We start from the raw sequence: 142,381 nt of genomic DNA, 5'->3' as shown, positions 1-142,381 counted from the left end.
TAATAACCCTTTCAGTGAAAAAATGCTTCCTAATATCCAATCTAAACCTGCCCTGACATAACTTGAACCCATTTCCTCTTGTCCTATCACTTGTCACCAGGGAGAAGAGGTCAGCTCCCATCTCTCTAAAACCTCCTTTCAGGTAGTTGTAGAGGGTGATAAGGTCTCCCCTCAGCCTCCTCTTCTCCAGGCTAAACAACCCCAGATCCCTCAGTCGTTCCTCATAAGGTTTGTCCTCCAGACCCTTCACCAGCTTTGTAGCCCTTCTCTGGACACGCTCCAACACCTCAATGTCCTTCTTGTAGTGAGGGGCCCAAAACTGAACACAGTACTCGAGGTGAGGCCTCACCAGTGCCGAGTACAGGGGGATGATCACTTCCCTAGTCCGGCTCACCACACTATTCCTGATGCAGGCCAGGATGCTGTTGGCCTTCTTGGCTGCCTGGGCACACTGCTGGCTCATGCTCAGCCGGCTGTCCACCAACACACCCAGGTCCTTTTCTGCCAGGCAGCTTTCGAGCCACTCCGCCCCCAGTCTGTAGTGCTGCATGGGGTTGTTGTGACCCAAGTGCAGGACCTGACACTTGGCCTTGTTGAACCTCATACCATTGGCCTCAGCCCATCTGTCCAGCCTGTCCAGATCCCTCTGCAGAGCCAATCTACCCTCAAGTAGATCAACACGCCCCCCTAGTTTAGTGTCATCTGCGAACTTACTGAGGGTGCATTGGATCCCCTCATCCAGATCATTGATAAAGATATTAAAGAGAGCGGGCCCCAGCACCGATCCCTGGGGGACACCACTCGTGACTGGACACCAACTGGATTTAACTCCATTTACCACCACTCTCTGGGTACGGCCATCCAGCCAGTTTTTTACCCAGCGAAATCATTTGTTTCTATTTTAATACTTCATTACAGTAGTTTTAGTTTTCCTTAAAACTCATAAATATCTCCTTTTTCTCTCTTCTCTTTTGGGAAGAGAAAGAGCTTAAAGGCAGTATCTGTCATTTGTTTAGTGTCCAGCCCAGCCTAAACCACACCACCTGCTTTCCTCCATCAGGCAAGAGTGGTCAACAGCTCCGAGTGGGACTTACTCTGTGCCAAGACTTGGAGGTGGCATGGACAGTCCAGGGAAGGGAGCTATTCTGGGGGGGGTCCTAGGGACTGTGCCAGACACAAAAATTAGCTTTCGGAATGCTATAGGTCCCAGTATGATGGAAATGATAATAACATTTTAATAAGGTAAAACAACAAAGAAATAGAATGAAAGATGCAGAGTGAATGAAATTTTCTCTTAGAGACATAAGTTTCAAACATTGTTGGTGGTGTTATCCTCCTTGCTTGGTTTTGTCTTGTTTTAAGATACTGATCTCTGGGGGACTTTGTGTGCTGCCTCTCTTTGCAAAGGCAAGTGATGACAAAATTGGGGTGGGATGCAGTTACAGGGACACGGATGGTGGTGCCAGTGTAGGTGCGTGGGACCCTCTGCCCCAGCTCCAGCTGCAGCTTCCCAAGGGCTCTGGTCTCCAGCAGCTCCTCTGGGACAGCGGCCAGGCCCAGGCATGTGCTTCAGAGACACTGGAACCTCTGGAGGTACCACTGGGTACTGATGCTCAGACAGCAGAGTGCTGCCTGAAAGCCTGAGACATTTTGACATGTGTATGAGCACGACCTCATCAGCTAAAACAAGAGAATACTTTTAATAAAAATTTGGTGTTCTCCCATGAGATGAAGATGAGGAGTTTTCAGGATGTCCATTGATAGGAAGAGGAGAGCTATTGATCTTCCCTCTCTTTGCATTGTCAGGACTCTCCCTCTCAGGCTCTGTATTAAATCTCCCTCATCTTTCACGTATTTCCACCTCTCCTAAACTAAGTGACCGCGTCTGAAGGCACCTTTCCAGCAGTGTATGTGCACAGAAGCGCTTACGATTGCTCTCTACATTTCCCTTCCCCTTTCCCTTTCATCATTCAGACACCTCTCAACAATCCCATTGCTGCTTTGAGCTTCAGGCAGTTAAAATTTGCCTGTCTTTCAGTAGTCCGATGAACTCTGGTTTTAGGCAACTCTTCATTTGTGCTTATTTCTGTAAGAACAGGTTCAACAAGGCTTTAGGTTTAAAAAGGTTTCAGGTTCAACAAGGCCAAGTGCCAGGTCCTGCACTTGGGTCACAACAACCCCATGCAGCACTACAGACTGGGGGCGGAGTGGCTCGAAAGCTGCCTGGCAGAAAAGGACCTGGGGGTGTTGGTGGACAGCCGGCTGAGCATGAGCCAGCAGTGTGCCCAGGCAGCCAAGAAGGCCAACAGCATCCTGGCCTGCATCAGGAATAGTGTGGTGAGCCGGACTAGGGAAGTGATCATCCCCCTGTACTCGGCACTGGTGAGGCCTCACCTCGAGTACTGTGTTCAGTTTTGGGCCCCTCACTACAAGAAGGACATTGAGGTGTTGGAGCGTGTCCAGAGAAGGGCTACAAAGCTGGTGAAGGGTCTGGAGGACAAACCTTATGAGGAACGACTGAGGGATCTGGGGTTGTTTAGCCTGGAGAAGAGGAGGCTGAGGGGAGACCTTATCACCCTCTACAACTACCTGAAAGGAGGTTTTAGAGAGATGGGAGCTGACCTCTTCTCCCTGGTGACAAGTGATAGGACAAGAGGAAATGGGTTCAAGTTATGTCAGGGCAGGTTTAGATTGGATATTAGGAAGCATTTTTTCACTGAAAGGGTTATTAAACATTGGAATAAGCTGCCCAGAGAGGTGGTGGATTCACCATCCCTGGAGGTGTTTAAGAAAAGGGTAGATGAGGTGCTTAGGGACATGGTTTAGAAGTGGTGGTGTTTTTATCAGGTTAGGTTAATGGTTGGACTTGATGTTCTTAAAGGTCCCTTCCAACCTCAACAATTCTATGATTCTATTCCAAGAAATCCATGTTGATGGTTCTTGGATACATTCTTCTGTTGTTGGTGCCCAGAAGTGTCACCAGGGAGGACTCTGACTGATGGCCCAACACTCCTCACCAAAGTGAGCTTGTACAGCCAGTGGCTCCCCGGGTCGCACATTTGGACTCTCTCAAAGACGGGTGCAACACTTGCTTGTCCTCTCTCACCAGAGACCTCTGCCAATCCCATGACCTTTCAAAAGGGATATTCCAAAGAATTATTGATCTTCCCCTGTAACCTCATTACCACTCTTCTCCCTGTTACACAGTGTGTGGACTTTCTCTAATCTTTCATACGTTTACACTTCTCCTTTCTCCTGAGACAATGATCATTTCTAAAGTCATCTTTGCAGATGCAGACTCTCTGGGCAAAGGCCCTTTCCATTCTTTGCCAGTTTTCTCCTCCCCTTACTCTTTCTTCATTCAGATACCTTTCTTCATTCAGATACCTCTCACCTGTGTTGCTGCTTTGACCTTCAGGGAGTTAAAAGCTTGCCTGTCTTTCAACAGTCTCATTGTCTCCTCAGCCATCTCTTTAATTATGTTTATATCTGTCTTTTCTATCTACCTTCCTAATCTATTTCTCCCAAGAACTCCCTTGTAGAAAGGCAGCCTCCTGAGAGGGAGCTTGTCCCGAGCATGTGATTGTGGAGGGTGTGTTGTTGTTTAGGAAAACTGATCATGCTTTACTTTTCTTTTCTTACAACCAGGAAAAGTTCTCCTGCGCCTGGGTGCAGCCAGGGCTCTGAGGAGCGCAGGTGGGAGATGGGGCAATGGGGCTGTGACATCCAGCTGCAGACCTCAGTGGAGAAGTCTGATGCAAGGACCAGTGGTGTCAGTCCCAGGTGGCCAATGTCAGAAATGGGGAGGGTGGGGAGGTGAGGAGCAAAGCTGTCCTACAGTGTCAGACCTCCAGGGACTGCTTTTCCTCCCTGTCCAGACCTCCTGAAGGGACACTCTGTATCCATAACAATCAGAGAATGCTTCTATCACAATCATAAGTGGTAATCAGGAGTAATACATTGTATCCTTTAAAATGAAAAAGACATTTTTATTAGGTGCACTTTGAAATCTCCTCCTTAACTACACTCTGAAACATCTCTAATTGGCTGTACAAGTCTTGAAGATGGGAAGAAAATGACAAGAATGAACACCTTGTTAGGGCTTTCTGTCTTTTAATGAGCCCCACGGTGTATTTGGTGCTGAGTCCATGAGCCTCAGACACTGAGAGAAGATTGAAGAAAGTGCTCAAGAAATCAGAAGCAAAACCCAAAGTACCTGGCAGCCTTGATTGGCCCCACTGAGGGTCGTTACTGCCAAAGCCTCCCCAGGGCCTCGTTAGAGCAGATAACTGGAGGCTGTGGTTGCAGGTAGGCAAAGGCAGAGTGCAGGTGGCTGTAATGCTGAGGAACCCCTTGGTTTGGTTGATGCAGCAGAAAGGCCAAGCGCTCAGCCCCAGGCCCTGGGAAGGCAGGTCCTGCCCCTCACTGGTGGCTCAGGGCTCTTCCTGGGGGCGGTGGGGTGTGAGGGTGAGAAAGGCCAAGAGTAGGAAAAGTCTGTGACACCTCCTGGCTTCCCAAAAAGGGGTAAGGACAAAACAAAGTCCAGAGTCTAAAAAGAATCATAGAATCATTTAGAATTGCAAAATACTGTTACTGTAAATTGGCAGAACCAAACTTTCTAAGCCTTAATTTAAGTTTAGAAAGCAGGCACTGTTTTATTACGGCGCCGGGCGCACAGGGGATCACTCCACCTAGTGTGCGTACCGAGTTGCTCCACTACAGAAATTATATACAATCAATATATACATATTCATCACATTTCTGAGAAAGAATTAACATATTCATACAACTTCCGAGAACTCATTAAGATATGTAAATGTCCGTGACGCATGTGCCTTCAGGTACACTGGTGGTCATCCAGGGTCCTCTGGCGGTTGTCCACAGTCTTCCTCACTGTGTCCGCTGGTTGAACCCGATCCTTGTGCATGCTCAGCTTGCTCACAGAGTTCCACCCCCCCTTTAATCTTGGAACCTCCAGAAGATGTTCTCAGTTTACTAACCAGGCCTACAACTCCTCACTTTCTTGAGAGGTACTTCAAAGCTTCATTGTTCAACAGTTAGTTTAGGTCATACCTAGTTACCAAATGCATATTATGGGTTTGATTTTCATTAATTGGTCCCTGATTATATATTAGTATTGATACCCATATCCAAATAATCAATGGTTATTTCTATTAATATCTATTAAATTGGCTCTTGATTTTTAAATCAAGATGGGAAGGGTAAGGGGGTTTCTAAGCAGCATCACTGGTGCATAACAGGATTCTATGATTACTAGCCTCAAACAAACCTTCTCTATTCTATACTTCATTGTTTCATCTGGGTTCTACTTGTTCCTTGATACAAAACAATGACTCCCTCGTGAGGGGTCTATGGTTGCTAGATTCAGAAAACACAGTGCTCTAACATTCTACTTCTACTATAACCAAAACCTGGTGATTTTACAAGAAGACCTTTAAGATCATAGAGTCCAACTGTAAACCTAACACTGACAAGTCCACCACTAAACCATGTCCCCATGAGCCACTTCTACTTGTCTTTTAAATAACTTCAGGGATCGTGACTCAACCGCTTCCATGGGCCGCCCGTTCCAGTACTCGAAAGCCTTTTATCACAGAATCACAGAATCACAGAATTTTCAGAGTTGGAAGGGACCTCTAGAGATCATCTAGTCCACCTCCCCTGCTAAAGCAGGATTGCCCAGAGCACATTACTCAGGACTGCATCCAGGCGGGTCTTGAAAATCTCCAGGGAAGGGGACTCCACAACCTCCCTGGGCAGCCTGGGCCAGTGCTCTGTCACCCTCACAATAAAGAAGTTTTTCCGTGTATTTGAACGGAACTTCCTGTGTTCTAACTTGTGCCCATTACCCCTCGTCCTGTCACTGGGAACCATTGAAAAGAGCCTGGCTCCATCCTCCTTCAACCCACCCTTTAGATACTTGTACGCCATAATAAGGTCTCCCCTCAACCTTCTCTTCTCCAGGCTAAAGAGTCCCAGCGCTCTCAGCCTTTCCTCATAAGGCAGATGCTCCAACCCCTCAGTCATCTTAGTTGCCCTTCGCTGGACTCTCTCCAGCAGTTCCCTGTCCCTCTTGAACTGGGGAGCCCAGAACTGGACACAGTATTCCAGTTGTGGCCTCAGCAGTGCAGAGTAGAGGGGGAGAATGACCTCCGTCGACCTACTGGTCACACTCTTCCCTATGCAGCCCAGGATTCCATTGGCCTTTTTGGCAACAAGGGCACATTGCTGGCTCATGGATAATGTACTGTCTACCACAACCCCCAGATCCTTCTCCTCAGAACTGCTTCCCATCAGGTCCACCCCTAACCTATACTGGTGCTCTATTCTTCCTCCCCAGGTGCAGGACCTTGCACTTGCTTTTGTTGAACCTCATTAGGTTCTTCTCTGCCCAGCTCTCCAGACTGTCCAGGTCATGCTGGATGGCAGCACGGCCCTCTGGGGTGTCAGCCACCCCACCCAGTTTGGTATCATCAGCAAACTTGCTGAGGATACACTCTGCCCCCTCATCCAGGTCATTAATGAATATATTAAACAAAATTGGACCGAGTATTGACCCCTGGGGGACACCACTGGTTACAGGCCTCCAACTAGACTCTGTGCTGCTGATCACAACCCTCTGAGTTCTGTCCCATAGCCAACTCTCAATCCACCTCACTGTCACCTCATCTAGCCCATACTTCCTCAGCTTCCTAATGAGGATGTTATGGGAGACAGTGTGAAAAGCCTTGCTAAAGTCAAGGTAGATGAAATCCACGACTCTCCCCTCATCCAGCCAACCAGTTATGACATCATAGAAAGCTATCAGATTGGTCAAGCACGATCTACCCTTGGTAAATCCATGTTGACCACTTCCAATAACTTCCTGTTCCTCAACGTGTTTGGAGATGACATCCAGAATGAGTCGCTCCACTACCTTCCCAGGGACAGAGGTGAGACTAACTGGTCTGTAGTTCCCTGGGTCCTCCTTCTTGCCAGTTTTCAAGATGGGAGTGATGTCAGCCTTCCTCCAGTCCTCAGGCACCTCTCCTGTTTTCCATGACCTTTCAAAGACGATGGAGAGTGGTCTAGCAATAACATCCGCCATCTCTCTCAGCACTCATGGGTGCATGCCATCAGGGCCCATGGACTTGTGAATGTCCAGCTTGACCAAGTGGTCTCTGACACGGTCCTCCTCAACTGAGGGAAAATCTTCCCCTCTCCAGACCTTCCCCTTTGCCTTCAGAGTATGGGATTCATGAGGGACAGCTTTAGCAGTGAAGACTGAAGAAAAGAAGGCATTCAGTAACTCTGCCTTCTCTGTGTCTTCCACCACTACGGCACCTGTCTCATTCACCAGTGGGCCTATATTTTCCCTAGTCTTCCTTTTTCTATTGATGTACTCAAAGAATCTCTTCTTATTGTCTTTAACTGCAGTGGCCAAGCTGAGTTCTGATTGAGCTTTGGCCCTTCTCATTTTCCCCCTACATAGCTTTGTTATATCTTATTCTTCTTTTAGGTTAAGAAATTTTTCCTAACATGCAATCTAAATCTCCCCTGGAGAAACTTGAGGGCGTTTCCTCCAGTCCTCTCACTCATTACTTGGGAGAAGAGACCAACCCCACCTCACTACAACATCCTTTCAGGGGGCTGTAGGGAGCGATAAGGTCTCCCCTCAGCCTCCTTTTCTCCAGGCTAAAGAGCGCCAGTTCCCTCAGCTTCTCCTCACAAGACATGTGCTCCAGACCCCTCACCAGTGCCGGTGCCCTGCTCTGGACACACTCCAGCACCTCAATGTCATTCTTGTAGTGAGGGGCCCAAAACTGAACGTAGTACTCAAGGTGGGGCCTCACCAGTACCGAGTACAGGGGGATAATCATTGCCCCAGTCCTGCTCACCACACTATTCCTGGTACAAGCCTGGATGTTGTTGGCCTTCTTGGCTACCTGGGCACACTACTGGCCACCAACACCCCCAGGTCTTTTCTGATAGGCAGCTTTCCAGCCACTCTGCCCCAAGCCTGTAGCACTGCATGGGGTTGGTGTGACCCAAGGGCAGGACCCAGCACTTGTCCCTAGTGAACCTCACACCATTGGCCTCGGCCCATGGATCCAGCTTGTCCAGATCCTTCTGTAGAGCCTTCCTACGCTCAAGCAGATCAACACTCCCACCTTAATTGGTGTCATCTGCAAACTTACTGAGGAGGCACTCCATCCCCTTGTCTACATTGTTGATAAAGATATTAAAGAGAACAGGCCCCAGTACTGAGCCCCGGGGAACGTCGCCTGTGACCGGCTGCCACCTGAATTGAACTCTATTCACCACGACCCTTTGGTCTCGGCCATCCAGCCAGTGTTTTACCCAATGAAATGCACGTCTGTCCAAGCCATGAGCAGCCAGTTTCCCTAGGAGAATGCTGGGGGAAAAAGTGTCAAAGGCTTCACTAAAGTCCAGGTAAACAACATCCACAGCCTTTTCCTCATCCACTAAGCAGGTCACCTTGTCATAGAAGGAGGTCAGGTTTCTCAAGCAGGACCTGCCTTTCATCAACCCATGCTGGCTGGGCCTGATCACATGGTTGTCCTGTACGTGCCGCATGATGGAACTCAGGATGATCTCCTCCATAACCTTCCCCAACACCGAGGTCAGACTGATAGGCCTGTAATTCCCCAGGTCCTCCTTCTGGTCCTTCTTGTAGATGGGTGCCACGTTTGTTATCTTCCAGTCAACCGGGACCACCCCAGTTAGCCAGGAATCCTGATAAATGATGAGCACTCCCGCCAGCTCTCTCAGTACCCTTGGGTGGATCCCATGAGGCCCCATAGACTTGTGTATTTCTAAGTGATGTAGCAGGTCCCTCACCATTTCCCCTTGGATTGTGGGGGCTTCATTCTGCTCCCCACCCCTGTCTTCTAGTTCAGGGGGCTGGGTACCCAGAGAGCAACTGGTCTTACTCTTAAAGACTGAGGCAAAGAAGGCATTAAGTACGTCAGCCTTTTCCTCATCCCTGGTCACTGTGTTTCCCTCTGCATCCAATAAAGGATGGAGATTCTTCTTAGCCCTCCTTTTGTTGGTGATGTATTTACAGAAACATTTCACGTTGTCTTTTACGGCAGCGGCCGGATTAATTTCTAGTTGGGCTTTAGTCCTTCTAATTTGCTCCCTGCATAACCTCATGACATCCTTGCCATCCAACTGAGTTGCCTGCCACTTCTTCCAACTGTCATAAACTCCTTTTTTCCCCTCAGTTCCAGCCAAAGCTCTCTGTTCAGCCAGGTCTTCTTCCCTGATGGCTTGTCTTTCGGCACATGGTGACAGCCTGCTCCTGTGCCTTTAAAAGTTCCTTCTTGATGAATGTCCAGCCTTCCTGGGCTCCTTTGCCCTTCAGGACTGCCTCCCAAGGGACTCTGTTAACCAGACCCCTAAACAGGCCAAAGCCTGCCCTCCGGAAGTCCGAGGTGGCAATTCTGCTGACCCCTCTCCTGACTTCTCCAAGAATTGAAAATTCTGTCATTTCATGATCATTATGACCAAGACGGCCTCCAATCCTCACATCCCCCGCAAGCCCTTCTCTGTTGGCAAACAACAGGTCCAGCGGGGTGCTTCCCTCGTCTGCTCCCTCCCCAGCTGCATCAGGAATTTATCCTCAGCGCACTCCAGGACCCTCCTGGGCTGTTTCCTCTGCACTGTATTGCATTTCCAGCAGACATCTGGTAAGCTGAAGTCCCCCCGAGGACAAGGGCTGGCTACGGTGGCACTTCTCCCAGCTGCTTCTAGAATATTTCATCTGTCTCTTCATCTTGGTTGGGTGGTCTATAACAGACTCCCACCATGATATCTGCCTTCTTGGCCTGTATTTAACACCTCCCAGTACAGTCTGGGTCCTCTCCCAGTACAAAGTGGATTATTTTAACGTGTCCCAGTATAGACTGGGCCCTATCCCAGTATCAATGGGATCCCCTGATCCCCTCGGAATACAGACTGGGCACCATCCAAGTATAAACTGGATTTCCTGGCACCTCCCAGCACAGACTGGGCCCTTTCAAGTCCAAAATGAGTCCCTTTTAACCAAGCCAAAGAAGACTGGGCCCCGTCCCTGTACAAACTGGGTCCCCAATCCCCTCCCAGTACAGACTGAGCCTTGTCCCAGTATAAACTGCATCCCTTTAACCCCTCCCATGACAGTGGATCTCCTCAACCCCTCCCAGTAGCGACTGGGCCCTGACTCAGTATGAAGTGGATCCCCTCAATGTCTGCCAGTAGAGATGGGGCCCTTTCCTAGTACAAACTGGATCACTTGACCCCCTCTTGGTAAAAACTAATTCCTGTCCCGGTACAAACTTGACCGCCTAATCCCCTCCACACAGAAACTGGGTCAGCTGCCAGTACAAACTGGATCCCATGGCCCCCTCCCTGTAACGACTGGGCCCCATTCCTTATAAACTTTATGTCTTTAAACCCTCCCAGTATACACTGTGCCCTTCCCAGTACACACCAAATCCCTTAACCCCTCCCACTACAGACTGGTCCCCGTGGCAGTACGAACTAAATGCTGTGGCCCCCTCCCAGTACAGACTGGGTCCCCTCCTGGTAAAACTGGATCCCCTCCCAGTACAGAACTGACTGTCAACAAATAGAGATTACTCCATTTAACCCCTCCAAGTACAGACTGGGTTCTGTCCCATTATAAACCGGATCCCTTAAACACCTGCCAGTAAAGACTGGGCTCCATCCAAATAGAAACTGGATCCCTTTACCCCTCCCAGGACAGACCGGGCCAATTCCAAGTCCCAAATGGACTCCCTGGTCCCCACCCAGTACAAACTGGCCACCTCCAATACAATCTGGATCCTCTAATTTATGCCAGGACAGACTGGGCCCTGTCCCAGTCCAAACTGGATCCCCTGATTCCCTCCCAGTGCAGAATGGGCCTTGTCCCAGTATAAACAGAATCCCTTTAACTCCTCCCAGTGGAGAAAGAGCCTATTCCTAGTCCAAAGCCCACCTTCTAGTGCAGACTACTCTGTGTACGAGTACAAAATGGATCGCTTTAACACTGCCCTGTACAGACTGGGCATCATCTCAGTACAGACTGGATCCTCCAGTTTCCTCCCAGTACAGACTGAGCCCTCTCCATATAAAAATGGTATGCTCTGACCCCATCCCAGCAGAGTCTGGGCCTCGTCTCAGTACAAACTGGATCCCTTTAACACCTCCTAGTACAGACTGGGCCCTTCCCAGGACAAACTGAAGCCCCTGATCCCCTCCCAGTAAAGACTTGCCCTGTCCCAGTAACAACAGGATCCTGTAAACCACTACGAATACAGATTGGGAAGTTCCCAGTACAAATCGGTTTCCTTATACCCTCTCAATACACACTGGGTCCCATACCAGTACAAGCTCGACCCCCTGACCCCCTCTCAGTACAAGTGCAAAATGGATCCTCCGGTCCCCTCCCAGTCGAAACTGGATCCAATTATCCCCCCAAATACAGACTGGACCCCCTCCCAGTACAGACTGGATCCCCTGGTTCCCTCCTGGTACAGACTATATCCTGTCCCAGTCCAAACTGGATCCCCTGGCCCCTTCCCACTACAGTCTGGGCTCTGTCACAGTCCAAACCGGGTTGCTTTAACCCCTACCAGTACAGACTTGGCCCCTCCCACTACAAACTAGCCCTCTTTAACCCCTCCAAGTACAAGCTGAGCACGCTCCCAGTATAAACTGGATCCTCTGGTCCCCTCCCAGTACAGCTGGGCACTGTACCATTTCAAACTGTATTTCATTAAACCCTTCCATTACAGACTTGGTCCCCTACCAGTAAAAACTGGCTCTGTTTAGAACATAGAATGGTTTGGGTTGGAAAGGACCATTAAAGGTCATCTAGTCCAACCCCCCTGCCATGAGCAGGGACACCTTCAACTGGATCAGCTGTCTCCAAGCCCCGGCCAACCTGGCCTGGAATGTTTCCAGGGATGGGGAATCCACCATCTCTCTGGGCAACCTGGGCCAGTGTCTCACCACCCTCATTGTTAAAAAGTTCTATATATATATAGTGTAAATTTACCCCCTTTTAGTTTAAAGCCCTCAGCCTTTGTCCTATCGCAACAGGCCATGCTAAAAACTCTGTCCCCAGCTCTCCTGTAGGCCCCCTTTAGGTACTGGAAGGCCACAATAAGGTCTCCCCAGAGCCTTCTCTTCTCCAGGCTGAACAGCCTCAGCTCTCTCAGCCTTTCCTCACAGCAGAGGGGCTCCAGCCCTCGGAGAATCTTTGTGGCCTCCTCTGGACCCACTCCAACAGGTCCATGTCTCTCCTGTGCTGAGGGCTCCAGAGCTGGATGCAAAACTCCAGGTGGGGTCTCACCAGAGCAGAGCAGCGGGGCAGAAGCCCCTCCCTCGCCCTGCTGGCCACGCTTCTTTTGATGCAGCCCAGGATACCGTTGGCTTTCTGGACTGCGAGCGCACATTGCCAGCTCATGTCCAGCTTTTCATCCCCCAGCACCCCCAAGTCCTTCTCGGCAGGACTGCTCTCCATCCCTTCATCCCCCAGGCTGTATTGATATCAGGGATTGCCCCAACCCAGGTGCAGGACCCTTCACTTGGCCTTGTTGAACCTCATGCTGTTCATACGGGCCCACTTCATGAGCCTGTCCAGGTCCCTCTGGATGACATCCTGTCCCTTGGGAGTGTCAGCCGCACCACTCAGCGTGGTGTCATCAGGATACTTGCTGAGGGTGCACTCGATCCCACTGCCGGTGTCATTGATGACACAGTATTGGTCAGTACTGGTCCCAGTATGGACCCCTGAGGGACACCACTTGTTACCAGTCTTCATCTGGACATGAGGCCGTTGACCACTTCCCTCTGGATGGGACCATCCAATTAGTTTCTCATCCACCGAACAGCCCACCCATCAAATCCATGTCTCTCCAATTTCACAGAATCATAGAGTGGTCAGGGTTGGAAGGGACCTCTGGACATCATCTAGTCCAATCCCCCTCCCAGAGCAGGGTCACCTACGGCAGTGGCACAGGATGGCATCCTGGCTGGTTTGGAATGTCTCCAGAGTGGGAGACTCCCTCACCTCTCTGAGCAGCCTGTGCCAGTGCTCTGCCACCGTCAAAGGAAAGAAGTTCCTCCTCATGTTAAGATGGAACTGTCTATGCTCAAGTTTGTGCCCGCTACCTCTTGTCCTATCAATGGACACCACTGAAAAAAGACTCCTCCTATCCCCCTGGCACCCTCCCTTTAAATATTTATGGGCATTAATAAGGTCCCCCCTCAGTCGTCTTTTCTCCAAACTAAAAAGTCCCATGTCTCTCAGCTTTTCCTCGTAAGAGAGATGTTCCAATCCCCTCATCATCTCCATAGCCCTTTGCTGGACCCTCTCCAGCAGTTCTCTGTCCTTCTTGAACTGGGGAGCCCAGAACTGGACACAATACTCCAGATGCGGCCTCACCATGGCAGAGTAGAGGGGAAGGATGACCTCCCTCTGTCTGCTTGCCACACTCTTCTTGATGCACCCCAGGATGCCATTGGTCTTCTTGGCCACCAGGGCACATTGCTGGCTCATGGGCATCCTGTTGTGCACCAGGACATGCTGCCACATATTCTCCCAAGATCCTCCTTTCTCCCAGCTGGACAAGCCCAGCTTTTTCAGCTTCTTCTCACAGCACGAGTGCTCCAACCCTGACCACCTTGGTGGCCCTCCACTGAACTGGCTCCAGTTTACCAGTGTCTCTCAGGCATTGCAGGGGGTCAGAACCTAGGGGAGTGTTCTGGATCTGTTCTCAAATGTGCTAAGCCCAGGGCGATAGTCACTCCCACTGGCTGTCCTCCTGCTCATACCACCCAGGATGCTTTTGGCCTTTGCTGCTGGCTCCATGTTTTGCCTAATGAAATGGAAGGACCACCAGAGCCTTTCCTGCAGTGCTGATACCAACCCAGGCAGTCCCTGCCCTCTGTCACTTCAGGCCCTTAGTCAACCTCAGGGAAAGGCCTTTAGATCTGTCCTTGCTGGGTAACATGATGTTACTATTGGCCTGTCCTTCAAGCCTGTCTAGGTCCATTGCGATGGCAACCCTGCCCTCTAATATAGTGTCTGCTCTCCTCAATGAGGTGTCATCTAGAAATGTTATGAAAAAAAGCATTTTCTCATCTCCTTTGGGTAATTAAAAGCCCTTGAAACATGGTGGAACCCTACTAGATACAGCCCTCTGGGCAGAACACTACACATTCACCACGTTCCTCCAAGCCCGACTATCCACCTCAGTTATTACCCATTCAGACCATGATACCCTAACTGGACACAAGAATACTGTGGGGAATGAGGCTGATAGCAGAGTGTTTGGCGCAGAGTCTAGTTGGAGGCCTGTCAGTAGCAGTGCTCCCCAGGGGTACTGGCCAGTCTTGTTCAACGTGTTAATCAACGACCTGGATGAGGGCACAGAGTGTACCCGCAGCAAATTTGCTGACATCTGTTGGAAGGGTAACACAGCAGGGCACAGGGAGTCCAGGAGGTTCTTGGATTGTATTGACAATGACTTCTTTCTCCAAGTGGTAGAAGAGCCAACGAGGAGAAGAGCTCTGCTGGACCTTGTCCTTACCAAGAAGGAGGGGCTGGTAGGCAGTGTCAAGCTCAAGGGTAGCCTGGGCTGCCGTGATCATGAAATGGTGGAGTTCGAGATCCTCAAGGCAGCGAGGCAGGTGTGCAGCAAGCTGACCACCCTGGACTTTGGGAGAGCTGACTTTGGCCTCTTGAAGAATCTACTTGGTGTGGTGCCATGAGAGGAAGCGCTGGAGGGAAGAAGGGCCCAAGAAAGCCGGTTAATATTCAAGGATCACCTCCTCCAAATCAGGAGCGATGCATCCCTACAAAGAGGAAGGCAAGCAGAAAGACCAGGAGGCCTGCCTGGATGAACAAGGAGCTCCTGCACACGCTTACAAGTGAAAAGGAGGCCCATAGGGGGTGGAAACAAGGGTGGGTATCCTGGGAGGAATACAGAGGAATCGTTCGAGCAGCCAGGGATCGGGTTAGAGAAGCTAAAGCCCAGATAGAACTAAATCTGGCCAGGGGCAACAAGACAAACAAAAATCCTTCTTTAAGTATGTCAGCAAGAAAAGAAAGACTAGGAAAACTGTGGGCCCTCTCCGGAAGGAAACACAAGAACTGGTCACATGGGACAGAGACAACACTGAGGTACTCAATGACGTTCTTGCCACAGTCTTCACTGTCAAAGACTGCAGCCACACTGCCCATGACGCAGAAGGCAAAGGTGAGGATTGGGAAAATGGGGAACTGCCCACTGTAGGTGAAGATCAAGTACAAGAACACCTGAGGAATCTGAAGGTGCGCAAGTCCATGGGACCTGATGAGATACATCCACGGGTCCTGAGGGAACTGGTAGGTGAAGTCGCTAAGACACTAGCCATCATATTTGAAAAGTCATGGCGGTCTGACGAGGTTCCTGCTTACTGGAAAAATGGGAAAAATAACCCCTATTTTCAAAAAGGAAAAAAGGAAGACCCAGGGAACTACAGACCGGTCAGTCTCACCCCTGTGCCCGGCCCGATCTTGGAGCAGATCCTCCTGGAAACTCTGCTAAGGCAGATGGAAAATAAGGAGGTGATTGCTAGCAGCCAACATGGCTTTACCAAGAGCAAGTCATGCTTGAAAAATTTGGTGGCCTTCTACGAAAGTGTTACAGTGGCAGTGGACAAGGGAAAAGCAACTCATGTCATCTACTTGGACTTGTGCAAAGCGTTTGACACTGTCCCACATGATATCCTGGTCTCTAAATTGAAGAGACATGGATTTGACAGATGGACCACTCGGTGGGTAAAGAACTGGCTGGACGGTCACACTCAAAGAATTGCGGTCCATGGCTCCATGTCCAAGTGGAGAGCAGTGACGAGTGGTGTTCCTCACGGGTCCGTACTGGGGCCTGTACTGTTCAACGTCTTTGTTGGCAACATGGACAGTGGGGTTGAATGCACCCTCAGCAAGTTTGCCGATGATGCCAAGCTGTGTGGTGAGGTAGACACGCTGGAGGGGAGGGAAGCCATCCAGAGGGACCTGAACAGGCTGCAGAGTTGGGCCCATGCCAACCTCATGCAGTTCAACAAGGCGAAGTGCAAGGTCCTACATGTGGGTTGGGGCAATCCCAAGCACAAATCCAGGCTCGGTGGGGAATGGCTGGAAAGCAGCCCTGAGGAGAAGGACTTGGGTTTGCTGACTGACGAGAAGCTCAACATGAGCCAGCAGTGTGCAATCGCAGCCCAGAAGGCCAACCGTATCCTGGGCTGCATCAAAAGAAGTATGGCCAGCAGATCAAAGGAGGTGATTCTGCCCCTCTACTCCACTCTTGTGAGACCCCACCTGGAGTACTGCATCCAGCTCTGTAGTCCCCAACATAAGAAGGACATGGACCTGCTGGAGCATGTCCAGAGGAGAGCCACGAGGATGATCCGAGGGTTGGAGCACCTCTCCTATGAGGAGAGGCTAAAAGAGTTGGGGATGTTCAGCCTGGAGAAGAGAAGGCTCCGGGGAGATCTTATTGTGGCCTTCCAGTACCTATAGGGGGCCTACAGGAGAACTGGGGAAGGACTTTTTACTGGGGCATGTAGCGATAGGATGAGGGGGAATGGATTTAAACTAGAAGAGGGCAGGTTCACATTAAACATTGGGAAGAAGTTTTTCACTTTGAGGGTGGTGAAGCACTGGAACAGGTTGCCCGGAGAGGTTGTTAAGGCCCCATCCCTGGAGGTGTTCAAGGCCAGGCTGGACGTGGCCTTGGGCAACCTGGTCTAGTGAGAGGTGTCCCTGCCTATGGCAGGGGGGTTGGAACTCGATGATCTTCAAGATCCTTTCCAACCTAAACCGTTCTATGATTCAATGATTCTATGATAAAGACACCGGTGTGACAGTTCCCAGCCTTGCTGGGGCTGTGCAAGGAGGCAATGAGGCCCCACCAGTGCCCGAGGACAACGTGGCTCCTCATTGGCCTTGGTGGCAGACACCATTGCTGTACCCAAGGGGACAAAGATTTGGCGTCTCTTGGCAACTTTCAGCCTTGCCAATGCCCTTTGCCATGTCCACCACAGGTTGTCATACGCTGTCACACAGCTGCTTCTTTTCCCTGCAGGCTGGAGACACCCATCTCCGAGGAGATCAGCTCCAGTGAAGGTAAGGCCTCACTGGGGAAGGGGATTGTGGCGGATCGGGCTGGCAAAGGGCTCTTTTGAGGGCTCTTGTAGCCGGGAAAAGCGGCTGGCGCGTGCTTGTACCGGAGCCGGCAGCTCGGGGGCGGGCTGCTGACGCAGCAGGGGTGGAGCCAGCGTCACACGCGGCAGTTCTAAACGGGCTGCTCAGGAGGCTAGCCGCTGCGCACCCAGCACGCGGGCAGCTGGTGGGCGTCACTCAGGGCGTCACAGCGGTGAGAGTGGGCAAACAGGGCGCAGCTCTTCTAACGGTAAGTTACTAAAAAACTCTTGACCCGGCCAGGACGTCATGGTAAGAACTCGGCAGAAGACCATGGCTTTCCTGAGCTCTGCACCGAGCAGCTCTGAGGTGGCCACCCAGACAGAGCTAGCGTGGCAACATGTTGCCACCCAGGTGTCGGGCTGTAGGGAGTGCCCTTCTCTTGCGCCGGTGTTGAATAGTAACGGTGAGCAGGCCTGTGGGCGGTGTGCCCAAGTAGAGGAACTCCTTCAGCTAGTGATGGAGCTCCGTGAGGAGGTAAGCCGCTTAAGAAGCATAAGGGAAAGTGAACAGGAGATAGATAACTGGAGTCACACTCTGTCTTCCCTGAGAGAAGCACCCCAGGGAGACCGAGCTCCGCATACAATGAACCCCACACCCTCTAGCATTGTGTCTGAATGTGGAGATTCAGAAGACAGGGGCCAGTGGCAACAAGTCTCCACCCGTCGTGGCAGGCGTGCCTCCCAGGTAACCCCCATGCCATCCCAGGTGCTGTTACAGAACAGATATGATGTTCTTGAAAGGGAAGAGGAGGATGACAATAACTGTGGCTTGCCAAACAATGAGTTGCCACTGAAGCCAAGACAGATTACACCTCATATAACGACATCATCATTTAGGAAAGAAAGACGGGTCCTTGTAGTAGGGGACTCGATTCTGAAGGGAGTGGACAGTCCCATATGTAGACCGGACCCAATCTGTAGGGAGGTCTGCTGTCTTCCTGGGGCCAGAGTTAAGGATATCCAGAGGAAACTCCCTAGCCTAGTCAGGCCTACTGACTACTACCCTTTATTGATCTTTCAGTTAGGTAATGATGAAATTCCAGGAAGGAGCCTGAGGGCGATGAAGAGAGACTTCAGGGCCCTGGGATGGCTAGTTAGGGGATCAGGAGCACAAGTAGTGTTTGCTTCTATCCCAACAATTGCAAAGATGGATGGGAAGATTAACAGGAAATATCAGCTGATCAATGCCTGGCTCAGAGACTGGTGTCGTCGGCAGGATTTTGGGTTCTTTGATCATGGGCTGCTTTTCAGGACACCAGGCCTTCTGGCAACAGACGGCAAAAGCCTGTCTCAGAGGGGGAAAAGGGTTTTAGGGCAGGAGTTGGCGGGGCTCATTGACAGGGCTTTAAACTAGGTTCGAAGGGGGATGGGGATAGATCCAAGGTTGCTAGCAAAAAGCCTGAAAGTGGGGTGCTGGCACTAGACTTGGAAAAGACAGGGGGCGTAACCGTGCTCCTTAGGAAGATGTCTGGGGATGGCAGAACTTCAGCTCCCTCCAGTAAAAAGGAGAAAGGATCAATAGCCCAGCTGAAGTGCTTATACACTAATGCACGTAGCATGGGCAACAAACAGGAGGAGCTGGAAGCCATTGTACACCAGGGTAATTACGATGTAGTTGCCATCACAGAAACATGGTGGGATGACTCACATAGCTATAGTGCTGCCATGGATGGCTATAGACTCTTCAGGAAGCATAGGCAAGCGAGGAGAGGCGGGGGGGTGGCCCTGTATGTCAGGGAGTGTTATGAATGTCTTGAACTAAATGATGGTGATAATGGGATTGAGTGTTTATGGGTAAGGATCAGGGGGAGGGCTAACAAGGCAGATATTGTAGTAGGAGTCTGTTATAGACCGCCCAACCAGGATGAGGAGGCAGATGAAATATTCTATAAATGGCTGGGAGAAGTCTCAAGATTGTGAGCTCTAGTCCTCGTGGGAGACTTCAATTTGCCGGACATCTGCTGGGAATACAATACAGCAGGGAGGGAACAGTCTAGAAAGTCCCTGGAAGGTACTGGGGATAACTTCTTAACACAACTAGTGAAAGAGCCAACTAGGGAAGGTGCCCTGCTGGATCTGTTGTTTGTAAACAGGGAAGGTCTTGTGGGGGATGTGATGGTTGGAGGCCGTCTTGGCAACAGTGACCACGAAATGATAGAGTTCTCAATTCTGGGAGAAGCAAGGAAGGGGGTCAGCAGAACTGGCACCTTGGACTTCTGGAAAGCGGACTTTGGGCTCTTCAGGAGCCTGGTTGACAAAGTCCCCTGGGAGGCAGTCCTCCAGGGCAAAGGAGCCCAGGAAGCCTGGATGTCTTTCAAGACGGAAGTCCTAAAGGCGCAGGAGCAGGCTGTCCCCGTGTGCCGGAAGACAAGCCGTCGGGGAAAAAGACCGGCCTGGCTAAGCAGGGAGCTAGTGTTGCAGCTCAGGGAAAAAAAGAGGATATACGGCCTTTGGAAGGAAGGGCAGGCTGCTCAGGAGGACTACAAAGAGGTAGTGAAGCAATGTAGGGAAAAAATCAGAAGGGCCAAAGCTCAGCTAGAACTAAACCTGGCTTCTGTTGTCAAGGTCAACAAAAAAAGTTTCTATAAATACATTAGCAATAAAAAGAGGACCAAGGATAATATCTGTCCTCTAGTAGATGGGGCCGGTAACGTAGTAACCAAGGATGAGGAAAAGGCTGAGGTACTTAATGCCATCTTTGCCTCAGTCTTCAGCAGTAGGACCAGTTGTTCCTTGAGTTCCCCGACCCCTGAGCTAGAATACAGGGATGGGGAGCAGAATGAAGCCCCTGTAATCCAAAGGGAAATGGTGAGGGACCTGCTTCAGCACATGGAGGTGCACAAATCTATGGGGCCGGATGGGATCCACTCAAGGGTACTGAAGGAGCTGGCGGAAGTGCTCACCAGGCCACTCTGCATCATTTATGAACAGTCCTGGATAACCGGGGAGGTCCCAGCTGACTGGAGGTTGGCAAATGTGACACCCATCCATAAGAAGGGCCGGAAGGAGGATCCAGGGAACTACAGGCCAGTCAGTCTGACATCGGTGCCTGGGAAGGTCATGGAGCAGATCATCCTCAGTGCCATCACACGGCACATGCAAGAGAACAGGGTGATCAGGCCCAGTCAGCATGGGTTTGTGAAAGGCAGGTCATGCCTGTCAAACCTGATCTCCTTCTATGACAAGGTGACCCACTTAGTGGACGAGGGAAAAGCTGTGGATGTTATCTACCTGGATTTTTGCAAGGCTTTTAACACCGTTTCCCACAGCATTCTCCTGGAGAAACTGGCTGCTCATGGCCTGGACAGGTGTACTCTTCGCTGGGTAAAAAACTGGCTGGATGGCCGTACCCAGAGAGTGGTGGTAAATGGAGTTAAATCCAGTTGGTGTCCAGTCACGAGTGGTGTCCCCCAGGGATCGGTGCTGGGGCCCGTTCTCTTTAATATCTTTATCAACGATCTGGATGAGGGGATCGAATGCAACCTCAGTAAGTTCGCAGACGACACTAAACTAGGGGGGCGTGTTGATCTGCTTGAGGGTAGATTGGCTCTGCAGAGGGATCTGGACAGGCTGGACAGATGGGCTGAGGCCAACGGTATGAGGTTCAACAAGGCCAAGTGTCGGGTCCTGCACTTGGGTCACAACAACCCCATGCAGCGCTACAGACTGGGGGCGGAGTGGCTCGAAAGCTGCCTGGCAGAAAAGGACCTGGGTGTGTTGGTGGACAGCCGGCTGAGCATGAGCCAGCAGTGTGCCCAGGCAGCCAAGAAGGCCAACAGCATCCTGGCCTGCATCAGGAATAGTGTGGTGAGCCGGACTAGGGAAGTGATCATCCCCCTGTACTCGGCACTGGTGAGGCCTCACCTCGAGTACTGTGTTCAGTTTTGGGCCCCTCACTACAAGAAGGACATTGAGGTGTTGGAGCGTGTCCAGAGAAGGGCTACAAAGCTGGTGAAGGGTCTGGAGGACAAACCTTATGAGGAACGACTGAGGGATCTGGGGTTGTTTAGCCTGGAGAAGAGGAGGCTGAGGGGAGACCTTATCACCCTCTACAACTACCTGAAAGGAGGTTTTAGAGAGATGGGAGCTGACCTCTTCTCCCTGGTGACAAGTGATAGGACAAGAGGAAATGGGTTCAAGTTATGTCAGGGCAGGTTTAGATTGGATATTAGGAAGCATTTTTTCACTGAAAGGGTTATTAAACATTGGAATAGGCTGCCCAGAGAGGTGGTGGATTCACCATCCCTGGAGGTGTTTAAGAAAAGGGTAGATGAGGTGCTTAGGGACATGGTTTAGAAGTGGTGCTGTTTTTATCAGGGTAGGTTAACGGTTGGACTTGATGATCTTAAAGGTCCCTTCCAACCTCACTGATTCTATGATTCTATGATTCTATGATCTCACTTTCCCACCTTGCTCTCACCCTGCCATTGTCATCCATTCACTGACGGCTGCCCACCCTCACACTCTGCTCCTTGAGAAACAGAGATGGACTTGTACGCCTTCTGGATGACTTCTCATACCACAGCACTGCCCTTGGAGTGACATTTCTTCCTCCTCATGGCCAGTGTCCCCCTTCCAAGCTGCACTGTATGGTAGTGTCTCTCCCTCCTGCTGTTTCCTCCGTCCAAGAAAAGCTCCACCATCTGGGAAGCAACCCTCCCAGCAGACATCCCAACGCATCAGCCTTCTTGTGGCCTTTCACCTGACCAAGCAAAGGTATCCTTACCATGATTATACAATCACAGAAGCATTGAATTGTTTAAGTTGGAAGGCACCTTAAAGATTCTCTAGTTCTAAACTCCCCATCTCGGACAGAGGCATCTCCCATTAGAACATGTTGCTCAAAGTAAAGTCCGGGCAGGTAACATCTGTTGCTATCTCCTGATCCTCCAATGTTGTAACGCTGTCACAGAAGGCCACCAAATTTGTCAGGCACAATTTGTCTATAGTGAAGCCATGTTGGCTGTCACCAATCGCCTCCTTATTTTGCATGTGCCTTAACAGAGCTTCCAGGAGGATCTGCTCCATGATCTTGCCAGGCACAGAGGTGAGACTGACCGGCCTGTAGTTCCCCGTGTCTTCCTTTTTTCTCTTTTTAAAAACTGTGGTCATGTTTTCCCTTTTCCAGTCAGCGGGAGCTTCACTAGACTGCCATGACTTCTTGAATATGATGGACAGTGGCTTCAATAGTTTTTCTGCCAGTTCCCTCAGGACCTGTCATCTCATCAGGTCCCATGGACTTGTGCAACTTCAGGTTCCTTAGATGGTCTATGACCTGGTCTTCTACAGTGGGCAATTCCTCATTCTCCCAGTCCCTGCTTTTGCCTTCTGTGGCTTGGGAATAGTCGTTAGAGCCCTTATTGGTAATGAGGCAAAAATGTCGTTGAGTACCTCAGTTTCTCCATGTCCCGTGTGACCAGGTCTCCCGTTTCCTTCCTGAGTGGGCCTGCATTTTCCCTAGTCTTCCTTTTGTCACTGACATACCTATAGAAGGCTGTCTTGTATCCTCTGATGCCCCTGGCCAGCTTTACTTCTATCTGCATTTTAGCTTTTCTAACCTCATCCCTGGCTGCTTGGACAATTTCTCTGTATACTTCCAAGGCTACCCGTCCTTGTTGCCACCCTCTGTAGGCTCCCTTTTTCTGTTTGCAGTTGTCCAGGAGCTCATTGGTCATCCATGCAGGCCTCCTGGCCTTTTTGCCTGACATCCTCTTCGTTGGGATACACCTCCCCTGAGCTTGGAGGAGGTGTTTCTTGAATATCAGCCAGCTTTCTTAGGCCCCTCTTCTCTCCAGGGCTTTATCCCTCTGTGCTCCAGCAAGCAGATCCCCGAAAAAGCCAAAGTCAGCTCTCCTGGAGTCCAGGGTAGCAAACTTACTGCGTGCCCTCATCACTGCCCTAAGGATCTGGAACTCCACCATCTCACGATCACTGCAGCCAAGGCTGCCCTTGAGCATGACATTCCCCGCCAGCCCCTCCTTTTAGGTGAGAACAAGGTCCAGCATGGCACCTCACCTTGCTGGTTCCTCTGCCCCTTGGAGAAGGAAGGTATCGTCGAGGCATTCCAGGAACTGCCTGGATTGCTTATGCCCTGCTGTGCTGTCCTTCCAACAGACAGAAGGGTCTTTGAAGTCCCCCATGAGGACCAGGGCTTGTGAACGTGAAGCCACTCCAATTTGTCTATAGAGGGCCTTGTGCACTCGCTCTTCCTGGTCAGGTGACCTGTAGCAGACCCCCACTATAACATCACCTGCAAGACACCTGTAACAACATTCTTCAAGCTGGACAACCCCAACTCTCTCAGCCTGTCCGCATAGGAGAGGTTCTCCAGCCCTCTGATCATCTTCATGGCCTCCTCTGGGCTCTCTCCAACAGGTCCATGTCTTTCTTGTACTGGGTTTCCCAGTGCTTGACACAGCGCTCCAGGTGGTGTTTCACAAGAGCGGAGCAGAGGGGAGAATCAGCTCCCTCCTCCTTCTGGTTATGCTTTTCTTTAGGCAGCCCAGGATATGGTTGGCTTTCTGGGCTGTGAGCACACATTGCCGGCCCATGTCCAAGTTTTCACCCACTGTCCTGGTTTCAGCTGAGGTAGAATTAATTTTATTCCTAGCAGCTGCTGTTGTGTTGGATTTAGTACGAGAACGATGTTGATAACACATATTGGTTTAATTGTTGCTATGTAATGCCTATTTTAAGCTATGGACTTTTTCAGCTTCCCATAGAAACTGAGAAGGAGCATAGACAGGACAAGCTGGCCAAAGGAATATTCCATACCATAGATGTCATGCTCAGTTTATAAATGGGGGTATGCCGGGGGGCAGGAATTCGTGATTGCTTCTCAGGACAGGCTATGCAATCGATCATAAGGTTGTGAGCATTTGTATTGCATCGCTTTTTTCAGTATATTTTTTTGCCATTATTATTATTCTGTGATTATGTGTTTATTATTATTAATATTATTATTTTATTCTCTTACATTATTTTTGTATTAAACTCTCGTTATCTCAATCCACAAGTTTTATGGTATTTTTTTTCCTTTTTTTCCCTCTTCTCCCTATCCTACTGGGGGTGGGGGGTGGGGGGAAGTCAGTGAACAGCTGCGCAGTCGTAGTTGCTGGCTGGGGTTAAACCACAACACCCACCAATATCCCCAAGTATTTCTCTACAGGGCTGCTCTCAATCCATTCATCTCCCAGCCTTTACTGACAGTGGGGATTTCCCTGACCCAGGTGCAGGGCCTTGGTCTTGGTCTTGTTGAACTTCATGAGGTTTGCGCGGACTTACTACTCAAGCCTGTCAAGGTCCCTCTGGATGGCATCCTCCCCCCTAGTCAGCTTGGTGTCATCTGCAAAGTTGCTGAGGATGCACTCGATCCCACTGACTGTGTCATTGGTGAAGATACTAAATAGTACTGGTCCCAGTATGGACCCTTGAGGGACATCACTTGTTACTAGTTTCCACTCAGATATTGAGCCATTGACTATGACTCTTTGGATGCATCCAGCCAGCCAGTTCCTTATCCATCTAAGAGTTCACTTGTCAAATCTATACCTCTCCAATTTGGCAGCAAGAATGTTGTCTGGGACCATATCAGAGAACTTACAGAACTCTAGGTAGATGACATCCTTTTCCCTTGTCCACTGGTGCAGTGTAGAAGGCCATGGTAGAAGGCCACTAGATTTGTCAGGCACCATTTGCATTTTGTGAAGCCATGCTGGCTTTCCCTAATCACCTCTCTCTTCTGTACATTTTGACATGTCTTCCAGGAATATGTCCTCCATGATCTTATATCTGTACAACACAAGCATGGATTTCTGACCTAGTCATTCAGTGTCCAGCTATGGAGGAAGAAACAACCTGTACGAGTTGGGGTGACAGTCCAGTGCTGGAAATGGTGATTGCTATTGGAAGGTCTGTGATGGTTGCCTTGGGGCAGCTTCCCACAGGTGTAGAACAAAACCGGGCACAGAGCAGAGCCTGCTCTGCTGGTCCTTCCTATCTCCCCCAGGGGGCCTGACTGTGCAAGAACACTCCACATGCTCCTACCTGGAAGACTCAAACAGTTTAGTTGGTCAATTGTGTTTTTCTCTGGAGGCCACTTTCTGGGGCTTGCTCTTGAGAGAAAAGTTGGGTGAAGACCTAAACTTTAAGGCACCGCCATCAGGAGATCTCCTTGTATGATGGAAACTCTGTTCCAGAGGTCAGCTCTGTCCCAAAAGTGTCCATTGACTATCACTGCCTGCAATTACAGCACTGCCACACAAAACAACAGTGACCGAGCTGCCAGAGCAATCCTTCCTTGCACCAACACAGGGGCTGAGAAGGAGAGTGTGGACGTGGAGAGAGAGCAGCTCTGGATAAACCATGCACTGGTGCTGCCTGGCAGTGCTGCTGTGCTGGGACTCTTTCCCCTCCGCCTCTACACACAGGCAGTGCTCTGCAGCTCCAGAGAAAGTCTCAGAAAAAGGATCTCAGCCAAAAAATATTGCTACAGGGTCCTTTATTTTTTTAAATGCACAGAGTACACGGCACTTATTTTGAGGCTCTGGGTAACACCAGGAAGGTAGATACCGAATTAGGAATGGTAAGAATAATGACATTTCTTTGTGCACAACGTTATCACAAGTAAAAATGAGCAAAAAAGCTTCCACCGCCACCACCAGAACCTCCAGAAGACGGGCTTAGCCTGCAATGAGATACATTATGTGTGATATGCATAAGAAATTGGACAGTTTATTGCTTCAGAAAAACTTATAAGTTTCCACACTGCATCTTTGAGCTCCTTGCTCCTCATGCTGTAGATGAGGGGGTTCACTGATGGAGGCACAACCGAGTACAGAAATGACACGACCAAATCCAGGGCTGTGGAGGAGATGGAGGGGGGCTTCAGGTAGGCAAACATGGCAGTGCTGAGAAAGAGAGAGACCACGGCCAGGTGAGGGAGACACGTGGAAAAAGCTTTGTGCCGTCCTTGCTGTGAGGGGATCCTCAGCACTGCCCTGAAGATCTGCACATAGGAAAAAAGAATGAAAATAAAACACCCAAAAGCTACTAGAAGACTAATCAGGAGAATTCCATCTTTCCTGAGGTAGAAGTGTGAGCAAGAGAGCTTTAGGATGTGGGGAATATCACAGTAGAACTGGTCCAGGGCATTGCCCCGGCAGAGGGGCAGTGAAAATGTATTGGCTGTGTGCAGCACAGCATTGAGGAATGCACTGCCCCAGGCAGCTGCTGCCATGCGGACACAAGCTCTGCTGCCCAGGAGGGTCCCGTAGTGCAGGGGGTGGCAGATGGCAACGTAGCGGTCATAGGCCATGATGGTGAGAAGAAAGTATTCCCCTAACATAAAGAAGGGAAAGAAAAAGACCTGTACAGCACATCCTGCATAGGAAATGGCTCTGGTGTTCCAGAGGGAATTGGCCATGGATTTGGGAACAGTGGTAGTTATGCATCCCAGGTCAAGAAGAGAGAGGTTGAGGAGGAAGAAGTACATGGGGGTGTGGAGGCGGTGGTCGCAGGCGATGGCGGTGATGATGAGGCCGTTTCCCAGGAGGGCAGCCAGGTAGATGCCCAGGAAGAGCCAGAAGGTCAAGAGCTGCAGCTCCCGTGTGTCTGCGAACGCCAGGAGGAGAAAGTGGGTGATGGAGCTGCTGTTGGACATTTGCTGCCTCTGGACATGGGGGACATTCCAAGGAGGAAATAACAGTGACAAGTTAGGGGAGACTTCTCTGAGCAAAATCAAAGCCATTTCCCACAGACCCCCCCCCCCCCCCCCCCCCGTCACACACAGACACCCTTTTCTTTTACGAGGAGACCTTCCTTCAGCTCTGCTGCTGGAGCCCTTTTCGGTGTTGGCCCAGAGGGAGATGAAGACTAGGGCATCTGCCCATGGGCTCTTGATAAGTTTACCCAGCTCTGCAGAAGGTGGTAGGGGCAGGGAACAGCCCTGGTGTGCAACTTTGTCTAATACAACCACCACTAATGCAAAAAGGCTGCCAGCACCTGCACTCCCAATGCTAAGGAATGGGAACGGTATAGGTAATTTAAGAGCTCTAGTTTTTTTTTTTTAAAGCTCCCCGTCCCCCCCATCTCCTGTGGAGAGTATTCTTGGATGGCAGAAATCATCAGCATTTCTGCTGCACTCTGGAAGAACAGAGCAAGTCTGGTGAGGCAAGAGAATTGCCGGTGGCTTTGTGCAGAGTGAGGAGGGCTGGTCTGTCCCTCCATCTTGTTGCTGGTTTTTCTGTGCTTGCACCTTTCTGAGATGGAGGGTGACCTTGAAATGAGACTACCTTCTGAGATGGAGGGTGACCTTCCCTTGAAAAACCACCAGACATTGCTGAGGGCAAAAGGATCCAGAGCAGACAGCTGAATGTCTCATCCCATCTCAAGGTCTCAGCACCCCACCTCTAGCCCAGGACACTCATGCCTTATTTCACCCAGCCAACATCATCTCCTCCGTCATAGAGGCTTTTCCTCTGCCATGGGGTATTAACATAAAAGAAAGCTGCTATGGAAGGACAACCTGGAAGGACACTTCGAGTAGAAAGCCAAGTGTCCTAATGATGGTATCTCGGTAAGCGTCAGCTCATATCCCAGCCCCACAGACTGCATTGACCAGTGCTCCAAAGGCGCGAGGAAAGCTGGGACACTTCTTCCCACGGACACACCTGCATGAGAGGACCCACAAGATTACTGTGTAACTCTGTGGCTAAAACTGCACCTCCCCAGAGAGCCTGGCATCCAGAACAAGGTAACAATAGCAATAACAGACAAGTGGAGGAACCAGGAGAAATGCAGTGAGGGTCTGGCTGCAGGAGGCCGGGGAGAGGCAGCCGGGCGCTCAGGACAGCTCACCCTCACCCAGCCGGGCACGCCACCGCCCAGACACCAGCATTGCCAGGCAGTTGCCCTCAGCCCCTGTGCTCTGCAGGGGGAAAGGGGCACACAGTTAGAGAGATGTACCGTGGCTGTTCTGGAGCTGTGGCTTCACAGAGGTTCCTGCCTTGGACCCCAGAGCCCTGATGACAGAGGCTTTGCTGGGTGGAGAGGAGACAAGAAGCCTTCCTCAGTGAAAGGGGTCTGCATTGGAGGGGACCACATGGAGCTTTCTGAATTCTCCCTCCCACAGTGTTTCTGGCTTCAATTTCCTCTCATTCCTGATAACATCCCTGCTGCCTGGAGATTTTTCTTCTGGGAGTTGTCTCCCTGTGCCAGGCCTTTTCCCTGTCAGCACTCACAAACTCCAACCCAATCTCTGTGCAGTTACCATTCCCCTACAGAAACACGGCTGTTTTCAAGGACATCTTCCTGTTTGCAGGTGGAAAAAGGGCAGAAGAACCCTGATGGGTCCAGCAGAGGTGATGCTGGCACTGCCCATAGGGAGAGGATTTGCTGAAGGCATTTTACCAGGCTCCTGGCAGACCTACTGATCACACAGAGTGGCAGTTCAGGAGTCTCAGTAACTTGTTAAAACTTGAAAGCTCCTTTTCAAGTTACCTTTTCCTCCTGATCCCCTGCCGCTGTTTCCCAGAATCAGAAAATAAAAAGACAGACTCAGGAAAGCTCCTTATCCTTGTACTGATCCCTGCTTTGATCTTCTCCTTGAGACATCCCCTTAGAAATATTCTGGCGGTTATGTGGAACTGAGAGGAGCCCTGACACACACAGCACCCTCTCAACAGCAGGAGGTCGCTGCCCTGTCAGACATTGTGCTCCTTCCACCCACAGCTTCTCCCCACAGAAGCTCTGTGGGAGCTCCCCGGGCAGGCGCAGAGCTGACCCTGGCAGGCAGCAGAGTCCCTGCCCCGGCACACAGCCCCCCGGGTGCAGGGACCCTGCTGGCAAGGACAGCCCTGCCCACCCCTGCCTGCACACCCACCTTCACACATATTCACATTTCCCAACAGGAGCTCTTCCTCCCTGCTTTTACAGATCCCACAAGCTGTGGGTTGTTCCGGCGTTAGGAGATGCCTCCAGAAACTCCACCAGCATTGCCCTGCTCCCACAGACTCACCCTGTGCAGCACTGTAGAGATTTCTCCTCCAGTGAGCTCTCGGTCCTCCTCCCAGTCCTGACCACCTCGAAGCTCTATCTCTGCCTCGCTCGTCTCCCTGAGGTCCCTTGGCACTGCCCTCAGCCCTGCTGCGCTGTGCAGAGGAGCTGCTCCTGCGCAGAGCTGTCTCTCTGCAGCTCTGTCCACTTGTTGGGAGCTCCCTCTGTCCCAGGAGCCCGGCCCAGCTCAGCAGCACAGCACCAGCCCACGGCACCTTAATGACCCCTCTGGTGGGTTTGGTGCTGAGTCCATCAACCTCAGACCTGAGAGGAACCTGCAGCAACCTCTCAAGGACTCCAAGTCAGATGCAAACTCCAAAGTTTCTTGTAGTGTAGATGGGTCCCATGGGCACGAGTGGCAGAGACAGCAGCCATGACCAGAGATGTGAAGAGGTTGGCTCTGTCAGGGGGCTTCCAGCTTTGCCACATCCCCCTGTCATCTCCACCACAGGTTGTCCTACGGTGTCGCCTCACCAGTGCCTCTTTCCCTGCAGGCTGTAGCCATCCCCCCGACTGCCCCACCTTGCTGTCGCCTTCCTGGACTGCTCTCTCGCTGTCCTCCCTGGCTGTTCCTTGAAACACAAAGCCTTGGCCTCATCCAGACTCCTTCTGGGTGACGTGTTGTGCCACAGCACTGCCCTTGGTGGGAAATTTCTTCCTCCTGGTGTCCAGTCTGGACTTTGTGCCATTATTGCTTTCTCATGCTGTTTTGCACCAGGAAGAAAACCTCCACCAGCTCTGAAACCACCCTGCAAGCACTCTCAGGCTTCTCCTGTCCTGTCCTCAGTGTCCACACCAGTGAGCCCGCTGCCCTCAGCCTCTATGGTCATGTGCTTGAGGCCTCCAAACCCCATCTTGGGTGATCTTGGGGCACTCTCTATTGGGTTTGCAGATGAAAACATACTGCTCATAGACCAGGAAAGACCGAGTGCAACATTTTACCAAGGCCTGTAGGAGCAGGACAAGGGGCAATGACTTTCAACTTAAAGAGGGTAGATTTACATTAGCTATAAGGAAGAAACAATATGCAATGCGGGTGGCAAGACACTGGAAGAGGTTGCCCAGAGAAGTTGTGGATGCCTCATTGCTGGAAGTGTCTGAGGTAAGGAATTCCGAGCAACATCAACTAGTGAAAGATGTCCCAGTCCATGGCATGAGGGGGTTGGAGTAAATGATCTTTTAGGTCCCTAGGGCCTGTGCAAGAATTGCTGTGGGATGTCTAGGAAAGGACCAAAGGAAGGGAAAGTGTGGAATCAAGGTGCTTTGTGGAGGCACAAGACCCACAGGAGATGGGATTCCTCTGGCGTCAGGACAGGGGGGTCCACAATAGACACCTGCATGGGAGCTCCTTGTCTCAGCTCCCATGCTAATTAATGGAGATGGAGGACAGGAAGGACGTGTTCAGCTGCAGAGAACTGGGGACCCTGAAGTTCCATGGCTGGTCCAAGATACCTGGAGCTGGCTGCAAGCTCCACTGGAGCAATGCTGGGCAGCATCTGGGGGCATCTTCTTGGAGGCTGGTGGGGAATCTTCATCCAAACGAAATGCAATCAGACTCCCACTTTTAGGAGCACAGAACCTGACCCTGTTAGTTATGTTCTGGGCAGCCTGTGCAGCGATTCCCCTGATGAAGTGGAATCAGGTACCACAGGGAGAGTTCAGGTTCCCTCTGTCTTTTCCTCAGCCAGGTTTACTAGATCTCCAGTGGCCATAATGATGGATGTGTTAAGACCATTCTCACATTGCCAAGTCCAATTTGAGGCATTTATTCCTTTTAAAGACAAACACAGGCCTGTGGAGTTAGGTGAGGGGCCAAGGCTCTGGCACACAGCTACATGCATTGGGCAGGGGCAGTGATGGCCCTCTACAGGAAAGCCATCCCCATTCTGAGCGAGTGCGTGACACACTCCCCGGACAGCCTTGAGACACAAAGAGCTGATGGAGAGCCTATGGGTAAGGATTAAAGGGCAATCAGGAGCAGGGGACTTTATAGTGGGGTCTGCTACAGACTACCTGACCAGGAAAACTGATGAGGCCCTCTATAGACAGATAGGGGTGGCAGGCATAGTGTTTGGAGGCCTTGGTCCTCATGGGTGACTTCAAGCACCTGACATCTGTTGGAAGGGTAACACAGCAGGGCACAGGGAGTCCAGGAGGTTCTTGGATTGTATTGACAATGACTTCTTTCTCCAAGTGGTAGAGGAGCCAACGAGGAGAGGAGCTCTGCTGGACCTTGTCCTTACCAAGAAGGAGGGGCTGGTAGGCAGTGTCAAGCTCAAGGGTAGCCTGGGCTGCAGCGGCCATGAAATGGTGGAGTTGGAGTTCCTCAAGGCAGTGAGGAAGGTGTGCAGCAAGCTGACCACCCTGGGCTTTGGGAGAGCTGACTTTGGCCTCTTGAAGAATCTGCTTGGTACGGTGCCATGGAAGGAAGCACTGGAGGGAAGAAGGATCCAAGAAAGCTTGTTAATATTCAAGGATCACCCTCTCCACGCCCGGGCACTGGAGGGAAGAAGGGCCCAAGAAAGCTGGTTAATATTCAAGGATCACCTTCTCCAAGCCCAGGAGCGATGCATCCCTACAAAGAAGGCAGCAGGCAGAAAAGCCAGGAGGCCTGCATGGATGAACAAGGAGTTCCTGGACATGCCCAAAAGGAAAAACACACACACACAGAGGCAGAAATAGTTGCATCCAGTGAAATATATCGACACTCCCACTCGTGAAGACAAATGTGTATATTCAAATGCATAGCTAACGAGAGAGGTGGATGAAAGAGGCTATCCTATGGTTACAATTTCCCTCTTCTCGGGTTTAGAGTAAATACAATGCATTGGCATTCCTCAACAGGCGATAGATAACTCAAGAAGTTTGACTTCACCCTGGCTCTTTGTTGGCTTTGTCGTCAGATGGTCTTTAAAGTCCAAGAGGTGTCCCAACTGTGGGCAGATACCCGTCACAGCCTGGAGCGATCCAGGAGAGCTGAAACGGTCTCTCTGAGTCGCTGTTTATAGGGTCTGAGATAATTGACTTTTGTCAGGTATTTTCCATTTCTGCCTGATTCGCACAATGAAATATTCTGGTGCTTTCCACCAGTTACGCAAGCTCAAAACTTCCTAGACTTTGAAGTTCTGGTACCGCACCCCTCTTTGGGCCACAGCACACATACAGATGTGCTAGGCTGTCAGGGGGAGGTTAATTGTCATTACCGGTCCCAAGCAATGGGGGAAGCAGGAGTTAGGCACATCAGGTGTACCTGAACAGTCTGGTCCACTGCCTTTTGGGCCACTGTCGTGGTTTAGGCCAAAATCCACTACTGGGGACCTGAGGGACCCCAGATGGGACCGACAGATGCTCCCCTCTACCCCTCTTCAAAGAGAGAGGCAGAGGAGGAAAAAGAGACTTAGGAGTTTAGAAGGAACTAAACTACTTCAATGAAATACTATAATAAAATAAAAAGAAATAATGAAATATATACAAAACTGTATCAAGCTCCCGAGATGACAATCACGTCACCGGCTGGCACTGGGGCAGTCCCAGGCTGGACTCAGTGACGGACGGGAACTGGATTCCGGATCCGGATTCAGGATTGGGATCACAGGCAGACGAACTGGCTAAACATCTGCTCACCCCCGGGAAGTGGGGCATGCTCTGCTTGCTCTTTTCGCTTGGCTTGCGCGTACAGCTTTTCCTTCTCCTGTTAAGGTGTGTGCTGTCCAACCAGTGGTCGAATCACCATCCTTTGGGGGTATTTAAAAGACAGTTAAATGTGGTGCTTACGAACATAGTTTAGTGGTGGTTTGTGCAGTGTTAGGCTAATGGTTGGACTTAGGTCCCTTCCAACCTAGAGAATTCTATGATTCTACTGTATGATTCTGTGACAGGACAGGAATTCCAGGACACCAAGATGAACTTTTGGTACTTCAAGAACAGTTACAGAACAAAAAGAGCTAACGGAGGACCACTGCTGAATTCAGTAAGAGTGGGTGCAGTTAGATCTGAGATACTCAATGTCCTCTTTGCCTCAGCTACCACCAGCGAGGTCTCCAAAGCCTGTGAGCTTTGAGGCAGGACTCTTGAGGAGAATCACAGAATAGTAGGGGTTGGAAGGGACCTTTGAAGATCATCTAGTCCACCCCCCCTAGCAAAGCATGTTCACCTAGAACAATCTGCAGAGGATGGGGACCAAGCCAGGAGTTCTTGAGCCAACTATGCCCTTACCAGTCTGTGGGACCAGAAGGTTTGCATCCATGGGTGCTGAGACAGTGGTTTTCTCACCAGGATGTTCTGGTCTGTGATGATGCCAGTAAAAAAGGAACTCAGATTTCATAAGGGATCTTTCAAACTGCTGTCCTTGAGGGCAATATCACAGAGGCAATCTTGTTTCCTTTTAGAAGGTATGAACCCCAGGAGGTGACGCAGGGAATGGGCCTTTGCCCTGAATGCAGCAAACCATTCAGACCCCCTCCATAGAAGAGAGTCTCCTGTTTTGGTCACTCAAGCTACCGTAGGAGTTTCTTACAAGGAAACAACGCTATTCCTCATCTCTGGAGTTAAACAGCAACGATGTTTTCATGAGAACTTCTTGCTGCAGCATTGGAGGCAGGCCAGGCCACGCAGGAGGACCTGCCTGCAGGCTCTTGTGTGCCAATACACTGCTGAGGTTGTCCTGTGGCCACGGGCCCTGTGCAGCACAGCGCAGGTGTGAAGGCCATGCCGTACGTGCAGCCCTTTGCAGCGCAGCACCAACTGCTCGGTGCACAATGGTTCTTCTGGTCAGGACCACCGCTCAGGTTTCCCTGCGCTGCAACCTGGTGCCACAGCTGAGGGGCTGTGGCCCAAATGTGCACTGCCAGGAGGAGCCTCATGTCTTGTTACAGCACGGTGATGTTTTGGGGTGAAATGAGATCAGGTGGGGCAGTTTTCTGAGCTGGGGTGCTGCAATGGAAGGGTACAGGCTCTGCTGGAGGGAGTGGCAAGGAGGATGAAGATGGGGGGATTCCCCCTGTGTGAAGGAGCAGCTCATTTCTATGGAGCGCCTCTACGAGATGGGCAACAGGTTGAGGTAGCTGGTGTGAGAGAGGATGGGAGGAGAAGTCAGTCCGAGTGACATTGTCTTGGCAGTTATCCACTCCTTGATCAGGGAGAGGAGGCAGAAAACCTCTTTTGACAACAACCCAGAGAAGTCTCCAGGTTCATGAGCAAGTTCCCATGAGGAACCATAAGTGTCCGGGAATTCACTGGCCAGGCAAAGCAACAGGGTGACAACAGTCTGGAGGATCTTGGGATGACTTCTTAACACAGCTGCCAGGTAGGCCAGGAAGGGTGATGCTAACCTAGACCCGGTCCTGGCCAACAAGGAAGAGCTGGTCAGGATGTGATCATCAGCGTGAGCCCTGGCTGTCATGACCAGGAAATAGTGGCGTCCCAGGTGCCAAAGAGGAGAGAGGAAGGCCAGCAGTGGAGCACAGATGGGCAGAATCCAGAGAAGAAGACTTTGACGTGCTTGGGAGACTGATACAAGCAGTGCCCTGGGAAGCAGCTCTGAAGGGTGAAGGAGCTCAGGGAATCTCACAGGCCTTACAGGACAGCCTCCTCCAAGGGCAGGAAGGATCTCTCTGAATAGCCATGAAGAGAAACATCCCTCTGAGGAGGCTGCTGGTGTAAAGTGAGTGAGCTCCAGGGCCAAAAGGCAGCCGGCAGGAGGTGGAAGCAGGGGCAGCTGCCAAGGAGGAATTGAGAACCCTGGGCCCAGCACAGAGGGAGGATGTCAAAGCCAAAGCTGCCATGGGCTGGAGCGTTGCAGTGCTGGGGAGCAAAAGCCAAATGAGCTGATGCAGGCTTGGAGGGTCATGGGGAATGAGTCACCCTCTGCCGGGAGGCCTGTGACAAGTGGGCGCTGCAGAGGTTTGCATCTTGAATGCAGGCCTCAGCCTAGGAGTGGGGGGTTGCCTCCTGCAAGGGATGGTGCAGGGGCTGTGTCAGTCCATCCACATGGCTCTGGATGGTGCAGACTCTACTTGAAGTCATTCCTCTAAGCCAAATGCATTGGCATAAATGAAAAACTGGTTCGTTAAAATCAAACCTGTTCTTCCCTTTGTCTTTCTGCTTTGACATCTTTTCACTTTGACTACACTCCCCAAATCTCTTTAAATAGCCACATCAGAACTGAAGACTAAAGGAAACTTATGCCCAGATTTGGTTCCTTCGGGTGTTTTGTGTGGGGATGAGCCCTCTGGTGTCGAGATCCTGAACTGCAGCTCCTGAAAGGCTGACCAAGCTTCTGGAGAAGCAGCAAACCTGGAGGTTTCTGAGGGTGTTGGCAGGCCCTGCTGACGTCCATCATTGAAGAGACCATGGAGGGAATGAGCAGACAAAGCACCTGTCTCTGGGGACTGGCAAAGCAGGAAGTCGAAGGCACTTGGTACAGGAGGAAATTTAAATGTGAAGACCCCTGTGAAAACCCTTGATGTGCTTCACCAAGCAGAATGGTCAAGCCCAGAGCCCCATCCCCTGGGAAGGGGTATCCTTGGCCTCTTAAAATACTCTGGTCACTTCCTGGGGGCAATGCAATGTGGGAATGTGTAACACCAGGTGCAGATCAGCAGTAGCGCAAGTCCGAGGTTCTGTGGAGGGCAGGTGAGGAGAAAAAATGCACTGGAGCTCTCAGAATCTGGTGTCTCATGGCGCACAGTGGAAGAGACAGAAGCCATAGCTGAGCAGACAAGGGTCTCAGTTCTGTTTGGGTGTCAAAGCCCCACCAAGGCCCTTGGCCGTCCCCACCACAGCTACACACTCCTACGCCTGTGCCTGCTTCCTTCCTGCCAGCACTGTGGTTTTCTGAGGCTTTGCCAATGCCTGTGACTTCCCGACAATGCACGTGGATTCTTCAGTCATGATGACCTTCCAAAATGTATCACAGCAGCCCTCTTGTGACATTGGGCTGCTCTCCCAACATCTTTAGATTCATCCCATCTGGTCCAATGGACTACTAAGTGTTGACCTTAGCTAAGTATCCCCAGACTTGATCTCCATCCACTGCTGGGTTTTGTGGGGGGTTTTCCCTCTTTGGAACATGGAACTGGGAGGCCTTGCTGATGATGAAGGAGGAGAAAAGAGAACACAGAAAATCTCAGATCTATCTACACATGCTCTTACCAAATTCAGCAGTGATCACACATTATGTTCAGGTCTTCTTTAAAAGTTCCTGGAGTAGTAACAGCTCATCCTTGTGCCCTTGAACTTCCGTGCAAGTGTCAGCTCTATAGGACCTGTGGCTTTTCTAAAACCAACCCTATTTCTGAATTCTTCCTTTGTTTTAACACGTGCATCCACATCTCGCATGCTTCATTTTCTCTATGGAGCTTCCCCATTAATTTCCTGTTTCCCCAAGCTCCTCTCCTGAAAGCTGGGCTTGTTTTTTTCTGACTATTGGTATGACTGCACTCTCATACTTGACAGATGCTGTCCTTGCAGATGAGGTATACTGAGCTCTGCTGCCCTCCTGTGCTGCTCACGTGGGCTCCCCTACTAAAAGTCACAAGACGAGGCCAAAGACTGCTCCTCTGAGGTCTAGCATCTACACTCTTCTATTCTCCTTCCCTCTGGGGGGACAGACCCCACTATTTCATGGACATAATAGCCAAAGCTGACATTCTTTTGATGTCCATGTCCAGCTCTACTTTCTTTGAAATTAACAGATGCAGATGAGCATTACCATTGTTGGCCAATCTGGCAGCTGTGCTATAAAGACTGGGGTCCTAAGCTGTGTCTTGACCAATATTCTCGAGAAGCCTCCAGGACAGTTTGCATGCAGTTGTGGTCCCCTTCCAGTGAATGCCAGGGCAATTAAAGTTCGCAAGGTAATGTAAATAGGTTTGTTGTCTCCCACCACAATGTAACCCTTACCAGTCTCTTTTCTGACTCTTACTGGTTCACTCAGTTTATTTATCACCTAGAGGAGCTCCACAAATCTAAGCAGGTCCTTCACCCTGAGGGCAAGCCTCTCAAAATTTCTGGCCTCCTGATCATCCTGCACCCACCCATCACAGCACCCCAGTCATGGGAGATGTCCCAACACCCCTCAGCTCTTCTTCCCTCCAAGTACAATGAAGAGATGGCACACACAGCTCCAGCCCCTCCTCTCTGTGCCCAGGCTGAAGGCCCTGGGGCATGGGTGGGTTGCAGCACCTCAGCTGTGGCACACTTGGGCTGAGAGCAGACTTGCAAGACCTGCTTCCAAGGCCCCAAGACCTCGTGCAAAGGCTTTGCTTCAGAGCAGAGACATGCTGGAGTGGATGGCAACGGGCAGTGTGAAGAGGAAATGAGGTGCACGCAAAGGGAGCAAACTCTGTGGTGGAGATGAAGCTGGTCTCAGGAAGAACAAGATGGTGTTGAAAATGTCCTTGGTGTGGACATGCTGTGATTCAGGCCCACTGTGAAAATCATTGGTCTGATCCATGATTGTATCATCAAGGGGATGGCTAAAAATTCAGGAGAGAAGATCCAGCATAGTTTGAGAGTGAAGGAGCACGAGAGGAGACCCTGGTGTGATGTGCTTGCTGTTCAGGCGCTGCCCAGTATCTACTGGAGAGAGAAGGAACAGAGCTTGTGCCACGGCAGGGGTGGGATTCAGTCACTTGCCCAAAGGCACCCACTCTGTCTGAGAGGCCCTGGGTGATGCCTGTCACACAGCCAGGCTGGATGGGGACAAGGCTCCTGTACAGGACCTCTGCTGTCCCTGTCAGGTGCATGCAGTTGTGCTGGAGAGCCCTGGCACCTCCCCTACCATTACAGCCCTGAATTTGTAAAGTAAATTGAGGTTCAGATGCCCTGAATTAGGTCAGGCAATGAAGGGAGGCATGTGAGACACCTGCCATTCTACTCCAGGGACACGTGGAAAAGAAAACTGATGGAGAAGAGAACGAGCTCTGCCTGTGCCGCACGACTCCATTTGGTCAGCTGAATCCCTCTATGGGCTGCCCTGGGCAGAAGGAAGAGTTACAGGGGCACTTGTCCTCCACATGGCCACCTTCTGTCATTGAAGTTGGCCAAAGGGATTTCCCACCAGCCTCCACCAAGATGCCCCCAGATGCTGCCCTGTCTCTCTGAACTGCTCCAATAGAGTTTGCAGTTCCCAACATGCCTCTTGGTCACCTCTGGCACCAAAGACGTCCCCAGGTGTCTGTGTCCGAACATCTTCCTCCTGCCCTCCCTCTCCATTCATTCACAAGTGAGCTGAGACCAGGAGCTCTCATGCAGGAGCTGCTTTTGTGCCCATGTGAAGTGAGGCCAGAGGAATGTCGCCTGCTGGGGGTTTGTGGTGGGCATGGGATGGAGCTAACTCCTCTTGTAGCCCCAGGGACTACAAACCCAGGCTGAGAAGCCTCCATTGACTCAGCTGAATCCCTTCCCTCCAAAGAGGAAAAGGAGATTGCTCCCTGGCATTATCCTGCTGTCATGTCTAATACTAAAAGAGTTACTCTTGGACCTAAATTTGCAACAGCTAGAAATAAGTGTCTCTCCCCAGCTGAGGGAGACAGGGAGTGTTTTGGGGGTTCTTGGGATCTGTGCTTGGCACAAAAATGTGTTTGCCTTTGGTCTAAGGTTGTCCTCTGTGGAGAGTGGACTTCAGAGGAGGTAAGGTATGATCAAGTAAATGATCTGCTCAGGCAGGTGGTTGAACTGAAGGAAGAGGTAGAAAGGTTAAGAAGTATTAGAGACTGTGAAAATGAAATAGATTGGTGGAGCCATACCCTGAGGCAGAGGCAGCAGGAAGAGGCTCTATCAGAAGTGGATGATGCCCTTTCCTTCTGTCACCAGGCAGAAGGAGAGAGCTCAAGGGATAAGGGTGAGAGGAGTCAGATCCCTCCTCGGAGAGGCAAGCGAAACCCTCACAGCCCCCCTCACCATCCCAATTGCCCTTGCATTATAGGTATGGGGCTTTGGAAAGTGAGGACCAGGCAATTGAGCATGGAAAGGATGATCCATCCAGTGAGATGCCCAGTGCTGGGCACTCACCCCCACCCCTCAGGACTTCCTCAACCAAGAAAGAAAGGAAGGTAATTGTACTAGGTGACTCCCTTCTGAGGGGAACAGGGGGCCCTATCTGTAGACCGGACCCATCCCACAGGGAAGTCAGCTGCCTCCCTGGGGCCAGAATTAAGGACATATGGAGAAAACTCCCTTCCCTGGTTCAGACGTCAGATTACTACCCACTACTGATATTTCAGGTAGGTGGCGATGAGGTAGGTACCAGAAGTCTAAGGGCAATGAAGAATGACTTTAGGGCCCTGGGACGGCTGGTTAAGGGATCGGGAGCACAAACAGTGTTCTCCTCTATCCCACCATTTGCAGGGGTTGACGAGGGGATAAATAGGAGGAGTCAGGAAATTAACTTCTGGCTCCGAGACTGGTGCATCCGGCAGAACTTTGGCTTTTTTGATCATGGGCTCATCTACAGGAAACCAGGCATGCTGGCAACAGGTGGGGGAAGCCTAACCCGAAGGGGAAGAAAGATCCTGGGACAAGAGCTAGCAGGGCTCATCTATAGGGCTTTACACTAGGTTTGAAGGGGGATGGGGATGAAACCAGGATTACAAAAGTGGTGCCTGGGAGAAGCGTACCAGTGCTTCTGGGTAAAAGTGTTAGCAAGGTCTTGCAGCCTGTCTCAGTGATGGTGGGGGATGGTGAATTGTGTGACAGCAAAGACATGAGGGGTAGTGATAATTTAGTAACTACAGTAGTGTCCGAGCATGATCAGGTGCGAATTAGGGCTTGTCCCCTCAAGAAAGTGGCAGGACAATTAGCCCAGCTGAAGTTCATCTATACTAATGCACGCAGCATGGGAAATAAACAGGAGGAGCTGGAGGCCATTGTACAGCAAGGAAACTATGATATAGTTGCCATCACAGAAACGTGGTGGGAGGACACACACAAGTGAAGTGCTGTAATTGATGGCTACCAACTTTTCAGAAGGGATAGGCAAGGAAGGAGAGGTGGTGGGGTGGCCCTCTATGTTAGGGTCAGTTTTGAATGTCTGGAACTTAACAGTGTGGATGACAGTGTTGAGTGTGTATGGATAAGAATTAAGGGGAAGGCCAATAAGGCAAACATCATGATGGGAGTTTGTTATAGACCTCCCAATCAGGATGTAGAAGCCGATGAAGTATTCTATAAGCAGCTGGCAGAGGTCTCACGATCATCTGCCCTTATTCTTGTGGGGGACTTCAACTTCCCAGACGTCTGCTGGAAATACTACACAGCAGAGAGGGAACACTCATGGAGGTTCCTGGAGTGTGTGGAAGACAACTTCCTAACACAGCTGGTGAAGGAACCAACTAGGGGAAGTGCCCTACTGGACCTACTGTTTGTTAACAGAGAAGGTCTTGTGGGGGATGTAAAGGTTGGAGGTCGCCTTGGGCAGAGTGATCACGAAATTATAGAATTTTCAATTCTTGATCAAGTAAGGTGGGGAGCCAGCAGAACTGCCACCTTGGATTTCGAAAGGGCAGACTTTAGCCTGTTTAGGAGCATGGTCGAGAGTGTCCCTTGGGAGGCAGTTTTGAAGAGCAAAGGTGCCCAGGAAGGCTGGGCATACTTCAAGCAGGTGCTCTTAAAAGCACAGGAGAAGGCCATCCCCTTGTCTCGAAAAACGAGCAGACGGGGAAGACGACCAGCCTGGCTAAATAGAGAACTTTGGCTGAACCTCAGGAAAAAAAAGGAAAGTTTACATTCTCTGGAAAAGGGGGTTGGCAACTTATGAGGACTATCAAGATATAACAAAGCTATGTAGGGGGAAAATGAGAAGGGCCAAAGCTCAATCAGAACTCAGCTTGGCCACTGCAGTTAAAGACAATAAGAGATTCTTTGAGTATATCAATAGAAAAAGGAAGACTAGGGAAAATGCAGGCCCACTGGTGAATGAGACAGGTGCCCTAGTGGTGGAAGACACAGAGAAGGCAGAGTTACTGAATGCCTTCTTTTCTTCGGTCTTCACTGCTAAAGCTGTCCCTCATGAATCCCACACTCTGAAGGCAAAGGGGAAGGTCTGGAGAGTGGAAGATTTTCCCTCAGTTGAGGAGGACCGGGTCAGAGACTACTTGGCCAAGCTGGACATTCACAAGTCCATGGGCCCTGATGGCATGCACCCGCGAGTGCTGAGAGAGATGGCGGATGTTATTGCTAGACCACTCTCCATCGTCTTTGAAAGGTCATGGAAAACAGGAGAGGTGCCTGAGGACTGGAGGAAGGCTGACATCACTCCCATCTTGAAAAAAGGCAAGAAGGAGGACCCAGGGAACTACAGACCAGTTAGTCTCACCTCTGTCCCTGGGAAGGTAATGGAGCGACTCATTCTGGATGTCATCTCCAAACACGTTGAGGAACAGGAAGTTATTGGAAGTGGTCAACATGGATTTACCAAGGGTAGATCGTGCTTGACCAATCTGATAGCTTTCTATGATGTTATAACTGGTTGGCTGGACGAGGGGAGAGTTGTGGATGTCATCTACCTTGACTTTAGCAAGGCTTTTGACACTGTCTCCCATGACATCCTCATTAGGAAGCTGAGGAAGTATGGGCTAGATGAGGTGACAGTGAGGTGGATTGAGAGTTGGCTGCGGGACAGAACTCAGAGGGTTGTGATCAGCGGCACAGAGTCTAGTTGGAGGCCTGTAACCAGTGGTGTCCCCCAGGGGTCAATACTCGGTCCAATTTTGTTCAATATATTCATTAATGACCTGGATGAGGGGACAGAGTGTATCCTCAGCAAGTTTGCTGATGATACCAAACTGGGTGGGGTGGCTGACACCCCAGAGGGCCGTGCTGCCATCCAGTGTGACCTGGACAGTCTGGAGAGCTGGGCAGAGAAGAACCTAATGAGGTTCAACAAAAGCAAGTGCAAGGTCCTGCACCTGGGGAGGAAGAATGCAAAGCACCAGTATAGGTTAGGGGTGGACCTGCTTGGAAGTAGCTCTGAGGAGAAGGATCTGGGGGTTGTGGTAGACAGTAAATTATCCATGAGCCAGCAATGTGCCCTTGTTGCCAAAAAGGCCAATGGAATCCTGGGGTGCATAGGGAAGAGTGTGGCCAGTAGGTCGAGGGAGGTCATTCTCCCCCTCTACTCTGCACTGCTGAGGCCACAACTGGAATACTGTGTCCAGTTTTGGGCTCCCCAGTTCAAGAGGGACAGGGAACTGCTGGAGCAAGTCCAGCGAAGGGCAACTAAGATGACTGAGGGGTTGGAGCATCTCCCTTATGGGGAAAAGCTGAGAGAGCTGGGACTCTTTAGCCTGCAGAAGAGAAGGCTGAGGGGAGACCTTATTATGGCATACAAGTATCTAAAGGGTGGGTTGAAGGAGGATGGAGCCAGGCTCTTTTCAATGGTTCCCAGTGACAGGGCGAGGGCACAAGTTAGAACACAGGAAGTTCCGTTCAAATACAGGGAAACACTTCTTTACGTTGAGGGTGACAGAGCACTGGCACAGGCTACCCAGGGAGGTTGTGGAGTCCCCTTCTCTGGAGATCTTCAAGACCCACCTGGATGCAGTCCTGAGTAATGTGCTCTGGGCAATCCTGCTTTAGCAGGGGAGTTGGACTAGATGATCTCTAGAGGTCCCTTCCAACTCTGAAAATTCTGTGATTCTGTGATTCTGTGAAATGGACTGAATGGACTGAAAATAAAAATGATGCAAAATGGTGAGTCTATTTGTATTGTTTAAGCTGACCAATAGATATAGTCAGGATTCTGTGCATTGTATTAAAAATATCAAAGTACAAACTGGGTCACTTGGGACCGTCCGAGTAAAGCCTGTGCCATGTTCCAGTAGAAACATGATCTCCTTATCCCCTTCCAGTACAGATCGGTCCACCTAAGGTACAAAGTGGATGCCCTGATACCCTGCCAGTATTGACTGGTCCTCTTTTAATCACCTTTGGGCAACGTGTTGCCACTTCACCACCACCACCATGGCAGAGCAGCAGTGGGTGATAGTCAGAGGGCTGTGCCAGGCTGGGAAGTTTCCTCGTGTGTGGAGTCCTGCATGAGGAGTTGCAGAAGACAATGAAAGACAAAGTGAATCGAGCCAGTTTGCAGAGGTGACAGCCATCCAGCTCGCTTTGGACATTGCCGAATGAGGAAAATGGCCCGTGCTTTACCTCTATATGGATTCATGGGTGGTGGCAAATGCTCTGTGGGGGTGGTTACAGTAGTGGAAGCAGAGCAACTGGCAGCGCAGAGGTAGACCCATCTGGGCTGCTGAACTGTGGAAAGATATTGTTGCCCGGATAGAGAATCTGATTGTGAAAGTACATCACGTAGATTCCCATGTGCCCGAGGGTCAGGCCACTGAGGAACATCAAAACAAACAGCAGGTGGATCAGGCTGCTAAGATTGAAGTGGCTCAGGTGGACCTGGACTGGCAACAGAAGGGTGAATTATTCATAGATCAGTGGGCCCATGACGCCTCAGGCCATCAAGGACGAGATGTGACGTAGAAATTGGCTAGTGATCCAGGCCTGCTAGTGACCATTGACATTATTGCACAGGTTATCCATGAATGTGAAACATGTGCTGCATTTAAGCAAGCCAAGCGGTTAAAGCCTCTTTGATATGTATGACAATGGCTGAAAAATCAATATGGGGACGTTAGCGCGGAGACAAACACATAACCAGTTTTCTTCAGCTATATGCGGTGCTTTATTTCAAGGCGCCGGGAACCAGGGGTACACACCCAAATCTGGCTCCAAAGACGGCCTTGCCGAACACTCATTTTATATTCTTTTGGTTACATAATCTCATACATATTCAACAGGTATTGCTACATTATCTTATACATATGCATTAAGGATTACTTCATCCTATTGCGACATCAGCCTCCTTCTCTGCGCATGCTCGTCTTCCCCCTAGTGGTCGTCGGTGGTCGTCGTGATGAAGTAAGAAGTCTTCCTCAGATGAAGTAAGACGTCTTCCTCACTTTGTCCTTTTCACCTCACTCCTTTTGACTCTATTCCAGTGCCTGTTTTCTGCCAAGTTCTTTAAGCTTCATTTTCAAGGTCCAGCTTGACCCTCTGGCATGCCGTGTACCTTTTCATCTAGGTACCTCAAGATCTTAGAATCCATTCTTTTCGTTACGGTTTACTACTTTTCCCCATCACCATTGGTTACCTTTGTTCAGTTACTATGACTACATTTTACAAATACATTCTAATATACAATATGGCTCGCTACTTAACTCTTATATTTCCTAACAGGGAGGCCTGGCAGATTGGTTCTATCACACTCCCTCACACCCGCCAAGGCAAGTGCCACATGCTCACAACGGTGGAAGCAACCACTGGATGGCTTGAAAAGTTCGCCATGCTTCCTGCCACCTCCTGGAACACTATCCCAGGTCTTGGAAAGCATGTCTGATGGGGACATGGCACCCCAGAGAGAATTGAGTCAGACAACGGGACTCATTTCCGAAACAGCCTCATAGACACCTGGGCCAAAGAGCATGGCATTGAGCAGCTGTATCACATTCCCTATCATGCACCAGCCTCCGGGAACATCAAACAATAAAACAGACTGCTATAAACTACCCTGAGAGCCATGGGTGGTGGGACGTTCAAACATTGGGATGCCCATTTAGCAAAGGCCACCTGGTTAGGTAACATTAGAGGATCTGCTATCAAGCTGTCCCTGCCTGATGAGAACTTTTCCATACTGTGGAAGGAGATAAAGTCCCCGCAGTGCACATGAAGAATATGTTTGGGAAGACAGTTTGGGTTATTCCTGACACAAGCAAAGGCAATCCTATCTGTGGGATTGCTTTTGTTTAGGGCCCTGGGTGCACTTGGTGGGTGATGCGGGAGGATGGGGATGACCGACATGTTCCTCAAGGGGATTTGATTTTGGTGAGAATGGCCAATGAATCAAATTATATGATATTTTTTGCTAAATTACCACTATATGTCATCACTACTACAGTTGCTATAGTCTCTATCTATGGTATTGCAGTGAAAGTGACCTAAATTAATTAAGAATGAACTTTGATGAAACTGAGCAAAGTGCAGAAGTGATGGAACCAGAAGTGGCTGCAGCAGCTGGCACTCGGGAACTGTCTTGAGATCGACATCTACAACCCACAGATGATGGGCATGGGCCATGCCAGGTACACCAGCTGTGAGCTACAGATGCAGCATGCAACAATTCAACACCACACACCACGTCTCCTGCCGGGAAAGACAGTTACAACAGATGGAGCCCAAAGTCATGGACTAAATGAATTCAAGGGACGTTTCAGTGGGATGGCCCATGGACTAAGGGAATGATATCTTTGTGCATATATACATATATCAAAGACAGGAAAATGATGATGATTTATGGACCTGGGCATGATGTAGATGGTATAGAATAAGGGGTGGATGCTGTCCTGGTTTTGCCTGGGATAGAGTTAATATTCTTCCTGGTAGCTGCCGTGTTTTCGATTGACTATGAGAATAACATTGCTAACACATATTGTTTTAGTTGTTGCTTGAGTGATGCTTATATTAAGTCACGGACTTTTCCAACTTCCCGTTGAAGGTGAGGGGGCACAGACAAGACAAGCTGGCCAAAGGAATATTCCATCCCATAGATGTCATGCCCAGTATATAAATGAGAGTCGGCGGGGGGGCAGGGATCGGTGATCACGTCTCCAGACAGGCTGGGCAATTGATCATTGGGTGGTGACAACAATTTGTGCTGCATCACTTTATTTTGTATATTCTTGTATTATTATTATTGTTATTTTTATTATTATTATTATTGCTGTTGTTGTTGTTGTTACTGCTACTACATTTATTTTCTGTTACTGTTCTATTAAAAAATATTTATCTCGGCCCATTTTTTTTATTCCCGTTTCTCTCTTTTCTCGCTATTCTACGTGAGACATCCCATTTCATTTGAGCCGTTATCTGACGAGCCACATCTGACATGGTGTTGTGCAAGAGTCAGACACAGTAGGATCAAGCCTCAGAACAAGTAGTATAAACCCAGACAAATATCAATAAGCAGGATTATGACAAGTGAAAAAGCAGACTCCCGGCCTAAGATAAACTCTGGGAAATGTGCAGAGAAGGGGCAGCAGGTTATTGTCGGTGAAACAGCGTCCATTGGGCCAGTTTCCATAGGGCATCCTTGAGCTCCTGGTTCCTCATGCTGTAGATGAGGGGGTTCACTGCTGGAGGCACCACCGAGTACAGAAATGACACCAACAGGTCCAGGGATGGGGAGGAGATAGAGGGGGGCTTCAGGTGGGCAAACACTCCAGTGCTGACAAACAGGGAGACCACGGCCAGGTGAGGGAGGCATGTGGAAAAGGCTTTGTGCCGTCCCTGCTCTGAGGGCATCCTCAGCACTGCCCTGAAGGTCTGCACACAGGACACCACAATGAAGACAAAACACCCAAAGACTAAACAGGAACTAACCACAATCAGCCCAACTTCCCTGAGGTAGGAGTGTGAGCAGGAGAGCTTGAGGATGTGGGGGATTTCACAGAAGAACTGGTTGAGGGCATTGCCCTGGCAGAGGGGCAGTGAAAATGTATTGGCCATGTGCAGGAGAGAATTGAGAAACCCACTGCTCCAGGCAGCTGCTGCCATGCGGACACAAGGTCTGCTGCCCAGGAGGGTCCCGTAGTGCAGCGGTTGGCAGATGGCAACGTAGCGGTCATAGGCCTTGACCGTGAGGAGGAAATATTCTGCTATAATTAAGAAGAGAAACCAAAAAATTTGAGCAGCACATCCTGCATAGGAGATGGCCCTGGTGTCCCAGAGGGAATTGGCCATGGCTTTGAGGAGAGTGGTGGAGATGCAGCCCAGGTCTATGAGGGAGAGGTTGAGGAGGAAGAAGTACATGGGGGTGTGGAGGCAGTGATGATGAGGCGATGGCGGTGATGATGAGGCCGTTTCCCAGGAGGGCAGCCAGGTAGATGCCCAGGAAGAGCCAGAAGGTCAAGAGCTGCAGCTCCCATGTGTCTGCAAACGCCAGGAGGCGGAAGTGGGTGATGGAGCTGCTGTTGGACATTTGCTGCTTCTGGGCAGGGGGATGTGGTCGAGGTCAGTTACCAGAGATTTCCCTGAGGAAAATGAAAGCCATTTCCCATAGACTCTGCCCCTGCTGTAATACCCCCTTTTCCTTTTCCAGGAGACATTCCTCAGCTTCCTGACTGGAGCTCTGGTTTGTTCTGGCTGATTGTGTTGTGAGGAGCAGGGCTACTAGCCCGCTGGCTACTGAGAAGTCAGCACATGTTTGTTCCTGGGAAGAGCGAGGGCCGGGGCCTGTGCTGATGTTCTACTCGTTCTAATGGAACCACCTACAATGCAGAAGGGCTTGTCAGCATCTGCACTTGCAGTGCTAAGGAACCAGGATGGCAGAAAGCAATTTGAGAGTTTTGGGTTTTTTTTTTACAGCTCCCCCACCTCACCTGGGTAGTGTTCTTGGATGTCAGAACCCCCCAGCATTTCTGCTGCACTGCAGGAGAACAGAGTGCTGTGAGACATGAGGATTGCCTGGGGCAGAGAGCAGAGTCAGGGGAGATGGTTTGTCCCACCATCTTGCACCTTCATGAGATGGAGGGTGATTACCCTCTTCTATTATGCAATCAGACAGTGCTGAGAGCAGAAGGATCCATCTCAGACCATGAAATGTCTCACCCTTTCTCAAGGTCTCAGCAGCCCACCTCTAGCCAAGGACACCCACGGCTCATTTCACCCACCCAACAGCATTTCCTCAGTCACAGAGTCTCTGTGTTTCTCTGTGGATCTTTCCGGTAACACAAAGGTGCTATGGGACAGGTTTGCATCCTGGAGGGCAGCTCACAGCTTCCATGGACACCCAAAGGACATACCCAGTTTTTGGCATCTCAGTGAGAGAAAATAGACTCTTTCCCCACCCCCACGGCCTGCATTGTCCACAGCCCCACAGGTCAGAGGAAAGCTGGGACACTTGTTCCCATGGACACACCAGCAGGAGCGGATGAACAAGATCAGTGTGGGACTCTGCAGCTGAAATTCCCATCCCCAGGGAGGCTGACAGCAATAGAAAGATAACTTTAAAGGAGACACATGGAGAAACCAGGAGAAATCCCGTGAGGGTCTGGCTGGGAGAGGCACGGGGAGAGGCAGCCGGGCACTCAGGACAGCGGTACCCTCACCCCGCTGGGCACACCACCGCCCAGACACTGATCATGCAGGACAGGTGCCCTCAGCCCCACCGCTGGGCAGCAGCAATGGGGCACGTGGCAGGAGGGATGCCCTTCTCCTCTCCTGCTGCTCTGCCGGGCACAGAGCGGACTCCCACCCCAGAGCCCATGGCCGTGAGGGCTGAGGGCTGTTCTGGGTGGCTCAGGGAAGGCATCTGCAATGCAGGGGTGGCTGGAGGTGCCCCTATCTCCCCTGCAGCAGGGCTTCCAGGAACAGCTGGTGACTACCACTCCCTGATGTTTACACTATCACAAAATGTCCTTCCAGATTCTGACCTGGCTCGTGTATCCAGGCTGCTTTTGCTGCCAGGCTGACACGCAGATCTGTGTAGTGAGCAAGCACTGCACACGTGTGTGAATCGGCCCAGGGCATGCAGGATGCTGTTGCAGACTCTGGGTGAAGCAGGTCTGCTCTGCAGCTCTTTCACTGTGCTCCTGCTGTTTCTGACAGCCCAAACGAAGGAACCAATGCTGTGAATGGACATTGGTATTGGGGAAAAGGCAGGGGACAAGTGGAAATGATGGGTCTTCGAGTGAGCCTGGTCCACATGTGTGGAGTTCCTCTTGGGCAGCCTGGATATGGGCTAGTCCATTGTCCAGTGCATATTCTGGTCTCCACTGAGAAAACAATGAGGTAGCCTTCACCATTCCTCCCTTGGGTGATGCAAATGTGGTGAGATTAACCCCCCTGGCTGCCCTTGTGCTCTGCAAGGATGGTTCTTCATCCTTGACTGCAAGGACTACAGCCAGCCCAGAGAGCAAAATATTTGCAGTCCTTTCCAGGAGTCCGTGGATGCTCCTCCGTTATCAGAGATCACAACGTTCAGTGGCCACCTCAGGGCTCCATCAGCCCACTCCAAGGGATGCCTCATCCAGTGCATATTGCCCTTTCCTAACATGCGTGTCATTTCTCAGGGTGAATGTGAAGAGCTGGGGACTCCCAGCCCTGTGTTGCATCCAGCCCTGCCTGCTGCCATGGGGATATTTTTGTCCCCTTTTCCTGAGCCGTTCCACCAAACCTGCAGAGCAGCACTGAGGCATTCATTTGTCTTTGGCGCTCTGCATTAGGGCTGCTGTGGGCCTGGAGGGAGCATGGCCACCACCCAGCTTCCCCTTGAGAGAGGGAGTCAGCACCGCCACCCACTGCCTTAGCGTTGTCACCAGAGAAAGCTCCTCTTCGGAAAGCAGGGGAGTTTCAGTGCCGTTCTCCATCCAGTCACAGTGTGGGGTTTTGAAACCGTCACACACTTTATCAGACAGAGATTCAACTCAGGCAAGGAGCTAGGACAACAGATGTGGACAGGGACACGGAAGCTCTGCAAATGCCAATTTTTTGCACCACTTTTTCTTCTTCTTGGAGGAAAAAAAACATCAGAAGCTGCACAGAAATCCAGCAGGGTATGTGATACTGTGCCGCTATTGAGAGAAAGGGAATTAGGAAAAAGAAAGTGAAGAGAAGGGAAAACAAAGAAAATTCAGCCACACTGCAGCCACGTGCGGTTGTGAACTTGTCTGTGGAGATGCAGGGACAAAGGATATTTGGCATCTCTCTCTCTTTTTTTTTTTTTTTTTTTTTTTTTTTTTGCTTATCTGGAAGAAGGATTTGTTGAGATCAGCCCTTATAGAGGTATGTGGGACACGGAGAACCTCACAGAAGCGGATACCTGACACCCATAGCCTAGCTTGAAACCCCCACAGCATGTATAAATACATTTTTAGGAAAAGAAAAGCAAAACCAAACACAGGGTGTTTTTCTTCTACATAGACGTATAGGCAATACCTCTGAGCTGTGCAATATTTCTGTGTACAGTCTTCGGTATGTGTAGACAGGGACGTATGCAGAAGAAATAAATAGTACTGTCTCCCTTTCCTACACAAATATTTCCTTCTCTATTATAAGAGTGTTGAAGTGCATATTCTCTCCTGTGTTACTATCACCAGGTGTTACTATGAGCAAAGTATCATAAAGAGTATGCATATTTTTACCAATTTTACATATATCTCTAAAGCTTCTTTTTGTCTATAAAATGTGCCTTGCTGTGTGTGTCCCAAAATCTGTCTGTAGAAAAGTAATATCTGCACACGCTAAGTTGTACCCCAGGTTATACTGATTGAACTACTTTTAAAATGATGCTTTTTGGAGCAAAGCTGGTGTGGAGATGTGTATGTAAAAGAGACAAGGTGCGTGTCTACCATGGTGCTGATAAATACAGGGAAAGAGACTGACAGACCTACATGAAAATTAACTACATGATTTATGAGTCTGTATGTAACCATAAACAGATGCATATTTGGCAACCAATAAGGTATTTTTTCTTTAAGAAAAAAAAAGCCCCAGAAAACCACATCACTTCTGAATGTGGAAGAACAGAGGGGTCAAGACTCAGGCAGAGGTGTGAGATGGGGCAAGGGAGGGGGAAAGGCTGACATGGGAGTGGCATGAAAAAAGTGAGAATGAGCAGATCCAGTGTTTGGAAAGCTCACTTGCCCGTTGTCAGGCACCACTTGGAGTCATGCCTTGTTCTGGCACCAAAAGTACAGGTTTTACAAAAGTAGAAGGGGAAAAAACCCAACCCAAAACATTAACAGCCGCCTTGCCAGAAAATAATCACTAGGGTGAGCCTTCTGCACCCTGAATCACCTGCCGCCTGCTGATTCTTCCTTAGAAAAAGGAGGCGGCCAGGAGCAGCCAGCATGCAGTCAGGTCCTCACTATGTGCTCAGCGCTGCTGTGTTTGCAGCTGGCAAAGAGTGTGGGTTACACAGGCGCGCAGGAGCGCTGGAGCCCGGAGAGGGCCAAGTGAAGGGCAGCACAGGAGGGTCTGACGGGTGCGTGGGGGCAGGCGTTTCCCGTGCTGTGCTGCTGGCTGCGGGGCTGCACTGGCAGCGCTGGAACTGGGACCCGGCATGTTTGGACACCTGTGTGCGCCTCTGCTTGTGCCTGTGCCCAAGGACTATGAGCTGTCGTGTGTCCTGCGGGTGCTCGTGTGTGTGTGTCTGCATGCATGGGCACGCCTGTCAGCAGAGACACGTTCTGTTTGCTGAGTGTTTCTGCACAAATGGCTGTGTGTGTGTGAGTGCACCCATGTGTTTGCTTGCATATGTCTGCCTGTGCACAGCTGTGATTTGGTGTGTGTTTTTTCTGTCTCACCACGAGTGTCTGTGGGACAATCAGATCACACAAAGCAATTGCTTCTCCTCTTGTCCAGCTTTGCCTCTGGCCCACGGTGCCAGGACTGGATGCAGGCACAAAGAAGGGAATCTCTCAGAGCTTCCGTGTAGTACAGCCTTTCCCATGTCCAGAAACAGCCATTAAGATTTTGCCATAACACCCCATGCTTTACAGGAGTGGAAGGTCCTCAAAACAGGAAAAAATAGAGGGCGTGGGGGAAGCCCCTCAAAAAACTGCCAGAGACTGGATCATGAATTTGTTTGTTTACTTAGGTTTTTAGTAATATTCTTTTCACCTTCCTCTAGGCTGTGTTTTCCCTATCCTGAGAGCCCTCCATGGAGACTTCAGCCTGGAGGAATCACTCATCCATCACAGAGGTCACCCTCCTGGGATTCAGCAGTCAACCTGAGCTGCGTGTTCCTCTCTTCCTGCTATTCTTGATGATCTACACAATGACCATGGCTGCAAACATCTCCATCGTTTTGCTGGTGGTGGTTGACCGACACCTCCACACCCCCATGTACTTCTTCCTGAGCAACTTGTCCTGCCTGGAGGCCTGCTACAGCTCCACCATCCTGCCCAGGCTGCTTGCCAGCTTCCTGACAGGGGACAGGGCCATCTCCATACGCTGCTGCATCCTGCAGTTCTCCTGCTTCGGTTCTCTCACAGGAGTGGAGTGCTGTCTCCTGGCTGTGATGTCCTTTGATCGCTATGTGGCTATCTGCAGACCACTGCACTATGCAGCCCTGATGAGTGCCAGATCCTGCTGGCAACTGGCAGCGGTGTCATGGGTTGGGGGGTTCCTGGCCACATCTGCCAACACCTTCTGGCTGTCAGGCATGGTCTTCTGTGGCCCCACTGACCTCGACCACTTCTTTTGCGATTTTGCCCCGCTCCTAAAGCTGTCCTGCTCTGACACCAGCCTGATGGCTCTGCTGACCTTGCTCCTTTCTGCTTTGTTCACCCTGCCCCCATTCCTCCTCACCCTCACCTCCTACCTCTGCATCATCACTGCCGTCTGGAGAATCCCATCCTCCACTGGCCGGCGCAAAGCTTTCTCCACCTGCTCCTCTCACCTCATTGTGGTCACCCTCTACTATGGGACAGTCATTTTTGTCTATGTCCTCCCAGATACTGATCTGCTGAGGCCCCTGCACAAACTCTTCTCTCTCTTCTATACAGTCATAACCCCTCTTGCCAATCCCTTGATCTACAGCCTGAGAAACCGGGAGGTCAGGGAGACCCTGAGGAGCGCTTTCACTGCCCGAGTCCGCGATGTCTAGGTGTCCCCTTTCCTGGCTCACCGTCATGCCCTCTCCTGGTGTCCTCCTCCCTTCAGCCCTTCCAGGAACTGCCTATTCCCTACATACAAGGCTTGAGCAGTGACCTGGCAAAACCAGTATTGCCATTGCCAGGACCTGGCCCCAGGACTTCAGCTGCCGTTCTTTACGCAAGGGGCTCGTTGTGCCAGCTCGGCAAGGCTCCATGCTGGACTCACAGGCTTCTTAGTGGCTTGTTATGGGAACCCGCTGCCTTATGGAAGCCCTCCAGGAGAGCAGAGGCCAAAGGCTGGCGTTGCCCTAGAAACTCAAACGTGATGTAAAAGCACAAGACCTTGAATTCAGGATGGGAGGGGCACGTCCATCATGAGCAGTGCTCACTGGGGTTGTCAGAGGTGGGAGCATTCCAGTGGCTCTCCCTGACTTCTCCAAAAGCCCCAGAGCTCCCTTCACCCATGCTGCTGCCTCTGTCAAGGATCCTGTGTCTCCCTGCCTGCTCCCCATCTCTCCCTGCCTTTTCTTGGCACCCTCTTCAGCAACGTCTGTCCACCCAGCAGGTCCCTCTGGGCCGGGCATGGCCCTCTGTGTGTGTGTGTGAATGCATGCTCTTCCCCTACAAACTCTGCTCATCTCTCCCCTCCAGACCTCTACCCCTCAATAAAACCTTATTGCAAGAAAACCTTATTTGGATGGTTACTACTGGCGACAACAGAGGGAATCCACCCTGCCCCTTACACCCCCCAGCCAGGCTGTGCACAAGTGGGTCACCATTTAGTTTCCTCTGCCTGTGGCCCCCTCCTGCTCACTCCTTTCATCTCATGTCTTGCTGCTCCTCACATCCTCATGTCATGGGCCATGTTGTGACTAATGCTTGCTCTTTCATGGACCCTCACTAATGCCCCGGACAGGGACACCTCCCACCAGCCCAGGTTGCTCCAAGCCCCGTCCAACCTGGCCTTGAACACCTCCAGGGATAGCGCAGCCACAGCTTCTCTGGGCAACCTGCGCCGGGGGCTCACCACCCTCAGAGTGAAAAATTTCTTCCTCATATCTATTCTAAATCTGCCCCTTCCAGTTTGAAGCTATTCCCCCTTGTCCTATCCCTACATGCCCTTCTAAAAAGTCTTTCTCCAGCCTTCTTGCAGGCCCACTACAGATACTGGAAGGCGTCTCTAAGGTCTCCCCGGAGTCTTCTTCCCTCCAGGCTGAACAACCCCAACTCTCTCAGCCTGTCTTAGGAGAGGTGCTCCAGCCCTCTGATCATCTTTGTGGCTCCCCTCTGGACCCGCTCCAACAGGTCCATGTCATGTATTCATAAGCCTCTGTTCCTATATCCGACCTCATCCATTTTGGGGCAGGGCGGGGAGTGGGGGGAGAGGAGAGAATCGTTTACAGTTCTGCTGATGAGGACAGGTCTCAGTGCAGACTGCTGGGGAACTCCCCTGGGACTTCTCCTCACTGAGACAAATGAGTTCTTCTTCCTTTCACCCACTTTCTTTCCTTCCTCCCTCCCTTCATCCCTCCCTCCTCCCTCCCTCCCTCCATGCCTTATCCCTCCCTTCTTCCCTTCCTTCCTCCATTCCTTCTCTTCTTCCCTCTGTTCCTCCTTCCTTCCTTCCTTCCTTCCTTCCTTCCTTCCTTCCTTCCTTCCTTCCTTCCTTCCTTCCTTCCTTCCTTCCTTCCTTCCTTCCTTCCTTCCTTCCTTCCTTCCTTCCTTCCTTCCTTCCTTCCTTCCTTCCTTCCTTCCTTCCTTCCTTCCTTCCTTCCTTCCTTCCTTCCTTCCTTCCTTCCTCTCCAGGAAGGGGGAGGAGTCCAGCCCATCAGACAGGCCACTACAGAGGTGCTGGTGGGGAACCAGATGGCTGCAGAGCAGTGCTGAGAGCTCTTATCTTCAGTGAAGCTCATCTTCACAGCACCCTGGGGCCAGTCCGAAGTATCCCACGGTGCCCCTTGTTGCACAGGTCCACTCACACTTTTGAGATGGCCTTTTCCCAAGAGCGTTTACCTCTGTAAGCTTTTTTGCCCATACCTTGTCCACGCTGATGGAGGATGTCCAAGGATCCTGTCCCTGTCCTTCCATATCCTTCTCTTTCTGCCAACCAATGACAGGAGTCCAGATTTTTTCCCCAGAAGTAATATGGGGGAGAAATCCAAATTCCTCCCACGAGTGGAATTTAGAATCACTTTCCAGGTGAACAGCCATGTTTTTAGGAAAGCCAGTGCTTTCTTTAGCTGGACCTCTGCAGGAGACATGACAGGCAATATGATGAGCTGCTACTGCTTCCTTAACAGGAAAAGAATAACTAAGGGAAATGGGGGCTAACTGCCAAACAGGGGGAGTCATCTAGTAACAGCAGATGCAGACGGGGATGAGGAACTCTATTCCTCCTTTGCCTGAGGTTTCACCAACAAGGTCTCCCAGGCCTCCACTGTGCCACCCTTGTGCCCTCTGTTGTAGCGTCGGGGCTCCAGTGGAGAAATACATCCAGCAGTGGGTGAGGCTGGAGTCAGGGATCACTTGCATGACCTCAGCCCATACAAGGCTATGGGAAAATGGATGGGTGGCACTGGAGAATGCTGAGAGCTGGCTGCTCTCACAGCAAAGCCCTTCTCAGTCCCCTTGGGAAGGTCGTGGTGATGGAGAGGTCCCCGGCAACTGTCGAAAAGGAAACGTTACACCCATCTCTGAACAAGGACAGAAGTCCAGCCTAGGGAACCACAGGCATGTGGTGAGGAGCGTGTCATTGAATGGAGCCTCTTTGGGTGACCTTTCTGGCTCCCTAAGGAAGAACAAGGTGGCTAAGAATGATCAGCACATAGTGCAATCAAGGGTACATCGCACCTCACCAGGCTGATTGCCTTCAGGATAAATTACCAATATTTGTGACTAAGAGGAGAAAAGTGGATGCTGCTGACCCCAACTTCAGCAAGACTTTTGACACAGTGTCCCTCAATATCCTTGTATCCAAATTTGGACACCACAGTCTGGATGGATGGACAAGTAGGTGGGTAAAACACCAGTCGGATGAGCGGTCTGGGTGAGTAGTGGTGGCAAAGGTGTCACTCCCTGCCTGGAGGCCAGTGAATGTGGGGCAGCACAGGGGTCTCTCTTGAGCCTGGTGCAGTTTATAAGGTGCTCCTTCACAAGTTGACCTGGAACTGCAACCTTCACCATGTTTGTTGAGGACATCAAGCTGGGAAGACTGGGGATGTCTCAGGGATGCCATTCAGAGCAACCCTGGCAGGTGGGAGGACTGCTGTGTCAGAAACCTGAAGAAATTAAACAACTAGCAGGAGGTCTGGCAGCTGGGGTAGCCAGCCCACTGCAGTGACACTGCAGTGGGGACTCTCTGGCCAGGGTATGGGTCTGTGATAAAGGCCCTGGTGATCCTGGGGGACAGAAGGCAAAAAAACTTCCAGCAGTGTGCCCTGCTGGTGAGGAAGCATCCTGGGCATTATGACTAGCAGCCTTGCCAAAAGACTGAGGGGAGTGATTGTCTCCCCTTGCTCACCAGTCCTTAGACCACCCGCAGAATACAGTGTCAAATTGTGGGCCCCCAACTCAGGAAAGGCTTTTGCGCTGTGTCTCACTGGGATGACATTAACTTTCCTCATCATAGTACATGTAGTGCTGTGCTTTGCACTTGTGGCTAGAACGGTGTGGCTAACACCCCATTGTTTTGGCTATCGCTGAGCACTGTTCAGAATCTGCTTTGCGCACTGAAGCTGCGCTTCCCAGGAAGTGACTGGACATCACCAGCAGTGAGGAAATAGAGAATAAATATATATTTTGCTTTGCTTCAGTGCACAGCCTTTGTTGATTGATTGATTGATTGATTGATTGATTTAAATTAAACTTCCTTATCTTAAACCAAGAGCTTTTTACTTTTATTTTCTCCCCCTGTCCTCCTGAGGAGGGACAGTGAGAGAGCAGCTTGACCTCAAGGAGTCAGCTCTCTTTCTTCAATGGCCGACTTCTGAGGAGGACTGTTCGTCTGCCTGTGAGCCCAATCCTGAATCCAGATCCGGAATCCAGTTCCCGTCCGTCACTGAGTCCAGCCTGGGACTGCCCCAGTGCCAGCCGGTGTAGTGATTGTCATATCGGGAGCTTGATGCGGTTTTGTATATATTTTTCATTATTACTTTTTATTTTATTATTAATATTTCATTAAAGTAGTTTAGTTCCTTCTAAACTCCTAAGTCTCTTTTTCCTCCTCTGCCTCTCTCTTTGAAGAGGGGTAGAGGGGAGCATCTGTCGGTCCCATCTGGGTCCCCTGACCTGCGAGAAGCAGGCCATGCGTTCATCCTCCATCACTTGGAGGGGGTGACCAGGGTGTCGAGAGAGTTTCCGGAGCTCTCCGTCAATGAGCTCCAGTGCGTCCTGCAGAAGGAGGAGCTACATGGGAAAGAAGAGGCCGTGTTCGAGGCCATTCTGCAATGGATGGCTCATGACCCACAGAACAGGAGGCAGCAGGTTGCAGTCTTGCTGGGCAAGGAAGAGTGGAAGGGGGGACACAGGGGATGTATTTTAAAACAAAGAAACTCTAGGTTATTCTTAGTTTAGAAAAAAATAAACTCAGCATTGGTGACAGTTAAGACTTTGCTTGAAACTTTTGAAATCCTGCTTTCACAAGGGTATGAAGGTCGCAAGTTCGGGCATTGGAATAGACTGGCCAGGGAGGTGGTTGAGTCACCATCCCTGGGTGTATTTAAGAGATGTTTAGATGTGGTGTTGGGAGATATGGTGTAGGGGAGAACTTTGTAGAGTAGGGTAGATGGTTGGACTCGATGATCCCAAGGGTCTCTTCAAACCTACACAATTCTATGATTCTATGATTCTATGAATTTGTAGTTCATATTCACTGTACAAACATGTCATTCACCCAAATCCAATTGCTTGTTAGCATGTGCATGGTTTCCGAAGGCACACACACTGACACTGACTGTATGGAAATGATCAGGTATCTATTTTCTATGAGTGCCCAGGCCACAGTTGTGTGAGGCATTACACAAGCATCCAAAATCAATGCACCGCTGCAGCAAAGGCCAAGAATTTCCTGGGCTGTGTTAGGAAAAGCGTTGTCTTCAGCTGGAGGGAGGTGATCCTTCTCCTCAGCACTGGTGAGGCCACATCTGCAGTGCTGTGTCCAGTGCTCGGCTTCCCAGTACAAGGAAGCTCTTGACCTCGTAAAAAACTTCCAGCAAAGGGCCCCAAAGCTCATTTAAGGGGCTGCAGCATCTTTCCTAGGAAGGAAGGCTGAGAAATCAGCAGTGTTCCCAGAAGCGTCTGCAAGCTTCAGCGTATCAACCAGCAGAGCTAGACCTCGTCATTCAAGGCAGGATTTCATGCGCTAGGGCTGTGTCAGCAGCAGCTGTGGTGATTGAGAGAGCAAGAAATGGTCTCCTGGGGCACATCCTGATGCTAACGGTTCATTCTTGACTCCTTTGTCCTCCTCCGCAGAGTTCAAGCAGCAACTGTGTGTGTGTCGTGGTTGGGAAGTGCATTGGTCTATGGCAATAACCGTAGGTGGTCGTTGGCCTTTTTGGCTGAACTCTCCATCCCTGCCCCAAGGTCCACTCAGCGTCCCCGAGATGTCCCCTGCCTTGGCTGGCCCTGCGGTGTGGGCAGCCAGGCGCCCCAGGGCAAAGCCCACTGCATCTGCCCCGGCTGGCTGTGGAGAGGAGGGGACAGCGGGGGTGACAGCCCAGGGGGTGACAGCCCGGGGGGTGACAGGAGGGCCAGCAGGAGGTGAGAGGCATGGGGGGTGGCAGGATTGGCCCAGGGCTGTGGGGTGAACCAGCACTGGCCCAGGGGCTGCCGGGAGGTGACGCCGGGTGGTGAAGGCCCCATGGGGGACAGAAGGGACACCAGAGACTTGGGGGGACAGGAGACCCATCAGGGACAGGTCGGGGGACAGCAGGGACAGCAGCGGCCTGGGGCCTTTTGTCACAATACACATGGGGGGGGGGGGATCCATTTTTTCTGTGTGTCTATATAGGTAGATATCTTACACTAACATAATACAGCACACAAAGAGCCCACCCTTTTTTCCCTCTCTCCACTGACCATGGTTTTGATTGCCCTAGAAACCTCTTCGTGCACCACGGGTCTTCCAATAATGATAATGCATTGGGGGGCGGGGGGGGGGCAGGGAGGCTGGGTCAGTAGAGGGACGAGGCTGGCTCTGACAGGGGCCATGAAGCAGCTGCCTGGAGGTGACAGCAAGGACATTACAAGGAAGAAACTTATCTCTATTGACGTCATTGTTTTTAGGAAGACAAAGCTCCCCTTGAGCCAGTGGTTGCAAGGAAGGTCAAGAGCAGAAAGAATGCTTAGGGGGACCTCCTTGCAGACTGTCAGAACCTAGGAGGAGGTTATAAAAATATGGAGATAGGCTCTCCACCATGGTGCATATTAAGAGGATGAAAGACAAGTGTTGGGTGAAAGAGGGGATGTTCAACCTGGAGATAAGGAGAAGATTTTCTGCCAGTGTCAGGGCTCGTCCTGAGCTGGGTGGCCATGAGTCCTGCCTGCCCTTCTGTCTGCCACGGTTGGTCAGGTTGCTGTAACAGAGGTGCCCTCAGGAGGTGACCTCAAGGAGAGACTTCCTCTTGGGTGGGGTCTCTGATGTGCTGGATGACCTCAGAATGCCTGCTGGCCAGCATGTCTCCTGAGGGCCAACCAGGCTGCTGCTGTGGAAGTGCCCTCAGAATCATCATCATGCCAGCCATTTCCCCTTGGCCTGCCGCTCCCCTTTCCCTCTGCCCCTATCTTGCCTCTGCTGGAAAGAGCAGTTTTATGATAAACATCTTGTCCCCAAACTGCTGGGGCCAGCTGCTGGCCAGTCATGCTCCTACAACAGTAGTAGCCTCACAATCAAGATCAGAACTTGTCTCACCTTTGCCTATCTCTCCCTATCCACTCCCTTGACTCCTCATCTCTGCTGGACTCCACCTTCAACATCCAAACCCCGTTAGTGGCTTTTCCCTCTCCTCTGCCCCAAGGGTTGCCAGAGACAGGGTGGCACATCATACCTTTAGGCTTTGCAGTGCTCATGCATAATTATTGTGATAATGTCAGTGCTGATAAGACTGGTGTGGAGCAGTTAAAACAGCAGATTGGCAGTGGTGGCCATCATGTTGGTTTTGCAAGGGGGGGCTTGTCCAGCTGTTTAATTTGTAACCAGGTTCTATGTCTATATACCCTGAGATCTTCCTCTCAAATTTTGATTAAGATGATTGTCTTTATTTTGGGAAATTCCTCCTCCTTCAATTTAAGGATGTCTTTTTGCACATTCTTTACCTTCTCATCCATTTCTCTCAGGAGATCCTGTGAATCATACATGGCACACCACAGGGTTCCAATGGCACCGGCTTCCTTTTTTACTTTGCAATGACTAACGTAAACTTCACAGGCTAGAGAAGTGGGATCTGCTACTTTAAGACAGTGGGATCTCCTAGGGCATTTCCCTGGTTCAGTCACGTGCTTATTGAGTTTGTAACATCCTTTTCCTCCTTAACGTATATTTTAGCTCAAGCTGCCTGGTCTGTTTTATGCTGTGCACTTCCCATACAGCCTTTACACAGGCAAACACTAACAGGAATTTTGCTGCTCCAAGTGACTCAGTAGAAAAGAGTTTTAAATGTGTTTTCTGTAAGCTCCAATTCCAGATTGACTTTCCTTCAGAGGTCCATTGGTTCTGAGCATCCAGAAAGCCACACCAAAGATACATTGTGGGTCATTTCAGTCACCACCATCACCCACAAACCTTCCACTTTGACTGCAGGGCTTGCCTCTCCATTTACAGACCACGCAATGAAGTTGGGATGAGGCTGTTTGTTAGGAGAGCTTCCAGACAAAATGCTGCTTGAGCCCAGCCAAGGTTGTGTCGGGGACAATTCCTCGAGGCAGCCAACCAAATATTAAATGAGCACAGAGCTACTTGTGGCTGGAATTCTGTGTGCAGGAGCAAGGACTGCCTTCAGTCCAACAGTGCAGTTCCTTCACCCTTGTCGTGGTTTGGTCCGGCCTGGCCACTGCGACAAACGACAGATGCTCTCCCTCACCTCTCTTTCCAAGGAGAGGAGGGAGAGAGAGAAAGGACTTGTCAGTTTAGATAAGTTAGTCAGTTCTGGGTCACCTGTCCTCTCCGCTCCAATCCGAAGGTGCGACCCCTCTACACTTTACTGCTTCCGACCCTCCAACGGGGCATATAACAAAGTGAGCTGCCCTTGGTTGTTATAGCAAAAAGTCTAAGCAAGAGCCTCTCTGCATACCATGCCTTGGCATAAATTATAAATAATCAGGTTTTGTCACTCTGAGAGCCAACAGCTTATGGACAATATGCATTAAATTTCAGAGAGTTCAGTTAGTTTGAGGGGGCTTGGCTGCAAAGTCAAATTGCTGAACAGAAAATGGGTTCTGTTTCGCCTTAAACCAGCACAGGTGGGCTGTTCTTTTGGGAGGGTATTAGGAGAATAAAAGAGAAGCACTCGGGATTTCAGGGAATGGAAAGAGAAGCAAAGGATGCTGTTGGCCGCCTTTGCTCCTGGCTCCTGTTTTGCCTAATGAAACTGAAGGACCACCAGAGCCTTTCCTGCAAAGCTGCCACCCAGCCACACCGCCCCTGCCCTCTGTCATTGCACGGGGTTAGTGCACCTCAAGGGCAGGACTTCAGAGTTCTCTTTATCAGACATCATGATATTACTTTTGGCCCATCCCTCTGGCCTGTGTATGTCCTTTGGCATGCCAGCCCTTCCCGCCAGGGTAGTGTCTGCAAATCCTATGGAAAAGAACACTTGCATCTTCTCCAGGTCCTTAAAAACATGTTAAATAGGGCAGGTGGCAGGACAGACCCTTGCAGGAGCTTTCAAGCTAGATGCCTCAAGGCAGAATACCACGCATTGACCACACACCTCTGAGCCCAATCAGCCGTCTGGTTAGTTACCCATCTACTTATGCACCCATGCAAGCCATAACATCCTAATTCAGGCACAAGCATATTGTGGGGGGAGATGTTGAAAACTCTGCTGACTTCCAACTTAAAAGACCAGCACTGCTCTCCCTGCGCTGAGCAATCCTATTCTTCCATCACAGAAAGCAGAGAACGGTGGGATACAAGCTGCCCTGGGTAAGTCCAGGGTTTCAGACACCCAGAAATGGGTTCTGAGTTGACAAACTCTGGGGCACAGCCTTGAGTTCCCCTGCTTATCCGTTGGCCATTTTTTTAAAAGAGCATGCAATATTTGGATGCTGCCAGTCATCTCCCTCAGCTGCCACCCCTCCTGTCCCATAGACTGGTAAGGATTGTCTTAGTTAAGGTGACTTGGGAACAATCCACTGCTGGTGGCATTCCACCAGATTCCTGCCCTGAGTCACAGAGCCCTGGGAGACCTTGCTGGGGCAGACTGAGGCAAGAGGATGCAGAGAAGCTCCGATATAGCTCCACCTGCTCTATGAAACTCAGCAGTGGCCACACAGTGGCTTTGTTTCTCCTCAAACTGTTCCTGAAGGAGTAAACACTCATTCTGGTGCCCTTGAATTGCCTTTCGGGGTTAGATTGAATTGCGATCTGGACTATAGCTGAGCTTGGAGGAGGCTGTCCTTGAAGACCAGCTGGACTGAGCTCTGCCACCATGTCACAGCTCTGTCTGCCACAGGAACGGCTGCAGCTCGTCCTGTCTGTGCCCCTGGCTGAGATCATTGCTGCACGTTTGGGCTGAAGCCCCCCAGCTGTGGCACCAGGCAAGCGGTGACTTGCTATAAGGAATCCTGGTACCAAGAGTCCAAGACCCAGCGTGTGCTATTAATGGGACAAGAAGAGGGGGTACTCATGGCCAGCTCTTCTTCTGCTGGAAGAAATACCACTGCTGGAAGTAAGTGTCTCTGCGCAGCTGAGGGAGGGAACATCGGAGATTGCATCAGCCTTTTTCACAGGCGGTTCCCCTGGAGCCCCAGGGACTCCTCCAGGGAGCCCAGAGAGGACAGAGACAGTGCCACCATGGGCTGGTCCTCTGCTGCTGAGCTGAGCCGGGCTGCTGGGACGGAGGGATCTCCTGGCAAGCGGGCAGCGCTGCAGAGAGACAGCTCTGCCCAGGAGCAGGGTTGGGGGCACTGCCTGCAGGCAGCGATAGGAGACCTGCGAGGTGGAGAGAGCTTAAAGGCAGTTGGGAGTGGGTGGTGCTGAGAGCTCAGTGGGGCAGAAATCTTCACCGCCCTCTGCGTGGTAAGTCTCGGGGTGCTGGGCAATGCAGCTCCAGGTCCTGGAGGGATCTCCTCAAGCTGCTCCGTCTGAGAGCTGCTGGGTTCTGTCAGGAGGACTCTCAGTTTCTGTGCTGTAGAGGAGGAGGATGTGCTCCAGAGCAGGGCTTCCCTGCTGCCCGGTGAGAGGGACTGGGCCAGAGGGCTGCCTTCTGCCGGGGATGGTTGTGGAGGTGTGCGTTGGGGTGTGCAGGCAGGGGTGGGCAGGGCTGTCCTTGCCAACAGGGTCCCTGCACCCCGGGGGCTGTGTGCTGGGGCAGGGACTCTGCCGCCTGCCAGGGTCAGCTCTGCGCCTGCCCGGGGAGGTCCCATGGAGCTTCTGTGTGGAGAAGCTCTGGGTGGAAGGAGTGACTGCCAGCAAGGCAGATGCCTTCTGTTGCTGAGATGGACCTGTGTGGGTCAGGGCTGCTCCAGATCCCCATCACCCCCAGGACGTTTGCACAGAGTCCTTTTGAAGAAGGACATCGAGGCACCTTTCCCCTGAAAGGGAACAAGTCTGTGCTGTGGGATTTCTCCTCTTGGCTGCTGGGTGGGCAGTGGGAGGTGGGAATGGATTTCTCCTTTGTGGAGAAGGCACAGAGACCCCCGTTCTCGTTAGTACTGCCCTGAGCTGCTCCTGAGCCCCCGCACACCCAGAGATGCCCCCGGGCAGCGCTGTGCTGCTGGGAGGGTTCTGCAGGGCAGAGCTGAGCACACAGTGGGTGGGATGGGCTCTGGGGCACTGGCAGGGAGGAGACCCGGGGGCAGAGAAGCAGCTCCAGGCAGGGGCAGCTCCTGGCAGCCCAGACATGGGCAGGGACAGAGGGAGCTGCTGCCAGACATGCCCGGGCAGGGGGGATCCCGGCACTTCCCACCATCCCCTGACCTTCAGACAACTTCTCCGCAGCAAGCCTCTGCTCTCCTCTCCCACCCGCCCCACAGCCACAGGGTCCAGAGCCCAAGATGTCTTCTCAGAAGCTGCACCTCCAGTCCAGGAGAAGTGAGTGTGTCCTACAAGTGATGCCCACAGAAAAACAAGTGCCCTGCAGTGTCGCTGTCTGGAGACACTGTCACTGAGGAGAAGGCTTCACTGCACGCCTGTCTGACTCCCTCTCCTTGCTTCCTTTTTTCAGAGCACAGACGCATTTCTCCTCATTTCCCCACCCCCCTGTTGAACTCTGCATCTCAGGAGCTGGGGTGGGGTTGTGGGTCAGCTTCTCTTCTGCCTCTGACTCTGGGAGTCCTGCCCCAGAGGTGCCCTCATGGAAAGTAGGTGTCGAAGCAGTATTTTAATCGATCACGGAGCATGTCACTGAGTTTGTGGGGTTGGGAATGAGCTGGGTCATTCCTCATTCAGTTGAGGGAGGGGGTATTCTGTGAGGAATGGCATGGGGATTTCCTCAGAGAAGTCTCTCCCAGTTTGTCACTGCCTTTTCCTCCTTGGACAGGTCCCCCTGCCCAGAGGCAGCAAATGTCCAATAGCAGCTCCATCACCCACTTCCTCCTCCTGGCATTGGCAGACACACGGGCGCTGTAGCCCTTGACCTTCTGTCTCTTCCTGGGCTTCTACCTGGCTGCCCTCCTGGGAAACGGCCTCATCATCACCACCATTGCCTGTGACCACCGCCTCCACACCCCCATGTACTTCTTCCTCCTCAACCTCTCTGTTCTTGACCTGGGCTGCATCTCCACCACTCTCCTCAAAGCCATGGCTAATTCCCTCTGGAACACTAGGGCCATCTCCTATGGAGGGTGTGCTGTTCAACTCTTTTTCTTTCTCTTTTTTCTTTCAGCTGAGTATTTCCTCCTCATGGTCATGGCCTATGACCGCTACGTTGCCATCTGTCATCCCCTGCACTACAGGACCCTCCTGGGCAGCAGAGCTTGTGTCCGCATGGCAGCAGCTGCCTGGGGCAGTGGGTTTCTCAATTCTCTCCTGCACACGGCCAATACATTTTCACTGCCCCTCTGCCAGGGCAATGCCCTCGACTAGTTCTTCTGTGAAATCCCCCACATCCTCAAGCTCTCCTGCTCACACTCCTACCTCAGGGAAGTTGGGCTGATTGTAGTTTGTGTCTGTTTAGTATTTGTGTGTTTTGTTTTCATTGTGCTGTCCTATGTGCAAATCTTGAAGGCGGTGCTGAGGATCCCCTCTGAGCAGGGACGGCACAAAGCCTTTTCCACATGCCTCCCTCACCTGGCCGTGGTCTCCCTCTTTATCAGCACTGAAGTGTTTGCCCACCTGAAGCCCCCCTCCATCTCCTCCCCATCTCTGGACCTGGTGGTGGCAGTGTTGTACTCGGTGGTGCCTCCTGCAGTGAACCCCCTCATCTACAGCATGAGGAACCAGGAGCTCAAGGATGCCCTACTGAAACGGGCCCAATCGACGCTGTTTCACCGACAATAACCTGCTGCCCCTTCTCTGCACATTGCCCAGAGTTTATCTTAGACCATGAGTCTGCTCTTTTCTCTTTTCATAATCCTGCTTATTGATATTTGTCTGGGTTTATACTACTTGTCTTGAGGCTTGATCCTACTGTGTCAGACCGTCGCACAACACTGTGTCAGGTGTGGCCTGACAGATAACAGCTCTTCAATAAAAGGGCATCTCCCAAGTGCAGTGCCTGAAAGATGGGGTATTCTTCCAAAGTTCTTTCCAAGAACATGTTCAAGGAATCGGTCTTTTAAGGAGTCTCTTCTCCTTGTGTTTTCAATGTTTCTGGAGCTAAGTTAATGTACTATTGGGTTCCACTGCACGAAATATTCTGGATTGAAAACCGCTCTTCTTGGTGCCCGATGGCAGGGGAGACAGTCCATGAGCTCCCATTATCTCCTCAGTCGTCTTCATGTATGACAGGACTGATGGCATATACCGGACGTTCCGGAAGTGCATTTTTTAGGGGGGAGGAGAGGCGGGATTAGGGACTCAACATGTGCCCTTTGTCTGGAACAGATTGAGAGTCTGAAGCTGAAATACCCTCAAAGGTGAAGTCCACCAATATAAAGCACTGAATCAATGTGTCCACGCACAAGGATGCTGCAGTGCCGAGGGAGTCAGCAGGGACTAAGGCAACTAAGATGATTAAGGGAGTGGAGCATCTCCCTTATGAGGAAAGACTGAGGGAGCTGGGTCTCTTTAGTTTGGAGAAGAGGAGACTGAGGGGTGATCTTATTAGCGTTTATAAATATATAAAGGGGGAATGTCATGAGGATGGAGCCAGGCTCTTCTCAGTAGCGACCAATGATAGGACAAGGGGTAATGGATTCAAGCTGGAACACAAGAGGTTCCACTTAAATTTGAGAAGAAACTTCTTCTCAGTGAGGGTGACAGAGCACTGGAACAGGCTGCCCAGGGAGGTTGTGGAGTCTCCTTCACTGGAGACATTCAAAACTCGCCTGGACGCCTTCCTGTGCAACCTCATCTAGGTGTTCCTGCTCCGATAGGGGGATTGGACTAGATGATCTTTTGAGGTCCCTTCCAATCCCTAGCATACTGTGATACTGTGACTCATCAGGCACAGGGAGGGGAGAGTGGGGAGATGCAGGAGCTGCCTGAGGGAACCCCAGGGCCAGGACTGCTGTGCTGTCCTGGGGCATGGGGCTGACTGGGGACAGAAGGGGGCAAATTCAGTCAGGGCTGGGGATCACGCACAATATGAATTCCGGAGAGGCAGAGAGTGACCAGCCTCTCTTTCCTCCTTCCCTCGGCGCCAGCACGAGCCCCGGGGCTGATGGACAGGCTGACCTCCTTGCCTGCCCCCCAGGAGCTGCTGTGCCTTTGGGAGGAGCTGGGGCTGTGCGGTGAGTGCCCAGAGCTCTGCATCACCCTGCGGCGGGCAGTGCTGTGGGGCCAGCCCAGACTGGGCTGCTGGGCTCAGCTGTCCTGGGGAGAGGGCTGGGGAGGTGGGCAGAGCTGGGCAGGGGCTGGGAAGGGCTGGGAAGTGCCTGGGAGAGGACAACGGCAGTGTTAGAGCCCTTTCCAGGGAAGACTGAGGCAAAGAAGTCGTTGAGTATCTCAGCCTTCTCCATGTCCCGGGTGACCAGGTCTCCTGGTTCCTTCCCGAGTGGGCCCACGTGTTCTCTAGTCATCCTTTTGTCACACACATACCTATAGAAGGCTTTCTTGTTGCCCCTGATGCCCCTGGCCAGATTCACCTCTACCTGGGCTTTAGCTTTTCTAACCTGATCCCTGGCTGCTTGGACAATTCCTCCCAGGATACCTGTCCTTGCTTCCACCCTCTGTAGGCTTCCTTTGTCTCTTTGAGATTGACCAGGAGCTCCTTGGTCATCCACGCAGGCCTCCTGGTGTCTTTGCCTGACTTCCCCTTTTCCTGGATGTATTGCTCCTGAGCTTGGCAGAGGTAGCCCTTGGATATTAGCCAACTCTCTTGGGCCTCTCTTCCTTCCAGTGCTTTGTCCCAATGTACTCCACCAAGCAGATCCCTGGAGAGGCCAAAGTCTTCTCTCCTGAAGTCCAGAGTAGCGAGCTTACTGTGCGCCCTCCTCGCCACGTTAAAGATCTCAGACTCTGCCATCTCAAGGTCACTGCAGCCAAGGCTGCCCTTGACCATGACATTCCCCTCTGCCTCCTCTTTGTTGGTTAGAACAAAGTCCAGCATGGAACCTCTCTTCATTGGCTCCTCTGTCACTTGGAGAAGGATGTAATTGTCAATGTGTTCCAGGAACCTCCTGGATTGCCTATGAGCTGGTGTGCTTTCCTTCCAACAGATATCGGGGTGGCTGAAGTTCCCTCTGAGGACCAGGGCTTGTGAACATGAGCCTACACCAATCTGTCTATAGAGGGCCTTATCCACTCGGTCTCTCTAGTCAGGGGCCTGTAGCAGAAGCCCCCTGTAACATCACCTCTCTGTGCTCTCCCTTAAATCTTGACCTATAAGCTCTCAGTTGGCTCCTTATCCGTCCCCAGGCAGAGCTCCATGCACTCCAGCTGGTCCTTGACATAGAGGGTGACACCCCCTCCTCGTATCCCCTGCCTATCCTTCCTGAAGAGCCTGTACCCATCCTTTCCAACACTACACTCATAGGACCCACCTCACCATGTCTTCATGATGTCGATTAGATCACAGTCTTGCAGGCTAGGGAGTTCAATCTAAACATGAGGAGGAACTTGTTTACTTTGAGGGTGTCAGAGCACTGGCACAGGCTGCCCAGAGAGGTGGCGGAGTCTCCCACTCTGGAGACATTCAAAACCCACCTGGATGCCGTCCTGTGCAACCTGCTGTAGGTGAACCTGCTCTGGAAAGGGGTTGGACTAGATGATCTCCAGAGGTCTCTTCCAACCTTAACGTTCTGTGATTCTGTGACCTATTGGAGAGGCTCCATAGGAGAGCCACAAAGATGATCAAGGGCTGGAGCACCTCTCCTGTGAAGGAAGTCCCCTTCCTACTCTAACCATTCCACAAGTCTGTGATTCCACCCTTGCAGGGATCTCTCCTTCCACTCACAGCTTCTCCCCACAGCAGCGTGGGGAGCTCTGTGGGCAGGCTGAGTGGGGATCCTGGCAGGGGGTAAAGTCCCTGCCCCGGCACCCAGGGAGCTCCCTGGAGTGCGGGGACCCTGTTCTGAAGGACAGCCCAGGGCAGCCCTGGCTGCACCCGCGGCTTCCCACCCCGAAGCCGTCCCCAGGAGAAGGCAGTCATCATGACCTTTCCCTCTGATGGTGCAGCAGAGAAGCCCTGCTCTACAGCATGTCCTCCTTCTCCACCCCAGAGAAGCCAAGACAGACACCGTGACAGCTCCTGACAGTCATGGCATGCACCAGCTCTGGAAGACCTGTCCAGGATACTCTGACTACTTTCTTGTCTTATTATTGGGTAGGACATGCAGACAATGGCAGGCAGGGACTGTCTTTACTCCTGGTGGGGCATAGGGTTCAGCTAAGTCAATGGAGGCATCTCATCCTGCGTTTCTATTGCTATCACTGGAAGGGGACTCAGCTCCCTCCCATGCCTGTCACAAACCCACAGGCAGTGACACTCCTCTTGCCTCACTTCAGGCGGGCATTAAATAGGCACCTGCATGTGAGCTCCTTGTCTCAGCTGCCATGGTAATGAATGAAGATGTAGGGCAGGAGCTGGCTGTTCAGATGAAACACCTGGTGATATTTGAGGTGCCAAGGAAGGTGCAAGAATATAATTCAATACTATTTCACGAAGAGTTGAAGAAGAAATAAAGAGAATGTGTGGTCACAGCTCAACTCAGTAAGAATAGGTGGAGACAGATCTGAGATACTTCATGTCCTCTTTGCCTCATATTTCACCAACAAGTTCTCCTTAGCTGTTGTGCCTCAAGACAGGACTCTAGAGGAAAGCAGCCAGTTGTGGACAGGAACTAAACCAGGGGCTACTTGAGCAAACTCCACCGTTAGCAGTCAAAAGGATCCAGATGTATAGATCTGTATTTACACAGAGGGAGACAAAGTGTCCTCAGCTGTCTGGTCCTTGCCCAGGATATATGCAAAAAAAAAATGACAATTTACAGAACATCATCAAAATTTTGAAAATGAAGACTTCTGACACACTTATTACACCGAGGTCTTTTCTGCATATGTTTCAACTTCTGCCTCACATCGTCATTCAGGGGATGATGCCCACACAGAGGTGCCCACTGTCTCCCAGATTCCCAGGCATAGCTGAAGCCCCTATGTGGGACTGGGAAATGTGACCCCGGGCTGATGGGAGCAGTTGTGGAGCCACAGCTGGTGGACAGGCAGGGTAGGGCAAAGCATCTGAGTAGAGACAACAGATTTCTCTCCCTCCAGGAGAAAATGAAGCCTGGGCAATTGCACCCAAGCTGTCCATCGCTGGAGGAGGATGGGCAAGGAGTGTGTCTGGATGCTGCAGAGTCTGCTTGAAGATGCTTCTGTAACCCAGACCCCTTGGGGTTAGTGCACCTTTGGCCATTCAAAAGAGAGCATGTCGTTCACTTTGTCTCTTTGCTTCCCTCTGTGAATGGAGAGAGCGCGTGACTTCAGCGTGTGACTCGCTGTGAGCGCATATGATCAAACAGGCTCCGAGCAGGGAGTGTTTTGGGGGTTCTCGGGATCCGTGCTTGGCACAGAAATGTGCCTTTGGTCTAAGGCTGTCCTCTGTGGAGAGTGAACTTCAGAGGAGGTAAGGTGGACTTAATGTACAACAGATTATTTTATTTCCTCTTGCTCTCTTTCCTTCCTCTCCTTGAACCAGCGGGTGGGCAGAGCATCTGTTGTTTGTTGCAGTGGCCAGTCTGTCCCAAATTACAAGAGTGAAGGAACTGCACTGTTGGACTGAAGGCAGTCCTTGCTCCTGCACACAGAATTCCATCAACAAATAACTCTGTGCTCATTTAATATTTGGTTGGCTGCCTTGAGGAATTGTCCCCGACACACCCTTGGCTGGGCTCAAACAGCAATTTGTCTGGGAAGCTGTCTGAAGGAACAGCCTCAGCCCAGCTTCGTTCCATGGTCTGTAAACTGAGGGACAACCCTGCAATCAAATTGGAAGGTTCGTGGGTGATGGTGGTGACCGCAATGACCTGCCATGCAAGCTTTTGGTCTGGCTCTCTGGATGCTCTGAACCAACAGAATTCCGAAGGGCAGTAAATCTGGAATTGGAGCTTATGGAATACATGGTGAAAATGCTTTATCTGCTTGGAGCAGCAAAACTTCTGTGAGTGTTTGCCCCTCCAGTGGCAGTATGGGAAGTGCACAGTATCAAATAGAATGTGCAGCTTGAGTGGTGTGAGTAGAATGGTAGAATCGTAGACTCATAGAATAGTTTAGATTGGAAAGGAAATTAAAGATCACCAAGTTCCAAACCCCCTTCCCTGGGCAGGGACACGTACCACTAGACCAGGTTGCTCCAAGCCCCGTCCAGCCTAGCCTTGAACACCTCCAGGGATGGGGCAGCCACAGCTTCCCTGGGCAACCTGCGCCAGTGCCTCACCACCCTCACAGTGAAATTTTTTTTCTAACATCTATTCTAAATCTCCCCTCTTCCAGTTTGAAAGCATTCTCCCTTGTCCTGTCACTACGTGCCCTTGTAAAAAGTCCCTCCCCAGCTTTCCTGTAGGCCCCCTTCAGATACTAGAAGGCCGCTATAAGGTCTCCCAAAGAGCCTTCTTATCTCCAGGCTGGATGCTGATGATCCAGGGCCAGATGCCTGGCCGGGCATCTGTGCCACCCACCACATGTGCCGTGTTGTAGTTGGAAGCCATGGGCTGGAGCCTGCAGGTCCCTCTGTCACCAGAAACTCATGTCTGCCCTGCTCGATGGCTTGCTGCGGTTCAGGCTGAAGGTCAGCCATCTCCCCTCCCCACGAGGTGCTGCATGGACAGCAGGGCCAGGGAACCCTGTGGGGTGTGCGTACGCCCGCCTCTTTTTCTGCTTGAGCCCCACAGGAGAGCTGGGCCATCAGCCTGGGTGCTGGCAAGGGTCTGAGGCTCCCACATGGGATTTGGTAAGCTGTGGCATGGCCACGGGGGACAAGCAGGACCTACAGTGAACCCCATAAGGGTTGCCTGAGCTCCCTCCCAGAACCTCAGGCCACTTACCCACTGCTGTTCACGGCCCAGCACAGGGCTGGCAGGACAAGGACAGGGAGCACATTCATCACCGCCAGCGGCGGCATGTGGCAGCTGCAAGAGCCGAGGGGTCGTCGCCACCAGTGCAGCAGCCGATTTAGTGCCCACAGTCCTCACGGTGCCTGCGGTGCCCTTGTTCCCGGGGCTGATGTCACAGAGTCGCTGATTCTGGGGGTTGGGCATGGTGGCCTCTCAGGGGGAAGGAGGGGCAGCCTGGGGGGTTCCAAGAAGGAGGGGAGGCAGAAGCTGGAATGGGACACCCCCAACAAACCCCACTGAATGCTCTGCCTGTGGGATGGGGGTGTGCAGGCCCCGTGGCAGGCAGCAGCGCCTGGCTCCGAGCACTGCCTGCTGACAGCTCGCAGGAACAAACCAAGTGTGGCATCATTGCCCTTTGGGCAGTGCCTGCTGCGACAGGGCAATGGGTAGATGTTTTAAGGCAAAAGAGGGTCATTTTAGACTACATAGACTACATCTTTGGCAGCAGGCTGGCCAGCTTGGTGAGGTGGGCTTGAATCCAAAGGACTTGGGGCTGGGGTGAAGGGGGCAATGCTCATGCCATCACAGCTTACTGGGGAATAAGCCCGGCCAACAAGAGCAGTGACAAATATTCCTTGGCGGACTCCCAAGGTGATATCCAGAAAGCCAACCACCTCCAGGGTGTGTATGACTGTGATGGATCCTCTCGCTCTCCTCCAGGGAAACCTGCATGCTTGATGACCTCTCTGAAATGCCTGAAATTGATGAGGCCTTCTACAGACAGATGGAAATAGCCTCATGGTCACAGGCCATGGTTCTCACGGGGGACCTCAGCCACCCTGGTATTTGCTGGAGAAACAACACAGCCAGGCACACAGAGTCCCGCTGGTTTCTGCAGAGCATTGATGAGAACTTTTTGACACAGTTGGTGAGGAAACCAATGAGGAAGAGGTGCGCTGCTGGTCGTTTTATTGGCAAATAAAGGAGGACTAGTTGGGGATGTGAAGGCTGGGGGTAGCCTTGGCTGCAGTGACCATGAGATGGTGGCGTTCCGGATACTGTGTGGAAGAGGCAGGACAAAAAGTAGAATTACAAGCCCGGACTTCAGGAGAGCTGACTTTGGCCTCTTCAAAGACATACTTGGAGGAATCCCATGGGCAAAGGCCCTATCAGGAAGGGGGGTGCAGGAGAGCTGGTTAATAGAAAAGCTCCACTTCCTCCAAGCTCAAGATCGGTGCATCCCTATGAGTAAGAAATCAGGAAATCTGCATGGATAAGCAAGAACCTTCAGGAAAAACTCAGGTGCAAGAGGGAAGTTTACAGAATGTGGAAAAAGGGACTGGCAACTTGGGAGGAGTATATAAACATTGTGAGAGTATGTGGGGATGAAACGAGGAAGGCTAAAGCCCACTTGGAATTAAACCTGGCGAGGGATGTCAAGGACGATAAGAAGGGCTTCTCCAAGTACATCAGTAGTAAAAGGCAGACCAGGAAAAATGTGGGCCTGCTACTGAATGAGATGGGTGCCCTGGTGACAGAGGATGAAGAGAAGGTAGAGTTACTGAATGCCTTCTTTGCTTCCGTCTTTACTGCTAAGGCTGGCCCTCAGCAATCCAAAACCCTAGAATCAAGAGAAAGAGTCTGGAAAAAGGAAGACTTTCCCTTGGTTGAGGAGGATCGGGTTAGAGATCATTTAGGCAAACTTGACATCCACCACCCTGATGGGACGAACCCAGAAGTGTTGAGGGACCCTGCAGATGTTATTGTGAAGTCACTCTCCATCATCTTTGACAGGTCATGGAGGACAGGATAGATGCCTGAGGACTGGAGGAAAGCCAAAGTCATACCATCCTCAAAAAGGGCAAGAAGGAGGACCCAGGAAACTGCGGGATGGTCAGCAAGACCTGGAAAGGCTGTAGAGTTGGGTGGAAAGGAACATCATGAAGTTCAACAAGGGCAAGTGTAGGGTCCTGCACCTGGGGAGGAAAAACCCCATGCACCAGTAAAGGTTGGGGGTTCACCTGCTGCAAAGCAGCTTTGCTGAGAGGGACCTGGGAGTCCTGGTGGACAATAAGTTGACCATAAACCAGCAATGTGCCCTGGTGGCCAAGAAGGCCTATGGTCTCCTGGGGTGCATTACAAAAGAGCGTGGCCAGCAGGTGGAGGGAGGTCATCCTTCCCCTCTGCTCTGCCCTGGTGAGGCCACATCTGGAGTACTGTGTCCAGTTCTAGGTACCCCAGTTCAAGAAAGACAGGCAACTTCTGGAGAGAGTCCAATAGAGGGCTACAAAGATGATCAGGGGACTGGAGCACCTCTCTTATGAGAATCGGCTGAGAGAGGTGGGTACGTTTAGCCTGGAGAAGACTGAGAGGGGATCTCCTCAATGCTTATCAATATCTAAAGGGAGGGTATCAAGAGGATGGGGCTAGACTCTTTTCTGTGCTGCCCAGTGACAGGACAAGGGGAAACGGGCACAAACTGGAACACAGGAAATTCTATCTGAACACGAGGAAAAATGTCTTTGCTTTGAGGGCACCAAAGCACTGGAACAGGCTGTCCAGAGAGGCTGTGGAGTCTCCTTCTGTGGAGATATTCAAAAGCCGCCCGGCTGCATTCCTGTCCAACCTGCTGTAGGTGACCCCACTTTGGCAGAGGGGTTGCACTAGATGATGTCCGAGGGTTCCTTCCAACACCTACCATTCTGTGATCCTGTGATTCTGTGATCTTCTATGTTTTCTGTTGGCCAAAGGGATTTCCCACCAGTGCCCCCAGATGCTGCCTGTCTCTCAAAATTGCTCCATTAGAGCTTGCAGTTCCCTGCACGTGTCCTGAACCACCTCTGGCACCTCAAATGTCACCCAGTGTTTGCATTGGAAAAGCTCCCTCCTGGCCTCTGACTCCATTACTCACAGGGCAGCTCAGAGAAGGAGCTCACAATGATTTTGGGCAGCTGAGCTGAGGCAAGAGGAATACCCCCTCTGATGGTTTTGTGGGGTGCACTGGAGAAGCTGAATGTCCCTCCGGCCTAAGGAACACTGCTGAGAGCTGAGGTGCCTCATTGACTTGGCTCAATCCCTGCCCTGCACCGGTGGGCATGATCCCCAGCCTGTCACTGCCTCCGTGCCCTGCCTGGCAATGGGGCAGGAATGGGGGTTTCCAGAGTGGAACACAGACACCTCCTGTAGGTCTGCACAACCTGGCAGAGCAATTCCCACTACAGGGATCAGTCCGTCCAGGGTTCAGAGAGGGACAGTCGGTGATGACTTCATTCTGCTTCAAACTCTGCTCCCCAGGAGAGACCCCACTGTCTTGGAGAAGCTGTCAGCCCTAGAGGCGCAGGGACACCTCGAGGGATTGGGGCAGTGCGGGAAGGAGGCAGAGAAATCCAAAGCTGTTCCTCTGCTGCTGAGCTGGGCCGGGCTGCTGGGACAGAGGGAGCTCCTGGCAAGTGGGCAGCGCTGCAGAGACAGCTCTGCCCAGGAGCAGCTCCTCTGCACAGCGCAGCAGGGCTGAGGGCACTGCCTGCAGGCAGCGAGGGCAGAGCAGGGAGGCAGAGAGAGGTTGAAGGCAGTCTGGAGAGGGAGGGTGCTGAGGGCGAATCGGGGTAGAACTCTTCCCAAAGCAGAGCAGCTGCAGTAGCTGGAGAGATCTCCAAAAGCTGGCACCTCCCAGAGCCCGTGGGATCTTTCAGGAGGACACTCACACTTCTCTGCTGTGGAAGAAGAGGACATTCTCTAGATTGGGGCTTCCCTGCTTGCACCATCAGAGGCACAGGGCATGACGTTTGCCTTCTCCCAGGACCAGCCGAAGGGCTGTGAAGGTGGGTGTGCAGGCAGGGGTGTCCAGGGCTGTCCTTGCCAGCAGGGTCCCTGCACCCCGGGGGCTGTGTGCCAGGGCAGGGACTCTGACGCCTGCCAGGGTCAGCTCTCCGCCTGCCCGGGGAGCTCCCACAGAGCTTCTGTGGGGAGAAGCTGTGGGTGGAAGGAGCAACCCCTGGTGGGGAAGGGTCATTCTGTTTTTTAGAGGGACATGTGTGGGTCAGGGCTGTTTACACCTCCAGCTCACCTCTGGGCATTCCTGAGGGCACATTTCAAGTTTGAGTTCACTGAACAGTAGAGGGTCTGTCTTTTGATGTTTCCCATCTTGGTTGGCTGGGTGGGCAGTGGCAGATATACAATGGGACTTTAAAAGAAAGGTCAAAGGAGGGATACCTGTAGAGATAAGGAGCTTTCCTGAGTCTGTGTCTTCGGTTTCCAGTTCTGGGGGCTACAGACAGCACCAGCATCCCCTTTGCAGTCTCACCAGGGTTTGTGGGACCTGCTCTTTAGCCCTTGCACACACGCAGAGGCTGTGGGGGAGAGGTGGGCACACAGGGGCTGCCATGGGGTCTGTGAGCACTGGCAGGGAAGAGACGTGGGGGCAGGGAAAGAGCTGCTGGCAGGGAGAGCTCCAGGCAGTGGAGATGGGCAGGGAAGGAGGGAGCTGCTCATGGAAAGCCTGCTGCAGGGGAGATAGGGGCACCTCCAGCCACCCCTGCAGTGCAGATGCCTTCCCTGAGCCACCCAGAACAGCCCTCAGCCCTCACGGCCATGGGGTCTGGGGTAGGAGTCAGCTCTGTGCCCAGCAGAGCACCCGAAGAGGCGAAGGGCATCCCTCCTGCCACGTGCCCCATTTCTGCTGCCCAGCGGTGGGGCTGAGGGCACCTGTCCTGCATGATCAGTGTCTGGGCGGTGGCGTGCCCAGCGGGGTGAGGGTAACACTGTCCTGAGTGCCCGGCTGCCTCTCCCCGTGCCTCTCCCAGTCTGACCCTCACAGGATTTCTCCTGGTTTCTCCACGTGTCTCTTTTAAAGTTATCTTTTTACTCCTGTCAGCCTCCCTGGGGATGGGAATTTCAGCTGCAGAGTCCCACACTGATCTGGTTCATCCACTCCTGCTGGTGTGTCCATGAGAACCAGTGTCCCAGCTTTCCTCTGACCTGCGGGGCTGTGGGCAATGCAGGCTCTGGGGCTGGGGAACGGGTCCATTTTCTCTCACTGAGATGCCAAAATTAGGACAATTGGATATGTCTTTTGGGTGTCCATGGAAGCTGTGAGCTGCCCTCCAGGATGCAAACCTGTCCCATAGCACCACTGTGTTATCTGAAAGCCCCACGGAGAAATGCAGAGATGCCACAACCACAGAAATGCTGTTGGGTGGGTGAAATGAGCCATGTGTGTCCTTGGCTAGAAGTGGGCTGCTGAGACCTTGAGAAAGGGTGAGACATGTAATGGTCTGCAGTGTGTCCCTCTTCTCTCAGCAGTTTCTGGTGCCCTTTCAGGGTAACATGGAGTGTGATCACCCTCCACTTAGGAAAGGTGCAAGCCCAAGTCAGCTGGGAATGAGACGGAGGGAGAGACCATCTCCTCTCACTCTGCACTGAGCCACAGGATATCTTCTAGCCTTGCAGGACTCACTCTGTTCTCCCTGGATGCAGAAGAAATCGCTGGACAAGTGCAAAGGAGCAACTCTGTGCTTCTAGGTGGGGATAAATGAAAAAGTGAGACTGATTTCTGCATCCACCAGCTCGGGGCATGCTGCACTGTTGCTGAGGCAGCAGGAGCAGCCTGAGAAGCCCCTGGGCCAGGAGTCTTGTGCTGGGGAGAGGGGCTGGCTCAAGAGGGGATTCTGTCAGCTGGCAAAAAGGTTTTCTTGAAGCCAAGAGGAGGGGACAACAGGAGACACCGCCCTCTGTCTCCTCATGCTATGGCTGGCCCTCAGACCTGGGTCTGATGGACAGGCTGAGACCCCTCTCTGCCCCCCAGGACCTGCTGTGCCCTTCAGAGGGGCTGGGGCTGTGGGGTGAGTGCCAAGAGCTCTTCAGCACCCTGTGGTGGGCACTGCTGGTGGGCCAGCCCAGACTGGGCTTGGCTGGGCTGGGGAGAATGCAGAGGAGTTGGGGGGAGCTGGGCAGGGATTGGTGTGGGTAGGAAAGTGTCTGGGAGAGGAAAACACCTGTGTAGATCTCAGCTCTGTGCACGTGCAAGGTAAGGGCACATAGCAGGGAGCTCATGGTGCAGATGTCATGGTGAAGGAATGAAGGCACCAAAAGTGCAGAAGAGAGGCGCCTGGTCTGTGTCACGTTCCCTGGACACCCCGGTGTATGGGAGCACCCAGCCAAACCTGTTTCTGAGCACAATAGGTGAGATTCAGGGAGTTGTCGCCCGACAGCTTCATCTCCGCCTTGCCTTGTCTATGCAGAGATAACTTGGGGGGAGCTGCAAAACAGCTCAGCCCGGGCTTATCTCAAGATTGCATATGAGAACCGAAACCAAATGGCCCTGGACAAACAAAATGCCCTGATTCCCATCCCACCACTATCCCCGTGACTTTGAGCGCCAGACATCACAAACTGGCAAGAGAGACTTAGTTATCACACCACCAGAGGTAAATATAATCCGCTTAGGCACAATCCTGCACCCTCACAGAGTCAGGAAATATAAACCGCAGGGTTTGGGGAGAAAAATGGGGAATCCTCCAACGATACAGCTGGCTTGTAGGAGATCCACCACCCCCCCCCCCCCCCGTCCATGACGCTGTACAAGGTAACTTCCCAGGGATTGAGCGACCTTACCTGAGAGAGGGTAAGTGACTAAGAAACATACGTATGGTATATAGCATGTTTTTAAGTTTGTAATTGGTGCACTCGTTTAAGGTATTAATATCTAGCATGCTTGTGGTTTGTGTTGTTACTTGGGCCCACTAATTTCTTTTAAACTGCAATAGTGTAATCGCCATCGCACACACAGAACTTGCAGTAGTGACGTATTGGACCTGTAAGTGAAGTCCAAATAAATTATTAATTTGAACCTCACAGTGAAGTCCTTTTTCCTGTTTCGTCACACCCAGGGAAGCTGCCCCATGGCAAAATTCTCTGACCACTCTACACACCATTCATTTCCATCTCTGGCTGTACACCCCAGCCCTGACAAGGCACCTTTGCTATATGGTCACCCCTGGCCTCCTCCAGGGATCAGTGATTAACATTCACAAGAAGAGAACAAGTTTACTACTGGCATTCATTACACACAAGTCCCATAGCTATTGCCACAGTTGGACTCTCAGTCAAGCCCATTCTCAGAAAGCTCCAGAGAGATCAGGAGCTCATGGCCGTGTCGTGACAAATATTGAAAATCTCCATTGACTGAGATCCCACCAACTGGCCTGGGGCCTTGCTCCACTGGTCTGTTCTGAAAGATTTCTCAAAGCCCCAGCTCTCTCAGCCTCTCCTTGTCCATACTGTTCTCCATGCCTCAACCATCATTCTGGCCTCTGCAGGGCTCGCTCCAGTCTTTCAGGGTCTTCCTTGTGCTGGGGAGCCCCAGACTGGGCACAGCAGTCCTGATGCCATCCTGTGGTGGGTTAACTTTGACCAGCAGCCAGCTACCTGCTCACTCACTCTTCCTCCTTAAAACAATGAGAACAAGGGAAAACAAATTAAAATGCTTATGGATCAAGATAAAGACAGGGAGATCACTTACCAGTTACTGTCATGGGCAAAACAAATGTGACTAGGGGAAGATCAATTTAATTTATTGCCAATCAAAATAGTTTGGGATAGTGAGAAACTATGACAAAAATATTGAAGACCATCCCTACCCTCCTTTTTTCCCAGGCTCAAACTACTCCGTCATTCCCAATTCTTCTACCCATCCCAACCCCAAGAGACACAAGGTGGGTGGAAAATGGGGGATTACTCTCATTGCTCCTTCCTCCTTACAGATTTCCCCTGCTCCAGTGTGGATCTGCTTCATGGAATCCCATGGTACTTGTGCCTAGGGCTGTGTGTCAGTAGTTCTCTTCTGTCTTCATTTACTTCGATATACTCACAAGACATTTGAGGTTGGAAGTCCAATCTGCACTTGAGGTAAGGTCAGCAAGAGCAGGTCACTCCATACCTCGTCTAGCTGGGTTTGGATCCATAGATGGAGACTCTACAACCTATCTGGACAACCTATTCTAGTGTTTGACCACCCTCACAGTCAAAAAGTGTTTTCTTGGGTTCAGGTGGAATTTCATGTGTTTTTCATAGAGTCATAGAATGATTGAATGGTTTAGGTTGGAAGGGACCTTAAAGGTCATCTAGTTCTAACCCCCCTGCCATGAAAAGGGACACCTCCCACTAGACCAGGTTGCTCAGAGCCCCATCCCGCCTGGCCTTCCAGTGATGGGGCCTCCACAACTACACTGGGTAATTCATTCCAGTGCCTCATCACCCTCAGAGTGAAAAATTTCTTCCTTATATCTAATCTAAATCTCCCCTTTTCCAGTTTGAAGCCGTTACCCTTCACCCTATCACTACATGCCCTTGTAAAAAGTCCCTCTCCAGCTTTCTTGTAGCCCCTCTTCAGATACTGGAAAGCTGCTATACAGTCTCCCCAGAGCCTTCTCTTCTCCAGGCTGAACAACCCCAACTCTCTCAGCCTGTCTTCGTAGGAGAGGTGCTCCAGCCCTCTCATCATCTTCATGGCTTCCAACATGTCCATGTCAGTCTTGTGCTGAGGGTTCCAAAGCTGGACGTAGCACTCCACATAGGGTCTCAAGAGAGCGGACTAGAGGGGCAGATTCACCTCTCTTGACCTGCTGGCAACTCTCCCTTTGATGCAGTTTTTATTGCTAATACATTTATAGAAACTTTTAAAAATTGTCCTTAACATCAGAAACCAGGTGTCCTGGTTTGAGGTAAAACAGAACCAATTTTGTTCAGTAACTTTGCTTCTTGGCTGGGCCTCTTCTAACTACTGGAATTGACAGCATATTGTGCAGTCAGTGTTCACTCTCTCAGAGTGATCAGACCAAATTGTTTATAGCTGATGCCCAGGCATGGGATGCAGAGAGGCTCCTGCTTATACTTATTGCTATAACACCCAAGGCCAACCAACTTTGTTATTTGCCCCGTTGGAGGGTCAGAATCGGAAGAGCATAGTGGGGTCCCACCTGCAGGGAGGAGTGGACAGGACAGGTGACCCAAAACTGACCAACAGAGTATTCCATCCCATCTGTCTCATGCTCAGTATAAAAGCTGAGGGATCAAAGGGTCAGCGCTCTTCCTTCAATGGCCGACGTCTGAGGAGGACTCTGTTCATCTGCCTGTGAGCCCGATCCTGACTCCACATCCAGAATCCAGTTCCCGTCCGTCACTGAGTCCAGCCTGGGACTGCCCCAGTGCCAGCCGGTGTCATGATTGTCATCTTGGGAGCTTGATATGTTTTTGTATATATTTTTCATTATTTCTTTTTATTTTATTATTAATATTTCATTAAAGTAGTTTAGTTCCTTCTAAACTCCTAAGTCTCTTTTTCCTCCTCTGCCTCTCTCTTTGAAGAGGGGTAGAGGGGAGCATCTGTCGGTCCCATCTGGGGTCCCTCAGGTCCCCAGTAGTGGATTTTGGCCTAAACCACACCAGGTTAAGTTCTAGTTGGGCTTTGGCCCTTCTAAATTTCTCCCCACATAGCCTCATGACTTCTTTGTAGTCCTCATGAGTGGCCTGTCCTTCCTCCCAAAGGCCATAAATTCTTTTTATTTTTGAGTTGTGACCATAGTTCTCTGGTCAGCCAGGCCAGTCTTTTTCCCCAACAGCTCATTTTCTGCCACTTGGGACAGCTTGTTCCTTCTTGAAGAATGTCCAGCCTTCCTGGGCTCCTTTGCCCTTCAGGACTGCCTCCCATGGGACTCTGGCAACCAGGCTCCTAAGCAGGCCAAAGTCTCCCCTCTGGAAGTCCAAGGTGGCAGTTCTGGTGACACCCCTATGCTATCTGCCTTCTTGGCCCTCCCCCTGATTCTTACCCATAAACACTCAACCCTATTGTCACTGTCATTAAGTTCTACACATTCATAACACTCCCTAACATACAGGGCCACCCCACCACCTCTCCTTCCTTGCCTATCCCTTCCGAAGGGTTTATAGCTATCCATTGCAGGTCTCCACTCATGCGAGTCATCCCACCACGTTTCCGAGATGGTGACTACATCATAGTTTTCCTGCTGCACAATGGCTTCTAAATCCTCCTGTTTCTTCCCATGCTGCAAAAACTTCAGTTGGGCTATTGGTCCCACCACCTTTTTACTGGGAGAAGCCCTAATTTCTTCCTGACCATTCCCGGGCACGGCCAAAATTTCTAACCCATCAACTACCCTCACATCTCTGCTGCTGCATGGATCTCCATCCCCTACATTCACTGAGTCAGCAGACCGAGACACCTCGCTAGCATCCAGTCCCACAGACATTGGCGCTCTACCCCCAGGCTTACTTCTAAAGACCCTGGTTTCCTCCCCTTCCCCCTTCAAATCTTGTTTAAAGCCCTTTTAATGAGCCCTGCCAACTCCTGCACCAAGAACCTTCTCCCCCTTTGAGACAGGTGTACCGCATCAATCCCCAGCAGGCCTGGTGTCACGTAAACTGACCTGTGATCAAAAAAAATGAAGTCCTGCCGCTGACACCAAGCTTGGAGACAGGTATTGATGTGTTGGCTTTCCTGTTTCTGCCCTCAGCCTTCCCTGCAAATGGAATGATAGAGGAGAACACTACTTGTGCTCCTGATGCCTTAACCAGTCCTCCCAAGGCCTGGAAGTCTCTCTTGATCGCCCTTGGGTTTCTTGTTGCCATTGTTGTCTGTCTGACAAATCAGTAATGGGTAGTGATCTGAAGGACGTGTCAGGGAAGGATCCTGCCAGAGGTAGCAGCCACAAGCTTCCTCCTGGGACCTTCACACTGGGCCTTTGGACAATGTGAATAGAAGGTTGTGCTGCACCGCAGCAGGAAACCCAGAGGCTCTCTGTGGTCTCCATCTTTGGAGGTTTTCAGGTTTCAGCCAACCTGACTTGGGATTGGTTGTACCCCACCCTTTGCTAGGGGGCTGCACCAGAAATCCCTTTCCTACCCCGCAACCCTTCCATAGGCCTGTGGCTTGCAGTGTGCCCCGGAGGAAGAATTCAGCTGGAGGTGGGTTGCTACAGCAGAGGGTCATAGGACACTTCAGGGTGGAATGGTCCTGTACTCAAGAGGTCTCTAGTTCTACCTTTAGTTCCAAGTAAGGCCAGCTCTGAGGTCCGATCAGGTTGCTCCATAAATGTCAGCATCCCAGTACAGAGTCTGCACATGTGCCAGGCATCGAAGCCACTGTTACAGCAAAGGAGACGAGGCACCTAGAAGCTCCTTGTCTCCAGGAATCAGTATGCCATGCCTCCTGAGATTCCTGAGAACACCTAAGATTTATGAGCGGAGGAGTTTTTTCAGAGAGTTTCAGAGTGCAAAGTAGATTCCCTACATAAATGCTTATGCTGGCTTTTCATGGATAGAGTTTATTTTCTTCCTACTAGCTAGTATGGGGCTATGTTTTGGATTTGTGCTGGAAACAGTGCTGATAATACGGGGAAGTTTTAGTGATTGCTGAGCAGGGCTTACATAGTGTCATGGCCTTTTCTGCTCCTCACGCCACCCCACCAGTGAGGAGGCTGGGGGTGCACGAGAAGCTGGGAGGGGACACAGTTAGGACAGCTGACCCCAACTGACCAAAGGGATACCCCATACCACATGACATCATGCTCAGCCATATAAATCTGGGGGAAGAGAGAAGTGGGGGAGGGGAGGGGTTCAGAGTTATGGCGTTTGTCTTCCCACGTCACCATCACGCGTGATGGAGCCCTGCTTTCCTGGAGATGGCTGAACACCTGCCTGTCGATGGGAAGGAGTGACTGAGTTCTTTCTTTTGCTTTGCTTCTGGGCACAGCTTTTGCTTAACCTATTAAACTGCCTTTATCTTAACCCACGAGTTTTCTCACTTTTGCCCTTCCGATTCTCTCCCCCATCCCACCGGTGGGGAGTGAGAGAGTGACTGTGTAGTGCCTAGTTGCCGGCTGATGTTAAACCATGACACACAGAAACTCCACAGGTCTCTGGGACCCTATTTCAGTGCTGGACTGTCCCTCCTGGTGATTTTTTTTTACTTTTTATTCTTTATGTCAAGTTAGTCAAGCATTACACTACTCAGGGCAAGACATGATAGCAGGGGGAGATACTTTGAAGTTCTTCATGTCTTTGAATATTTTTAAGCTGATACCATGCAGGGACACTGTAGTAGTCCATGAGGTCTAGCAAGTGATGTCTCAAACCTGAGGGCGGTCATCTCTTCATCGGTTGTATCACCCTCTGGGCCTTGTTGACTACTGACCACACTTTGACTATTTCCCTTTAACATTACTTGGTCAGACACAGCTTGAAGTAACTATTTGCATGAAACTACTAAGGGGCACTGAAGATGCTCTAGAGTACAAAGATATCATGGTGGGGCATGACATAACAGGGATGCCTCAGGACACCTTTCCTCTTCCTGAGGAGGATGAAAGCCAGGCTGGACATGTGGTTTTGTTAGAGCAAATATGGGATGCCTTTGTTCAGGCAACCACATACCTCAGTATGACTTTCAGTCTGATTTGGGACTATTTTACATACTCTGCAGTATCACTTTGTCCATGGGAGTGTCTTCAAGGCAATTCTCACTTCTTTATTCCTCAGGCTGTAGATGACAGGGTTAAACATGGGGGTCGCAATTGTGTAAAATAAGGCAAGGTATTTGTCAGTGTCTACGGAATCCCTTGACCGCCGCTTTAAGTAGACAACTGTGGCTGAGCCGTAGAAGAGCGTCACCACCCCGAGGTGTGAAGAACAGGTGGAAAAGGCTTTGTGTCTGCCCAGAGTAGAAGGTATTTTCAGAATTTCCCTGATAATTTTAATGTAAGAAATAACTATTGAGGAGAAGGGAAGGATTGCGAATAGCAGGATGATGGTGTGCAGCATCACTTGGTTCCAGAACGTGTCTGCACAGGCCAGTTCCAGCAGAGGGGGGACATCACAAAAAAAGTGATGAAGGTCACGGGATGCACAGAAGGGCAAAGTGAACACCTGGTAGGTCTGTCCTACTTGCACTGGTATGACAGCCATCCACAACCCCACCACCAGTCTGATGCAGAGAGCCCTCGTCATGACGAGGGTATAGTGCAGGGGGTCACATATGGCTATGTAGCGGTCGTAGGCCATGACAGCCAGGAGAAGGCATTCGATGCTGCCCAACAAAACCAGGAAATACAGCTGGGCAGCACAGCCAAGGAAGGAGATCCTGCCATCTTCCCTCAGGAAACCCACCAGCATTTTTGGCAAAGTGACTGACGTGTAGCAGATCTCCAGGAAGGACAAGTTCCTCAGGAAGAAATACATGGGGTTGTGGAGGCTGGAGTCCACCACCGTGATGAGTGCAATCAGGCTGTTCCCCGTGAGGACCACGAGGTAGATCACCAGGAATACTGTGAAGCACAGGCCCCGCAGGCTGGAGTGGTCAGAAAATCCCAGAAGAATGAATCCAGATCCACCGGTGTGATTCTCCAAGCCTTCTCTTTGGGGTGTTTTCCCTACACAAAAGAATCCAAACAACAGGCTCTTAGAGGATGCTGATGGCCTGTCCACCATCACATACACTTCAAGTCTAGAGAAAGACTACCAACATCAGCATATGCGTGATTGCAGGATTAGGCGAGCCTGACCGAGATACGCACGAATGTTTGGAAATCTAACATGGGTTGCTTGCTGCAGGGAGGTTTGTAAATAGAGGGGAGAACAGAACCCTTGAGCCTGAGTGACTGGGTTTTGTCATAAAAGAAACTTGACTTTCTCTTTTAGAGGTGACTTTATTAAATAGAATACCTGGTGGTAGATGAAAAAAAAGGAAGAAAACGGATAAATACTGGCCGCTTTAAGAAGAACAATCTTGCTTACATTCGTTGTCCAGATCTTGTAAGAGCTGCACTTAATATAAGAACATTAAGAGGAAATAGGGTGAAAAGGGGGAAAGGGATGAAAAAGAGGGAGACAAAGCAAGGCAAGGAGATGCAAACAAAACAAAGCAAGGCGAGGTACGACTTGATTCTTAGGCCTTAGTGTGAGAGATTAATCCCAGCTCTCCTCACATGTAAGAGCTCATGCCCTGACCCTGTGTCCACACACAAAGATCTGGTAGACTATTGGGTCTGAATCAGTAAATTTTACATGGTGAATGGTGAATCCCCTCAGAAGTAAAACAGGCTTCTATCTGGCAGTGAATCCAGTGACATTGATGCATCCACGGGACATTTTAACAAGACAGGTACGCAGCAGTTTATGCATAAATCACCAGTTTTCAGGGTGCTAAAAGACATTTTTGTGCAAGCAAACTGCTTCATGCAGTTTTCAATCATAACAGAGAAGAAAGTGGTTAAAAGTGGCCGATAGCCCCATGATACCAAATTTCCTGAACAGGTCAGGCTTTTGTAACTTCTGAATTAGTCCTGAATAAGTGAGCTTTCCTAAACTTGATGCTCTGTCACTCAGATTTCTGACAGCTTACAAATCCAGCTGAGGGCCCCTGTGCTCTGGTCCCAACCCTGCAATGCTTGCCAGTCCCCTGCAAGCCCTTGCAAAAGCAGAGCAATGCTCTTGCTGCCTGGGGACTGAGCCTTCCCTTTGCATTTCCCACCTTCCCAGAGCATAAAGATTTCTTGCTAGGCACGCTTGAAGGATATGAGCTACAAGCAAGCAGCACTGCAATAGCAGGTTGCTTCTTACGAAGAAGCGACTCAGCTGAAAGTTGTTTAAGGATCTCCATTTGACATTGGGAAAGGATACCCTCTTCCAGGAGAGGACTGAGGATGCTGACTGTGTCTCTCCAGCTGTCGCTAACTCCCTTTGAGAAGCTGCCTTAAACTCTGGTGAGAAGAGCAGGTCATAAAACATGTGATAAAACCATTTAGATTAGCCAAGTGAAAAATGCAGGGCAGTTTTCTCAGGCGAAATTCAGAAAAATATGTGGTCCTGATTGATTGATTCTTTTTACGAGGCATTCCTGCCTTTTTCCTGTGAGTTTTATCTATCTCATAGAGGTGGAAATTCAAAATTTCCAAGAAAACATGAGGGTTTATGTGAGGGAAAAGTCACTGTGATTGTTTTCTAATCTACCTAATTTTTCATATAAATGTACAGAAAAATGAAATGCCCTTTTAAAAAACAAACAAACAAACAAACAAACCCCAACAAACTGTGAGATACCCACATTTATTTCAAATTAAGGCTTTAACTCAAAGCAATCATTTACATGTAGATTATCCACATACCATCATTTCCCGCTTGTTTCAAAATGTCCTCAAACATACAGCCTATTCTTTTTAGCTCTCAGATGTCTCAGTGCTTCGCAAGATCACAGGTGGAGCACAGTTCAGGCTAGCGTTGCTCACGGGAAACTGCCAGAGGGCTGCTTATACGGTGACTGTCTCACGGGCAGCATTTCTCAAAGCTGAAGGAAGCCCATTCCCATGAGCCCAGCCAAGCTGGACAGATGCCTGCAACTGCTGCTGGCGGTGTCTGTGCTGCCACACGATCTCAGCATTTCGGGGCATGCCAAGAGGGATTTACCGCTCTCAGGAGACAAAAGGCAGGAACACGCTCCTCAGTTCACGATGCTGCAGGAGGCAGTGGTGACCTTTTTTCCTCTCTGTCATTCCCCTGGAAACCACCCAGATATGGTTCTCTGGACACCTCGACACCTCTCTGTCACTCTCAGCTGGTTATAAGATACTTTGTAAGCAGCCTCAGGGGAGAAGGGGGGGACGCTGGTGCTGCCACTGCTCCTCCCCGGACACCTGCAGCACCAGTTGCAGTTTTAGAAAGACTGTCAGAATCACCGGCGCTAGCCTGATTAGTAACTTCCAGCATAACTATAGGTCATTAGAAAGTGGAGCAACTAAGAAATGAAGTTTAGCTGCTCAAAAATCGAAACTGCTTAACTTGTGGAAGGGGGAAGAAAAGTAAACTGAGAGGCAGAAACCAAGCCTTGGGTTCAGCCTGGGTTTAACTTGACTACGCAGCGATGGAAAAAGCTTCTTAGCACCTCCACTTCTCTGGGTTCCAACCTGTGCCTGTGCCAGGCGTCAGCCCCATGTTAGATGGAGTTTGTCCAGAGAGTTTGAACTCCAGCAGGTTGTGCTGTCTGCATGCTGGCTCACGCCCAGAAAGGGCCTGGAGACAAGGCTTGCGTTTGAGATGTCTGCATGAAAAAGAGAAAAGCACTGTGTCATGTCGCTACACTGCAGATCTTTATATTTGTACAGATTAATTTCACTCCAACGCCTAAAAAGTGATTGATGGTTCTTATTGCAGTTGCCTTGGGTGGCTTTGTAGCCAATAGCACAAATATCCCCTTCCAGCGGGAAGTATCTCCTGCCGTTGTCTGAGGTTAATGAGCTCCCTGATTTCTAGCCAAGAGGTCATTGCATGAGAAATATGCCATCCACAGCCTTAGAATTTAGGTAACTAAGCTCTTGTTAGAGTCAATGGAGAAGCAATGAATATGGTCTATGAGAACTGAAAAATAGTTCTTCTGAGCCAAGAGTCTGACGTGGGTGATACACAGTGGTGCCTACAGCCTCCAGATCGTGAGGAAGCAGAAGGCAACTGCTCAGGCCTTGAGCCAGCACTGACGAGGTGATAGCAGCACGGTAGTCTGTCCATCCCAGTTGGGCTCCCACTATGCCCAAGCTGGTTTCTTTTCTGATGAACTTACCATGGCAATCACTGCCTGATATGATATTGCAGATGTCGCTACACAGGTGCTGTTGGCCTTGCAAGATGGGTTAGGATAAGTGTTAGGTCAGGGTTAGTTAGGGTGCGTGTTCAGGTTTAAACTAGAGATAGAGTTAGGCTGGTTTGGGGTTAGACTTCAGTTAGGTTGGGGTTAGTGCTTGGGTAGGGTAAGGTTAAGGTTAGGGTTGGGGTTAGGGTTTTGCCTGGGGTTGGGGTAGGGCTAGGGTCAGGCAATGGTTGGGGTTAGTTTTAAGATAAAGTCAGGATTATGTTTAGTGTAGGGTTAGGTTATGGTTAGGGTAGGGTTGGCTTAAGGTTAGACACCTGCTGGACAGTTGCATCCTGCTGGGCTCCACTCGCAGTGAGTGTCAGGGGCATTAAAGTCCCCAGTGCCACTTGAGGTCATGGATCTGGAGACTTCCATGGGTTGCTCAAATAAGCCTTTCTCCCCTTCCTTACCCTGATTGTAGGTTCTTTGTCTCCCACCAGCACGTCACGCTAACAGACCTCTCCTCTGACCCTCACCCACAAGGGCTCACCCAACCTCTTGCACAACCCATAGAGGAGCTCCATACATACAACATCCTGCACACAGAGGGCATCTCTTTCTTCACCTTCCTGGCCTGTCTCTCCTGAAAAGCCCATATGCACCATAGCAGTGTGAGCTGTTCCCCCACCATTTATTCCATCAATGTCCAAACTCAATGAGAGTCATAGGACTCCAGCTCCTCCCGTCTGTGCCCCAGGCTGAGGGCACCGATGCACTTTTGGGTGGCATCACCTCAACTGTAGCACTGGGGCCAAGCTCAGACTGGTCCCAGGCAAACCCAGCACCGACTGCCCAGGACCTCATGTATGCAAATGCTTTGCTTGAGACCAGAGCCGTGCTGGAGGGGATAGCAATGTGAAGGAAGGCATCAAAAGAGGAAACCCTGCTCCCCACAAGGCCAGAAAAGCAGGGCTGGGCTCTGTATCCCTGGCAGGAGAAGGCTTTGCTGCTCCTGAAGACCTGTGGTGAAGGTGGAGTTGATCTCCAGGAGGTGCTGCTGAAAATATCTTTGGGTGTGGACATGCTGTGATCCAGCAACGCTGTGACAATCACCTGTTCCTTGATTGTATCATCAAGGGGCTGAGCAAAGGACTGTTAAAGAAGAAGCAGCAGAGTTTGTGTCCTGGTTTGAGGTAAAACAGAACCAATTCTGTTCAGTAACTTCGCTTCTTAGCTGGGCCTCTTCTAACTACTGAAATTAACTGCATATTGTGCAGACACTGTTCACTTTCTTGGAGTCATAAGACCAATGTTTGTAGTTGATGCCCAGGCACGGTGTGCAGAGAGGCTCCTGCTTTTACTTACTGCTATAACACCCAAGGCCAACCAACTCTGTTATTTGCCCCATTGGAGGGTCGGAAGGAGCAAAGCGTAGAGGGGCCTCACCTGCAGGGAGGAGCAGACAGGACAGGTGACCCAAAACTTGTAGGAAGTGACTTGAGATATGTATCTAGCATAACGCGCCTGACAGAAGTGGACAAGATGGAACTCGACCACAGGCCTTGGAAAAGTGCAAAAGAGCTGACCTGAGTTGTTAATCACCAATCAGAAACAAGGACAGCATGTCCTTGTTGGGACAGTTAGACAAAAACAGGATGCTTGTGATTAAGAAGAATGAGGGAGAAGCAGAGAAAAAGAGAAGAGTAAGCGTAACTGTTTGCCTGGCGACTAACCAATCGTGAGCCTAGCTTTTGCAATATGCATAAGGTAATTATGTGTTTAGACCAATCAGTAAAAGACACGACTAAGTATGACTGTATAAAAAACTATCGCTAAGAGCAATAAATCGGAACCTTGCTTGCATCAAGCTGTCTCCCCGTCTCTCAATCGCGGCAAAAACTGACCAACAGGGTATTCCATCCCATCCCATCTGCCTCATGCTCAGTATAAAAGCTGAGGGATCAAAGGATCAGCGCTCTTCCTTCAATGGCCAACATCAGAGGAGGACTCTGTTCGTCTGCCTGTGATCCCGATCCTGAATGCAGATCCGGAATCCAGTTCCCATCCGTCACCGAGTCCAGCCTGGGACTGCCCCAGTACCAGCCGGCGTTGTGATTGTCATCCTGGGAGCTTGATACAGTGTTGTATATATTTCATTATTTCCTTTTATTTTATTATTAATATTTCATTCAAGTAGATTAGTTCCTTCTAAACTCATAAGTTCATTTCTCTCTCTCCTGCCTCTCCTCGGGAGGGGAGAGAATCTGTCGTTCTGCCTGAGTGGCCAGTCCAGCCCAAACCTCAACACCTACACATTCACCCTCCATTTGGACAGGTCCAGTTTCAATATCATTTGGAGATTGCTGATATCACTTAATGTGTAAGCAGGTAAATGAAGAAAAGTGGAAGAAAAAGAAATCTTTTTTTCCCCCCTTTCTTTCATTTTTTAAATCATTTCACTTCTGAATTCTCACGAATAAGAATTGTAAAGTTAAGAAATTTATGCTCAGAGACTTGGCTTGTTAGGGCGTTTTGCATGTTAATGACCCCTCTGGTGCCACGTTCCTGAACTGCAGACACTGAGAGTGGATTGAACTGGCCTCTATAAAACTAAAAGTCAGCAGCAAAGCCCCAAGTTTCTGAGCGTGTCTGTGGGCTGCACTGAGGGCCACCTCTGAAAAGACCTTGGAGGGAATGAGCAGAAAAGGGACTTTCCCTGGGGGCTGGTAAAGCAGGAAGTTAGAGGCAGTGCTCACAGGTTGGAAATCAAATGTGGAAGTGGCTGTGAAAGCCCTTGATGTGTCTCATCAAGCTGGATGTCCAAGCGCTGACCCCCACACCCTGGGAATTGCGATCCTTTCCCTCACAGGATGCTCAGGGCTCTTCCCGGGAACAGTGAGATGAGGGCAGAACAGTGGCAGGTCACGTCCCTCTCTCCCTGCCCCCAGGAAAAGCCCTGAGACTCCCCAGGAAAGGAGAATGCCCTTTCCCAGGGGTCAGGGCTCAGGGTTTGCTCTCTTCATTCATGACATGCAGCAAAGGTTTTCAGAGCCACCTCCACAGTTGGGTTTCTGCCTTGAACCACTGCTTCTGACTTTCTGCTGCACATGTCCCCAGGGATGGGAATCTTGCCTGTGCATTCCCTCCACTGTCTCTGCAGTGATGGCCCTCAGTGGGGCCCGCTAACCCCCTCAGAAACTTGGAGCTTTGCTGCTGATTGTTTCTTCTCCAGAGGCTTGGTCAGTCTTTCAGGAGCTACAGTTCAGGAATGTGGCACCAGAGGGCTCATGAACATGCAAAACACCCGAACAAGCCAAGGCTCTGGGCAGAGTTTCCCTGAATTCCTCACTTAGGTGGTTAAAGAGAGAAGTTTAAGATGGGCAAATATTAGAAAACTAAACAACAATAAGAAACGATTTCTTCTTTTTCAATTGTTTTGTACACTTTTTTCTTACACATGAAGTGACATCAGCAATCTCCAGTCAGTATTGATCCTGACTGTCTCCTCATGTAGTCTGAATATACAAGTCAAGACCCTTTCCCTCAGACCCTGCATGGGCAGTCTTTGTTCCTGTCCCTACAACCCCACCATTCCTCTCACCTGGTACCTGGGATTTACAGCAGCCCTCCCTACCGCAGGGAGGAGTGAGTGAAGGCACTTGATGAGTTTTGTGGCAGATCTGCTGATCCCTCTGTGTAACAGGGACAGCTCCTTTCCCTTAGGAGAAAGCTGTGAGCACAGAGCTTGGAAAGGTCTTTATCTTTAAGGTAGCCCCTGCCTTGACTATCCCCTTGCAATGCTGCCTCTGCCAATGTTCTGGGGGTGATCAGCAGCTGTGAGCAGCCCTGACCCATGCAGCACCCTCTCAAGAGCAGAGGGTCCCTGCCCTGAAAGGAGTTGCCCTTCCTCCCACAGCTTCTCCCCACAGAAGCTCCGTGGGAGCTCCCTGGGCAGGCAGAGAGCTGACCCTGGCAGGCGTCAGAGTCCCTGCCCCGGCACACAGCCCCCGGGGTGCAGGGACCCTGCTGGCAAGGACAGCCCTGCCCACCTCTACCTGCACACCCTGGATTCACACATATTGACATTTCCCAACAAGAAAGCACCTTCTCCTTCCTGGAGATCAGCTTCCCCTGCACCACAGGCCCTGCAGGGCTGCAGAGACGTCCCAGGCAGCAAAGGCCTCTCCTGCCAGGGCTGCACAGTCCAGCTCTGCGTCTCTCTGGTCCCGAGGGTTTGCTCTCCTTCGGGTCACCTCATTTCCTCTTTCCATTGCCATCTGTCATCCACCCCTGCATGCTCTGAAGAAAACCTTTGCCTTGTGTGGCACCTTGGGCACTTGGTACTGCCTTTCTTTGTTACACATCTGAGCGTGGTCCTGGTGAATTGACTGAGGTCCAGCACATCTGCTCTGATTTAGTAATTAGGCAGGACTTGATAGGATGTGGGGGAATGGCTTCACACTGGAAGAAGGTAGATTTAGATTAGTTTTCAGGGAGAAATTTTTCACTTTGAGGGTGGTAAGGCACTGGAACAGGTTGCCCAGAGAAGTTGTGGGAGGCCCTGCCATCACATCCGCAAGCTCCTTCAATACTCTGGGATGAATCCCATCAGGCCCCATGGACTTGTGAACATTGAGCTGATACAGCTGTTCTCTGACGATTTCTGTCCCACAAATGGAAAGTCTTTGTTTCCACACATGTGGCCCTCTGATTCAGGGGAGCGGGCAGCCCAAGCTCTAGATGTATGATTAACAAGTGAGACAAAAACAAACACCATTGCACACCGCTGCTTGTTCTTCTTCCCTATTAGTCAGATGTCCCTCTTAAACAAGTATCGGTCCAATGCTTTCTTTAGACCTCCTCTTGGTATTAACGTACTTAAAAAAGCCCTTCTTGTTTTATAGAATGCTTTAGGTTGGAAGGGACCTTGAAGATCATCAAGTTCCAACCCCCCTAGAACAGATCCTAGACACCTCCCACTAGATCAATTTGCTCAAAGCCCCATCCAGCCTGGCCTTAAACACCTCCAGGGATGGGACCTCAAAAACTTCTCTGGGCAACATGTGCCAGTGCCTTACCACCCTTAAAGTGAAAAATTTATTCCTAATATTTAATCTAAATCCACCCTCTTCCAGTTGAAAGCCATTCCCCCTCGTCCTATCACTACAAGCCCTAGTAAAATCTCCTTCCTCGGCTCTCCTGTAAGCCCCCTTTAGGTACTGGAAGGGGCTATAAGGTGTCCCCTGAGCCTTCTTTCCTCCAGGCTGAACAACCCCAACTCTCTTAGCCTGTCCTCATAGGAGAGCTGCTCCAGACCACTGATCATCTTCAGGGCCTCCTGTGGACCTGCTCTGACAGGTCCATGTTCTTCTTATGTTGAGGGTGTCAGAGCTGGATGCATTATTCCTGGTGTGGTCTCACGAGAGCTGAGTAGAGGGGCAGAATCACCTCCCTTGACCTGCTGGCCACGCTGCTTTTTATGGACACCAGGATCTGGTATGCCTTCTGTGTTGTGATCGCACATTGATGGCTCATGTTGAGCTTCTCGTCAATCAGCACACCCAGGTCCTTCTCCTCAGGGCTGATCTCCAGCCATTCTCCGCCGAGCCTGTAGGTGTACTTGGGATTGCCCCAACTCAGATGTAAGACCTTGCACGTGGCCTTGTTGAACTTCATGAGGTGGGCTTGGGCCCACCTCTCCAGCCTATCCAGCTCCCTCTGGATGGCATCCCTCCCCTCCAGCGTGTCTACCTCACCACACAGCTTGGTTTCATCGGCAAACTTGCTGAGGGTACACTTGACCCCACTGTCCATGTTGCCGACAAAGATGTTGAACAGCACAGTCTCAGTACTGACCCCTGAGGAACGCCACTCGTCACTGTTCTCCACTTGGACATGGAGCAATTGACCACACCACTTTGAGCGCGACTGTCCAGCCAGTTCTTTATCTACTGAGTGGTCCAACTGTCGAATCCATGTGTCTCCAACTTAGAGACCAGGATATCGTGTGGGACAGTGTCAAACACTTTGCACAAGTCCAGGCAGATGACATCAGTTGTTCTTCCCTTGTCCACTGCCGCTGTAACCCCTTTGTAGAAGGCCACCAAATTTGTCAGGCATGACATGCCCTTGCTGAAGCCATGCTGGCTGCTACCAATCACCTCCTCATTTTCCATCTGCCTTAGCAGAGTTTCCAGGAGGATCTGCTCAATGATCGGGCTGGGCACAGGGGTGAGACTTACCGACCTGCAATTCTCTGGGTTTTCCTTTTTTCCTTTTTGAAAATAGGGGTTATGTTTCTCATTTTTCCAGTAAGCAGGAACCTCGCCAGACCGACATGACTTCTCAAATGTGATGGCTAGTGGCTTAGCAACTTTGTCTGCCAGTTCCCTCAGGACCTGCGGATGTATCTGATCAGGTCCCATGGACTTGTGCACCTTCAGGTTCCCCAGGTGGTCTCGTACTTGATCTTCACCTACAGTGGGCGGTTCTCCATTTTGTCACTCCTCACCTTTGCATTCTTTGTCATGGGAAGTGTGGCTGCTGTCCTTGCCAGTGAAGACTGAGGCAAGAAAGTCATTGAGTACCTCAGCTCTGTCTCTGTCCCGGATAACCAGTTCTTGTGTTTCCTTCCAGAGAGGGTCCACAGTTTTCCTAGTCTTTCTTTTCTTGTTGACATACTTAAAGAAGGATTTTTGTTTGTCTTGTTGCCCCTGGCCAGATTTAGTTCTATCTGGGCTTTAGCTTCTCCAACTCGATCCGGGGCTGCTCGAACGATTCCTCTGTATCCCTCCCAGGTTACCCGCCCCATTTTTCTAACCCCTATAGCCTCCTTTTCACTTGTGAGCATGTCCAGGAGCTCCTTGTTCATCCATGTAGGCCTCCTGGCTTTTCTGCCTGCCTTCCTCTTTGTAGGGACGCATCGCTCCTGAGCTTGGAGGAGGTGATCCTTGAGTATTAACTGACTTTTTTGGGCCCTTCTTCCCTCCAGCGCTTCCTCCCATGGCACCATATCAAGCAGATTCTTCAAGAGGACAAAGTCAGCTCTGCTAAAGTCCAGGGTGGTCAGCTTGGTGGGAAGCTTGCTGCACACCTTCCTCGCTGCCTTGAGGATCTCGAACTCCACCATTTCATGGTCACGGCAGCCCAGGCTACCCTTGAGCTTGACACTGCCTACCAGCCCCTCCTTGTTGGTAGGGACAAGGTCCAGCAGAGCTCCTCTCCTCATTGCCTCCTCTACCACTTGGAGAAAGAAGTTGTTGTCAATACAATTCAAGAATCTCCTGGACTGCCTATGCCCTGCTGTGTTACCCTTCCAACAGATGTTAGCAAACTTGCTGAAGGTACATTCTGTCCCCTCATCCAGGTCGTTGATTAACACACTGAACAAGACTGGACCCAGTACTGACCCCTGAGGAGCACTGCTACTTACAGGCCTCCAACTAGACTCTGCGCCGAACACTCTGCTATCAGCCTCATTCCCCACAATATTCTTGTGTCCAGTTAGGACATTGTGGTCTGAATGGGTGGATAAGTAGATGGGTAATAACTGAGGTGGATAGTCGGGCTTGGAGGAACGTGGTGAATGTGTAGTGTTCTGCCCAGAGGGCTGTATCTAGTAGGGTTCCACCATGTTTCAAGGGCTTTTAATTAAGGAGATGAGAAAATGCTTTTTTTCATAACATTTGTAGATGACACGTCATTGAGGAGAGCAGACACTATATTAGAGGGCAGGGTTGCCATCGCAAGGCACCTAGACAGGCTTGAAGGACAGGCCAATAGTAACATCATGTTATCCAAAAAGGACAGATCTAAAGGCCTTTCCCTGAGGTTGACTAAGGGCCTGAAGTGACAGAGGGCAGGGACTGCCTAGGTTGGTATCAGCACTGCAGGAAAGGCTCTGGTGGTCCTTCCATTTCATTAGGCAAAACATGGAGCCAGCAGCAAAGGCCAAAAGCATTCTGGGAGGTTTGAGCAGGAGCACAGCCAGTGGGAGTGATTATCACCCTGGGCTTAGCACATTTGAGAACAGATCCAGAACACTCCCCTAGGTTCTGACCCCCTGCAATGCCTGAGAGACACTGGTAAACTGGAGCCCATTCAGTGCAAGGCCACCAAGGTGGTCAGGGTTGGAGCACTTGTGCTGTGAGAAGAAACTGAAAAAGCTGGGCTTGTCCAGCTGGAAGAAAGGAAGATCTTGGGGGAACATGCAGCAGAGAATATGGGAGAACATGGGAGAATATGTGGCAGCATGTCCTGGTGCACAACAGGATGACCATGAGCCAGCAATGTGCCTTGGTGGCTGAGAAGGCCAATGGCATCCTGGGGTGCATCAAGAAGAGTATGGCAAGCAGACTGAGGGAGATCATCCTTCCCCTCTTTTCTGCCCTGGTGAGGCCGCATCTGGAGTATTGTGTCCAGTTCTGGGCTCCCCAGTACAAGAAGAACAGGGATCTGCTGGAGAGGGTCCAGCAAAGAGCTATGAAGATGATGAGGGGATTGGAACATCTCTCTTATGAGGAAAGGCTGAGGGACGTGGGGCTTTTTAGTCTGGAGAAAAGAAGACCGAAGGGGAACCCTATCTATACTTATAAATACTTAAAGGGAGGGTGCCAGGGGATGGGAACAGTCTTTTTTCAGTGGTGCCCAGTGATAGGACTATAGGTAATGGGCAGAAACTTGAGCATGGGAAGTTCCATCTTAACATGAGGAGGAACTTCTTTCCTTTGATGGTGGCAGAGCACTGGCACAGGCTGCCCAGAGAGGTGGTGGAGTCTACCACTCTGGAGACATTCCAAACCCACCTGGATGCCATTCTGTGCAACTGCTATAGGTGACCCTGCTCTGGCAGGGGGTTGGACTAGATGATGTCCAGAGGTCCCTTCCAACCCTGACCACTCTGTGATTCTGTGAAATTGGAGAGACATGGATTTGAAGGGTGTGTGATGAAACGGGAAAAAGGACTTCACTGTGAGGTTCAAATTAACAATTTATTTGGACTTCACTCACAGGTCCAATACGTCACTATTGCAAGTTCTAGGTGTACAATGACGATTACACTATTGCGGTTTAAAAGAAATTAGTGGGCCCAAGTAACAATATAAACTACAAGCGCGCTAGATATTAATACCTTAAACGAATGCACCAACTACAAACTTAAAAGCATGCTATATAACGTATGTATGTTTCTTAGTCACTTACCCTCTCTCAGGTAAGGTCACTCAATCCCTGGAAAGTTACCCTGTTCAGTGTCATGGACAGGGGGGGACGGATCTCCTACAGGCCAGCTGTATTGTTGGAGGATTCCCCATTTTTCTCCCCAAACCCTGCGGTTTATATTTCCTGACTCTGTGAGGGTGCAGGATTGTACCTAAGTGGATTATATTTACCTCTGGTGGTGCGATAACTAAGTCTCTCTTGCCAATTTGTGATGTCTGGCGCTCAAAGTCACAGGGATAGTGGTGGGATGGGACTCAGGGCATTTTGTTTGTCCAGGGCCATTTGGTTTCGGTTCTCATATGCAATCTTGAGATAAGCCCGGGCTGAGCTGTTTTGCAGCTCCCCCCAAGTTATCTCTGCATAGACAAGGCAAGGCGGAGATGAAGCTGAGTCGGGCGACAACTCCCTGCATCTCACCTATTGTGCTCAGAAACAGGTTTGGCTGGGTGCTCCCATACAGGGTGGACTGTTCAGTGGATGAGGAACTGGTTGGATGGTCCCATCCAGAGGGTAGTGGTCAACGGCCTCATGACAGATGGAGACTGGTAACAAGTGGTGTCCCTCAGGGGTCCGTACTGGGACCAGTAGTGTTCAAAATCTTCATCAATGACACAGGCAGTGGGATCGAGTGCACCCTCAGCAAGTATCCTGATGACACCACGCTGAGTGGTGCGGCTGACACTCCCAAGGGACAGCATGTCATCCAGAGGGACCTGGACAGGCTCATGAAGTGGGCCCGTATGAACAGCATGAGGTTCAACAAGGCCAAGCGAAGGGTCCTGCACCTGGGTTGGGGCAATCCCTGATATCAATACAGCCTGGGGGATGAAGGGATGGAGAGCAGCCCTACCGAGAAGGACTTGGGGGTACTGGGGGATGAAAAGCTGGACATGAGCTGGCAATGTGTGCTCGCAGCCCAGAAAGCCAATGGTATCCTGGGCTGCATCAAAAGAAGCGTGGCCAGCAGGGTGAGGGAGGGGCTTCTGCCCCTCTGCTCTGCTCTGGTGAGACCCCACCTGGAGTGTTGCATCCAGCTCTGGAGCCCTCAGCACAGGAGAGACATGGACCTGTTGGAGTGGGTCCAGAGGAGGCCACAACGAGGCTCCGAGGGCTGGAGCCCCTCTGCTGTGAGGAAAGGCTGAGAGAGTTGAGGCTGTTCAGCCTGGAGAAGAGAAGGCTCTGGGGAGACCTTATTGTGGCCTTCCAGTACCTAAAGGGGGCCTACAGGAGAGCTGGGGACAGAGTTTTTAGCAGGGCCTGTTGCGATAGGGCAAAGGCTGAGGGCTTTAAACTAAAAGGGGGGAAATTTACACTAGATATATAGAACTTTTTAACAATGAGGGTGGTGAGACACTGGCCCAGGTTGCCCAGAGGGGCAGTAGATGCCCTATCCCTGGAAACATTCCAGGCCAGGTTGGCCGGGGCTTGGAGACAGCTGATCCAGTTGAAGGTGTCCCTGCTCATGGCAGGGGGGTTGGACTAGATGACCTTTAATGGTCCTTTCCAACCCAAACCATTCTACGTTCTAAACGGAGCCAGTTTTTACTGGGAGGGGACCAAGTCTGTACTGGAAGGGTTTAATGAAATACAGTTTGAAATGGTACAGTGCCCAGCCGTACTGGGAGGGGATCAGAGGATCCAGTTTATACTGGGAGCGTGCTCAGCTTGTACTTGGAGGGGTTAAAGAGGACTAGTTTGTAGTGGGAGGGGCCAAGTCTGTACTGGTAGGGGTTAAAGCAATCTGGTTTGGACTGTGACAAAGCCCAGGCTGTAGTGGGAAGGGGCCAGGGGATCCAGTTTGGACTGGGACAGGATACAGTCCGTACCAGGAGGGAACCAGGGGATCCAGTCTGTACTGGGAGGGGGTCCAGTCTGTATTTGGGGGGATAATTGGATCCAGTTTCAACTGGGAGGGGACCGGAGGATCCATTTTGCACTTGTACTGAGAGGGGGTCAGGGGGTCGAGCTTGTACTGGTACGGGACCCAGTGTGTATCGAGAGGGTTTAAGGAATCCAATTTGTACTGGGAACTTCCCAATCTGTATTGGTCATGGTTTACAGGATCCCGTTGTTACTGGGACAGGGCAAGTCTTTACTGGGAGGGGATTGGGGGCTTCAGTTTGTCCTGGGAAGTGCCTGGTTTGTACTGGGAGGTGTTAAAGGGATCCAGTTTGTACTGAGACGAGGCCCAGACTCTGCTGGGATGGGGTCAGAGCATCCCATTTTTATGTGGAGAGGGCTCAGTCTGTACTGGGAGGAAACTGGAGGATCCAGTCTGTACTGAGATGATGCCCAGTCTGTACAGGGCAGTGTTAAAGCGATCCATTTTGTACTGGTACGCAGAGTAGTCTGCACTGGGAGGTGGGCTTTGGACTAGGAATAGGCTCTTTCTCCACTGGGAGGAGTTAAAGGGATTCTGTTTATACTGGGACAAGGCCCCTTCTGTACTGGGAGGGAATCAGGGGATCCAGTCTGGACTGGGACAGGGCCCAGTCTGTCCTGGCATAAGTTAGAGGATCCAGATTGTATTGGAGGTGGCCAGTTTGTACTGGGTGGGGACCAGGGAGTCCATTTGGGACTCAGAATTGGCCCAGTCTGTCCTTGGAGGGGTAAAGGGATCCAGTTTCTATTTGGATGGAGCCCAGTCTTTACTGGCAGGTGTTTAAGGGATCCAGTTTATAATGGGACAGAACCCAGTCTGTACTTGGAGGGGTTAAATGGAGTAATCTCTATTTGTTGACAGTCAGTTCTGTACTGGGAGGGGAACCAGTTTTTACCAGGAGGGAACCCGGTCTGTACTGGGAGGGGGCCACAGCATTTAGTTCGTACTGCCACAGGGACCAGTCTGTAGTGGGAGGGGTTAAGGGATTTGGTGTGTACTGGGAAGGGCACAGAGTATACCGGGAGGGTTTAAAGAGATGAAGTTTCTAATGGAATGGGGCGCAGTGGTTACGGGGAGGGGGCCATGGGATCCAGTTTGCACTGGCACCTGACCCAGTTTCTGTGTGGAGGGGATTAGGGTGTTGAGTTTGTACTGCAATGGGAACTAGTTTTTACTAAGAGGGGGTCAAGTGATCCAGTTTGTACTAGGAAAGGGCCCCATCTCTACTGGCAGAGGTTGAGGGGATCCACTTCGTACTGGGTCATGGCCCAGTCTCTACTGGGAGGGGTTGAGGCGATCCACTTTCTAGTGGGATAGGGCCCAGTCTGTCATGGGAGGGGTTAAAGGGATGCAGTTTATACTGGGACAAGGCTCAGTCTGTACTGGGAGGGGATTGGGGACCCAGTTTGTACGGGGATGGGGCCCAGTCTTCTTGGGCTTGGTTCAAAGGGCCCCATTTTGGACTTGAAAGGGCCCAGTCTGTGCTGGGAGGTTGCAGAAGATGCAGTTTGTATTTGGATGGTGCCCAGTCTGCATTCCGAGGGGATCAGGGGATCCCACTGATACTGGGATGGGGCCCAGACTATACTGGGACACATTAAAATAATCCACTTTGTACTGGGACAGGACCCAGTCTGTACTGGGAGGTGTTAAATACAGGCCAAGAAGGCAGATATCATGGTGGGAGTCTGTTATAGACCACCCAACCAGGATGAACAGACAGATGAAATATTCTAGAAGCAGCTGGGAGAAGTGTCACCATAGCCAGCCCTTGTCCTCGGGGGGGACTTCAACTTACCGGATATCTACTGCAAGTGCAATACAGTGGAGAGGAAACAGCCCAGGAGGGTCCTGGAGTGCGTTGAGGATAACTTCCTGACACAGCTGGGGAGGGAGCAGATGAGGGAAGCACCCCACTGGACCTGTTGTTTGCCAACAGAGAAGGGCTTGTGGGGGATGTGAGGATTGGAGGCCGTCTTGGACACAGTGATCATGAAATGACAGAATTTTCAATTCTTGGAGAAGTCAGGAGAGGGGTCAGCAGAACTGCCACCTTGGACTTCCGGAGGGCGGGCTTTGGCCTGTTTAGGGGTCTGGTTAACAGAGTCCCTTGGGAGGCAGTCCTGAAGGGCAAAGGAGCCCAGGAAGGCTGGACATTCATCAAGAAGGAACTTTTAAAGGCACAGGAGCAGGCTGTCACCATGTGCCGAAAGACGAGCCATCAGGGAAGAAGACCTGGCTGAACAGAGAGCTTTGGCTGGAACTGAGGGGTAAAAAGGAGTTTATGACAGTTGGAAGAAGTGGCAGGCAACTCAGCTGGATGGCAAGGATGTCATGAGGTTATGCAGGGAGCAAATTAGAAGGACCAAAGCCCAACTAGAAATTAATCCGGCCGCTGCCGTAAAAGATAATGTGAAATGTTTCTGTAAATACATCACCAACAAAAGGAGGGCTAAGAAGAATCTCCATCCTTTATTGGATGCAGAGGGAAACACAGTGACCAGGGATGAGGAAAAGGCTGATGTACTTAATGCCTTCTTTGCCTCAGTCTTTAAGAGTAAGGCCAGTTGCTCTCTGGGTACCCAGCCCCCTGAGCTGGAAGACAGAGTTGGGGAGCAGAATGAAGCCCCCACAATCGAAGTGGAAATGGTGAGGGACCTGCTACATCACTTAGAAATACACAAGTCTATGGGGCCTCATGGGATCCACCCAAGGGTACTGAGGGAGCTGGCGGGAGTGCTCAGCAAGCCACTTTCCATCATTTATCAGCATTCCTGGCTAACTGGGGTGGTCCCAGTTGACTGGAAGATAACAAACGTGGCACCCATCTACAAGAAGGACCAGAAGGAGGACCTGGGGAATTAAAGGCCTATCAGTCTGACCTCGGTGCTGGGGAAGGTTACGGAGATCATCCTGAGTTCCATCATGCGACACGTACAGGACAACCAGGCGATCAGACCCAGCCAGCATGGGTTGATGGAAGGCAGGTTCTGCTTGAGAAACCTGACCTCCTTCTATGACAAGGTGACCTGCTTAGTGGATGAGGAAAAGGCTGTGGATGTTGTTTACCTGGACTTTAGTGAAGCCTTTGACACTTTTTCCCCCAGCATTCTCCTAGGGAAACTGGCTGCTCATGGCTTGGACAGACGTGCATTTCATTGGGTAAAACACTGGCTGGATGGCCGGGACCAAAGGGTCGTGGTGAATGGAGTTCAATCCAGTTGGCGGCCGGTCATAAGCGACATTCCGCGGGGCTCAGTACTGGGACCGGTTCTCTTTAATATCTTTATCAACAATGTAGACAAGGGGATGGAGTGCCTCCTCAGTAAGTTTGCAGATGACACCAATTAAGGTGGGAGTGTTGATCTGCTTGAGCGTAGGAAGGCTCTACAGAGGGATCTGGACAAGCTGGATCCATGGGCCGAGGCCAGTGGTGTGAGGTTCACCAAGGACAAGTGCTGGGTCCCGTCCTTGGGTCACACCAACCCCATGCAGTGCTACAGGCTTGGGGCAGAGTGGCTGGAAAGCTGCCCATCAGAAAAAGACCTGAGGGTGTTGGTGACCAGAATTGTGCCCAGGTAGCCAAGAAGGCCAACAGCATGCAGCCTTGTACCAGGAATAGTGTGGTGAGCAGTACTGGGGCAGTGATCATCCCCCTGTACTTGGTACTGGTGAGGCCCCACCTTGAGTACTTCGTTCAGTTTTAGGCCCCTCACTACAAGAATGACATTGAGGTGCTGGAGTGTGTCCAGAGAAGGGCACCGGCACTGGTGAGGGCTCTGGAGCACACGTCTTGTGAGGAGAAGCTGAGGGAACTGGCACTCTTTAGCCTGGAGAAAAGGAGGCTGAGGGGAGACCTTATCGCTCCCTACAGCCCCCTGAAAGGACGTCGTAGTGAGGTAGGGATTGGTCTCTTCTCCCAAGTAATGAGTGAGAGGACTGGAGGAAACGCCCTCAAGTTTCTCCAGGGGGGATTTAGATTGCATGTTAGGAAAAATTTCTTCACCTAAAAGGCTTTCGAGCACTGGAACGGGCAGCCCATGGAAGTGGTTGAGTCACGATCCCTGAATTTATTTAAAAGACAAGTAGAATGTCTCATGGGGGCATGGTTTAGTGGTGGACTTGGCCCTGTTAGGTTTACAGTTGGACTCTATGATCTTAAAGGTCTTGTTGTAAAATCACCAGGTTTTGGTTATAGTAGAAGTAGAACGTTAGAGCACTGTGTTTTCTGAAACTCGCAACCATAGACCCCTCACGAGGGAGTCATTGTTTTGTATCAAGGAACAAGTAGAACCCAGATGAAACAATGAAGAATAGAATAGAAACCTGTTATGCACCAGTGATGCTGCTTAGAAACCCCCTTACTCTTCTCATCTTGATTTAAATATCAAGACCGAAATTAATAGATATTAATAGAAATAACCATTGATTATGTGGATATGGGTACCAATACTAATATATAATCAAGGAACCAATCAATGAAAATCAAACCCATAATATGCATTTGGTAACTAGGTATGACCTGAAGTAACTGTAGAACAATGTATCTTTGAAGTGCCTGTCAAGAAAGCGATGAGTTGTAGGCCTGGTTAGTAAACCGAGAAAATCTTCTGGAGGTTCCAAGATTAACGGGGGGTGGAACTCTGTGACCAAGCTGAGCATGCACAAGGATCGGGTTCAACCAGCGGACACAGTGAGGAAGACTGTGGAGGACAACCAGAGGACCCTGGACGACCACCAGTGTACCTGAAGGCGCATGCGTCACGGACATTTACATATATTAATGAGTTCTCGGAAATTGTATGAATATGTTAATTCTTTCTCAGAAATGTGATGAATATGTATATTTTGATTGTATATAATTTCTATAGTGGAGCAACTCGGTACGCACACTAGGTGGAGTGATCCCCTGTGCGTCAGGTGCCGTAATAAAGAAGTGCCTGCTTCCTAAACTTAAATTAAGGCTTAGAAAGTTTGTTTCTGCTGATTTACGGTAACAGTCTTTTGCAATTCTAAATGATTCTATGATTCCATGATTCTTTTTAGACTCTGGACTTTGTTTTGTCCTTGCCCCTTTTTGGGAGGGCAGGAGGTGTCACAGACTTTTCCTACTCTTGGCCTTTCTCACCCTCACATCCCACCGCCCCCAGGAAGAGCCCTGAGCCACCAGTGAGGGGCAGGACCTGCCTTCCCAGGGCCTGGGGCTGAGCGCTTGGCCTTTCTGCTGCATCAACCAAACCAAGGGGTTCCTCAGCATTACAGCCACCTGCACTCTGCCTTTGCCTACCTGCAACCACAGCCTCCAGTTATCTGCTCTAACGAGGCCCTGGGGAGGCTTTGGCAGTAACGACCCTCAGTGGGGCCAATCAAGGCTGCCAGGTACTTTGGGTTTTGCTTCTGATTTCTTGAGCACTTTCTTCAATCTTCTCTCAGTGTCTGAGGCTCATGGACTCAGCACCAAATACACCGTGGGGCTCATTAAAAGACAGAAAGCCCTAACAAGGTGTTCATCTTTCTTGTCATTTTCTTCCAATCTTCAAGACTTGTACAGCCAATTAGAGAGGTTTCAGATTGTAGTTAAGGAGGAGATTTCAAAGTGCACCTAATAAAAATGTCTTTTTCATTTTAAAGGATACAATGTATTACTCCTGATTACCACTTATGATTGTGATAGAAGCATTCTCTGATTGTTATGGATACAGAGTGTCCCTTCAGGAGGTCTGGACAGGGAGGAAAAGCAGTCCCTGGAGGTCTGACACTGTAGGACAGCTTTGCTCCTCACCTCCCCACCCTCCCCATTTCTGACATTGGCCACCTGGGACTGACACCACTGGTCCTTGCATCAGACTTCTCCACTGAGGTCTGCAGCAGGATGTCACAGCCCCATTGCCCCATCTCCCACCTGCGCTCCTCAGAGCCCTGGCTGCACCCAGGCGCAGGAGAACTTTTCCTGGTTGTAAGAAAAGAAAAGTAAAGCATGATCAGTTTTCCTAAACAATAACACACCCTCCACAATCACATGCTCGGGACAAGCTCCCTCTCAGGAGGCTGCCTTTCTACAAGGGAGTTCTTGGGAGAAATAGATTAGGAAGGTAGATAGAAAAGACAGATATAAACATAATTAAAGAGATGGCTGAGGAGACAATGAGACTGTTGAAAGACAGGCAAGCTTTTAACTCCCTGAAGGTCAAAGCAGCAACACAGGTAAGAGGTATCCGAATGAAGAAAGAGTAAGAGGAGGAGAAAACTGGCAAAGAATGGAAAGGGCCTTTGCCCAGAGATTCTGCATCTGCAAAGATGACTTTAGAAATGATCATTGTCTCAGGAGAAGTATAAATGTATGACAGATTAGAGAAAGTACACACACTGTGTAACAGGGAGAAGAGTGGTAATGAGGTTACAGGGGAAGATCAATATTTCTTTGGAATATCCCTTTTGAAAGGTCATGGGATTGGCAGAGGTCTCTGGTGAGAGAAGACAAGCAAGTGTAGCGCCCGTCTTTGAAAGAGTCCAAATGTGCGACCCGGGGAGCCACTGGCTGTACAAGCTCACTTTGGTGAGGAGTGTTGGGCCATCAGTCAGAGTCCTCCCTGGTGACGCTTCTGGGCACCAACAACAGAAGAATGTATCCAAGAACCATCAGCATGGATTTCATAGAACAGAATCATAGAATCATAGAATTCTTGAGGTTGGAAGGGACTTTTAAGAACATCAAGTCCAACCATTAACCTAACCTGACAAAACCACTTCTAAACCACATCCCTGAGTACCACGTCTACCCTTTCTTTAAACACCTCCAGGGATGGTGAATCCACCCCCTCCCTGGGCTGCCTATTCCAATGTTTGATAACCCTTTCAGTGAAAAAAAAAATCCTAATATCCAATCTAAACCTCACCTGGCATAACTTGAACCAATTTCCTCTCATCCTATCACTTGTCACCAGGAAGAAGAGGCCAGCCCCCACCTCGCTACAACCTCCTTTCAGGGAGCTGTAGAGAGCAATAAGGTCTCCCCTCAGCCTCCTCTTCTCCAGGCTGAACAACTCCAGTTCCCTCAGTCGTTCCACATAAGACTTGTCCTCCAGACCCCTCACCAACTTCATTGCCCTTCTCTGGACATGCTCCAGCACCTCAATGTCATTCTTGTAGTGAGGGGCCCAAAACTGAATGTAGTACTCAAGGTGGGGCCTCACCAGTACCGAGTACAGGGGGATGATCACTGCCCCAGTCCTGCTCACCACACCATTCCTGATAGAGGCCAGGATGCTGTTGGCCTTCTTGGCCACCTGGGCACACTGCCGGCTCATATTCAGCTGTCTGTCCACCGACACCCCCAGGTCCTTCTCCCCCGGGCAGCTTTCCAGCCCCTCTGCCCCACGCCTGTAGTGTCCATGGGGTTATTGTGCCCCAAGGACCCGGCCCTTGGCCTTGTTGAACCTGAAACCTTGTTGAACCTAAAGCCTTGTTGAACCTGTTCTTACGGAAATAAGCACAAATGAAGAGTTGCCTAAAAACAGAATTCAGCAGACTACTGAAAGACAGGCAAATTTTAACTGCCTGAAGCTCAAAGCAGCAATGGGATCATTGAGAGGTGTCTGAATGATGAAAGGGGAAGGGGAAGGGAAATGTAGAGAGCAATCGTAAGCGCTTCTGTGCAAATGCACTGCTGGAAAGGTGCCTTCAGACGCGGTCACTTAGTTTAGAAGAGGTGAAAATACGTGAAAGGTGAGGGAGATTAAATGCAGAGCCTGAGAGGGAGAGTCCTGACAATGCAAAGAGAGGGAAGAACAATAGCTCACCTCTTCCTATCAATGGACATCCTGAAAACTCCTCATCTTCATCTCATGGGAGAACACCAAATTTTTATTAAAAGTATTCTCTTGTTTTAGCTGATGAGGTCGTGCTCATGTCAAAATGTCTCAGGCTTTCAGGCAGCGCTCCGCTGACCATCAGTACCCAGTGGTACCTCCAGAAGTCCCAGTGTCTCTGAAGCTCATGCCTGGGCCTGGCCACTGTCCCAGAGGAGCTGCTGGAGACCAGAGCCCCTGGGAAGCTGCAGCTGGAGCTGGGGCAGAGGGTCCCAGGCACCTACACTGGCACCACCCGTCCGTGTCCCTGTAACTGCATCCCACCCCAATTTTGTCATCACTTGCCTTTGCAAACAAGGGCAGCATACAAAGTCCCCCGAGATCAGTATCTTAGAACAAGATAAAACCAAGCAAGGAGGATAACACTACCAACAATGTTTGAAACTTATGGCTCTAAGAGAAAATTTCATTCACTGCATCTTTCATTCTATTTCTTTGTTGTTTTATCTTTTTAAAATGTTATTATCATTTCCATCATACTGGGACCTACAGCATTACGAAAGCTAATTTTTGTGTCTGGCACAGTCCCCAGGACCCCCCAAAAATAGCTCCCTTCCCTGGACTGTCCATGCCACCTCCAAGTCTTGGCACAGAGTGAGTCCCACTCGGAGATGTTGACCACTCTTGCCTGATGGAGGAAAGCAGGTGGTGTGGTTTAGGCTGGGCTGGACACTAAACAAATGACAGATCCTGTCTTTAAGCTCTTTCTCTTCACAGAAGAGAAGTAAGAAAGAAAAAGAAGGAGAGATTTATGGGTTTTAAGGAAAACGAAAACTACTGTAATGAAGTATTAAAATAGAAATAAATGATAATAATATCAATAAAAAATGAAATATAAACCATCTATAAAAATCCAGCATCGAGCTCCAAGGGTAATGATCATGTCACTGGGAGACACTGGGAACATCCCAGCCTGGTTTCAGTGATGGACGTGAATACAATTCCAGATCTGGATTCAGGAACACACAGATCAGGGTCAAAGGCAGATGAACAGACAGAGTCCTCCTCGGACACCAGCCATTGAAGAAAGAGGGCTGACCCTTTGATCCCTCAGCTTTCATACTGAGCATGAGGCACTGTCTGCTCTTCCCCGCAGGTGCGACCCTTCTACGCTGTTCCGCTTCCCACCCTCCAACGGGGCACATGACAAAGTTCACTGCCCTTGGGTGATACGGCAATGAGTATAAGCGAAAGCCCCTCTGCACACCATTTTGTGGTATCAACTACAAACATCAGACTTTATTGGCTAGAAGCAGACACTGCTTGAAGAATATCCCATTGATTTCAGAGAGTGCAGTTAGTTAGAAGAGGCTTAGCTGAAAAGTAAAATTCTGAAAAACAATTGGTAATGTTTTACTTCAAAGCAGGCCATCAGCCCAGCTGCCAACAAGCTGACTATAAGGAGACTGCAGGAGACCACCTTCATTAGGAATCTAAGGAAGAGTGGGCTAGATGAGGAGACAGTGAGGTAGATTGAGAACTGACTGTGTGACAGAACTCAGAGGGTTGTGGTTAATGGAGCAGTGTCAAGTTGGAGGCCTGTAATCTGTGGTGTCCCCCAGGGGTCAATACTCAGTCCAATCTTGTTCAATATATTCATCAATGACCTTGATGAGGGGACAGAGTGTATCCTCAGCAAGTTAGCTGATGATACCGAACTGGGTGGGGTGGCCGACACCCCAGAGGGCCACACTGCAATCCAGCGTGACCTGGACAGTCTGGAGAGCTGGGCAGAGAAGAACCTAATGAGGTTCAACAAGAGCAAGTGCGGGGTCCTGCACCTGGGGAGGAAGAATGCGAGGCACCAGTATAGGTTAGGGGTGGACCTGCTGGGAAGTAGTTCTGAGGAGAAGGATCTGGGGATCCTGGTAGATAGTAAATTGTCCATGAGCCAGCAATGTGCCCTTGTCGCCAGGAAGACCAAGGGAATTCTGGGCTGCATAGGGAAGAGTGTGGCCAGCAGGTCGAGGGAGGTCATTCTCCCCCTCTACTCCCCTTCTGTGGTGAGGCCACAACTGGAATACTGTGTCCAGTTCTGGGCTCCCCAGTTCAAGAGAGACAGGGAACCGCTGGAGTGAGTCCAGCATAGGGCAACTAAGATGTCTGAGGGATTGGAGCCTCTTCCTTATGAGGAAAGGCTGAGACCGCTGGGACTCTTTAGCCTGGAGAAGAGAAGGCTGAGGGGAGACCTTATTATGGCATACAAGTACCTAAAGGGTGGGTTGAAGGAGGACGGAGCCAGACTCTTTTCAGTGGTTCCCAGTGACAGGGCGAGGGGCAACGGGCACAAGTTGGAACATAGGAAGTTTCATTCAAATACAAGGAAAAACTTCTTTAACCATGAAGAAGGGTGACAGAGCACTGGCACAGGCTGCCCAGGGAGGTTGTGGAGTCTCCTTCTCTGGAGCTTTTCAAGACCCACCTGGATGCAGTCCTGAGTAATGTGCTCTGGGCAATCCTGCTTTAGCAGGGGAGTTGGACTAGATGATCCCTAGAGGTCCCTTCACACGCTGAAAATTCCATGATTCTGTGACAAGGAGAGGGGAGGGTGAGGTGGCACACAGAGGTGTTTGCAATGAACTGGAAAAGGCCGGTGAAGGAAATCTCATTGGAATGGTGTGGGGTCTTAAAAAGGTGGTAGCTGTCTGCTAGGGGTGTGACGACTGTCCTGGGGGAGATTCCCTGGCGTGTCCAGCACAGACAGCCCCAGTGAAGACCCTGTTCTGTCAGTCCTTCATGTCTTTCCCGGCAGTCCTGGCTGTGGGAGCACACTGCTTCTTGTCTTCACCCTGAAAACATACATAGTTATGCTGTACACTGGTGTTTTCTTTTGAGGGGCAGATTCTTGGGAATATTCTTGAGAACAACCTTGGAAGAAAACCTAAGCCTTCAGGCCCTGCCCTGAGGAGTCCCCCTGGTAGGATGGAGGTGCTGTTAGGGAGGCCAGATCTGTCAGAGCAGCACTCAGTGCCTGTCCCTCCTGTGCTCACAGGGCTGCCACACAGCAGCACTAGGAGCTGCCCGAGCACTCAGCCTTACAGCAAGGCAAGGGCTCAGGAGGAGAGTGTGGAAGTGGCAAGAGAGCAGCTCTGGCAAGACCAAGGCTGGTGCTCCCTGGCAGTGCTGCTGTGCTGCGACTCTTTCCCCTCCAGCTCTGCACACAGGCACTGACCTTACATCTCTAGTGAAGTTCTCAGAAGAGGATCTTGGGTGAAGAAGTCACAGGAAAGATCTTCATTGAGTTTAATTACCCAGAGGGCATGGGTCCTCATTTACACAGTCTGTGAGTCCCACAAATTTGGACAGAGGCATAATTAGCAACAGCACAAGTAAAAATATTTCTTTGTGGACAATATTTTGACAATGTAAATCAAAGGGAATACCCACACTGACGATCAAAATTAACAAAACCCACAAAAGTTAGGCTTAGCCTGTGATGAGTTACACTATGTTTTATTTGAAGAGACAGACAGTTTCGTGCTTGTGAAAATAATCTGGTCATTAAATTCCAGAGGGCATCCTTGAGCTCCTGGTTCCTCATACTGTAGATGAGGGGGTCCACTGCTGGAGGCACCACCGAGTACAGCACAGCCACCTCCAGGTCTAGAACTGGGGAGGAGATGGTGGGGGGCTTCAGGTGGGCAAACATGGCAGTGCTGACAAACAGGGAGACCACGGCCAGGTGAGGGAGACAGGTGGAAAAGGCTTTGTGCCGTCCCTGATCAGAGGGGATCCTCAGCACGGCCCTCAAGATCTGCACATAGGACAGCACAACGAAAACAAAGCAAACAAAGAATAAACAGCAACTAACCACAAGAAGCCCAACTTCCCTGTGGTAGTCTGAGTGTGAGCAGGAGAGCTTGAGGATGTGGGGATTTCACAGAAGAACTGGTGCAGAGAATTGCCCTGGCAGAGAGGGAGTGAAAATATATTGGCTGTGTGCAGCACAGCATAGAGAAACCCACTGCCCCAGACAGCTGCTGCCATGCAGACACAAGCTCTGCTGCCCAGGAGGGTCCCATAGTGCAGGGGATGGCAGATGGCAACGTAGCGGTCGTAGGACATGACGGTGAGAAGACAAAACTCTGCTGCAGCACAGAAAACAAAAAGAAAAAGACTTGGGCAGCACATCCTGCATAAGAGATGGCCCTGGTGTCCCAGAGGGAATTGGCCATGGCTTTGGGCACAGTGTGGAGATGGATCCCAGGTCCAGAACAGAGAGGTTGAGGAGGAAGAAGTACATGGGGGTGTGGAGGCGGTGGTCACAGGCGATGGTGGTGATGTTGAGGCCGTTTCCCAGGAGGGCAGCCAGGTAGATGCCCAGGAAGAGCCAGAAGGTCAAGAGCTGCAGCTCCCGTGTGTCTGCCAATGCCAGGAGGAGGAAGTGGGTGATGGAGCTGCTGTTGGACATTTGTTCAGTATGAGCATGGGGCCTGTTGAAAGAGAAGAAGAGATTGATAAGACATGGCAGACTTCTTTGAGCCTATCCTGTGCTGTTTCCCCAAAATCCACCCACAATGACATCTCTTTCTTTGTCATACTTTCATTCAGCTTTTTTTTTGTGCGATCAGGTTTGTGCTGCTGAGGGCACTTCCTTTGAAGGGGCAGAAATCCTACTCTTTCCCATTCCTTTCAGCCTGAACACTGGTGAGCCCTGAGGGACAAAAGGGCTCTCTGTGCCCTAGTGCAGAGTCAGGAGAGCTGCTCTGCCCACCAGTGACCTGCTGGGCACCACGCAGGTGTCCCGTGTTTACTCCTCTCTCTGTGGGACAATGGTCTCCCTTAAAATGGACTTGAAGAAAATAAAAAAAAAGGACTGCTTTTTGGGTGTGAGACAGACCAGTTTCAAAGCCCATTTCTCCACATTGTTCTCTTTCCCTGTGCAGCTGAGCAGAGAGGGATGCAGAAGGGTGGAGGGGCTCTCTGCTGCCTGGGGCTGTCCCTGCCAGGAGCTGTTGCTCTGTCCCCAGGTCTCCCCCTGCCAGTGCTCCCAGAGTCCATCCCACCCGCTGTGTGCTCAGCTCTGCCCTGCAGCCCCCTCCCAGCAGCAGGGCAATGCCCAGGGCCAGCTCTGGCTGGGCAGGCTCCCGTGGGGACAGCAGAGACACCGGAGGGGCTGCAAAAGCCACGCTGATGCTGCCCGTGAGCCACGGGGTGGTGATTCTGTACACCCCATGGTTTATTCACCTCTAAGAGTAACAGATTGGCAATTTCTGTGCCTCCACTGAAACCGACATGAATGTCCCATTGCCCACCCAGAAAACCCAAAGTAGAAGACTGGAAGAAAAGGACCTTCCCCTTTGAGACCTGCCTTGCTGTGCTTCTTGAAAGCACATTTCAAGAAGGAACATTCCCCTGGGAATGTCCTGCTGTGATCTGCAGCTGTGAGAAGCCCTGAAACACGCAGCACCCTCTCAACAGTAGCAGGACCCTGCCTTGCCTGAGGTTGCTCCTTCCACCCACAGCTTCTCCTCACAGAAGCTCCGTGGGAGCTCCCCAGGCAGGCGGAGGGCTGACCCTTGCAGGCGGCAGAGTCCCTGCCCCGGCACACAGCCCCCGGGGTGCAGGGACCCTGCTGGCAAGGACAGCCCTGGCCACCACTGCCTGCACACCCTGAATTCACATTTCCGTACAAGAGCCCCCGTCCCCCCTTACAGGTCCCACAAGCTGTGGGTTATTCCAGCATTAGGAGATGCCTCCAGCAACTCCACTGGCATTGCTCTGCACCCACACACTCACCCTCTGCAGCGCTGCAGAGATTTCTCCTCCAGTGAGCTCTCAGTCCTCCTCCCAGTCCTGACCACCTCGAAGCTCTCTCTCTGCCTCGCTCATCTCCCTGAGGTCCCCTGGCACTGCCCTCAGCCCTGCTGCGCTGTGCAGAGGAGCTGCTCCTGCGCAGAGCTGTCTCTGCAGCTCTGCCCACTTGTCGGGAGCTCCTTCTGTCCCAGCAGCCCAGCCCAGCTCAGCAGCACAGCACCAGCCCACGGCACCTTAATGATCCCTCTGGTGGGTTTGATGCTGAGTCCATCAACCTCAGACCTGAGAGGAACCTGCAGCAACCTCTCAAGGACTCCGTCACACCGTCACACACTCTGACACACCGTCAGATGCAAACCACAAAGTTTCTTGTCATGTTAATGGGTCCCATGGACATGAGTGGCAGAGACAGCAACCATAACCATAACCAAGATGTGAAGAGGTTGGCTCTGTCAGGGGGCTTCCAGCTTTGCCACATCCCCCTATCATCTCCACCACAGGCTGTCCTATGGTGTTGCCTCACTGGTGCCTCTTTCCCTGCAGGCTGTAGCCATCCCCCCGGCTGCCCCACCTTGCTGTCACCTTCCTGCACTGCTCTCTCGCTGTGCTCCCGGGCTCTTCCTTGAAACACAAAGCCTTGGGCTCATCCAGACTCCTTCTGGGTGACGTATTGTGCCACAGAAAAATTTCTTCCTCCTGTTGTCCATTCTGGACTTTGTGACGTTATTTCTTCCTCATGCTGTTTTGCACCAGGAAGAAAAGCTCCACCGGCTCTGAAACCACCCTGGCAAGCACTCTCAGGCTACTCCTATGCTGTCCTCAGTCTCCACACCAGTGAGCCCACGGCCCTCATCCTCTGGTTACCGGTGATGTGCTTGAGGCCTCCAGACCCCACCTTGGGTGATCTTGGGGCACTCTCCATGGTGTTTGCAGATGAAAACATAGTGGTCATAGTCCAAGATACATGGAGCGTGACATTTTACCAAGGGCTATAGAAGCAGGGGAAGGGGCAATGGCTTTCAACTGAAAGAGGGTAGATTTACATTGGATATGAGGAAGAAACAGTTTACGATGAGGGTGGCAAGACACTGGAAGAGGTTGCCCAGAGAAGTTGTGGATGTCCCATTCCTGGAAGTGCCTGAGGAGAGGAATTTTGAGCAACCTGACCTAGTGAAAGATGTCCTTCTCCATGGAAGGGGGGGTTGGACTAGATGATCTTTTAGGTTTCTTCCAACCCAAACCATTCTGTGATTCTTGGATTACAATATCCCCAGCTCCTTCTACACAAGGCTGAAAATACCTACATACACCATGGAGGCATTTTAAGCTCACCTAGTCCCACACTCAGCCATAAAAACATGAAAATTGCCATTTCTAGGACATGAATTGCCATCTTTTCAGAGGAACAATTCAAAACCCTGACAGGTAAAACATAATTCCAAAGAAAGTTCCAACAGATCTGTGTGAAAGATGCACCCGGTGGGTCAATGGGAGAGCCTTCCAGGATGACCTTGCCACCTGACTATGAGGGTTTCTGCCCTGAAACTCAGAGGCTTGCGAGTCATGATGGGAAGCCAGAAAACGCATTTGAGGCCTGTGCAAGACATGCTATGGGCCTTCTAGGAAAGGACCTAAGGAATGGAAAGGGTGGGGTCAAGGTGGTTTGTGGAGGCACAAGACCCAAAGGAGGTGAGATTCCTCTGGCCTCCGGTCAGGGGGGCACAGAACAGAGCATTGCCTGGGAGCTCCTTGGCTCAGCTCCCATGCAAATTAGTGGAGATGGAGGCCAGGACAGACAGGTTCAGCTGCACAGACCTGGGGACACCTGAAGTTCCAGGGCTGCTCCAAGATACCTGGAGCTGGCTCCAATCTCCACTGGAGCAATGCTGAGTGACAGGGCAGCACTCTAGGGGGAATCTTCTTGGAGGCTGGTGGGGAATCTTTGGCCAAATGAAATGCCATGAGATGCCCACTTTTAGGAGGACAGAACCTGGTTATGTTCTGGGCAGCCTGTGCAGGGATTCCCCTGATGAAATGGAGTCAAGTACCACAGGGAGAGTTCAGGTTCCCTCTGTCTTTTCCTCAGACACGTTTAGTAGATCTCCGTTGGCCATAATGATGGATGTGTCAAGACCATTCTCTCATTGCCTCATCCAATTTGGGTCAGTTGTTCTGTTTAAGGACAGACACAGGCCTGTGGAGATAGGTGAGGGGCTGAGGCTCTGGCACACAGCTACCTGCATTGGGCAGAGGCAGCGATGGCCCTCTACAGGAACATCATCTCCATTCCAAGTGAGTGTGTGACACACATCCCAGACAACATTTCAGACACATTCGGGGCCTTTGTGCAAGAAATGGATTGCCACCTCTGCAGCGTGGCAATGTCTGTCCCTTCTCTCTCCAGGAGATGCAGGGCACTCCATGCATAGGAAGCACATTACACCAGGGACTCCGCGCATGGGCCCACACTTCCAAACTTCTGTTTGTTCTTTTTTTCTCACCAACCTTTACTCAGTCCCTGCATGACACAGTTGGGGAACAGCCACATCATTCTCACAGTGGGCCTGTCAGTGGCACCTTGTCATTCCTGGAGATGAGCGACACCTCTGCCTGAGGCCCCAAAAGGCAGCAGAGCCACCACTGACACAACCCCGTGGCCTTCCAGGGCTGCCCTTCCCAGCACTGTTTCTCCCTGTCCTTGAGGAGACCAGGCTTTGCTCATGCTCTTGGCATCCAGTTTCAGCTTTATATTTCCACCTGCCAACCACTCTGATGTGGCTCTGCTCTGAAGCAAAGCCTTTGCCCACACAGGGACTTGGACACTTGGGGCCACGTTTCTCTAAGAGAAGTCAGAACTTGGCCTGGTGTTACACCTGGTGAGGTGCTACAGCCCAAATATGTGCTGATGTCCTCAGGCTTGGGCATGGCCAGGATGAGCTGAAGCCTGTGCTTTTTGACATCCATGGCATCACTGCTAAGGTATGGTGGAACAAGGGACACAGCTTGGGGTTTCTGCAATGGATGGGTACAGGCTTTTCAGGAGAGACAGGGTGGAAGGATGTGGTGTGAGCTTCCCTCAAAGTGAAGAAGTTGCTTGCATAAATGGAGCTCTGTAGTCGGGTGAGCAATATGTTGGGTGAGCCCTTGTGAGTGCGTGTCAGAGGAGGGGCCAGGAAAGATAACATTGTGGTGGGAAATGAGGAACATGCAGTCAAGGTGGGGAAGTTGTCATATGCTTTTGTAAGCACCCTAAGGAAGTCCCAGGACGTAGAAGCCTGAGCCTCACTGAACATTTCCTGGAAGGGGAACACAGCAGCATGAAACACTCCAGGAGGTTTCTAGAGTTTCAGTCTTTTTTCCATGGTGCCTAGTGATAGGACAAGAGGTAATGGGCACAAACTTGTATGGGAGCAGCCAGCCAAACTGGTTTCTGAGCACAATAGGTGAGATGCAGGGAGTTGTCATCCGACTCAGCTTCATCTCCGCCGTGCCTTGTCTATGCAGAGATAACTTGGGGGGAGCTGCAAACAGCTCAGCCCGGGCTTATCTCAAGATTGCATATGAGAACCGAAACCAAATGGCCCTGGACAAACAAAATGCCCCAAGTCCCATCCCACCACTATTCCCATGACTTTGAGCACCAGACATCACAAACTGGCAAGAGAGATGTAGTTATCGCACCACCAGAGGTAAATATAATCCACTTCGGCACAATCCTGCACCCTCACAGAGTCAGGAAATATAAACTGCAGGGTCTGGGGAGACAAATGGGGAATCCTCCAACAATACAGCTGGCTTGTAGGAGATCTGTCCCCCCCTGTCCATGACGCTGTACAGGGTAACTTTCCAGGGATTGAGTGACCTTACCTGAGAGAGGGTAAGTGACTAAGAAACATACGTACGTTATATAGCATGCTTTTAAGTTTGTAGTTGGTGCACTCATTTAAGGCATTAATATCTAGCGCGCTTGTAGTTTGTGTTGTTACTTGGGCCCACTAATTTCTTTTAAACCAAAACAGTGTAATCGTCATTGTACACCTAGAACTTGCAATAGTGACGTATTGGACCTATGAGTGAAGTCCTTTTTCCCGTTTCGACCATAGGAAGTTCCATCTCAACATGAGGAGGACTTCTTTACTTTGAGGGTGACAGAACACTGGCACAAGCTGCCCAGAGAGGTTGTAGAGTCTCCCACTTTCGAGAGATTCCAAACCAGCCTGGATGCCTTCCTGTGCAACTTGCTGTAGGTAACCCTGCTCGGGCAGGGGGGATGGACTTGATGATGTCCAGAGGTCCCTTCCAACCCTGACCATTCTGTGATTCTCTGCTTCTGTGTGTGTCTTCGGAGAGCTTCTAAGAACATCTGCCAGATGGTCCAAGGGTCATGCAAGCCTGGATGTGAACCTTGCCAGCATGGAAGAGATGCCGAGTGACTTGAAGTTCATTGTAAGCCTTGTGTCTCATGACAGTGAAGCAGTTGCAATGCAGCTGCCAAGGAGAGTGAGGAAAGAAAGGCAATTGCCAGACATAAGAGGAGCAGACTTTTGCCTGGTCCTGAGAGTCTGAGTGGGGATCTCATGGTTGGCAGCATTGAAAGGAAGCTGAGCTCAGTACAGCTGGTCTACAAGGACAGAACCCTACAAGTACAGAAATGGTCTATACCAAAACTCATCTTAAAATTCAAAGTAAATTCAAGGGCACCATAGCAAGCTGTTACTACTTCAGGGACAGTGGAAAAAGAAGCACAGATAATATGGTATCACTGCTAAAGAGTGGGCATAGATAGATGTGAGATATGTTGTGCACTCTCTGACTGTGTCATCGCCAGCAAGGTCTCCCAGGCCTCTGTGCCTCAAGGCAGGACTCTAGAGGAAAACAGCCAACCATGGATAGGAATCAAACATGGGCTACTTGAGCAAACTCAAATGTTACAAGTCAGAAGGGAGCAGATGCTTAAATCTGTACTTCCAGAGAGGGAGAGAAAGGGCTATCAGCTTGCTGGTCCATGTCCATGGCCTATGAACCAATAATGATCATTTACAGACCAGCATCAAAGTTGTGAATATGAAGACTCCTTACACACTTCTAACACTGAGTTGTTTCCTGCATCTCTTTCAGCTTGTGCCTAACATCTTCTTTCAGGAATTGATGCAGTTGCTCACACAGAGGTGGCCACCACCTCTTGTAACCCAGATAGACTGGGATTAGTGCAGATTTGGCTATTCAAAAGAAAGCATTTTGTTTACTTTGTCCCTTTCCTTCCCTCTGTGGATCGAGGGAGCTCACGACATCAGCGTGTGCCTCACTGTGAGCAAAGATTGAATATGGAGAAACAGAGGCCATTACAGGGAGGGCTTTGGTGGTCTTCGGATCTGGGCTTGGCAGACAAATGTGTTTTCTGTTGGTCTAAGGCCATCCACTGTGAATAGTGGACTTGAGAGGAGGTAATGTGGACTTAATTTAAAGCAGAAGAGTACATTTTATTTTTTATTGAGCCATCTCCTCCTTTGTTTTTGTGACATTTAAGAAACGTCTTTCTGTGCCTGGGTGCAGCTTGCTCTCTGAGTAAAACAAGTGGAAACTGGTGCCAATGGGCTGAAACGTGCAGCCACAGACTGCAGTGGAGGAAGCTCCGCTGTGAACGAGGCTGCTGTAGTCCCGGGTGGCTGAAGAGAGACATGTGGGTTGGGGGTTGGGACAAAGACTGCCCACAGAGTGTCTGACATAAAGGGTCTTGACTTCCCTACACATTCAGCCTCCATTTGGAGGTGTGCGCTTTCAGCAGCATTTGGAGATTGCCGATATCACTTAATGTGTAAGAAGACAAATGAAGACAAGGGGAAGAAAAAGAAATCCTTCCTTTTACTTTTTATTATTGAAATATTGACACTGTTGACATCTCTCTCATTAAGCAGAGAAGAATTGAGGAGTGAAGGAAATCACGCTCAGAGACTTGGCTTGTGAGTGTTTAGTGTGAATGAGCCCTCTGGTGCCAAGTTCCTGAACTGCACATCCTGACAGACTGACCAAGCCTCTGGAGAAGTAAAAGTCAGCTGCAAGTTTCTGAGGGTGTTAGTGAGCCCCACTGAGGGCCATCACTGGAGAGACCACAGAGGGAATGGCCAGAAAAAGGACCATCTCTGGGGTCTGGTGAAGCAGGAAGTCAGAGGCGCTGATTACAGGGTGACAATCCACTGTGTATGTGACCGTGAAAGCCCTGGATGTGTTTCATCAAGCTGGATGTTCAAGCCCTGAGCCCCATCCCCTAGCAATGGGGATCCTTTCCCTCATGGGACACTCAGGGCTCCTCCTGGGCACAGTGAGATGTGGGGGGGTGTGACACCCAGTGCAGGGCACTGGAAATGGTGGTCTCTTTAGGACTGTCTGTGCAGAAGGAGCAGTCACAGAAAAGCACCAAACAAAAAGCAGAGGGAAATGCCAGTTTGAACCAGGTGAGCTCCCACCATGCCTGTGGCTTCCTGGCAAGGAGGCTGTCCTGAGAAGGGGATCCAGCCTCTGCCACTCTCCGCAGAGGGAAACTGTCAGTGTCCATGCCCCCTGGGGACACAACGGGTGACTTTTGCCAGACCACCATTCATCTGAACCTCTTCAGGTCCGCACTTGTGGATTGGGTATCATGCTGTATATGGCACATACTGATTACCTCGGCATTGCCCAGAGGGGCCACCACAGATGCAGAATGCTCCGCTGCAGATCGTTATGTTTAGGCCGATGAGTGCTTTTGTTGTTGCTGGTGTAGATACTGACATTCTCAGGGAAATGACACAAACACTTGAAGGGCAATGGAAGCATTACCACCTCAGTGGCCCTGCAGTGAGCTGGTTCCTGTTTGCCAATGTCTGAGTGTCATTGTGCTGGCTGTGGTGTAAAAGGTGCAGAGCAGAGGAGGATCATCCCTTCTGGCTGTGCTCCTGTTCCTACAGCCCCGGGGGCTGTTGGTCACCTTTGCTGCTGGCTCCTGTTTTGCCTGATGAAAGTCAAGGACCCCCCAGGCCATTCCCACAGAGCTGCTGCCCATCCATGCAGCCATTGTATGGATGACATCCTAGTGGCCGCACAACATCACGAAGTCATGGAGAAAGCTGTAGCCCTTGTCACAACTGCTGTCAAGCAAGCAGGCCTCCTGCCATACAGGGGAAAGAGCACGTGATGTTCGCAAACATTTAATGCATGCTTTTGCCACTTTAGGTGTTCCTTCTCAAATAAAGACAGACAATGGCCCCAGATATGTTTCTGCGGCGACAAAAGCGTTTTTTGATTCTTGGGGTATTACCCATACCACTGGTGTCCCCCACTCTCCTACGGGCCAGTCTTTAATTGAATGCTCTCACCAATCTCTCAAACGTTTATTACAACAACAAAAAGGGGGAATGGGGATGGCTACCCCTGATGAAAAGGTACAGAAAGCTTTATATGTCTTTAATTTTTTGAACTGCTCACTGTTGGACGATAACCCTCCGATAGTCCGACACTTTAACTCAAATACTTCTTTTGAAAAAACTTAAGGCCCCCGTAATAGTTCGAGACTTGGAATCAGGTAAGATTCTGGGGCCCTACCCACTCGTTACATGGAGAAGAGGGTATGCTTGTGTCTCCACGGAAAGAGGTCCACACTGGGTTCCAGCAAAAAATGTGCGTCCTTTTCGAGAATCTCTTGCAGGCAATGCTGAAGTGGACACCAGTGAATGACAACTGTAATAAGTAATTTGGCAAAAATTTTGCTTCAGCTAAAATGAATGTGTGCTCGCTATGGCTTCAGCTAAAATGGGTGTGCGTTTGCTATGCATTTGGAAAAGGGATAGTGTTAAATAGTATATCAGATGAAAGCAACAGTTAGAACTACTGAAACTTGCAGAACAAAGGGTGGTGTCATTAGTTAAGATAACCACAGGAGTGTAAAGAATGAAGAAGCCACAAGAAGGACATGGTGATAAAGGCTTCAAGCCTCCCTCCAACGACTACCAGGAAGACCCCTGAGGAAGCATAACGCCTGCACTGCTGGAAGGGAGGGGGCGTGCTCAGGGGTGGGTTGCATTCCAAGAACTCATTGATTATGTAATTGAGGGTGGGTTGTGTTCCGAAAACTCATTGATTATGCAAATTATGTTCCAAGAAGAAACATGAATAAGTATAAGGAATACAAAATAAAAACAAGCATTTGTAAAGGAAAAATGAGACACAGGAGAAGAAATTCCCTGTGTAACTCCCAGCGCTGCAATAAATATTCTTTGCTCCACTGAATTTGCCCTGGACTAAAATTCAATACAGTGAGTGTGTTTCTCACAATCTGGGGGCTCGTCTGGGATACCTGAAGCCCACGTTTGGAGCCTTGGACGGGTGAGTAGACCGGGACAGCGCGCCACTGCTGATTTCAGCAATCCTCGTGTTCTCCCTGCCCACAGTGACGGACCAGCGGCAACAGCCCGGTGAAGGGGCTCGTGGACACAAGGGGGGTCCCAGGGATAACCGCGGCAGCCGATAATACTTGTGCACGAGACCCGGGTAAGAAAATTGACTGTTAAGTATTGCTTGGGCGGCTGGGTGACGGGGGATTGAGAGTGGTGTGAACGAGATGCGGACTAGATCTGCGAAGCGAGTGCGGAGTCTTTCTAACTGCGGTTCCGTATCTCCGTGAGGAGACCGGCTGGTGAAGAGATGAAGCGAAAGGCTGGAGTTGAGAGATCCCCCGGGGAAAAAATATGGGACAAGGGAAAAGTAAAAAGGAATCTAAGGGAAAAGCTGATTAGGGAATTCCAGAAATACCTCCAGACAGTCCATTCGGGAGGATGTTGTTACAACGGGGGCAGGAAGGAGAGTCCTGCACCCGGGGTAAGGATAAAGCAAAGATGATCAATTACTGTATGTTTAAATGGACCAAAGAGCCCATGAGGCCAGACAGGTTGTATTGGCCAAAGTATAATTCTATAGAGGGACAGCTGTATCAAGCACTAAATGTATACGTTAACTCTAAAGAATCATTTGATCAAGAAGAAAGCGAATATGCAGCGTGTTGGAAAGGAGCTGCAGGGGTTTTTAAATGGGAGATACAAAAGGAGAAGGAGGAAGACCAGAGACCAGTCTGGGATCCTCTCAAATACTTACTTCCCCCATATAACCCGGACTCTCCGGAAGACACGAGAGAGCGCCGTTAGAAGGGAATGCCAGAGGAAATGGAGGTGGGAAGTGTGGAGGTCCGTAGTGGAAGAAAAAGAGGAGATGATGGAACCAATCGGGCTGCATCCTTTATGGGAAGTCCCGATGCCAGGAGTTCAAAATGGGGCAAGATTTGTGAATGTGCCCCTAACCAGTACGGAAGTCAGGAACTTTAAAAAAGAAATGAAGAAATTGTTGGAAGATCCCCTAGGTTTGTCAGAACAATTAGACCAACAATTTAGGTCCAAATCTATACCCTTGGGAAGAAATGCAATCCATCATGGGAACTTTGTTCTCCCCTGAGGAAAGATAAATGATCCGTGTAGCAGGGATGAGGATATGTGAAAGGGAAAACATTCATGAGGTGGTGCGGGAACCAAAAGTTACCCCTACAAAGACCTGACTGGAATCAAAATGACCCCACAAGGAGAAGAAACATGTCTGATTATCAGACATTAATTCTAAGGGGAGTTAAAGAGGTAGCCCCGAGGGGGTCAAATGTGAGCAAAGCCTTTGATAGTAAACAAGGGAAAGAGGAATCTCCAACGGAATGGTTGCAGAGGCTCTGAAGGAATATTCAGCAGTTTCTGGGGATTGACCCAGAGACTGTGGCTGGCCAGGAATTATTAAAAGTAAATTTTGTCACCCATGCCTGGCCAGATATTAAGAAAAAAAAAAAATGGAAAAGATGGAAGACTGGCATGAGAGAGGAATCAATGAGTTGTTACGAGAAGCACAAAGAGTATATGTGAGGCGCGATGAGGAGAAGCAGAGGGCAAAAGCAAAACTAATGGGCAAAAGCAAAACTAATGGTAGTGACTGTAAAAGAAATAACAAAGACTAAAGATAAAGCGCCCCAGAATCTGGGGCCAGGGATGAGAGCACACAAGATACAGGGAGCCCCTCTGCCGCCGCTCAAAAAGCCCATGTGAATGAAATCAGGAGCCCCAGACGGCAGAAAGTGTTACTATTGTGGGCAGGAAGAACATTTTAAAAGAGAGTGTCCCAGGCAAAAGAGAGATCAACGAGTGTTTAAAATCTGTCAACAGGAAGAATACGCTACCCAGTAAGGGTGTCAAGGGCTCTACCTGCTCCCAATAGATAATGTAAGTGCATTAGACATTATTGTTGCAGAACCCACAGAGAATTACGTAATGTGGACCGACCCAACCAGAATGTTCATAGATCCTCGAAATATCAACTCCAATATGAGTTCCAGGACCAAAGAAAGGACCCTATTGTGCCACAAGAATCAGAGATACCGAACTAAAGAGGATGGAGGGCAAGACCAGGTTGGCCTCTGGACTCGCTGCCAAGAAGAACTATTTCTCAGGAGTTGGAGGCACCCCAATAGGCACGAGAGGTAGGAGTATAAGCCATGCTGGACCTCCACTTCTAGTGGTATTATCACTAGTGATATCTCTAGTATCTGGTGACGAACTTAAGAATAGGCAGAACAAGATTAAGAGCAACCAACCCAATCATTAGGAGAAAGTCTCATTTTTCAGTCATGGATTTTCATATGTTTTCTTTTCAAGCCACCCAAACAGGGCGCGCTTTTATAGCCATTAGCAATTAAGTTCTCCATCCCCTCCAGAAAAGCCTTTTCCTAAAGGCGCTCTCCTTCCAAGGGCAGACCCACAAAAAAAAGCCCTCTCTGCTTAATCCATTTCACAGAGACTTTCAAATGCAAACAAGAATTAAACAAGACGTCTTTTCCCCGCTTCAGGGAAAGCCACTAATATAGACCTTGGCAACATATTTAGCAAATCTGTCATTGTAATGCCTTTGCATTGCCCATTTCCAGCTGGAGAGCAGGTCGAAAGGACTCTCATAAAAAAAAACAACAAACCACCACTGCAAAACATATTCCTATCTAGGGTGTAATTTTATGAAAATAGGACAGAAGTGAAATTCCTGTGAAATAGAGGGGTTATGATTGTTACCATCTTCTTCAGCCTTATCAATCTGAACGTCTTTTTACAGGTACAAGGCAACAAGAAACATTTTTGAGGTGCAAAAAAAACCCCAACCTATTCACCTCTTTACCCCAAAGATCTTTTCACGACACAAGATTCCGCCACCAATAAATACATAGCTGCTAAATATCCCCGGCTGCTGCCAATCCATAAGAAACCCTTCAAAATACAAGAGAACGCCGAGCCCGGCGCGCTGACGGTGCTGCCAGGGCTGTGAGTCACAGCCCCTGAGGTTGAAATCAGCCCCACATTTAGTTACAACCCGGGGTTTTAAGCCTCGCTACAAACCAGACCCCTGCTTTTGAAAAAAAAAAAAAACAAACAGGGAGATTCACCTCAAAATAAACCACGTTCTCGACGCCAAAGGGGTGTTGGTCCATGGCCACTGGCTGCCGCCCTTAGGGCTAGTTCGATGGGGCTTCGCTTGACCTGGAGCAGAACTCGTGGCCGTGAGGACAACGAGCCCCCTACACAAAATCTGATAAAAGGAAAAGTTAAATAAGATTTGCTGTTGCTCACCCACCAAAGCCTAACCACTGCAACTGGCCCTTTCACAACCATGCCTGATCGCAGAAGAAAACTGAAATATCCCAATTCCCGCTTCAAACACAAGGCGTGGACCTGCCCAGACCCCACGTGTGGGCTGGGGAGATGGGGGGCTCTTCTTCTCAAAACCCGCAGGAAGAGAAAGGGCAGGAGTGTTTTCCCAGCCCTGGAAGAGGTGTGGGGAGAAGGTGGGAGGGAGGAAAAGGCTGCCCAGGAGTGGGGTTGGGGGAAGGAAGGAGCTCCATCCCTGAGGGAAACGCAGTTCCTGGCCACACAGGCGGCTGTGGGACCACCCTGGGGATGGATTTGGGGGCTCTCCCTGAGGGAAACACTGCTCCCAGCCATGCAGGAGGCTGTGGGACCACCCTGGGGATAGGTTTGCGGATGAGGGGGAATCTATCCCTGAGGGAATCACTGCTCCCAGCCATGCAGGAGGCTGTAAGGCAACGACAGAGATGGATCTGGGGGCTCTCCCTGAGGGAAACCCCATTCCCAGCCTTGCAGTAAGCTGTGGGGCCACCCCAGGGATGGGTTTGGGGGCTCTCCCTGAGGGAAACACTGCTCCCAGCCATGCAGGAGGCTGTGGGACCACCCTGGGAATAGGTTTGGAGATGAGGGGGCATCTATCCCTGAGAGAATCGCTGCTCCAAGCCACGCAGGAGGCTGCAGGGTAACGGCAGGGATGGATTTAGGGGCTCTCCCTGAGGGAAACCCCATTCCCGGCCATGCAGGAGGCTGTGGGGACACCCTGGGAATGGGTTTGGGGGCTCCTCCTGCGGGAAATGCTGTTCCCAGCCATGCAGGAAGCTGTGGGGCTGCCCCAGGGGTGGATTTGGGGGGGCTCTCCCTGAGGGAAACACCATTCTTGACACACAGGAGGCTTTGGGGCCGCCCGGGGGACAGATTTGGGGGCTCTCCCTGAGGAGAGCCTGTGGGGAGGAGGGAGGCGGGGGCCGCCCCAGGGCCGGGGCCACTCCTGGAAGGGGAGGGGGGGATCTCCAGCCGCCCACGCAGGGCTGCCCGAAGCCTGAGGAGATGAAAAGAAGAGGAGAAAAGCCGAGAGTTCCCTCACCGCCATCGCCTCTCCCAGCCCCGGCCCTTCCCACCTCATGGAGGCTGTGTGCGGTGTCACCTGAGCGGGGGGCGGGGGCTGTGGCAGGAAAAGGTGGGGTGGGGTGGGAGGGGAGGGGAGCGCTGTGCCATTTTGATGGGAGGAGAGGGAAAGCGGGGGCGAGAGATGTGTTGGCTGGGGCAAGGAGAGCGGGGCGTAGGAGGAGGAAAAAGAAAAAAGAAGAAGAAAAAAAGAGAAGAGGTGGGTCGAGGGGAGAGGGGAGAATGGTGGGGTGTGTGGGAGCGAGCATGTGAGGGGAGTGGGTGTTATGCGAGGACGGTGTTAACGGGAGCAGGGAGTGAGGGGAATGGGTGTTAACGTGAGGGAGGAATGAGGGAAATAAGTGTTTGTGAGTAGAATGGGTGTGTGAAGGAGGAGTCGGGGACATGGGTCTTAATGTGAGGGGAATGGCTTTTCGTGAGAGGGAGGTTTGCAGGACTGTGAGGTGCCTGTGAGAGAGGAGGCCCCGGAGGGAGGTGAGTGGAAAGGGCTGTGTGTGGAAAGAAAAGCTTTAAGGACAGGCTGGGCTGGGGAAAGGTGGTGGGCCCCGAGGGAGGGCTTGGGGACCGGGGCTAGAAGTGTGGGTTTGGGGCAAAACTCTGGGAAAGAAACTGCAGGACAGGGCCAATCTGAGTATACGGTTTTAGCGAAGCTTCAAGCAAAGGGTGACCAAAGGTGCCTCTTGTCCTTTTGTGGGCTGGTTTTGTCTAACTTATTCATGCGAGTGGATTTTTGCCACATGGGATGGGAACTTTCGCTTCCCGGGATAGCTGATGGTTAGCTGATGAGGTTTTTTTTACCCAACTTTGCACCCTGTGAGGGCAGCACTGGCGGGTTGCTTTTGCTCTATGGAAGGATTTTGGCTGTTTTTCTGGGGCCAGAACATGTCTGCAGCCAAATTCTTCTTACTTCCCCTCGTTCAGCCACGCTGAAAGTTGTTTTTTGGTTTCTTTTTTTTTTCTTGTTGCTGGAGTCAAAAATCTTGCATTAATGCTTCCTGGGTGAAATCATAGGTGACGGCAATGTTATTGGAGGGAATGATTTTTAATCAAATTATCGCTTTCTGCCAATTGTTTTTTTAGGCGTGGTGGGTGAAATAAAGTCAAAAATCATACGTGGTGTGGCGTAAATGTGGTGTTTTTTTTTTTTCTCAGGGGTTCATCTCCTTTTTATGTTTTTTCCCGCTCCTCTGCTAAAACAGCCTGGAGCCCTGACACGGCAGATGGTGACGAGGACGACGACAATGACGAGCAGCGGTGGACGACGGTGTTGGGTCAATCCTCTGTCGCTGCCACGGTTTTATGGCGTAAGGCCCCAAAATAACCCTCCCACCCCCAGCGAGGTCCCACCCAGGCACAAAGCAAAGGTAAATCCTATTCAAATCCGACCAATCTGGGTTATGAGCAAAACCCCACGCCCGGCCTCTTGCAGATTAATTACTGGCAGCAGTCAATCATATTTAACCCACCTAATTGGGGTGCTTGGGCCCTGGCAACACCTCGCCAGTCACCTGCCGAATCTCCGTTCCGGCTCCACCAGTTTGGAACTGGGTTGTGGAGGACCCTGGGCTGTGCCGGGCGTTGGGCTGCCAGGCAGCACCGGTGGTGGGGAAGCTGTCGCCAGCTCTGTTTCCACACGCACAAAAACCCAACCCCACAATCCATCCCAAAAAGGGTAAATGTGGGGTTGGGGTTTGGTGTGTTTTTGTTTTTTTTTTCCCTCCCAGCTTTGGAGCAAAAAGCAGGTTTTAAATTTGGGAAATGGGGGGGGGTCTCCCAGCTTTCCAGTGGAAAAAAGCAGCCCCTAACCCTGCCGTCCAGCAGCCCTTAACCCTGGTGGTTTCCCCCCCTTCCCCTCCCCTTTAGGGTGGTCCTCCCCCCTCTCCCCCCCCTTTAGGGTAGTTCACCCCCCTATTCCCCCCTGCATTTAGGGTGGTTCCCCCCTCCCCCGCCCCCCTTTTAGCGTGGTTCCCCCCCTCTTTTTTGGTGCAGTTTCCCACCTTTCCTCCTCCCTTTTTGGGGGCTTCTTTTTCCCCCTTTTTCGGCAGTTTTCCCCCCTTCCTAAATACAGTTTTCTTTCTTGGTAGTGAATCTATAAAAACATCTTTTTCATAGTGTTTTAAAAAGTATTAGATCCCCACAGCACTGCCTCGACTTACTTTGTTTAGGGGCTTAAAACCAGTTTTGGACAAATATATGGAGGAGCGTTCCTCTCACCTCCAAACCCCCTCCTCCCTCCCCACATTTATTCCCCGGTTATTTATTTTTATTATTTTCCACCCAGGATTCAGAGAAATTCATTTGATGAATCTAAACAATTTTGGGGGGAGAAAGCTGGGAATTGTTGGATGCTGCAAATCCTTTTGTCAGCGACATTTGTGTGTCCCCACACGTGTCATCTTTGTCCAGGTGACGCCATCACCAGCGCCTTAAAAGGAATCGGGAGTGATTTGGTGCTTTATTTGTCCATAAAATAACTTGGGGAACTGGATTTTTTTAAAACAAACGCGCTTTTCGCATACCAGGGCAATGTGGGATTTTTTCCCATCCCCAACTCCATTTGGACGCCTGTTCCGCACTTTCAGTGCAGTCCAAAAACCCCCATTAACCCCCAAAGTTTGGGCCGTTTCATCCAAACCTGAGTGTTGGAATGGGCCAAGAATGGGATGGAGGGGAGGTCTTTCCCCAAACGCGGAGCCTTCCGGGGCCCCGAGCGGGAGGAACCGGCCGCCCGGTCTTTCCCCGGCCCCGCTGCGGGTTTTGCTAGCCCCGTTCCTCGCCCGGGGTGAGTGGCCTCTGGTAGGTGGGTGGCGCGAGGGGGCGTGGCCTATGCAAATATGTGTGACTATGGGCGTGGTGCATCCAAATATAGCGAGTCGGGGGCATGGCACATGGGAGGACTCGTTCTGGAGGCGCTGTGTGTGGAAACCTATGGGAGGGTGCGTGGTCTATGCAAATGTCGTGCCGGTTGGGGGGCAGGCGTGGGGGAGGGTGTGTTATTTTTCGCCTGTACCAACCAGGGTGTCCCCGCCGCCGCCGTCCACCCCCCGGTAGCCGTCGGTGCGGGGATGTGGGTGGCGATCAGGCAGCGCGCTGAACCCCTGTGCGTCAGTGCCTGGCGGGGTCCTGCCTCCGGAGCCCGTGCGGGGGTGTGGGAGCCCCCCGCTGCTCAGACGTCACAGGGGGGTTTCTGCCAATGCAGCAATTCCGCCTGAAATCGCTTAATTCCGCTACCGGCGGCGGCGGGCCGGGGGGGCTGCCCCCTCCCCGGGCACCGGCCCGGCCGTCTCTTCTGCCCCCATTCCCCGAGGCCCGGCCCCGCCGCCCCCGGACAGCCCTCCCGGTGCGGAGGCTGCGCGCCACGTCTCCGAGTACAATGTACCTCCCCAAAAGGAGGTGTCACCTGTCACCTCCCCGTCGCCTCCCCATCCCCTCCCGACACGCAGTCCCCCCCCAGTGTTACCGTAAATCGGCAGAACCAAACTTTCTAAGCCTTAATTTAAGTTTAGAAACCAGGCACTGCTTTATTACGGCGCCGGGCACACAGGGGATCACTCCACCCAGTGTGCGTACCGAGTTGCTCCACTACAAAAATTAAAATATACATATTCATTACATTTCCGAGAAACAATTGACATATTCATATGATTTCCGGGAACTCATTAATATATGTAAATGTCCGTGACACATGCACCTTCAGGTACACTGGTGGTCGTCCAGGGTCCTCTGGTGGTCGTCCATAGTCTTCTTCACTGTGTCCGCTGGTTGAACCTGAGCCTTGCGCGTGCTCAGCTTGGTCACAGAGTTCCACCCCCCCTTTAATCTTGGAACCTCCAGAAGATTTTCTCAGTTTACTAACCAGGCCTACAACTCCTTGTTTTCTTGACTGGTACTTCAAAGCTACATTGTTCAACAGCTAGGTCATACCTAGTTCCCAAGTGCCTATTATGGGTTTGATTTTCATTGATTGGTCCCTTGACTACACATTACTCTCAATACCCATATACAAATAATCAATGGTTATTTCTATTAATATCTATTAATTTGGGTCTAGATATTTAAATCAAGATGGGAAGGGTAAGGGGGTTTCTAAGCAGCGTCACTGGTGCATAACAGGTTTCTATAATTACTAGACTCAAACAAAACTTCTCTATTCTGTTCTTCATTGTTTCATCTGGGTTCTACTTGTTCCTTGATACAAAACAATGATTACCTAGTGAGGGCTCTATGGTTACAACTTTCAGAACACACAGTGCTCTCACATTCTACTTCTACTATAACCACAATCTGGTGATTTTACAAGGGAGAGCCCAAAACCCATTCCTGCAGTTGCCCTACAGACTCCTGCAAGGCTGGGAGCAGCAATTCCCTCAGGGAGCGCCCCCAGGTCCATCCCTGGGTGTCCCCACAACCTCCTGCGTGGCCAGGAATTGCGTTTCCCTCAGGGAGAGCCCCCAAACCCATGCCTAGGGCAGCGGCACAGCCTCCTGTGAGGCCGGGAGCAGTGTTTTCCCTCAGGAAGAGCTACCAAACTCCCCCAAATCCATTCCTGGGGCAGCCCCACAGCTTCCTGCATGGCTGGGAATGGCGTTTCCCTTAGGAAGAGCCCCCAAACCCATTCCCAGGGTGTCCTCACAGCCTCCTGTGTGGCCGGGAATGGTGTTTCCCTCAGGGAGAGCCCCCAGATGCATCCCTGCCATTGCCCTACAGCCTCCTGCATGGCTGGGAGCAGTGATTCCCTCAGGGATAGAAACCCCCTTATCCCCAAACCTATCCCCAGGGTGTCCCCACAGCCTCTTGCATGGCTGGGATCAGCGTTTCCCCCAGGCAAAAGCCCCCAAACCCATCCCTGGGGCAGCCCCACAGCTTTCTGCAAGGCTGGGAATGGTGTTTCCCTCAGGGAGAGCCCCCAGATCCATCCCCAGGGTGGACCCACAGCCTCCTGCGTTGTCAGGAGCAGCGTTTCCCTCAGGGATGGAGCTCCTTCCTTCCCCCAACCCCACTCCTGGGCAGCCTTTTCCTCCCTCCCACCTTCTCCCCACACCTCTTCCAGGGCTGGGAAAACACTCCTGCCCTTTCTCTTCCTGCGGGATTTGAGAAGAAGAGCCCCCCGTCTGCCCAGCCCACACGTGGGGTCTGGGCAGGTCCACGCCTTGTGTGTGAAGCGGGAATTGGGATATTTCAGTTTTCTTCTGCGATCAGGCATGGTTGTGAAAGGGCCAGTTGCAGTGGTTAGGCTTTGGTGGGTGAGTAACAGCAAATTTATTTAACGTTTCCTTTTTTCAGATTTTGTGTAGGGGGCCCGTTGTCCTCACACCCTCGAGCTCTGCTCCAGGTCAAGCGAAGCCCCATGGAACTGGCCCTAAGGGTGGCGGCGGCCATGGACCAGCACCCCTTTGGTGTCAAGAACGTGGTTTATTTTGAGGTGAATCTCCCTGTTTTTCTTGAAAAGCGGGGATCTGGTTTGTAGCGAGGCTTAAAACCCCGAGTTGTGCCTAAACGTGGGGCTGATTTCAACCTCAGGGGCTGTGACTCCGTCCAGCTCCGACTCACAGCCCTGGCAGCACCGTCAGCGCGCCGGGCTCGGCATTCTCTTGTATTTTGAAGGGTTTCTTATGGATTGGCAGCAGCCGGGGATATTTAGCAGCTGTGTATTGGTGGTGGAATCCGTGTGGTGAAAAGATCTTTGGGGTAAAGAGGTGAATAGGTGGTGTTTTTTTGCACTTTGAAAATGTTTCTTGTTGCCTTGTACTTGTAAAAAGACGTTCAAATTGTTAAGGCTGAAGAAGATGGTAACAATCATAATCCCTCTGTTTCACAGGAATTTCACTTCTGTCCAAAATTACCCCCTACACAGGAATATGTTTTGTGGTTGGTTTGTGGTTTGTTTTTTTTTTTTTTTTTTATGAGAGTCCTTTCAACCTGCTCTCCAGCTGGAAATGGGCAATGCAAAGGCATTACAATGATAGATTTGCTAAATATGTTGCCAAGGTCTATATTAGTGGCTTTCCTTGAAGCGGGGAAAAGACGTCTTGTTTAATTGTTGTTTGCATTTGAAATTCTCTGTGAAATGGATTAAGCAGAGAGGGCTTTTTTTTGTGGGTCTGCCCTTGGAAGGAGAGCGCCTTTAGGAAAAGGCTTTTCTGGAGGGGATGGAGAACTTAATTGCTAATGGCTATAAAAGCGCGCCCTGTTTGGGTGGCCTGAAAAGAAAACACATGAAAATCCATGACTGAAAAATGAGACTTTCTCCTAATGATTGGGGCTGGTGTTTCTACTGATTCGCCAATTAGTAACGGCTTGTTCCTTACTCGTGGCTGGGGACCCTTGAATTGTTTCCCAAAGCCTAATCCAGCGGGAAGTGCTGGGGTTGTCAAATCGCTGCAGATCAAATAAAAGAGAGCAGTTTGGAGTTGTCTCGTTCCCTCTGTCTTTTCCCAAGAAAGAGGGGTGGAAAAATGGTAGAATTTGTTACCTTGAAGGTTGGTGATAATCCAAAGCTGCAGAGCGAGGCAGTGCTCCTTCTATTTGTCTGATCCCGTGTGTGAAGCCAGAAAAAAGCTGACGGAGGCAGCGCTGCAGGGACTTGGCACTGATTTAAAACACTATGAACAATATCTTTACAGATATTCACTTACCAGGAAAAAAATTGTACTTAAGAAGGGTTCAAAACTGCTTTAGGGAGGCTGAAAAACTGCTTTGGAAGGGTTAACCAACTGCTTTAAGTAGTGTTCAAAACTCCTTTCAGGAGGGTTCCAAACTGCTTTTGGAAGGGCTACAAACTGCTTTTTGCAGCAGGAAAGCTGGGAGAAACCCCGCATTTCCCATCTGGAAAACCAACAAAAAGAAAGAAAGAATCCACAGCCTCACTGAGGCCGCAAAGGAAGAAAACTTGTCAGCTGGGCGCTTGGCAGCAGCACTGCAGTTTTGGGGATGGGTTGTGTGTGCCAGAGCGCCTTTTAGCACCTCCTCGGGCACATTTCTTTTCCCTTGGGGCTGAGGTTTAACATCGCCTTTTCATTTGCCTAGCTTTTGGTTGTATGAATTAATGCGTGTTTCAATGGGAACCACAAGACCTAATTTCTGTGTCGCCATCCTAAAAATTGTGCAGGGACGGGAGCGGGACAGGGAGGTAACAGGAGTGAAACGCTGAAGGCTGTTAAGGCTGGAATAAGGAATGGCGGGGCTTGTTCTGGTCACCCAATATGACAATAGAAGGCCATGAGTTCCCCGTGGAGGTAAAGAACTGACGGTCTGGGAGAGCGTTAAGGGATTCGCCTCATCGAAGGGTTTCCGGGGGAATACGGGGGTCACTTGCCATCTCATTCCTGGTGAGCTGCCTGCCTGTAAAGACCGTTATTGCATTATAATCACAGAGGCAGGCCCTGAATTCAGGTTTGGGAAGGCATTAGCTAATTTTATGGTTAATTCTTCTTTTTTCAGAGTGAATTTGTGCGTTGGTACTCTCTGCTGAAGATGAGAGACGTCCTTCCCTCTGCTTTGGCAATGGCTGCTTTCCTTGGGTGCAGGGACCGCACACCCCTCTGGTCCTTTCTCTGTAAGTAAATCGTGGCTGTGCCGCCTTCCTGCCCGGCCTGGGGAGCTTGTCCTTTACTGAATGAGAAAGCAAGTTTTTCCCTGGAAGAAAAAAAGAGATTTAAAAATCTCTGTCCTTCTGTGCAGCACTGCCATCCCAATGCGGCCTTGGGAGAGGCACCTTTCCTCCAGCGCTGGAACCATGGCAGGGAAGGGACCTGCTATATCGTTAGGTGGACGAATTTCATCGTTCTTTGGCAACAAACGAATGTGGTGACAATCGTTACGTGGTCCAGCCGGCCTTGGTGGCCAGTCCGCTCCTCCCTTTCCCTGTGGGAGGGCTCCGAGGATCTCCCGGGCTGTAGGAAAGGGGAGGCAGTAAGGATGCTGTGCTGGGGAGCTTTTACTGCCTTTGCTGTCTTCCTCCTACAGATGGAGAGATGGATCTGCAGGACATGGGAGCTCACCTTCCTCAAACGCTGAGTTTGCCATTTGTTATCCACAAACGACATGTTTTTCCATGCATAAAACGGGATTTTTCAGAAATTGAAGCGCAGTACGAAAAGAAAACACTCCTGGAGTTTTTAATGCAGGTTATTACTTTTTGGTGTCACAGTTAAAACACGACATCTGTAACTTTGAAACGAATATTTGTATGCATCTCAATGGGTACAATTCACATAGCCGCTCGAAGGAGAAGGGATCTTAACCACATTTCTGATTTCAGGCTGTATCGTGATAACGCCGGGGATTGATGTCCCGCTGGAGATTTTCTCCCATTCCCATCTTTTGCGGCTAACTGAGCAGCAGAGATTTCCCAGCTAGACAGGCAGTGAGCTCTACTCAGGGAATGTGAGCGTGGACCTAACATTGATGGTGATTAAACGATATTGTTAAAAGGCTCCTGCCTTCCAAAGATAGTCTGGAAAAGTGAAAAAGGATGTGCCTTTCTCCTTTGGGATTGCTGTTGTGGCAGAGGGGATGGAAACAGCCCACCAGGCTTTTGCTCCGCTCCTGGCTTTGGCTTTGAAAAAGCCCTGAATGGCTCAATCCCTGTGGGACCGACTCTGACCTGGGTGAGGGGCAGCTGTGCCAGGAGATCTGGAGGGTCCATCTCCACAGCTTCCATGTCCAGTGAGCAGTTTCCCCAAAAGGAGGGAAATTCCGGGAGAATGGGGAGCGGTGTGTGATGATGAGGGCGGCAAGGAAGGCTAAAGGATGATCTCAATGATTTTAACGTGTGCTGTTTTTTTATATATCTTTTGGGCAGAATGGATGGGGACTTTGGGTTTAGCCGAAGAAGGATAACCGTAAAATCCGCATTGGGCCGTGAGCTCCGGCCCAGCAGTCAGAATAACCGCAAACCCTGGGAAAGGGGGCTGAGGAGCGGGTGCGTGGTTGGTTTGGCGCCGGGGCTCTGCCAGCCCTCGCTGTGGCCGTTGACCTTCTCCCCGTGGCTCGGCCACTTCTCCCACTGCCCCACAGCACTGCGGAGGGTAATGGAGGGTTATTTTTGGCTGGAGTATATCCCTGTGCTTGCCATAAATGGCCAGAGCTAGCCCAGGCTGGGCTTGCCACTCAGGATGACCTCATGATGCCGGTTGCCGGCCTCCCGCGTTCTACACAACATTCCGACGGTGGTCTTGGCCCACCGTCGCAGCTCTTCTGCTGCTGGCTGTGGCTCTCGGAGTGAACTTTGCCAGTTTGCTCAGCGTTTTGAGGAAGGAAGCGGCAATTTTCTTGCCCGATGGGGCGCAAAAGGGCTCACGTGGTGGAACGGTAATGCTGTTGGTGGCGAGAAGGGGCTGTGGGAGTTGTTAGAGGGCAGTTGGTGATGCTGTGCTGGGAAATAACTGCCGTACCTGACACGTCCCCTCCTTCGAAGCGGGTGCGTGCTAGCGTGCTGTTCCCAGCTCTCCTTCCTCACCTCCTCTGCCTTAACAATTTCAGACACGTCAACATTGGCAGTGAATTTCAGGCCGAGATCCCAGACCTGCAGGACAGATCCCGGTTGGAAGAGGAGGAGGAGGGAGCGTCGCTAGTGTGGAAGCCCTGGGGAGACATCGCAACAAACCCAGAAACACAGAACAGAGGTTTCTCTTAACGCTTTTCTTGTCAGGTTCCCCCCGAGATACTAAGGGTCGAAAACTGCACGTTTTCACAGCAGCTGTTTGTCCGTTGGGACCCTCTCCCTCCTTTCCTTGACTGCCTTTGTGGCTGGTAGCACCCGAGGGTGCTCAGATCTGATGGGACAGTGAACAGACAACAACCGGTGGCGCTCTCAGTCGCGTCCTCTGGGAGAGACGGTTTGTAGCTGTCCCACCTCAACTGCAGCGACCTCGTGAGAGGGGAGATCTGTCTCTGGAGCTTCTGGTCCCAAAGCTGCTCTGAAGGGAGAGAGAGCGATACCGGGTAACCTGCCTTTTTTTCAGTGCCTTTTCTGAGTCTCCAGTCTGTCTGCTCTGTTTGCCCTCGGCCTTGTATCACACCTTTTCCTCTTTCTTGATGGAAACTGACTTTCTGTTGGTTTTTGTTGAATTTCTAGTGACAGATCTGCTCAATTTCACCTGCTCCAATGTGGTGCCGGGGGGAAGAGGCAACCTGGAGCACGCCTTGCACCGCCTGCATGAAGCTCGGGTAAGAAGCAGCTATTTTCGAATTCCTACCGGACTAGGACAGCCTTTGTTACTGGGGTGAGCTGGGAGTCGCTCCCGAGTTTTCTGTTCTGCAGGCTCAAATCCCTTTGCTAAAGGGGCAGAGTTCTTGCGTGCTGCCTGTTGGCCACCGTCTGCATTAAGGTCTTGTGGGATGACAGACCCTGTGTATCAATAAGAGCTTGTTGTGTCTCTTGTCAATTCTGACAATTTGGAGAAGTCCTCCTACTCCTGCAGGCAGCTCTGCCTGCAGCAGGGACGAGCCCAGAAGGACTCCAGCAGCGAGCAGTGGCCGTTGGGGTGCCACAGCTTGGTCCCCGGAGATCTGCGCGGGTTCTGGTTTCTTAAAACACATCAGTGTGGATTGACGAAATATTCCCATCGACTGCCGTGGGCAGAGGTGACCCCGACGCGCTGTTGCTGAGCATCGACTGAGCACCATCTTCCGACAGTGGGCTGAAGAGTTGAGGTCCCTCCTGAGGGGGAACCTAAGTCTTGTTCTCTGAACTCCCGCAGGAGGGTCTGGAGATGCTGCAGTCTGGGGCACCCCAGCGACCTGAATCCCATCCCCTGGCTGATTATCATTACGCAGGTAAAGTGGAAGCAGAGCTTGTTGCTTCTCTGGGAATGCGAGCGGGTACTGCTGTTCCCTTTGTTCTGATTGAAAGAAGTGATTTTTAGAAATGTGCGAGCAACGGTTCATGTTCTTCGGGGCAGGGAAAATAGTCGTTTTAATCTGTTCCGGGGGCCTTTTGGTGCGGGGAGTGCCTTGTCCCTGTGTTCCAGCCCACTGCTGTCCTGTGCAGTGATGCCCCACTCTGCCGTACGCTCCTCCTTTCGCACGCCGGCTTCACGGCAGCTCTGCTGGCAGCCATAACTGCTCATGCTAATGAACTCCCTGCGGCATTGGCTAATCACTTTCCAAAGGAGGAGAGATGTGGATGTGTGATGAATAACTTGTGCGGATTTCAGGCAGGCTGCGAGTGGTCTAATCATTTGCACGTGGCTGTTTCTTCCCAGGCTCAGACACTTGGACGCCCCTGGAGGAGCAGTTGTTTAAAGAGGCTTTTTATGTGCATAAGAAGAATTTCCACCTGATACAGAAGAAGGTAAACCTGTTAGACCGAGGCGGGTTGCGGGTTGTTAGTGTGGAGGGGAGTTTTAACCCAGAAAAGTCGTCGTCTTTTGAACGGCGTGTCGGAATCCTGTCCTTGGGATGCAGCTTCATGCTAAAAAGAAACCGGTACGAAACATAATTTTCCCCAATGTGTAATTACCAAAGAATATTTAATCTCTGGTACAAAATATGGGAAATATTAAAAGAATAATGACACGTTCCACTGACCATCGGCGTATAATGTACAGTTCTGCCCTCCCAAGGCTTCTTTACAGCCCTTTCGGAAGAAGGGGCTTGTTTTCGGCCTGATCTCACCTGTGCATTGTGCTGTGGGAACTGCAGACGCAGCGGGGGACAGAAAAAGAGCGCTGGATAGATTTGTCATGGGTCTGTGCCTTCAGTGTTTTCCTGCAGTATTTCCCTCATCGATCGCTTCTGGTTTTCTCCTGACAGATTCAGACGAAGACCGTAGCCCAGTGTGTGGAATATTACTACACCTGGAAAAAACACGTCAGGTTTGGTGCCACCCGACCTGGACGGACAGCCAAAAGGCTCCAGCGAGGCACAGATGAGGTGGAGGAGGCTGAAGAGAAGGTAGGAGAACTGCCGGGGGTGGGTGCGAGATGTCGCTCCTCCATGGATGCGTTGTCCCGGGCTCTCGGAAATGATCCCCTTCGCATTAAACTTGCTGATGATGATTTTCGGGGATGTTTCATAACGTCCCAGTGCTCTGTAGGAGGAACTGCCGGTGACCCGCCTCTGTGTGGGTGTTGCCAAAACGTTCCTTGCCAGGAAGCAGAAATGTGGCTCACAGAAATACATATTATTTAGGGTTTTTTTTGGTGGCAGCCACTGGGTAAGCATGTCACTTCAGTTCTCAGTAATTCTACTGTTCTGCTGAGGACAGTAGAAATAATACGGTTTTTCTTTCACCATCTGTCTTTGCACCCCATCCTCCCTGTCGAATTTCGGCATTGTTTTGGCTGTTTTAGCGTTCGGAGGAGCTCAGCGGGGCAGGCTGGGGCTGAACGCGTTCCACCCAGCACACAAATAAACCCCTCAGTGTCTGGGCTGTTTGGGGATGTTTCCAGCCAGTTTTACTTTAGCTGTCCCCCTTGCTGAGGAGAAGGAGAAATGAGCACAAGCTGTCTGGTTTACAGGCTGGTTGCAGCCCGAAGAAGAGGCGCCAGCTCGGGCCAAAGGAGAATGCCCAAAGAAAGCGGAAGAGCAGCGAAAAGACACCCCGTGGCACAGGCAGTCCCTCCCGCCATCCCGGGGATGCTCCGCGTGGGGCTGGGGGCGCAGGCGATGCGGCTGGGTTTCTCTGAGGGCAGTGTGGAAGGTGAGCTGCTCGCTTTTTCTTCTTGAAACTCACTGCTTTGGGCTCAAACAGGTGGAAACTCTCCGAGATGGCCGGGGGGCAGCAGAACTAAGGGCAGCTGGAGGATTCCCCCTGTCCCGCCGCCACCTGCTGCTTTTGTTGGACTTTTAGCTGAAACTGCTGTGTTTTCCTGTGCCTTTGAAGGCCTCACAGTCTCTTCCCTGAGGTGTTGGGGCACCTGTCCCATGCCGCACGCGGCCACGTGTTGTCACCACCATTCGTTTAACAGCCGCTTTTCCTCTGCGCCTGTTGGAGTGAGGATCCCGTCGGGATTGTTCCTACTCGGGCAGTTCCATCCTTCTCCTGTCTCCTCCACACTCGGTGCTCCTCCGTCTCCTGCTGACTGCAGCCACAATGGTTTCTCTCTCTCTTTGAAGGCCCTTTCCTTCCATTACAGGCCCGGGGCGGTTCATCTCCTTGGGCGAGAATCCTAGCGTTTCTCCTTTGTTTGGCTGAGAAAAAGGTTCCACTGAAGTTCCTTCTTGCGGTTTGCAGCCCAAGGGCTCCCGCGCTGCAGTTGCTCGTGCCAAGCGACATTGCTCGTGCCACGCAGAGCCACCTGATTTTCAGTCTGACCCCATTTTAAGCCGTCGCACTGTTAATTCTTTTATTTTAATCCCCAACAGTCTGCCGTGTTTAACCACCGAGGTCCCACCCACCTGGGGGTACTGGTATAGGCTGTATGGCACCACACAGCAAAGCAGACCAGAAGCTCACAAAAGTAGAAATAATGAAATGTCATCTAATGATTTTTTTTTTTTTTGAAAAAAAAAAAAAAAAAGGAATTAAAAATCCCTGTTTGTTTTCTCCCTTCCAGGGTGTTTGGGAAAGTCAACGGGAGGAATGCACACGTGAAATACCATCGCCTGCAGGAGGATCGGAAGGCCCCAGAGGAGTCTTTAAAGGGCGGCGAAGCCGGCAGAAGCCCAGAGGGTGACCGCCTCTAGTTGGCAACTGGGCAACTGCCGGTTCAGCCCAGCAACCAGGTCCTTTTCCTCCACTGGGAAAACCCACCCACCATCTCTCGCCTCCAGCAGTGCCTGAGCTCTGCGGAGGGTCCACCACCACGAGGTCGCCCCCACTCACGAAAGACCCACAAGATGAGAATGGCAGAGAAAGAGTTATATTTAATAGTGTTTCCCCCTTAGGTAATAGTCCCGTGTAGGTTTTAAGTCTTAGCTAGCCATCCTTTAGGTCTTAGTTTTAGGCTTTAGTGTTCTTCTGATAGGAGTGAGGTTTGTTGTTCTTCTGGTACGAGTCAGGATGTTTTTCTTGTTATAGGAGTAAGTGGGGGGGGTTATGTGTTGTTCTCCTTAATTTATTACATTGGGTTGTTGAACGTTCCAGTCCTGGGGCTGCTCTTGCTGGGTTTGTGCTGTAAATAACTGAAGCCATCAAAACCTGTTCCGCACAGTAGGTGGTGCGAAGCAAAGGAGAACCCGGGCCCGCGCCGTGTGGTGCTGTTCCTTGGTCGGTTTTCCCACTGGAGAGCGCCGCGGCACCACCGTGACAGAGCCGGTAGCAGGATTGGGGCCGGTAAAGGCATTGGATGGTCGTGAGGCCTCTGGGTTATCTGCCAGAGTCGGTGTTGGCCTTTCGTGCTGCGCTGTAGCGCCCATCGGTGTCTGTTTGCACAAATAACGCGGCTTTTGGCAGTGACAATGGCAGTCGGGTTAGTTCAGGGAATGACATTGGAGTTTGCCCTGACCGGATGGCTGCAAAGACTTTTGTCATCGTAGTGAGTTTTGTTCGGATGTCTTAAGAATCTCGCTATCAAGCAATTATCTCAATCTTATGTATTAGTGATACGGGATAGAAAATGAGGCTCATCCAAGTACAGAAAGACTTGGATAAGTCTCAAAGGGGGGAATTGTTGTAGTAAAATGGACATCAACTAGGAAAATTAAATGTCATTGAAGCAACAAAGGAAACCTGCTGCTGCTCAAGTCCTCTCTACTGCCCCAACACTATTTCTTGACCTCATCTTCACATAGAGAAATAGTTACTGGACACGATTTATCTATGGTTCAGTTAAGGAACTACCCAGCAGGCGATGGAGCACTGTTGAGAAGCAGGGGGTTCCTGTCGAGAGAGCCATGAACTGTAGGCCTGGTCAGCAAACCCCGAAAACCACTCGGAAGTGCCAAGATGAGAGGAAAAGCAGGTAAAAGGGAGTTCCGGCAGGGGGAGATGGTGACCACCCACTCATTGACCACCTCCCCAAACGGTACCACCTACTCAAAAGAAGGAAAAAGAAGACAGAGTCTGCGCACTCCTTTACGTGGGAAGCAAAGAAATCTCGACCAGTCATTAGAGGGAATAACAGGGAATATGTATTAATTGTTCGAATATATAATAATCAATGAATAAAAGTGGAGATTTTTGGAACTAAGGTGTGAGCTTATTTTTTGCTAAATAATAATTTAGCAGAGTTATAATTTGCTAAATATGTGTTTCTCACAATCTGGGGGCTCGTCCGGGATACCTGAAGCCCACGTTTGGAGCCTTGGACGGGTGAGTAGACCGGGACAGCGCGCCACTGCTGATTTCAGCAATCCTCGTGTTCTCCCCGCCCACAGTGACGGACCAGCGGCAACAGCCCGGTGAAGGGGCTCGTGGACCAAAGAGGGGTTCCAGGGATAACCGCGGCAGCCGATAATACTTGTGCACGAGACCCAGGTAAGAAAATTGACTGTTAAGTATTGCTCGGGCGGCTGGGTGACGGGGGATTGAGAGTGGTGTGAACGAGACGCGGACTAGATCTGCGAAGCGAGTGCGGAGTCTTTCTAACTGCGGTTCCGTATCTCCGCGAGGAGACCGGCCGGTGAAGAGATGAAGCGAAAGGCTAGAGTTGAGAGATCCCCCGGGGAAAAAAATATGGGACAAGGGAAAAGTAAAAAGGAATCTAAGGGAAAAGCTGATTAGGGAATTCCAGAAATACCTCCAGACAGTCCATTCGGGAGGATGTTGTTACAACGGGGGCAGTAAGGACAGTCCTGCACCCGGGGTAAGGATAAAGCAAACATGATCCATTACTGTATGTTTAAATGGACCAAAGAGCCCATAAGGCCAGAGAAGTTGTATTGGCCAAAGTATGATTCTATAGAGGGACAGCTGTGTCAAGCACTAAATGTATACGTTAACTCTAAAGAATCATTTGATCAAGAAGAAAGCGAATATGCAGCGTGTTGGAAAGGAGCTGCAGGGGTTTTTAAATGGGAGATACAAAAGGAGAAGGAGAAGGAGGAGGACCAGAGACCAGTCTGGGATCCTCTCGAATACTTACCTCCCCCATATAACCCGGACCCTCCGGAAGGCACGAGAAAGCCTCAGGCCCCCGTTAGAAGGGAATGCCAGAGGAGATGGAGGCGGGAAGTGGGGAGGTCCATAGTGGAAGAAAAAGAGGAGATGACGGATCCAATCGGGCTGCATCCTTTACGGGAGGTCCCGATGCCAGGAGTTCAAAATGGGGCAGGATTTGTGAATGTGCCCGTAACCAGTACGGAAGTCAGGAACTTTAAAAAAGAAATGAAGAAATTGTTGGAAGATCCCCTAGGTTTGTCAGAACAATTAGACCAATTTTTAGGTCCAAATGTATACACTTGGGAAGAAATGCAATCCATCATGGGAACTTTGTTCTCCCCTGAGGAAAGATAAATGATCCGTGTAGCAGGGATGAGAATATGGAAAAGGAAAAACGTTCATGAGGTGGTGCGGGACCAAAAGTTACCCCTACAAAGAC

The 142,381-nt window shown here is 50.8% G+C and overlaps 4 protein-coding genes and 1 pseudogene across 5 annotated transcripts; 2 read left to right on the top strand and 3 right to left on the bottom strand.

The window, feature by feature from the left end:
• Positions 1-25,963: 25,963 nt before the first annotated feature.
• LOC309685743 (olfactory receptor 14I1-like) lies at positions 25,964-26,923 on the bottom strand (the record flags this gene model as incomplete). Its single annotated transcript, XM_082501469.1, has 1 exon — positions 25,964-26,923. The coding sequence occupies one exon, from the start codon at positions 26,921-26,923 to the stop codon at positions 25,964-25,966; it is 960 nt and encodes a 319-aa protein (XP_082357595.1).
• A 19,499-nt stretch (positions 26,924-46,422) lies between these two features.
• LOC309685742 (olfactory receptor 14A16-like) lies at positions 46,423-111,796 on the bottom strand (the record flags this gene model as incomplete). Its single annotated transcript, XM_082501468.1, has 2 exons — positions 46,423-47,188; positions 111,627-111,796. 2 exons carry the CDS (start codon positions 111,794-111,796, stop codon positions 46,423-46,425), a joined length of 936 nt encoding a protein of 311 aa, XP_082357594.1.
• Positions 52,043-52,990, top strand: LOC309685741 (olfactory receptor 5AP2-like; the record flags this gene model as incomplete). Its single annotated transcript, XM_082501467.1, has 1 exon — positions 52,043-52,990. The coding sequence occupies one exon, from the start codon at positions 52,043-52,045 to the stop codon at positions 52,988-52,990; it is 948 nt and encodes a 315-aa protein (XP_082357593.1).
• Positions 64,699-65,634, top strand: LOC309685740 (olfactory receptor 14J1-like; annotated as a pseudogene). Its single transcript has one exon. The product of its transcript is annotated as an olfactory receptor 14J1-like (transcript).
• On the bottom strand, positions 84,285-85,286 carry LOC309685739 (olfactory receptor 10AG1-like; the record flags this gene model as incomplete). The annotated part of the gene is made up of 1 exon (XM_082501466.1): positions 84,285-85,286. The coding sequence occupies one exon, from the start codon at positions 85,284-85,286 to the stop codon at positions 84,285-84,287; it is 1,002 nt and encodes a 333-aa protein (XP_082357592.1).
• Positions 111,797-142,381: the final 30,585 nt, after the last annotated feature.

This window comes from Vanellus vanellus (assembly GCF_965231255.1).
Source record: "Vanellus vanellus genome assembly, contig: HAP1_SCAFFOLD_52, whole genome shotgun sequence".
Taxonomy (NCBI): Eukaryota; Metazoa; Chordata; class Aves; order Charadriiformes; family Charadriidae; genus Vanellus; species Vanellus vanellus.
This window is presented reverse-complemented; position numbering and strand designations above follow the sequence as displayed.